Source organism: Barbatula barbatula (assembly GCF_947034865.1).
Source record: "Barbatula barbatula genome assembly, chromosome: 6".
Lineage (NCBI taxonomy): Eukaryota > Metazoa > Chordata > Actinopteri > Cypriniformes > Nemacheilidae > Barbatula > Barbatula barbatula.
The window spans coordinates 7830585-7974763 of NC_136765.1; the positions used below are offsets into that span (position 1 = coordinate 7830585).

Consider the following 144179-nt stretch of genomic DNA (forward strand, 5'->3'; position numbering starts at 1 on the left):
AGATCGGTCAGTTCACTGGACTCTGTTCTATCTCCCCGAGCCGTGTGGATTACTCTGTCATCTAGGGGAATTGTTCCCGGAGACATACGGATTATTTTTGTGTTATTTTTTCCTGTTTTGTTCCTGACCTCCTCGGGAGAGCATTTCTGTTCTATTTTTGCACAACTATTGAGTCTGGCATTTTTGGTTGTACATTAAAGTCTCTGGATTGTACCTACCTCGCTCTTGGGTCTTCTGTTTCGTACCTCATAACAATAAAGCTGGCTTGAACATCGAGGAAACAAACCAGAAAAAGAACAATCCATGCAACAGACCCATAAACCCCCCAAAACTGCTATAGTACTAAACAATATAAACTATCTCTTTTGTTGTTGCTAGAGTAGCTCAAGCTGTGGTTTAAGAGGTCTCCACTGGTTTCCTACTGTAGGCTCTTGCTACTGCATTCTAAGATGGTTGCTTTTCAAGAACTTTAGCATGTTGAACAAAGGCATATGACATACGAATAGACACCTTTACTGTTAGGAAATATTGGAACACGTTTTTTTGTGTAGTTTTTTTATAATACGTTTTCAGAAGTTAAACACAAGCATTTTTTATGATCATTTCTGTTTAGTCCGCCTGCTTATTGTGTTTAACTAGTTTATTGTGTTTTTGCTTTGCAATAGCAGCAGGTATGTGTGAAAATATCAAATTGGAGACTGTATTCTGTCGATTGTGGCACTAAACACAACAAGATGATATTATAAACTTCTTATGTAGTCGAATCTTTGCTTGTACCCTGGGCTGTAATGGGGTCTATAGCAATGTTTTTAACCAAAAAGGCAGGAGTCAATAATAAAAAGGTGCAGAAAGGTTGGCTTCATGCAGCTGTGTAATGTTGCCCTCTGTTGTGAAATGGGAGGGTTTTTTGTTTAATGGAAGCAGAGGAAGCAGCACTGTGGTAATAAGCTGCACAATAGTACACAGCACCGTCTTCAGATTTTCTGAGCTGGACTAGATGAAGTATGGAGTGTGATTCACCATGTCCGCTTACATTAAAATGCTTCTCAAATGTTGTTTCAACAGTTCTTTGGCCATAGTACATATATCCAATGAGTTTCAGTTCCGTGTCCCTCTGTGAACGCTGGTACCAAAGTATGGTATCATAGCTAGATATTTTATGGCGACAGATAACTTCAGCTGAACTTCCAGGACTCCAAAAAATGTCAGAAGGAGACTGATCAACCTTACTAGACAACACAGCATCTGCGGGGAAAAACAGAATATACTGAAAGTTGTGTTAAATATATATTGAGTTCATATTTTTAACATTGTTGAATTATTACCAATTAAAATAAAAACAGCAATGGATAAAACAAGAGGTGCCCTCATGCCTGCCCTGGTGTGAGACTGAATTGCAAAGTTAACATGTGAGCTTTTTTTAAAGGAGGAGGAGGAGACTATGAATATGACACTTTGAAGTTCCTTGTCATTGTGTAATCAATTTGTAGTGTGCAACTTGCATAATGCATTTAATGGCTCATATCTTGGATGTCTTCATAATTAAACAGGGATAAGTAGAGTTGTACAACTCTCCTACACCCCATCAAGAACCCTGCGTTCTGCAAATCAGCGGTGTCTTGTATTGCTTTCTCATAAGGGCAGTAAATCGCTTTCCCACTCATTCTCCTTCACAACTCCTTCCTGGTGGAACATGCATCCTAACTCGGTCCGGCCAACCACATCTCTCACAACATTCAAAAAACTACTTTAAACCCATCTCTTCTGAGAATACTTGACAGACAAATACACATATAAAGAAATAACACTAACCCTCTCTCTTTCTCTCAACAGGTAGTGGTCTGGCTTTGTTGAAACTAGTGACTTTGTATCAGCACCTATTGTATTATTGCTCCTGTATGACGTATTGCTTATTTCTCCCTGAACTCTCTGTAAGTCGCTTTGGATAAAAGCTTCTGCTAATCACTGGATCTTCAGCAGTCCAAAATATGAAAAGACAATGCAGAAAAGCAGAGCGCTTGTGGCGGAAGACAAAACTTGTAGTCCATTATAACACCTACAAACATACGATTCCATGCATTCAATATGAAACTAGGCAAAGCTAGACAGACTTTCTTCTCAAATATTATAAACAGCAACTTAAACAACTCTTTTCGCTACTGTAGACAGACTGACAACCCAAACCAGATTCCCAGTGAAATGCTCTCAGACAGCAAGTGCAGTGAGTTTGCTTCTTTCTTCTCTGAGAAAATCAATAACATTAGAAAGGTGATCAGCACATCATTGAGTTGCGCTGGGGTCAGAGAGATCACACCACAACCTGAGAAAGCAGTTAATATGTCTGATTTAGAAGAAATTGATGGCAAAAATTTGGAAGAAACCATTCAACACCTTAAAACATCAACCTGCGCCCTTGATGCACTTCCCACATATTTTTTCAAAAGTGTGTTAAACTGTTTAGAAGCAGATCTCCTAGAAGTGGTAAATGCCTCACTTCTCTCTGGAAGTTTCCCAAACTCCCTGGAAGCTGCTGTTGTCAAACCCCTCCTGAAAAAGAGCAATCTGGATAAGACCATATTAAACAACTATAGACCGATCCCAAATCTTCCCTTCATAGGTAAGATCATTGAAAAAGTTGTCTTCAACCAGCTGAACAAATTCTTAAGCTCAAACGGATACTTTGACAATTTTAAATCTGGGTTCCACCCGCATAACAGCACAGAGACAGCGCTTATTAAGATAATAAACGATATTTGCTTAAATACTGATTCAGGCAAATTATCGGTGCTGGTTCTTCTAGACCTCAGTGCTGCATTTGACACGGTCGATCACAACATACTTCTAGACAGGCTGGAAAACTGGGTGGGGCTTTCTGGGATAGTCCCAAAATGGTTCAGGTCATACTTAGAAGCGAGACGTTATTATGTGAGTATAGGTGACCATAAGTCTTAGTGGACATCCATGACATGCAGAGTCCCTCAAGGCTCAATTCTTGCGCCTCTCCTAGTCAACCTGTACATGCTCCCAATGAGAAATAACCAAATAGCTTACCACAGCTATGCAGACGACACACAGTTATACTTAGCCCTATCGCCTAACGATTACAACCCCATTGACTCCCTGCTCAAATGCATTGATGAAATAAATAGTTGGATGTGCCTGAACTTTCTTCAGTTAAACAAAGACAAAAATGAAGTCATTGCGTTGAGAAATAAAGATGAAGTTCTCAAGGGGAACGCGTACCTTCACTCTAAAGGTCAAACAACAAAATAATCATTTCAGGAATCTCGCTGTGTCTCTAGAGTCAGACCTTAGCTTCAGTAGTCATGTCAAAGCAATAACAAAATCAGCATACTATCATCAGAAAAATATTGCAAGAATTAGATGCTTTGTTTCCAGTCAAGACTTGTACATGCTTTCATTACCAGCAGAGTGGATTATTGTGATGGACTCCTAACTGGCCTCCCCAGAAAGACCATAAGACAGTTGGAGCTCATACAGAACGCTGCGGCAAGGATTCTGAGGAAAAAAAATGAACATTTTACACCAGTCCTCAGGTCTTTAAACTGGCTACCAGTCACATATAGGATAGTCACAAAAAGTATTATTACCGGTATATATATCGTTCAATGGCCTAGGACCTCAATACAATGCAGATATGCTCATTGAATATAAACCCAAAAGAACAATCAGGTCATTAGGATCGCATCGCAGCAGCTAGTCTGCATTTAGCTATTATGCCATCCGCAGCTGGAAGCAGCTTCCAGAAGAAATCAGATGTGCTCCCACAGTAGTCACATTCAAATCCAGACTCAAAACACATCTGTTTAACATTGCATTTAATGAATGTGCTCTGTGCCTTTGACCATCCGACTGTTTGTACTGTACTTTATTATTTTTTCTATTCTAAACTGTATTTTATTAAAAAAAATGATTCTTAACTGATTAAATTAAATTTTTATTATTTCTTCACTGTTCTATCAAATGGATATAAATTAAAGCACTTTGAATTACCATTGTGTTTGAAATGTGCTATATAAATAAACTTGCCTTGCCTAAATGACCAAGTGTAAATGTACTATTATGCTGCCTTATATCACTTTTGTAGATCATTTTTGCTGGTGTGGTTTTTTTCAGGTGCACCAAAGATCAGAGGCACGTTTTTGTCAGAGAAAGGAGAACATTTGTGGCATTGTGCAATAGATGCTGCACAAAAATATTCAGCACTGTCCAGGTCTTGTCTAGCCTTGAGAATCTTCAAAGTTACTTTACTTTGGCCATCTCCAGTTAAACTGAAATGCCCTTTAAATGATTGCTCAAATTCCTTTACGTTGCTATATCGAGCAAAACCAATAAGTTCCAAGCTTGAATTGTCATATAACCTTTGATACCACAGTATTGTGTCATAATTATTGATTTGATGCCTGCAGGTCAGTTCCGTGGATTTGTTAGGCTCACACAGCACATCTGAGGGGGACTGATGTACATCCTTACAAATCAGGCAACCTGAGGATCCAATGAAGTTCTGTTAGACCCAAATAATTATGCATTTTAATGTATTTAAGGCTGAACATATGCTTTTTATTAACTGTTTATACAAACTCGTTTTAAAAAATCCATATTACCTGTGAAGCAGGTCAAAAGGTAAATGAATGTGAAGAAGATTCTAGTCATGTTAAAGCATGATGGTGCCAGACAACTAGTCTAGATGATGTTAAATGACATTTCACCCCCTCCTGTAAAAGCATGTCCTCGTGTTGACAAAAAGTCCAACTGAGGAGGAGGGGCAAAGTAGAGTAGAAGGTGGGAGGAGCCAGGGGCAGGAGGTGCCAGGCGGAGATCCAGAACGCAGCCAGGATGCCGTCCCACCGTTGAGTTGCCTGAGGGAGAAGCCATGGTGGAGGTACGGTGACACCAAGGGACCGATAGACAGTGATTAGGGAACCAGGAGCCAAGGGGGACACCAGGTGCTGTCCGAGTCTCGGATGCTGGAGGCGGAGACCTTTGATCCTCCAACCCGGAGGTTGATGGAAATTAAATATCCATAAGCTCATCTGACCCACGGGTTATGGCATGCTAAGGGTGAGCTGAGGGATCTTCAGTGGCCACCAGAAACAGGGCTGATGGACTGGCTGGCAGAAATAGAGCGGGAGGCAATGACAGGCTAGGCAGGGTCCTTCTTAATGCTGGAGACTGTGAGAATGAAGGAGAGCTGGATGGGACACGCAGGAAAGGGAGAAGCCAAAATTCTTCCTCTTAAAACAGTCCAAATAGTCAGTGGCCTGCGATAGCTCATCCCCATCAGTGGGGCGGGGTCCCAATCCATACCCTTGATCCATGCTCATGCACCTGGTCAGACTAGTATTGATCGCGGTAGGCTCTGGCTCGCCATCTGTGGCAGACGCTCCATACAGTACGATGATGATAGCCGGACTAAGCAGAGGAAGTGATGTCAAACTGACATGACTAGATTCAGGGGTTTTGGGTTTGGCCTCAGCAGTTGTGGTAGCATACCATTATGCAGGCAATGTTTAGTAGTATTATGACCGATTGACTGATGGCACTGTAGGCAAGCTAACCTGCTTTCTCCAATAAGTGACCAAAAAGTGCTTTCATTTACAACTGCCAGTTAGTCCCATTGTACTGCAGGAGTATTTGCAAATCCATGTTTTAAAAGTCTGGCTACACCACAAAGTTGGCCCAAACTTAAATAGCAGGGTTTGCGTTCTGACTAGCTCAAGCCCCTCCTTCAGGACTAAACCAAAAATAAAAAAGGGTAAGAAAAAAACAAATAAATCAAAATAGTGCATTATAATTGCAAAAGGACAAGTTAATCCTTGAATCACAAAATTATATAAACAGTTGGTACCAAATATACATAGATAACCACAAGAAAAACAATATTGACTAGTTCCCATGTTGAACAGTACACCAACTCCCCTCTACAACTAAACAGTTGGATGGCGCTATCTAGTGGCGGGAACGGAATACATAAAATGGCGACTGACCAGGTAGCAAGGAAGGAAGTATATCTAGATTAAGATTGGGTATACAGGTTTTAATTCAACTGTGCATTTAATAAAAAAAACCCTACAGGTTTGTGTGAAGGGTGTGGAGTCAAAGAAACCGTGGAACAAGTTATTGTACATTGTTATAAATATGCAGAAGAGAGAAGTAATTTAATTGGTGAATTAAATAAAATAGGTGTTTAGCAGTTATCATTGAAGGAAGTGTTGAATATGGGAGGATATAGAGAATTAATACAATTTCGAAGGGATACTAAGTTGTTTTCACTGATAGAATTGCTAGATAAACATGTACGTGAGTTTACCTGTTTGGATATGTAAATAAACTAAAATGTAAACCAATAAATAAACCTTTTACTGCAGTATTCGCATGGATTGATGGCCCGGCGACAGGAGATTACACACTGCGTGACTTTACAAAAGGGCAGAATCGCTGGCATCTGTCTGGTCCGCAAACAACGTTTCACAGTGTTCTCGCGCGACATGATAGGATTTCGTCTAGAAGGGATACAGCAACCTCCACTGGGCATGCGTAATTTTTGTCACGCTGAAAAAGGTTGATTAATATTTTTTTATTATTGTAAGGTTAGGTTAAGGGTTGGTGTAGGCGTTAGCAAATATAATTTATTGTAAATAAATGGCGAGATTTTGCAACACTTCTGGCCGTAACTGTATCCCTTCTAGCAACAACCCAATGGTACTGATGTTGTGGTCTCCTCCACGAACCTCATTGAGCCTTTTATCTTGCCTTCTTGTTGGTTGTAGGTCATCGCCGATGTATTTTTCAGTCAAAACTAATTTCACACAACAGGATTTCGATTCGCCTACAGGTCCACATATTAAGCATGCCAAATATTTTACGGGCGTCTTCAACGCGTCGCCCACTCTCTGAGAACCTGTCTTTGATAATTCACCATGCGTGATTGTCACTCGCGTTGAACGAGCACCGATTTCGGTAATTTGTCTGTGATTTCTCAAAACCTGTCAGTGACTGAAAATCGGCGACCAAAATCAAGCAGTGTGAACTCGGCATTAACAGGTTGTCCCGATTTTCTTAATAAATAATGGGTGTTTTTGGATGTAATTTGCAACCAATCAGAGTCTCATCTCTCATTCCCTTTAAGAGCTAGTTTCGCTCGCACCATGGCGGATTCACTATTTACATGGCGGAATTTGCAAGAGCAAAGACTGGATGGAAAACACATCTGCTCTTGCGTGACGTTAAAGCGCGAGAGCAGACCACACAGGACAAGCCGGATTTTTATCTTTTTGTACACAATAATGATCTTTTACATTGTAATACATGAATTTTTTTATTTGTCATGTTTGTGTGCTCTGTGCTGCTGCGCTTGCCTCTGTGTAAGGTGAAGGCCCGCGCTCTTTCAATAAAATAAATAAATTTGCGCCATTTACTTTACTTTAGACCAGGTTTCAGGTGGTCTGTGGTGCAGTCTACTTTCAGTTCCTCAAAATAGCAACACGCCAACAATTCGCCTGTAAAGACAAATATGTACAAATGCACTGCTATTTATACAGCGCGGTGCAGGACGGGAAAATGAGAACTGCGTCGGGCTGAAATGAGCCAATACACTTGCGCAGATTTCATAATGAGCACTTTGCATGTGTCCGTCTACTCATCTGATATGTACAGTGACCTACGCAAATGTAGATGAATTTGACTTATTCATTGATTTAGTATGCTTAAGACCTTTGCCTTGCTAGGGGGACTAGTCATCACAACATACTTATGTTATGGTAGCATGAGCAATTTTTCACAACTTTATTGTACACTAGATCAGTGATTTGAACACTTTGACATGTTACGTTACGCATAAGCAGACAGACAACGCTTTGTCAGATTCCTAAAATAAGTCATATTTAGCCTTTTAATATCAAATAGAAATAACAAATATTTCGCTTTCTGCAACATTTTTTATTATTTAGGAATGTTTTACGAAAAAAGGTTTGAACAATTAGCCTTATGCTATCTAAAATGCTATTTCCAGTTCATATGTTTTGTTTGACATTATACATGTATTATAAATAGTGACTGCAATAGTCAGTGTCGTTTCCTTATTATCAAAGGCATAGAAAACATTTAAGCCCTGAGTTTCAAAGCAACCATCTGAGCACAAGTGCTTTAACGTTAAAGATGCATTAGAAGATAAAGAGCTTTTTGTGGGGCCTACAAGGAATCTACAGCATTGTGTGCACTTGCTGCACAGAAATATACTGCACTGTCATTCAGTTTAAGTGATGGGATTGTCAGGTTCACAGAGCTCTTGCCATTTCCCTCCAGCTTATATTTTTCACCTGCTATATTTTCAAAGTTGTGCGTATTATGAAAGGAATATCCAATTAAGTGCATTTGTTGATCGTGCTGGTAATACCACAGTATAGTGTTGTAAGCAGAGACGTTGTGAGAACAGATTAGAGTGCAGGTCTGTCCAGGTCTCCCTATGACTATAGCGGGAGACTGATAAACACTACTACCAAACATCTGACCTGATGTAGAGATGAAACAAAAATTTATGTTAAAGCTATACAGAAAGAATATAAATGAATCAAACCAAAGAAAACCAATCGCCATGAGCATTCAGTTGGTCACTTACAAAAATGGTACGCGAACAAGAAGCAAAATATGATTGGATTTCTAGATTCCATTATCACCTTCATCAAGTTAAAGTAAAATGTGTGTTGGTAAATGATCATGTCCAGGAACGTGTCAAACTAAAAGAAACGCATCAGCAATAAATGTAGACAGATCTGTCTAACTCCATTCGTAGCAAGTTCATTTGAATTTGTAACCTCCTCCTCTTTCGAGTGAAGAAGCAGTACAGTACATGCCCATTGGTTGATAATAACTACAAAGTGTTAACAACATGAAGAATAGAGAAATATGAACAGATTTGTTTTATCCAAGTTATTTACTGAAAAGACTCTTTGCTTATTCTGTTCTTATGTGTTTAACTAGCTCTTATAATTTTTGAGTTTAACAGAGGAAACAGATTTAGCTTGCTTACAAAGATTAAACTGACAATCTAACAACTTGTCTATTTCATTTATTAATCTCATATTTATTAATGAATCATTTTTTTACTAATTGAATACTTGGTTGTTTTTTGGCAGTGTCTCATATAAATACCACAGGAGCAGGTGTAAACACAGATATACAATCATAGTTTTTTTTTCTTTTTGTACTTTCTGTTCAACAAAATCAACAAGATGTTTTTGTAATGAACTACATAAATCTAAAACACTGTGTAACTTGCAGCACAAAAATACACCGCACTGTCATCCGGCGTAATATGTTTGATGCTTAAGAATCCCTCGCTATTTCCATTCCCCGTCAATTCTATTTTGCTTGTGAAATCTTTTTCTGTGTTTTCAGTTTGTACGTATATATATCCCATGGATGTGAGCTCTTTGCTCTGGTTTTGTTTGTACCAGATAATTTGATTGTAGTTGGGCACATTATGTTTACACTGAATTTGAACAGACTCTCCTGGTCTTTGAATCGCATCAGCGGGAGATTGGTCAACTTTATTACAAAGAGAATACCCTGTGAAGAGAAAGATCACATATTCACATTAAAACAGAAATGGCAGCTGATGGAGACTGGTCAGCTGTGTTACAATGAGAAAACCCTGTGAAGAGAGTCACATAGTGAGGATTCAGAACATGAAACTTCTACTTGACACGGTGTGTCTCAATGTAAAACCTACCTGAGAGATTAATGAATGTAACAGTAAATATGATGACAGCTCTCATAACGGAATTAAGTGCTGGACGGATCGATCTAAATTGTTATGTGTAATTTACTCACAATATATTTGGACTCTTTAAAGCTATGACTGCAGTAGGCTACATGGCATTATATACTTAACAAACAATAAAATCCTTTTCTTCCTCTGAGCACTGCTTAACATTAAAATGTTGGTAAAATCATAGATACTGTAGTCCAGATTCTAAATTGAATGCACCAACAAGAAAGAGAAAAGGTTCAGACATGGTCCTACGTCAATACATTATATAGTGGGGGTGTGGTTGAGCGTTCAGGAAACCAGGGTAAAACGAATCACAGTAAGTTACCCCTTCTTTAAGTCATTTTGAGCTTATTATAGGCCTATTGACCTTAAATGCATGGATTTGTGTAACACACATATATCCAATGAGTGGTATACTCTTAATATAATATTACGTTGTAGTCTTGAATGGTTTGAGAGCAGTCGAGCGTATTTCTCGGATTGCTCCATCGCATCTTTGGAGTCTGGTCAACTTGGGCACTTTGTTTTCTTCTGTTTAAAACATATATAAAAGTCCAAGAATGTGTCTAATAAACCACAAAATAAAACCCAATAGTGCATCCCTCTGTGATATGAATGTCTCTTCATTTAAATTATGCTGAATGAAGACTCCTACTGGTCTCGATAGTAACTGCACCAACTTTTTGGGGGGCAGAAGTTAAAAGGTTTTCACAGAGCTGCACAAATGATCATACCGTACACAAATACCACAGGAGCAGGTGTGAACGATGATGTAAAATCAGTTTTTCCTGTGTTCTTGCTGGAAAATAAACAAGATGTTTTTGCAATGAGGTACAGTAATCTGAGACACCGTGTCATAGGCAGCACAAAAATACACTGCACTGTCGTGAGACAAAAGTTTTTTGATGGTTAAGAATCCCTCGCTGTTTCCATCCCCTGACAGTTCTATTTTGTCTCTGAATTCTTTTTCAGTATTTTTCCCAGACTGTGAAAGTAAGTAAGCCATTGATGTGAGCTCTTTGCGCCGCAGATTTTGTCTGTACCAGTAAATTGTATCGTAATTGGGCACGCTATGTGCACACTGGATTTGAACAGATTCTCCTGGTCTTTGAATCGCATCAGCGGGAGATTGGTCAACTTTATTACAAAGAGAATACCCTGTGAAGAGAAAGATCACATATTCACATTAAACAGAAATGGCACACTGTAAATACAAATGCAAGACAAAATCTTACCTAAGAGATTGAGCATTGTGACGGTAATTGTGATGACAAATCTCATGTTAATAAGTAGTGGGGCTCAGTCAAAAGTGTGATGTGAGAACATTAGTGCAGAAACAACACTGTAAAGCACGTCACGATATCTTTTGAGATGTTGTCAATATACGCCCCTGTATGAGGAAATGAGGAACCGCAACTATATTTTTGAATATGTATAAGATAAATATGATAATAATTGAATGAAATAACGATATATATATTTAACTTGTCTTGAGAATGTGTTTGAATGAATAGCATTTCAGATGGATTTGTACCTATGTGTTTTTAAAACGTTCACTAATAACCAAGTACAATTGGGTTGTTGTTAAATGCATTTTTTTTTTGTTATGTGGACCTGTGGCACTAACAGATGTTTTTTGTAAAGGAGACACAAGATTGTAACACTGTGCTTTGCTAGCAGCACAGAAATACACCGTAGAGCTTCCAGTTGCATTAGGCTTGAAATTAAGATTAGAGTTATCTTCACCATCTCCACTAATGGTGAACCGGTTTGTGTATTGACTTTCAACAGATGCACTTTTGTACAGCACACGTCCTATGAGTTTTAGACTGGTATCACCCCCCGGCTTCTCATACCACAGGATCATGTAATAGTTTGAAATGTTATGAGAACAGCCGAGTTGAACAGGTTCTCCGGATTTAATAATCACATCTTTTGGAGCCTGGCCAACTTGTCCTGTTAAAAAGAGATGTAAATTATGGAAAAAGTATAAAAACACAAACTACATAAAATTGTAAAGATACTTTATACCTAAGACCAATAAGAGCAGTGCAGGAAAATAAATCAAGCACGCAAATATCATGTTGATGCTTTGTGTAGCTGTCAGATTAATAGACTACTTATCTTCACGTCTTTATATACTTCAGGTTGAAATGAGACCCCTGTTGGTCACAGTATTTATTGCATCAACAAATGCAGGGGATTTTTGTAAGCACTTATAAATTACTTCAATGTACCATTTTAATTTAGAATTTTTCAGTAATAAATTAAAACCATCTGCATACCTAAAGGTCTATTTATAAATATTTCCAGCAGAATTGTTATCATCACAGTATTTTACACACAACATTGTTTAGTGGTTTGTAGCAGGTAAACATTATCACCTGTTTGATCGCACACTAAAGATGTTAGGATGTGATAAAGATGCGTTTTTGTGTTGGGCTGTGTGACTCTTTTACAGTGTGTCTACGTGATGCACAGTAATAGACTCCATTGTCAGCGGATGTCAAATTGTTGATTGTAAGGGTGGCATTGTTTCTTTCATCTCAAGCAAAGCTGATTTTTGGTTTAAGATCATCTTCGGGATTATAAAAATTAAGATTGATGTAACCAAAAAAATGAACCTCCTGCCATCTTGTTTAAACCAGAGGAAGAGTTCGAAGTCTTTAATCGAATGGGAGCAATTTTTTATCAGGTCTGCTGGAGTCTGCTCAACATTTTGGTTTTTCACAATACCTAATCAGACCAAAAAGAAATGCAACGTTTTCAGAACATCTTTCTAGAGAACCTTACCTGGCAACATGGTAAAAAACATGCACAACAGGATTTGCATTGTGACATTTAGCATACAGACGATAGAGGAGAAGCAGCATAACACCTGCTTACACTGACCCAAATGTAGTCAAAATGAAGTTGTGTCTTGCGTAACTCCACCCTATAGTGTAGCTGATCTGAATATAATGGGCACATTGTGTAAACACTAGATTTTTGGAGATTCACCCGTTGTCCCGATTACATAAATTGAAACTACGAGAAGTGTCTGTAAAGAAGAACAATATTGAAATCAAAACAGAAAAGTGTGAATATTAAGTGGTTAAAAAAATTACATATGCAGTAAGGAAAAAAAGGAGTCTTTGATGGGTGGCACAATCCCATGAATGCTTGCTTTCATACTAAAATAATATCAATTGTGTATAATTTAAAGACAAGATATAGATCTCCGTGGTAGAGAGGAAATAACTTAACACAATACAGCAATAAAAATATGATTGGATTTCTAGATTCCATTATCACCTTCATCAAGTTAAAGTAAAATGTGTGTTGGTAAATGATCATGTCCAGGAACATGTCAAACTAAAAGAAACGCATCAGCAATAAATGTAGACAGATCTGTCTAACTCCATTCGTAGCAAGTTCTTTTATTTACAATAAAAGAACAATTCATCACAAAATGGATAACATTTTCTCATACCATCGCATTTTTTTATTATCAGTCTTTTATAACGCCAGTAAAACACGGTCCAATAATTCACCCAACACGGTTCACATTCATCAAACTTAAAAATCATCAGTGAAATGGTAGTCAAGAAAACAATAACATTGCCATATTTGATTTGGTAAAATATTTTCTTTTATTTTGATGTCACTAATAAAGTATATAGTTTATACTACATAAGTATGTTTAAGGGGATATTTCCAGTGTTCTGATGAAGTGAGAAGTGACAATGTGGTTTGGTGCAGGTGTGCCACAATCTGCCACAACTGTACATCCAGTTTTTGTGAATGTAGTGTGAACATTTAGAACATTGTGCATATAAGCTGCACAGAAATATTCTGCGCTGTCCTGGTCTGGTCTAGCATGAATAATCTTTAAAGAAACTTCATTTTGTCCATCTCCAGTTAAACTAAAATGACCTTTAAAGGTGTTCTCCAATTCTTTTATGCTGCTATACTGAGCATAACCAATGAGTTTAAGACTAGAATCTCCATATAACCTCTGATACCACAGTATTGTGTCATAGTTATTGATTTGATGCCTGCAGGTCAGTTCTATAGACGTGTTAGGTTTACACATCACGTCTGTGGGAGATTGATGTACATCCTTACAAATCAGGCAACCTGGGAATAAAAAAACTCTGTTAACAACAAATAATGTTGCATTCAGTATGATTTTATCTGCAAATCAATTTCCTGCTAAGGTCTGAAATCAAGATTACCTATGAAGCAGATGTGAAATAAAATAGATGTGAAGATCAATCTATTCATGCTGGGTAATTCTGATGCCAGAGGACTGTAGAGTTGGTAGAGTCGCAGAAAATGATGTCATCTCGAAAGGGGTAGGACTGCAACATCATCATGTGCCAAAACCAAAAGCGAAGTAACAAAATAATAAACAAATGTCCTTAACATTTTTGATAGTTAGTTTTTTAAATAATTTATTTCTTCACAGCTCCATTTGGTGATTCAAGTAGCACAGAAATCTCGAACTACTATTTTCATGTATACAAAGCAGGTGTATATAAGGAAAACTGATTTTAGTGTCTTGCAATAGTTTAAGGGCAGTAGATTACACGTTTTATGGTATTGTGGTTATATTCAAATATTTTTGTACGGACGACTAATGATGTGTTACACTGTGCTGTACCTGCGGTGCCAGCACAATGAACCATAGATATACTTTCAAGATGCATTTTACCATGTCCTTTAATGTCAAAATCATCTTTATATTGATTTTCAGTTAATGCATTTGTGTAATAAAGATATCCTATGAGTTTCAGGGCAGTGTCACCTTTCAGCTGCTCATATCGTAAAATCATGACATAGCTTTGAATGGTGTGAGAACAGCTGACAGTGACAAGTTTTTCCTGAAGTTTCAAGCAAATCTTTTGGGGTTTGATGGAGATTGTTATCTGTTGTCATTTTGTTTCTTGTTAACAGTCCTGTAGTTAGAAAAGAAAAATAGCGTTAAAAGGGTCAATAACTATAAAGACATAAAAATGTGTGACGTGGCGACCTGATACCAAGAATGGTGCTGCTGTTATATAAATCAAACTCAATTTAATGTCATATTGCTGTTAAACATGCTGGAGGAAGAGCACTGATGGACTGAAGGAAGGTCCTAAGATATACAGAAACAACTTCCAAAAAATAAATAATGCATAGTGCTTTCTAAGTCTGTCCCGTACTGTCGATTATTGTCCGACCCATGAATAAGGATAAAAGGCGCCCCTACTGGTTAACATGCAAAGTATTTCTGTGTATACTGTAGATCTTTCAAAGTTTTGATTATCAGCACGTGCAAATTGCGAAAAGTGTAGTAACATAATGCTGAAGGCAAAGTCTACTTTTGTATATTTGTGTAAAATATATTTAGAATAAATTAAAATCGGAAAATAAATGAATACACTATATACAATAAATTAATGATTTGATAACTGCTTAGTACAAAGACAACATTTCCTGCTTGTGTGATTTAATGTTTAAAGCAAGATATTTATAAATAATGATGTTGACATATTGAAATAATCATAGTTTGCTATGGGTTTATGCAGGTATGCTGCTAATATTCTGTAATTTTGCAGTAAAGGTTTTTGTAGTGGAGATCAAAGGGTCTTCTTCACTGTGCTTTGCTGGCAGCACAGTAGTACATTGTACTTCCAACAGGTTTATTTTCTAACTTCAAATGAAGAGTTGAGGCCTTTGCACCATCTCCTGTAACGTTGGACTGATTTTTAAAGTCGTTCTCAATAGATGGATTTGTGTAATACACATTTCCAATGAGCCTTAGAGCAGTGTCACCCTTTAGCTGCTCATACCATAATATCATATAATAGTCTTTTATGGTGTGAGAGCAGTTGAGCTGAATCGTGCTCTTGGCCTCTGTTAACAGTTGAGCTGGAGTCTGATGAACTTGGTCACTTAATGATTTTCCTGTTTAAAAAGAGTGAATATATAATATATGAAACCAAATATAAAAACGCCCCAATGGAAAAATATTTACCTGTGACCCAGAACGGCATCGTTGTAAAATAAAACAAACACACTATAAATGTCATTTTGATGCTTCAGTGCTGAAGGACTGACAGAATGGACATACAAACATACTCTGTGTACTGTGTAAATCCTTTTCCAATCTAATGCATAATGTTTATTTTATATGGTTCAAAGGAGACCCCTACTGGTTGTAATGGAAATTGTGTACAAAACATATGCATAGTAATACTCAATACTGCAAAATTTGTATGAAGTAGTATTATATATATATATATATATATATATAGTATAGTAGTATAGATTTATTTTCAGATTTGACTGGTGTGGCTATATCAGTGGATACATCATTACCAAAGTCATAGAAATAACTTTTTTCTAAACATCTCACTCACAATTATGTTATTTTCTACAACCGAATGGGTCCTGATATGGTGATATGTGCTATGACTGAACTTAAGTCTCATCTCAGATGTAAGATACATTATTTCAAACTCTTTAAATACTTTTTTCTAAATGTCTTTTTAGCAGCAGAAGTAAGATGTTAACAGTTGCGTGGTAAGCCAACTGTTGGGCTGGAGGTTTTTGTTGAGGTTATAGGTTGGGCTACATTGGTGTGCATCTTGTTTTGCACAGTAGTACACAGCCGTGTCAGTGGTTTGTAGTTTAAAGAGTGTAAGATCCAGAGATGCGCCGTTTCTTACTGTTGATGCTCTATCTTTAAAGTCTTTTTCCCAAGTAGCTGCTTTAACATAGGAATATACTATAGGTTCCAATGACCGGGCAGGTCTTTGCCTGAACCAGTACATGCTATTGTGTGATGTATCAATCTGGGAACAATTTAGAGTCGCATTGAAACCTTCAGTTATAAAAAGATCAGAGGATTGCTTTAATCCCAAATCTGTAAAAGAAAGCAACAACAAGCAATTCATTTAAAAAGGAAGAATAGTTTCAGTGATTCTAAAAATATATAATCCATTGATGCGTTTAAATGTGTTGGAATTCTGAAAACGTATGTGCTTAGCAAATGATAAAATAAGTTTGTTTACCCGATGAAGGAAGTAAGAGGAAAATCAACAAAGCAAACATGATTCTTTCTTGAGTAAACAAAGACTGTCTGTGTGTGAGGGCTTCTTGTGGAACCGACCCAACATGGAGGAATAGCTCCTCCTTCAAACTTCAGAATAGTAAAAGATAATGGTGTTCACGGTGTGCATTAGGCAAGGCGAGTTTATTTATATAGCACACTTCATACACAAGGGCAATTGAAAGTGCTTTACATAAAATGATTGACAAAGAGAAATAAGACGTATCTTTAAAATGCAAATGATTTAAGATCACAAATAGAGTGTCACGGTTTGTGGACAGAACCCAAACGCAGGCAGCAGAGTTAAATAACAAAAACTTTATTTAAACAAAAGACCCTCGATGGGGAGAACATGATCTAAAACAAGACAAAAATGTAAACTAAAACTTTCCACAAGGGGAACAAAACAAACAAAGTCCTTTGAATAATAAATCAACAAAATCCACAAACTTAGAACAGGAACAAACACGATAATCCATAGACAGGAATAATCCAACAAGGTGACGTGAGGAGGTACGATAATGACGAAATGACAATGAACCGACCAGGGACAGAGGGAAAACTGGGGCTTGATAAAGGGAAACACTAACAAGGACTGATGACACAGGGAGAGTGGCCACAGGTGACAAGGATGAAACACTAAGGGAAAGCTAACAGGAGGATTGCACGAGGCAGGTGAGGGGACTGAAACACTAAGGGAAAGATGGATCAGGGCTGGAGACAAGACTAACACTAATGGACTGCAAACAGGGAAACAAGGGGGCGGGGCTAAAGGACGTGACACCGGAGAGAGAGCATGGCTTCTCAAACCAAAACAATGCTCTTTCTCCACACAAAACACATGGGACTGACATGATCCTGCCACAAGACTCGAAAACCACGACAAGGAGAGGCAGGATCATGACATACAGCTTTAGATTTTAAGAAAAAATAGAACAGCAATAAAATATATTGAAAATGTGAATGTATATATAAAAAGAACAAAATAAAAAGAAATGAGTCATTAGTCACAATGTAACTGTGATATTAAAAGCCATGACCATATATCAATACCGTGTTATTACCACACATATGTAAATTATTAATGTCCAGGGTATGAAATTTTGCGGCATTTAGCGGTGAGGTTGCGAACGGCAACCACCCATCCCTTTCGAAGCACTATACGGCAGCTGACACAGCACTAAGATTTTTTTGCTTCTTTGCCGAAGGAGAACTGCTCTGCCGAGCAGTTTGTCCGCTACTGTACAACTAACACGACAAATTCCATGCAAGGGCAAGCACGGTGTATGTACATAGAAACAGCCCATTCTAAGGTTAACAAAGTTCTTAATACACCTGCATTATATTGCATTTCGGTCAATTTATCTCATTTTTCATTTTGGATGCTTGGAGTGCCTGCTATATAAAAAATATACAGTAAGTGATTTTGATTCTGACCGTGTTAGAAGTACAGCAGATGTGTTAGAAAAATCAATCATCAGTTGCCAAAAGCCAACGAGTCCCACTCTTGATTCAAGCAAACATGCATGAATGGACATCAAGGTCAACATAAGGCTACATGGCAACAGTGTTGACAAAAATGTGTACTGTATGCATTAAGACATTGCTAAGGCTCAATCTAAACGTAATATTTCAAGTTACAGTAAAACACAAAAGCTTAATAAACACCAATGGCCCATTTGTGTGTGAGTTGTTAGCTTAGCAGCATGCTAATGTCAAGCCCTCCGATTATACAGGCTTATACAGAATGTCTCAAATTACAATGAAGATGTGTTTGACACAGGAAGCTGTATTAGGAAAGTGAATAAAGATGATATCTGGCAGCTGTGGTTCATCACAGGTGTACCTAACAAGAATTGGTGGCATGTTTTTGTATGGACGAGAGAAGATTGGTGTAACTGTGTAATAGGCTGCACAGAAATAAATTGCACTATGTTCCAAAGTGAGATTATATACAGTTAAGAAGCCCTTATATTTATTAGCATTTCCATGTATTTTAATTTTATTTTGGAACGCTTCTTCTAGGTTTCCATTCTGCCCAAGCAGATATCCCATAAATATGAATTCTTCTGCTTTGGATTGCTTGTACCACAGCAGACGGTCATAGTTTGGGATGTTGTGAGAGCATGATATCTCAAGAGAACCTCCATAAGTTATCAGATCTTGAGGTGTTTGGGTAACAGTCAATTTAGCCTTTTCACCTGTGAAAGCACATAGAACAACAAAGCTTTAAAATGTTAATAATGTGAAATGTGAAGTTTTGGAAAAATGTTGCATTACCTGAGCCTAAGTGCGCCAAGCATGTTATAAGATATACGAGTTTCGGAAGCATTCTGAATCTACAAGACGTTCTTCAGTACAAACGGTCTTGATTTGGATTCATCTATTTCGCAGTCACACGTTCACACTGTATGTTAACTGATACAGTGACAGACGAGACATGTGTAGACACACTGCCCCCAACTGACAGGAAAGAAAACTGTTTCAAAGTATAGATGCGGGACATCAAAGCTATTGGAAACAAATAAAACAGGAGATTATGGTCCTTCGCAGAAGTGCAAAGATGGTATGTCTTACAGGTGAGATATCAGAGGGTTTTTGTGGGGATGAAGCAACATTCAGCAGCAGCAGATCATGCGCATTTGGTCAACTGCTTCTTTACTGCTACAAACAGGTTCTGGAGAAAAAACGCTTATGAATTCATTATGAAAAAATTAATTCATTATGCCGAAATAGTATGCCATGGTTCCAATGAAGAGTATTTGTGCCGCATATAGCCAGAATATACATACAATATGACAAAGAAAGTATTTTGATAATAACTAATTATTTAAATTGAAATTTTAATTTTAAATGCAACAGTAAAATCCTGTCATTATACTTAACCACGGGTTGTCCCAAAGATTATAAGAGTTACTTTGGAACATAAAAGGGTGTCTAGAGCAAAATGATTTGCCATAAAATGTAAAAGTAGCATTAAACCAACAAGTATCATTTACATTTAGGCATTAGGCAGGCGCTTTTTATCCAAAGCGACTTACATTGCATTATCCTATACATTTTACTTAGGTATCTGCAATCAAACCCACAACCTTGTGTTGTTAATGCAATGCTCTTACCACTGAGCTACAGGAAAGCAAGATATATCAGATGATGTTGCTGTTGAACAATACTGCCACCTGTCTGTGTTGTTGCATTTTATTACCTGATATGGCAGATTAAAAAAATGTTTTTGTACATCTGTGCAATGACGCTGCTGCACTGTGTTTGCTCACTGCGCACAGGTACATTGCACCGTCATGGAACTCCAGATTATGCACGGTAAGGAATCCTTTGTCATGAGCCTCGTGCAGGACTGAATATTTTTTCTCTGTGACATTTCCAAATTCTTGTGTGCCAAAACTGGATGTGTACACTATGAGCTCCATGGCTTTTCCATTGTGCTGTCTGAACCAGTACATTCTGTTGTAAGTGGAATCCTTTGTGTGATTGCAGGAAAGTGCTGCATTTTCCGTTAGAGGTAACATAATGTTTGGAGACTGCATGATTTCATTTAAACCTGCAAACCGGGCATAAACGAAAAGATGGTTGCACTGAAAATGTGAAACATTAAGATATATTTGAATGGGAAATACAATTCAGCTCATTGAATTCATTGCTTGTCAGATTTTAAAATACCTGAGGTCCAATGAAATGATACTATAAGGAAAAAAAAACCTGGTTTCATCATGTTGGCTCTTGGTTTCCAAAATAATGTAGCTTATCTTGTAGAAAATTGTTTTCTTCACGTGTTAATACAAATGACATCACGGTGACAATTCAGTCACTGTGATGGGGGTGTGTGCGTTGTCAATTCGTCGACGGGCGGGGAATCTTTTGCATTCGCGTTGCGTGCATTCGCATTTATAATACGTTCGTTTGAACGGCCAAAGCGTCCGTTACAGGCCCCAAACAATAGCGGCCCACCGAGAAAACGCCAGATGGCCAGTCCGCCCCTGGCCACAATACAAATGGAATTTTCTGTGAGGACATTTGTCTTTTTTTTAGGATGCAGAATAATGATAATAGGGCACACATTTCATTTTCACTGTATAATAATTATGGAATGGAGAGGTGATAACTAAACTGGAAAGCATCACTGTTTGTACAAACTGCATGAATTCGATATGATCTGTTTACCCCTTTGCTGGGGGGGGAAATGTTAACAGGAAATTCAACAAATTCACACAGTTAGTACAACAGGACGGTTGTGGTAAATGATGCAACTGTGGTGCATTCAGAGGTTTTTGAATTGTGGTCCTGATGGCACATCATACTGTGTAAACTAGCTGCACAGAAATACACTGCACTGTCATTAGTCAAAAGATTCATGATGATTAAGGAACCATTACTGGCCCCGTCACCCTTTAAATTGATTTTCGCCTTAAAATTGTCCTCTGGGAAACTATTTTTATTCCATATATATCCAAGTAAAGTCAATCCGTGGTCGAGTTTTTGTTTGTACCAGAACATCATGGTGTGTGATGGTTTATCGTGTTGACACGCAAGCTCTGCAGTGTCTGTTTCAATTTTTATTAGATTTGAGGGGTTCTGTTGAACACTGCCACTGGCAGCACAACCTATAAAATAGAAACAACAAAAGGTTATTGGCAAATTTTTAATCTTTATGTTTAAATTAACTTATGCATAAAATATATATACAATAAATATATAAACACATGCATTCAGATAATTTATAAAATAGATATATATAACATTTTTACCTGTAAGCCCCAGTAATGAGATGAGAAGATATCTGAGCATGTTGAAAATGTTTGCTCTTTGACCATAACCCATATAGTAAGGATAGCATCACCTCCGCCCCATGGGATTTTTCTATATTCTTGTACGGAAGCAAAGCGCCCCCTACCCACTCTAACAAGGACTGCAATATCCAAACGTTTACACATAATGTCATTTTTGTATATTTAGAATTTGAGGATTTTAAACATAGAAAATGTACAGTAGCTGTTAAAGGAACAATACAAAATATAAATATAAAAATAAATGTATTCATGATATTAAATCAGCTTAAAACAAATATCTTAACAAGGCAGTTAAAACAAATATGGTCTCTCATTTAGTGTAAGTAATAACGTGTCGTGTTTAAGAAACCAGTTTATTATTTGAGTTCTGTGACATGGTGCATTATGCTGCTTAAAGTAGCGATCAGAAGATGTGTACAATGTGATCATAAAGGGATGGAAATGGTCAGCAACAATAGTCAGGTTGGCTGTTGGCTGAAAAAGTTAAATAAATAGCAATAATTCATTTGTTACATTTTATTTAGCACTTTCCTGCGTACTCGAAACACTTTACATGGAAGAGGGGAATCTCCTCAAGCACTTTCGAGGTGCACCATCCACCTGGATGATGCGACGGCAGCCATATTACGCCAGAACACCCACCGAACACTTTTTGATGGAGAAGGGATAGAGTTACAAAGATGATTACGAGTCCATGATGTATAGAGGCGAATTTGTGAATCTGTCCAGGATGCCGGGTTTTACATCCCTACTCTAATTTGACAAATGTCCTGCTATTTTTATTTACCACTGAGAGACAGGACATTTAAGGAGGAAGCCTGAAAATCTCAGAACCTATTTCTGGTGGTTTTGAAAGTCAGCGGTGTAAATGAGACACGAACATTCTATCTCATGGAACGCAGGGGAGGCTGTATCTGACAGCTAAATTCTCTGCCTACAGATACAGTTCCCCCATATAACTGACAATATTTAGCCCTGATAGGTTTTACTTTAAAGCTGTCCAATGTGCCATCTGGTGAAGCGGCTAGTGCTTCGGTTTGTGGTGGGCAGGTCTTTGTGTGAGGCCAATTGTTTTCTCACACAGGGGAACCTTATCTGACAGCAACATTCTTAGTAGTCAGAATACATTCTTCTGCTTTGATTGAAAATAATTGTGATATTAGCTTGAAACTCTGAAAATATGAATATGGATTTTATTTGGATATTAATTTGTGTAGAGTTAATATACAAAAACACACATTTTTGAAGAATTTCGAATGCAGCTTCTTTATTTTGCAGGATGTGTGACAATTTGCATGTTGAATGTTGCATGTTATTATTATTATTATTTTGCTTGATGCAAACCCTTTTGTGTTCATCATGGTACTGAAACCCCTCAGATCCAGGTGCAGAGTAGGCATATCAGTTACTGATAAACTGTGTGACAAAAGGGGTTTCTTGTACAAGACACAAGTGATTCTGATCACTGTGTAATATGCTGCACAAAAATACACTGCACTGTCACCGAGTGCAGCGCTGTTGATAGTCAGGCTGCCGTTTGTTCTTCCATCTCCATTAAGTTTGATCTTGTCTTTAAAGTCAGGTTCTGTGTAGTTATGCTGAAGATTAAGGTATCCCATAAACGTAAACCCTGTGAGTTCTTGTTTGTACCAAAGAATACGATCATGACTTTTTATATCATGAGTACAGACAATCACAGCTGTTTCAGTTTGTTTCTTTAAGAGGTCACCAGGAGTTTGGACAACACTGTTACCAAGACAGACAGCTGTAATGAGAGAACATACTGTAAGCAATATTCATCTTATGAATGTTACAGTAACTAAAATATTGAATAAGTTGGGTTTACCTGTAAGGTATAAGAGCAAAACAGAAATACTCAGAGAAACACCAGTCATGTCTGCACTATGTGCTCAGTGACAGTGCTATGAACTCAATTCAAGGTAACATTTAAGGAGGAAGTGATGTCATCTTTTGAGATCTGACATTAAGAAAGGGTTCGGCGCAAAAATGAAAATGAAAGCCTGGAAGGAAAATAAAATGATAATAATTTGCAAATAAAAATAAGACATTGTTTTCTCCTTATTTGTTTCTCTTGTTGTAAATAATTAAATATTTGTAATGTTCTTTACATTTTAACATAGTATGGACATTTCGCTGGTCTCCCTCTAAAACCTTGCATCTCTATATTTCGTGTTTAAAATCTTATGCCATCAATCATTATTATTATTATTAATAACCCTTTCCATTTCTCAAAAAACAGCGAATTTGGACATACAAGGTTTCAGAAGGAGAGCAACGATTTTGAGGGAAAAAATAGAGATATAGCTCCCTCTTGTGTTTTGGAATGCTGTTTGTTCAATGCTGGTAACAAATCAAATCCTTGCACACAGGTGAGACATAAATAATGTATTAACCAGTATAAAGAATGCACAAACTAGAGAAGTTTTGACTATCTGTGTCACTCTGCAGACTAGCTGCACAGAAATACACCGCACTGTCATCACCTGACAGATCTTTCAGGACTAGAAGACACTTATTGGTTGCATCTCCTTTCAAATTAATTTTGTTTAAAAAATCACTCCCTGTTTGGATAAAAAATGGTTTTATCCAAAGCGACTTACAAGGACTTCGTGGAAAAAAAAATAAGCGATATGTCATACAAGAGCAATACTACAATAGGTGCTGATACAAAGTAACTAGTTTCAACAAAACTAGACGACTACCTGTTGAGAGAAGAGGGTTAGTGTGGTTTTTTTTCATCATTTGTCTGTCAAGTTTTCACCGAAGAGGTGTGTTTTAAGTAGTTTTTTGAAGGTTGTGAGAGATGTTGTTGACCGGACCGCATTAGGAAGAATGTTCCACCAGGAGGGAGTTGTGAAGGAGAATGAGCGAGAAAGAGATTTAATGTCTTTATGAGAAGGTATTAAAAGGCACCACTGGTTTGCTGAACGCAGGGTTCTTGATGGGGTGTTGGAGTGAAGGAGGGTGTGAAAGTATGCCAGTGAAGATCCAGTGATAGTCTTGCAGGCAAACATCAGTGACTTGAATCTGATCCGGGCTTCAACCAGTAGCCAGTGGAGAGAGATGAAAAGAAAATACCTGTAAGCCAGAGTTTTGTAACAGCAACAATGAGATGATATCTGATCATCTTCGTGCTGGACTGGATTTAAGATTTCACTTAACATCATGTGTTTTGTAAGTGATGTCAACTGCCCCCGACTGGATGTAAAGTTGAAATACCAGCTTCACACTTTCATGTCAGGTCTCTGTGGCTGTATATTGGGTTGAGGTTTGCACAAAAAGGTATTTGCATATATCCAAGGATGCAACTTGAAAGCATCTGGATGTGCCTCGATGCTTACTGGTATATCACATTTTTTCAAAATGTGAATCTTTCAGGTGTAGCTACATTGTTAAATAATGGAAATAAATGTAAATATTAACTTTTTTGAATGTGGCATAAAGGCGAACTTTGTTTGTTGAGGAACGGATTCGCTAAAAATCATTACAGGCAGTAACAACGTTTTTACTATTCTTAAAGTGTAAACTCATTTATAAGGAAATCACTGAAGATTTAAGGAATTCAGTTAATACATTTAACCTTGACTGCACTTAACAAAATCTTATTTTAATTTTGTTGTATTTTATTACTTCACAGAAAATTGTATCTAATACAAAAGCTTCCTTCTTGATATAATAATCATTGCAATGGTCTTAAATATCAAAACAACATAAACGTTTGAGATGTTCAGGATGTGATGACATCATGCAAGTTTCCTGTCAATATAATGTAAACAGCCTCAGTTGCTTTTTTGCTTTTTTGTATTTTGGTAGGACTTGGGTTACTTCCTATGAGGTGAATATTTCATATAATGCACACTCATTCTCAATACTCATAGGATAGCAAAATGTATTTCTGCATCTAATATCCTCAAATGCTGGCAGCAAATCAGACCTGCCATACACAGCTGGTGTCGTGAATTGCGCAACAGTGGCACAGACTGGAGAACACAGACTTTTTGTAGTGAGGTTTTGTTTATCTATACACTGTGTAAACTAGCTGCGCAGAAATACACCGCACTGTCATCACCTGACAGGTCTTTTATGACTAGAAAACCCTTACTGGCTGCATCTCCGTTCAAATGAATTTTGTTTAAAAATTCACTTTCTGTTTGATTATTCTTCAACAGGAGATATCCAAGTAATGTTAATCCACGGTCAAGGGTTTGTTTGTACCAAAGCATCACGTTGTAGTTCGATATGCTGTGTTGACACTCAAGCTCTGCATAATCTCCTTTTGCTTTGACTACATCTGAAGGGCTCTGAGAAACTTTGTTACCAAATACAAAGCCTGAAAAGGAATTAGAAACAAAGGTAAAATGGTATATCGTTACTACTACGGCATTGCTTAAAAGCAGAAGAACAACATCATTTTTTCACAACTTTAAATATTTGTAATACCTGTGAGGCTGAGTACTGTGACGGCAACATTCAAATAAACTCCGATCACAAACATGTTGACTTGTGCTGCATGGCCAAAGAAAGATGTCATGCGACTTAACATCATGAGCTTTGTGAGGTGTCTTGTGACCTGCCCCCAGCTGGATGTGAACTGGAAGTGATACCTGCTTCTCTTCTTTTTTTGTCTTTAGTGTGTATATATAATTTATAGTGTCAGACTCAGCATGAATCACATGCACATTTTCAGCCAATATTTAAATGGCTGGCTTGATTGAATTGCTATGGAGCAGTCATGCTTTGCATAATCCCTTCTTTATACAGTATTAAAATGAGTACCTCCCGAATCGTAGTATAGTTGATGTTGATGTAGTCCATATTTTCCAAAGAAAATTGTAAGTACTGTGCAGATGCATGTACACTTTAACAACTGGTTTTGTCCACAACTCATTGATAGAGAAAAGAGTTGACCATTTACACATGTTCTGACCATCTAACTCTCTCCAATACAGTAATTCACTATTAAACTTCATGAGTAAACATAATTATCAAATTATCATTCTGCAGATATATTGAATCACATGGGCACCTGTTGATCATTGTTTTCTGTCATTGATTTGGGGGATTTTTCCATTATTTGCTAAATGGTGTAATGATATGCTAAGCAGTGATATGGCACTATCTCCATATTGTTGACTGTCAGAGATCCATTCTGTACAGTTTTATTGGTCAATACAAATATTTTTCTTGGGCCCCAAGCGCGCATGGGCCCTTGGGTCGGTACCCATAATGCCCATTGGATGATAATCCGGCACCTGCCTGTAGACAGTAACTATGGCAGCGGACAGTGGCGCAGAGACACAGTACAGGACATTCAAAGGAGATAAACTGGGGAACAGCCACAGGTCTCAGGTTATATACTGTAGAGGTTTGTGACAACAAAAGACCCAGACCTCTACAAGAGGATCGTGGGCGATCGAATAAAGCATAACCGGTGGAAGTCAGTTCATTAAAAAGATCGACTCTTTATGCCAGGTTTCTGTGAAGCAATTTAGTCAGATAAAATAGCAGTTTTGTTGACAGAGCGCACGTTAAACAGCGCCGTTTTCAGCATACGCGTGGAAGCAGACGAGCCCACTGACACCTCCTCGCGCAACACTTGTTGAACAATTGTTAAAATTCACCCGACGGTCTCCACAGCAGTCTCTGTGGTTTGCGCAGAAATGTCAGGTAAGTGCATGTTTCAGTGATGAGCATTAAAAACTGATGATCGATGTAAGTAGGCCTTAGGTCGAGCACGTGTGTCGTTCCCCAAGGCAAAGTTCCTCTTAAGGTTCAGCAGCTGGCAAGCAGTGTAACTGAGAGCCATGTCTGAACAATCCACACCAATAGCAGCCCCGCCGTGTCGCAAATCCTGGACAACGCAGCAGTAAAGCCAAATCCAAAAGACGCCCAGAGATAAAAGCAGTAATCCAACGGGTGAAACGCAATTCCACATCATGGTAGAATAAAATACCATATGCGGGTTAATGTATCAATAGAATCATTAAAATGATATTCGGGAGAGAGGAGCGGAAGCCAAAACGGGCTTTTCAACATATTTATTGGATCACATAATAAAATGTTTTGATGATCGTTGGATTGTGTTTAATTCCCACACAACTGTGATGAAAGCAAACACATGATCATTATTGTTTTGTTATATTTACATGTAAATTATTACATCACTTTATTCATTATAAAGAAAAATTACAAATACAACATTTGATGGCAACACACAAAAATAATACACTAACATCAGATAATGAACAGTGCAGAATAAGGAACTTGTTTCGATCATTTAGTATGCTTAACTGGCTTTCATCTGGTGTTTTTGCATTAGACAAAAGTGAATTTGAGCATTCTGTACCAAGCTGCACAGAAATACACTGCACTGTTGTTCAGTGTGAGGGTTTTGATAGTCAGTGTGCCATTTTTTTCTTGCATCTCCATCCAATTTAGTCTTGGTTAGGCTCTTTATTTTCATTTTTTAAGATAAAGCATTGCCATCAATGTAAACAGATTTTGAGTTTAGTTATACCACAGCAACAGGTCTCATAGCTCGGATTATTGTGTTCACATTCAATAACAGCAGATTCATTTTGTTTTCTTATTAAGTCACCAGGACTCTGGAGAACAGTGTTCCCTAGACAGACAACTGAAAAACATGTATAGTAATGTTTACTATTAAATGATTTGTATAATATAAAGGTATATCCATATTTGTTTACACAACAGATATGCAAATATACTAAGGAAAGAGTTCATTGTGATGGCTCATTGTACTGTGTGTTCTGCTATGAATGTAGCAGGAAATGATTTCAAATGTAATAAAAAACTGATGGGTTGTGTTTCAAGAATTATGCCACGTACATAACCAAGGCAGGCATTTACTTACACAGTCCTGTATAAAATCTAACAAATTAAAATATTATTATTTGGAAGTTAAACACAATAAACATTATCCTCCCATTGTTTAATGGGACAACATGGCAACAGCCATTGCAGAGCTAACTTTAAATTTGGGGATGAATTGTGTGACAAATAAAGAGAAGGAAGAGGTAAATGAGCAAGAGGTCAATTAAAAGAATGAAATGAAAAATCTAAAATAAGATAAAATCTACACTAAAGGAGCTGAATAAACTTTTAAAGGTCAGACCCGTGTATATTTTGCAAACAGTGGAAAGCAATACATCTGTCAAAACACATCGCCCCCTGCCGATCAAATGTATTTTCTCTTTTTTAAGGACATCTGTTATTTGTAGACTCTACTCATAGTTTTGCTACACTGTGTGCTCGCTCACTGAACAGAAATAGATGGCTTCATCCTCTGGTTCTAAATTTTTCACAGTCAGAGATCCATTCTCAGGATTAGATTTATCCGCCAAAAATTTATTTGACAAAGGGTCTTCATATTCTGGACTAGTGTAAGATGTTGTGAATGCTACTAGTCTCATCGTTTTTCCCTGGCGTTGTTTGTACCAATACATCAGTCTGTAGGTTGAACCCTTATACTGTGTACAGTTTATTTGAACAGAACTTCCCTTTGGTTCATAAATAATACTAGGCATTTGCAAAACATCACTTCCGTCAGTGGTACCTGTGTTAAATAGAACACATGTGAGGTTATTGAAATAAATTCTGAAAGTAAACTTTGAAGATACTTTTAAAGATACAATATTTGAATACCTTGCCACCAACCCAGCAATATAAGTAATGGTATCATGGTCCTGGGCATGTTGAATTGTAGACCGAGTCTGATTTGCAGTCTTTTGGGATGTTTGAAACGGCTGCTGTTGAACAGGATGTGACATCAGAAAGTTAGACGTGACAATGCAACATAAAATAATAAATACAGCACATCAATGTTTATAAAGTATTAAATCAGATAAACTACAAACTGTATTTTATTTATCTGGGTTGGATTAAAGGAATATCCATCAAACAATACAGCACTAGTTTATTGGATGATATAATATAATGTGGTTTTGATTGTTGGATTGTGTTACATTCTTGCTCACTAAATATTTGATATATATATTTCACATATTTATATTCATTTGTTTTATTTACTTGTGACCTGCACATGCCATTTTTTAATCACGTCAATGCATATATTTGTAAAGTGTACAAAATATTTTCATTTATCTTCAATATTTAATACACACAGCTGCATTGATCATTGATTATAAATGAAACATATCTTCAGCTTTTGGCAGGAAATACAACCACATCACATCTGAAAGTGAAATGAATCTAACAGTTTTAAACATGACAGCATTTAGAAGTATTTTAAAGTATAATGAACAGTCGCAGTCACATAAATACAAAATAAAAGGCCCTTCTTTCTTCTGAACCCCTTTTACAACTTTTTATAACAATCATAAAGATAAGCTTAGTTAAATACCTAAATAATGTTTTAATGAACTTGGCAGTTTTTTTTGTTTTTAACTATGTTCTGCAGTAAATGAACTTTAAAATAGTATTCAGTAATACCAATTGCAGTGTTTAGACTGTGGTGAAATGTTTTATGATTTAAACATTTTTTTTATGTTTTATGTTCTGACATTGGTTGTAAAAGAGTGCCCCCTACTGGCTGATTTCATCTGCACAATGTTTTTGTACAGTACTCCACAGCCGTTGCCATACTGTGTTCACTCACCGAACAAAAATATATGCCACTATCATTTGAATTTAGATGTTTCACTTTAAGAGATCCAAATTCAGGAACGTTTTTAAGAACATCAAATTTGTTTTTATCAACATCTCCAAAGTCTGCTTTTGCATAAGTCGGTGTGTATACAATGAGTCTCATTGTCTCTCCTGGCCGCTGCTGGTACCAGTACATCTGGTTGTAGCTAAAACCCTTATTGTGTGTGCAGTTCATAGTAACAGAACCGCTAATTTGTCTCCAAATAATTTTAGGCTCTTGTTCAACATCACTTGCACCTGTAGTACCTGTGGAGAAATAATAAAATCATAATTTAAGAAAGTATGGTTTTGTTTGCTATGGAGATAATGTAAAAAATGTTCTATACCTTGGCTCCACTGCAGAAACAGAATCAATGAAATAATGGTTGTAGGCATGTTGAGTTAAGCAAAGAGTGCCTCCCATCCTTAGAAATGGTTCAGAGTCTACTTGTTGTACAGGATATGACGTCATACAGGTCACAGAATTTAAGTATTGTGATGAAATATTGACAATTTTAGCCTGCAAGATTAAAACTACACTTTTATTGTGGGATACTTTTCGACCCAACGATCCAATAAACCCGATCAAACATCCCATTAATAAAAATACAAGTTCTTTTCCCATTTTGCAAAAAAAAAACATTGCTTCACATATTTGGCACTAAACAAAGTTTACCCACGAATACAATTAGAGGTTTTGGCTAGATTTGATCAACCATTAGTGGAACTGTGATGCCTTTTTTGTACAGAGGGAATTCAGAGCAAGGTGTAATAATGCTGCACAGAAATACACTGCACTGTCTGATGCTGTAAGGTTCTGTATCATCAGAGTGCCGTTTCTTTCTTCCCTTTCCCCTTAAAATGGTCTTGGAAATCCTTGGTATGATGTGTCTATACATGAATATGATAGATTCATTTTTATCTTTTATTGAATAAGGAGGATTTTGGTAAACTGTTTCACCAAATTTAGCTGTAGAGAGAGAAACAAATGACTTGGAGTTGAGTCAATGAAACAACTGAGAAGATTTTACACACTGCACAGTATTTATAAAAAAGTTCAAGAAAAGATCTGGGAAGACGTTACCTGATGTGAGCCTCCTCGAAGTGACTAAGTATTGCAGGACAATATAAATCATGCAGAAATGTACTGTGGGATAAATAAAGGTAATAAGGAAGTTTCTGACACCTGAGAGCATGCATTACATTTACATGGTTTTAAATAGTGTATACAACAAAGTAAATGGGTTTTACATAATATTCTGTCTGACTTCAATACATTTTGTTTTAATATGAAATGTTCATCATATTCTGTACTCTGTAATCTATAATTCTAGTAATTAAAATGAGTTTGTGCACTAGCCTTGATAATTTAACATACCACAAACTTTATGAATGTAGTTAATATAAAAGGAAATGAACAAGTTTGACATTTGAATAATTTTTTTTATGTCTTTGTGTTCTATACATATTTTAATATTATGTGACAGTTCAGCAGGGCTGGACTGAGACAAAAAAAGGGCCCTGGCATTTTTACTCAGACCGGCCCACCACAATGGGTCGGACACAACCAACCAGTACACCATCCTTGCGGTCCCTGTAGATATGCATATCTACTGTTCCATTCCCCCAAAAACCTACAAAGCTGAGAACTAAGTGCCATGGACCAGTGTACCAGTGCAAGTGGACCAGTGTACTTACTCTCTCTTGACTGACTCCCTGGTGATAGACCTATCGCCAACCGATGGGCAGCGTGGCACCTACCAATCCGCTGCACTGACCACTGAAAACATATACAATGTTCATTTGGCGCCACTCATTTATATTTTACCCATAAACCTCTGCTATTATTAACATAAATAGTTGAGGTAAAATGGCTAGGCGCAAAACGTACTACAATAATAAAATAAATTACCTGAACATGTAAACTGTCCTATATAATTTCCAGGAGGTTGGTGTGCTCCTCAAGACTACGATATTGGAAGTCATTGAAGTTCTTGCTTTGTACAGGTCTTTCCGTAGCCTCTATAGTATAGAGTCTATACATATGTGCAGTTCTTCAAAGTATCGATGCAAAACACTACCGTTTACTTGTACACTATTAAAGATAATAATGTGTAAATGTAAACAAATGTAAATGTTTTTAAGGAATGATGGGTTTCTTTATTGTACATTTGAGTGTACGGTTTGCGCTGTTTAAATAACGTGTGCGCTGACAAGGAGTCGGCCCACCAGGCATTTGCCCGGTATGCCAGATTACCAGTCCAGCACTGCAGTCCAGATATTGTCCTAGTTTGCCACCTGTTGGCCAAGTAGTTGGGAGAAAATAAAATAACATTATAATATGAATATAAAAAATATGATGTCGTTTGTCATTATTTATTTATCTTGTTGTAATCAGTGTAATAAAATAAATTCTGAAAACATTTTACATTTGTACATACTATTCACAAAGGCTTTTTTCGCTTTTTTCCCTCTGAAACCTCATATCTCCAGATTACATGTGTAAATATGTGTGTGTGTGTGTGTATATATATATATATATCTATATAGATATAGATATATAGATATAGATATGTACTTTTATTTAATATTCATTATTATTAGTCACCCTTATGTTTGTCAGTAGATTTTGAAAATATCTAACCAATAAAATAAAGTATTAAAGCCTGCTTGTCAACATTGACAACACAGTATTTAATCATTTTAAAAAGTAGGCCTACTGTGTCTTTTACATTTTCTGAAAAACAGCGAATTTAGTTTCAGAAGGACAGCAAAGATATTCAATGTGTAACTTTAAGATCGGGTATCATGCTTATGTCATGCATTCTGACTTCTTTACACTGTTAAACGTGCTGGCTTCTCATGCTTAACATGGTCAACTTGTTAAAAAACGAGTTGGACGTAGTATTTCTGTACTTAATACACACCCCCAGCACTCTAACTTGTTTCAGAAAGATTTTTATAATTCTCCTTTTCCTTTTATTGACCCGCTTACCATCAAGATTATCTGTGCTGCGTCAAGATGGGCTGCGCTGCAGCTCTTTACTCTTGTGATAGTGAAGTTTAGGTGTGTCTGTTTATTAATGGCATTTCAGTGATGGATGTTATATAAACGGTGGAAATAACACAGGATTTGGAGATGGTTTGTAACTGATAGATGGCGCGGTCCCAGTGCTAAAAGATGCCGGACATGAAATGCACGCAGTAAGGAAAACTAAGTCATACGTCTGTGTTTTGTTCGCAATCGGCGTGTAAGTGCATAAAGTACAAAACGCGAAGGGATTAATGTGATGATGTGTTGCTTGCTTGTGCTGTAGTTGCATCCCACTCTCCCCACTAGTCCCACCTCTAGCAGCTAGAGTTTTTTCCGGAAATAATCGTATAGCTGTGTAACACTAATGATGATGGGAACCATCTGGCGAACGGCCAGAGCATCACGCATCTCGCGAGTCGCGTTATTAGATCATACGTAAACGCAGGCCCTGTTGTTCCACAGCATACCAACGTAATTTGGGGGGACCCCAGCAAACAAAGAAGTTTTCCCGCCTTAGGCCTCGCATGCCAATTGGACCATCCAGAAAAGAGGTGTCAGCTCATCTTATCTATAAGAATCGACGTGACCGTTACCTTATTGCATTCCGCCAAAGAGACAGCGCCAACTTCCAAGAACATCTTCCAGGAGACCTCTCCGGCCAGAAACTTCTTCAATAAGTTTTTTTCGTTTACTATTCTGAAACTTTCGTTATATTCTATACTTTACGTTATTGTGCATCGAAGTTTGACTAAGTCTGCATCTCCGCGAGCTAAAACGAACTCGAGAACTATCGCTTGGCAACCTCATCGGCCCGGAAAGGACTTTGGACGCCACTCACATCGGACCCTTTGAACTCGGGACACACACACACACACACACACACACACACGAAGCCAGAAACGAAAGCAAGTATTCTTATTTTACAATCAAACTGCTGTTAAAAGGTTGTCTAATTATTCCCTTGTCTAATTATTCCCTTTGCGGGATGATTATTAATTCCATGAGGTCTCTTGTACTGAGTTGAAACGCTGTTATTCTCTTTCTCTCCCTTTATGTTTATTATTTTCGATTATTTTGTTGATACCGTATTTGTTTCGTTTTACTCTATATCTATATATATGCATATTTACTCTGTGTGAAATCGTAGTGTTATATTCTTTAGTCTGTGTTTATTAAAATCCCCAAAGTGCATTTGAATTGAATCTGTTATTTGCTCATATAACTCGAAGTCAATGAAATAAGATCTTAAACGTTACTTAAGCTGTATTTTGTTACTATTTTAGTAATACAAACTGTACGAACATAGGAAATATTATTTTATCCTGATCAGAAATGTAATCTTTCTCAAACGTTTGTAAAGCAGTAATCCTTTATTGAGAAATGATTTGGAAGTCTATAACTTTAGTTTGCAGGACAAACGAAGTCGTCAGATAACTTAAAGCAATTCTATAAAGGATACTTGTACTTAATTAAACATTTTCCTTATCGGAAATTGATATTTGTGTTGACGACAAGCAAATTATATTCATAAACTAATGAATATTCAATCCATTTGAGTTAATTATTCCCCAAAACTCATAGTCGCTACAGCTGTATCTCTCTTGCTCCTAGGATGCAGTTCATCAAATGCTTGTAGCAAATCAATCCTTGCACCTAGGTGAGACATTGATGTGTAGAACAGTGTAAAGAAAGCACAAACTATTGTTTATTGTATTGAGGTTTTTACTATTTCTGTCAATGGAGACTAGATGCCTAGAAATACACTGCACTGTCATCGCCTGACTGATCTTTTATGACTTGAAGAACCCTCTGGCTGCATCTCCTTTCACATCTTTTTTGTTTATATAACCACTCTCTGTTTGGTTAGCCTTAAAAGTCCCAATCATGTTAGTCCATGGTCAAGGGTTTGTTTGTATCACATACTTTGTATTGACACAATATTTTGTGTTGACACTCAAGCTGGGCATCACACACAGAAAAAAAAAGGTTCTTCGCCGGTTCTTCACCGGTTCTTCGGGATGATTGAGGTGCTATATAGCACCGCTACTGTATAAAGAACCAGTTAAGCACCTGTATGGTTCTTCAGCGGTTCTTCATTGGTTCTTTGGGGTTGTTAAGGTGCTATATAGCACCACTGCCGTACAAGTCCGTTAACCCCTCAGTATATAGTTATTTAGGATCTCAACTCTCTCTTAGTCTCTTTAGTTGGGGAAAGGATTGAAAACAACATAAACAACAAGATAATTCTGGGATGTGAGAGCTGTTAGTTGTAGCTTAAATTATGTGGAAGGAGAAAGGAGGATGAGAGAAAGCTAAAACATGGTGAACGGCTGTAGTCTTTGAATGAATGTAAATGGATAAGACACTTCACATGGGTGTGCGAAGTCACAGAAATTATATCACAAACTCAATTTTTGGGCTATTGCCTTTTTCTCATATATTAACTTTGCTTTGTGTTATTTAGTGAAATATTATATATTGATGTTTTGTGATTTAAGCTTATATAATGACATTTTCAATCATTTACTATGATCTCAATGCCCTGACCTTTCTGTTGGAAACTGCATTCAAGTAGACTACTAATTTCCAATGTCTTCAGTGTGTCACATACTGGGTGAAAAGCAAAATATAATAAATTATAAATAGGCAATATTCAGATAGATTATCAAAAGCATTCTCAATATTCTCAATAACTATAGTCTTGATATTAGACATAATACTACAATGGTTATGTGTCCTGCCCACAAAAATGAGTTGGAAGTGTTTTTTATCACACCATTGTTTTAAATTATATCTTACGTATATAGTTACATTTCCTTTATAAAAGGTTTAGACCCTACCATCTTTAATCTTATTTACATAGATTATAAAATCCCACCATGAACAAGAATTTAAATCGCTAAAAACCTGAGCTGGAACTGCTCAGAACTACCTTTGACCAGAGCACGTCACGTAACCTAGCAACCATTCGCCAATCAGGTGGACGCACCATGCAAGCGCGAGTTCAAAGCTTCCTGAGGAGAAAACTTCATCGTTGGACGCGGATTCAGACGGAAAAGAAGCAAATATATATCGAGGTGAGTAACAGTGCCACAGAAATAGGCTCTTTACAAAATGTATTCTACAGGCGACATTTTTCATTTGTATTTGCAAACGTAACTTTAACTTATAGCGTTTTGTGACAGAGCCACCAACCGCGTAAGGTAAAGCTAAATTGCAGATTTAGTTTTCTTTTTGCGAATACCATCCCATTCACGCTCAAAAAACCCCAACAAAGTCGAACCAGCTGCAATTGCTAGTTTTAAACAAAAAAACGAACCAACCGACAAAGCTCGAGACACATAACGTTAACGTTAACCTCGAGACTAAAAAAACAGGGTTCATTTAACGTAACAGAGATAAGTTTACAAACAGTAAAGTGTAACGAAATATCCTTGGTTTCATAATTACGTGAATATTTTTTGTATCTGTATTTACAGTAAGCGATTCATTGCAAGTGTTAATGAATTGGATTTAAGACATTTAATGGCCTTGTGGTCATTTAACTGATTTACAGTAACTGTTCAGTTTAAATTGTGTTAAACTACTGTTCTAGCAGATATGAGTAATTCAGGTTTTCATGTAGGCATAATAGCAGATAATGTTATAGGCTAACATTCAACTTCATTTTATCTTTCTCTTTAGATTATGACAGACCTTATGAGATGGACTTCTGTTCAAGTTTGCCAGCGGCTAAAAGATATCGAATTGGGGGAACTCTGTGAAACTTTTTTGGGTAAGGTTCAAGTATTCTGCAATTGATGTACCAGTGCCCTAACTGCCATGTAAGAACATTCACTTACAACAAATACCTCAGACACCTGCGGTATTTCCATGAAAGTGAGCCACATTTCTTTGTTGTATGTGGACACAGTGGCTGCCTAAAAAGGTACAAAAGAGTAAGTTCTTTACGTATCCATGTTTTTCGGACTCATAAAATCCCAAAGTGTGCCAAGAAAATATCCCCCACATCATTACACCACCACCAGCCTGAACCGTTGATACAAGGCAGGATGGATCCATGCTTTCATGATGTTGACGCCAAATTCTGACCCTAACATCCAAATGTCACAGCAGAAATCGAGACTCATCAGACCAGGCAACGTTTTTCCAATCTTCTACTGTCCAATATTGGTGAGCCTGTGCGAATTGTAGCCTCCGTTTCCTGTTCTTAGCTGTCAGGAGTGGCACCCGGTGTGGTCTTCTGCTGCTGTAGCCCATCCGCCTCAAGGTTCGATGTGTTGTGCATTCAGAGATGCTCTTCTGCATACCTTTGTTGTAACGAGTGGTTATTTCAGTTACTGTTGCCTTTCTATCAGCTCGAACCAGTCTGGCCATTCTCCTCTGACCTCTGGAATCAACAAGGCATTTTCTCCCACAGAACTGACGCTCACTGGATATTTTCTCTTTTTCGGACCCTTCTCTGTAAACCCTAGAGATGGTTGTGTGTGAAAATCCCAGTAGATAAGCAGTTTCTGAAATACTCAGACCAGCCCGTCTGGCACCAACAACCATGCCACGTTCAAAGTCACTTAAATCACCTTTCTGCCTGATTCTGAGGCTCGGTTTGAACTGCAGCAGATCGTCTTAACCATGTCTACATGCCTAAATGCATTAAGTTGCTGCCATGTGATTGGCTGATTAGAAATGTGCGTTTACGAGCAGTTGACAGGTGTACATAATAAAGTGGCCTTTATGCCTTATTTAAACATAACATGGCATAGTTGACTGGAACAGGTTATAATGTCATTGATCACTTTAGTATTGACACTTATTTGTTACATTTTATTGGCAACCCTCATTTATGACAATTTAACTTCCCTTAATAGGTAGATGCCGGAGAAGATGAACGAAGCATCAAGGAACATCTGTGAGCAATGAAGGTGGAAACTGAGAAGCTTCGACCAAATATAGAGCTCAGAAAAGAAAAGTTGGCACTGATTAAATGCTACCAAAGAAATTTTGTGTCCAACCACAGCACAGAGGAGGCTCTCTGTGAGTTCACGTGTTTTAGACTGGCCAAAATAGTAAGTACAGTAGTATATTAATTGGCTCCTTTAATTGAGTTATGGCTATATTTTAATACGTGTCTTTTTTACTTAATCGGAAGCTACTTTGGATTTTGAGAGACCACACATCTGTTGATGTGGACCAACAACTTCTTGCGCAGCTGTCTGTAATGGCACCTCGAGTCCTTGAAGAGTCCCCTGAAAGAGAGATTCAGGCGCAAAATTGAGGACTGTGTAAATGGCAGACTAAAAAAGGTAATTCAATCTGCACTGCTTAGATAGTCTCCCTGCATGTTTCTGTCTGCACAGTAATGAATGTTTAAAAAACTAAACAAGTATTTGGTGAAAGCATCCACCATGTTATGTCAACCTAATGAGGTTATTGTATTTACCTGCACTGTTCAAGGAGGACCCAGGGTTGCTGTTTGAGGTTGAGGTAAGCCATGAACATTTGATTACAGTTTGAAGAACTTATTGCACATTTTTTACATTGAAAACACTGAAATGGAACATTTACACAAGTAGTAAACTTAGTTAGTTATTTACATTCACACTCCACAGAAGTCATCTGCATTGGTTTGGTTCCGATCGGTCGAAAAACCAAGGACTAGTTCGCAAAAGTAGGTTTTTTACATCATCAGCGATAACTCGCAAACCGTTTGCTGGACAGAAGTGGTTCCAGAGGCAAGTTTCCTGTAGCTCAGTGGTAAGAAATAAATTGTATCCTGTATTTATTCTAACTGTATATCCTGCACCTGCTAATTGCACTTCTGGTTAGACCTAAACTACATTTTGTTACACTGTACTTGTATATGTGTAATGACAATAAAGTTGAATCTAATCTAATTTTGTATTGCCTCTGTTTATTCCCTTTATTTAAGCATAGATTTTATTTGCTGCTTAAATGCATAAATTTAAAGGTTTTTAAATCTATGGTGTTTTGATACGATTAAAAAATGTTTTTTAATAAGTGTCATTTATTAAAGCATTTCAACTTGTCTATGGTAGTATCTGGCATTAAAATGAGCCCTATTAGATAAATTAAAACAATATACGACACCTGTTATGGTTCTACCTAGCACCTTTTGATAAATGCTATAACGCTTCTTTATAAGTAGGTGCCATATAGAAGTTCTCCTATGATTATGATCCAGAGAACCATTGTTGGTTCTGTTGAGCACCATTAAGCATAAAGTGCTATATGGCACCTTTAATGGTTCTACATAGCACCATTTGATAAAGGTGCCATATAGCACCATTTAAAATAGGTGCTATATAGCACTAAAAATGGTTCCCCTATGATTACGAGCCAAAGAACCACTTTTAGTGCTATATAGCACCATTTGTTTTTTGTGTGCATCTCACTTTGTTTTAAATACATCTGAAGGGCTCTGAGAAACATTATAGTTACTAAACACAGAACCTGGAAAGAAAATAGAGAGTTTGTGAAAACAGTAAATCATCACTACAACAACATTGTCATTGTTAGGCTGAAAAACAGCAAGTTTTTACTTAAATTAAAATAATATCTGAGTATTCCGCGAAAGTAAGATAAACTCTGATCATCTTCATCTGGACAGAATACAACGGAGATGTCACAGCACTGAGCGTCATGTGTTTGGTGAGTGATCATCTCAACTGACCCCACATGGAAGTAAACTTGAAGTAACACCTGCTAATTTTGATTTCAGGATTTTGTTGCTATATAACGTGGTTGAGGTTTGCATGAAATACACATTTACAAGGATGCAACTTGGATGTGCCTTGATCCTTTTCTATTGCCATATGCCTTTCCAACAATTTTTCAGATGCAGCTAATTTGTCATATAATTAAAAGATATTTAAATGGTTGCATTTCTGAAAGTGGCATAACGGTGAATTTTGTTTGTTGAGGAGAAGATTCACTAAATAAATAATTTCGGCCAGCAAAGACTTTATTACTTTCCTTATACCGTTTTTTTTAGCTCCCTGAAGTGATAAGGATCTCAGGAAATAAAATTAACCATGCCTACATAAAATCAACCATGCCTACAATTTACGACAAATTATTTTATTTTTTAAATATTATTTACATAGAAAATTCATTAATAAATAAGAATCTTTCTTAATATATTAAGCATAGTAATGGTCTTAAAAATCAAAACATGGTAAATGTATTCACAACACATTACATTTTCTTTTGTCATTTCTAACCAACAGGTTGTGCTCTCCCCAAAAAACGGTGTTCAAGATGTGATGACGTTGACACAAGCTAGATTAATTAGACAGAGCCTCAGCCGCTTTTGGCTTTTTTGTATTTTTCGTAGGGCTAGTATTGCATTCCTTCCTATATTTACGCATCACACATCATTAACTGAAAGCAAATAAATGTTTATTTGTATTTGCATAAAATTGTCAATTGCATCTAACATCATCAAATGCTGCCGGGAAATTACACCTGCATGCTTCTGCATGTAATACACAGCTGGTGTGTTGAATTGTAACAGTGGCACAGACTGGTGAACACAGACTTTTTGTAGTGAGGTTTTGTTTATCTATATCACTGTGCAAACTAGCTGCGCAGAAATACACCGCACTGTCATCACCTGACAGGTCTTTTATGACTAGAAAACCCTTACTGGTTGCATCTCCGTTCAAATGAATTTTGTTTATAAAATCACTTTCTGTTTGATTATTCTTCATAAAGAGATATCCAAGTAATGTTAATCCACGGTCAAGGGTTTGTTTGTACCAAAGCATCACGTTGTAGCTCGATATGCTGTGTTGACACTCAAGCTCTGCATAATCTCCTTTTGCTTTGACTACATCTGAAGGGCTCTGAGAAACTTTGTTACCAAATACAAAGCCTGAAAAGGAATTAGAAAACAAATGGTATATCGTTACTGCTACGGCATTGCTTAAAAGCAGAAGAACAACATAAGCAAGATCATTTTTTCACAACTTTAAATATTTGTAATACCTGTGAGGCTGAGTATTGTGACGGCAACATTAAAATAAACTCTGATCATCTTGACTTTTGCTGGTCAGAGAAAGATGTCACGCAACTAAACATCATGAGCTTTTGTGAGGTGTCTCATAACCTGCCCCCGCTGGATGTGAATTTAAAATGAGACCTCCTTCTTGTTCTGATTTCAGGATTCAGTGGATATGTATTTTATTGTGAAACGTGTGCACTTTCTGTGCCAATAATAAGGCCCCTATAACTTTGTATTCACTCCTTCCTAAACAGTATTTAAATAAAAAATTTGCTGGCAAAAAATGTAAACCATGTAACTTAACCATGTCACATTTTGGACTGATATTTTGAGTCACATTGCCACCTGCTGATCAGTTCTGTTATTGTTTAAGTTAATGTTTTAGTGAAACTCTCTCCATCGTTTGCTAAACAGTGAACTGGCACACAAAGCAGAAAGATATTGTTCATCTAGCTACACATTGTTGAGTATCAGAGATTTACCGCAACTGTATTGCCTGAGATTTGTTTTTATTACAATCGCCATTGTCTTGATTGGAGACAACAGCTGTGAATGCAATAAATGACATTGACTAGCAGTTTTTGATACTGTTACATTAAATGTTATTTCTGGTCCATAATGTATCCTGCACTATAATTACATATGATGCAAATTATATTAAATAATGTAAATTATACAATTTACATTTATATACACGTATATATATATATATATATATATATATATATACATATGCTTCACATGTATAAGTGCTTACTAATGATTACAGAAAAGCCTCATAAATTGACATAAAAATGTGGAAAAAATAAAAAAGCATGTGTGAAATGTGTGGTTTTGGAACACTTTCCAATGTAAATTCCCATTTAGATGTGAAAAATATGTTATCCACATGTAATCACATGTAAAAATCCAGGTGTTTCAATAATACATTTGCTGTACAGCAACAAAACGCAACATGTATTGGTACAGTAGCACAACAGTTAAAGCATTATGACAAATACAGAATTTATTTATAGCATTTATTTGGTTTAATAATTTACATATATACATAAACATGTACATATACATATACGGTATATATATATATATATATATATATATATATATATATATATATACAGTATAGTTTCTACATTTATCAAAGTTAGATGTGTAATCTTTAATGGCACTGAATCAAAAGCCACAGTGTGGAGAGAGTGGTAAATATGCTTCAAACAAGTCTTTTGAAAGAGTTTTTGCATGAGACAGAAGTTTATTTGAGCACTGTGTAATATGCTGCACAGAAATACACTGCACTGTCATTCAGTGTGAGGTTTTTGATAGTCAGATTGCCACTCATCCTTGCATCTCCTTCCAATTTGATCTTCTCAAAATCAGGCTCTTTATTCTCATTTATAAAATTAAGGTACCCCATGAATGTAAAGCCTGGTATATTTTTACTTTGTTTATACCACAGCAACTGGTTATAGTTCGGAATATTGTGTTCACATTCAATAACAGCAGATTCATTTTGCTTTCTTATTATGTCACCAGGACTCTGGAGAACAGTATTACCTAGACAGACAACTGTGGGAAAAACATTTATAATGTTTACATTAAGATATAATATAAAGATATATTCATTGCAAGTTCATATTTGTTTACAATTACCTGTTGACCACAACAGAGATGCAGATATGCTCAGGAAAGAGGTCATTGTGATGGCTCATTGTACTGTGGGTTCTGCTATGAATGGAAAGCAAGAGGAAGTGATGTCAACTGTAACAGAAAACTGATGGGTTGCGATGCAAAAAAAGGCCACAAGTCTGTTCTGACACGACCAAGGCTGGCAAAAGATCAAAGTACAAATAGTAAGGTGTAACAACTTATACATTTATGTGTAGTAAATTAAACAAAACAAGTTACAGAGAAGTTAAAATAAGCTTTATAAGAAAAGAAAATGCAGATTAATATATGATGCATGATTAGCTCATTTAGTTAAACAGTCCTGTATAAAATTATGATTTAGTCTTTATTATGGATGTAACGTTTAAGAACAATAAACATCACAACCTTTGGTGACATGAGGACAGCCAAATGCAGAGCTAACCTTAAATTTTGGGATGAATCGTGTGGCAAACAAAGAGAATAAAATAATAGGTAAATGAAAATAATTTAATAAATCTAAAAGATTAAATGTACATTAAATGAGTTGCATAACAATTTTTAAGATCAGACCTGTTTAAACGTTTAACTTTCGCAGACATTTGAAAGCCATTAATATAGTCACTATACAGTTTTCCATCTCTTATTGTCTGCAAGCAGAAGGCGTGCGACTTCACAAATAAGTAGATCGAGACCGGAGCCTGTTGCATAGACTACTTAGACTAGTCTAGACTAATACGTTTTTTTTCTTGGTCATAGTTCTTTCCAAGGGCTAAATGAAAGGTAAGACTTATTAGTCCTAACTAATTGTGAGACTAGTTGTTAAGACGCCTGCCTATTTTTTTCAAGAAAATTTTCAGCGTTTTGTTGTAAATAGTTTTTCAATGTGGGTCATTATCTTTTTAAAGTCCGGGTGCCCTCATACTCCTTAGTTAAATCTGAAAATGCACATCTGGTCTGTAATGACTATCCATCTTAAAGTCCCAGTGTTAATAAATAAAATTCGTATATTTTTCATGAAATATTGCACCGTTTATAGCAAATAGCTTATCAATGTAAGCAGAGGCGTATTAAGACCCCATGGTGCCCTGGGCACTCGCCTTATTGCCCATATGGTTAATCCGCCACTGAATGTGGGTCATTTTCTATTTAGTAATTAATTAATCGGTTAAAATCTGAAAGTGCACTTCCACCCTGAAATGACTAACCATCTCAAATGGCGTAAATTAGACGGCTTGGGCGGAGCATCCGTTAACTCCTCCCCTTCAACCATCAGTCTGCTGCTAGTTTCATTTCAAAATGCAACAGCAGTTTTAATACATCCAATCAATTCGCAGTGAAAAACTTTGAAATTCCTTTTCACTCGGAAATGTGTCAGAATACGGAGGTTAAACGCGAACTCAGTGACTGTCAGTCTGCTGCTAGCAGTGTTGGTTGTAAACTAGTTACTAAGAAATAACTTAATGTAATTGAATTACTTTTCCCTTTAAAGTAAGGGAATACTCTTATTTTTCTGTAAGCTAATTCAGATGTATTTGAACTAAATACTGTGCAATGTGCACAACAGTGGAATTGAAGTTAAAATAAAAAGTCTAACTTTAAAATACATGCATTAATGTATCTTTTTCACATTTGTAATACAAGTCAGTAATTTATATAGTTTTATATTATTTATTTGAATGAATTTAGAGTCATTTTGTGTCTATCCTTGAATCTCTTAACTAATCAAAGTTAATATAGGATATAGAAAGTTATTAATATTAAGTAATTAAATACTTTTTGGAGAGAGTGATTTGTACAGTAATCTAATTACTCTACTGAATATGTAATTAGTAACTAGTAATCCATTACCCAACACTGGCTGCCGGTTCCATTTCGAATTGCAATGACTGTTTTTATACATTCAAACAAATCACAAAAGAAGGACGAAAGCCACAGCCGTTACATTATTCCATTCCACCCAGAAATGCGTTAAAATACGGAAGTAAAATTGATCGCAATGTTCGGTTTATGGGGACTTTAAGTTTATGCAACTGGGCCCAGATCTTTGCCTTGAAATGATAAGGTTCTAGATGACACTTTTGTCAAAACTGAGTAATTCACATATTCTTATTCTCTGACAATTTATTTGCATTACATTGTGTATATTTTGGCACTTTTTTTATCTAAAAGGTTTTGTCTAGAAATTCAAATGAAATGTTAAAACTTTGAAGCTTGTTGTCTTAAAATGCAAATATAACATTATCACTACAAGACGACAAGATAGAACTAGATTTGAGAATTTGTTTTTGTTCATATTTTAATAACTGAATGTGTTTGTTGTCACTGTAAAGAGAGGCGAGGGACCCACCTTCAAACTAAGTCACCATGATGTAATGCAAGAGGAGGTTGAGGAGGAAGAAGAGGATGATGCGTATCAGAGCAAAATGAACAGAGGAGCATCTCCAGAACCCAGCATTGTGTCTATGAAGAGTGACAGATCTATGATAAAAACCCCACAACTCGTTGATGAAGCTGTGACCTCTCACCCCAGGTACAGTATAAAAGTTCGTTTTACAAAACGTTTTTATCCAAAGCAGCTTACAGTACAACACACTAGCCACACAGGGGTAAAGGGGACAACAGCAGACAAAAACATTCTTTGGTTATTTTTTATCAATGTCAGCAGGTTGAAGAGACCTAGAGCATCCTCTCCAGAACCCAGCGGTGTGTCAATGAGGAGTCATCAGTCCATGTTGGACCCTATAGAACTCACTAATGAAGCAATGACCTCTGACCGGTACAGTAAGAAAGCCATGTAAATTTAGCCAGATAATGATAACTGATGGTTCTTTGTACAATGAGTGTGTTACATGTACGGTCTTACTCCAATTATGCTTAATAAGCTGATAACAAGTAAGGTCATGTAAACGCGTAAAACGGCTTTTATTGGGGAAAGGTCTGTTTGGCAGATGCAGTTTTTTGCCCATTACTCCAACTATTGTTGCATTTGCAGGAAAGGTGGACACGAGAAGAGAGATGGTGTTGCACTGCACCACCGTTTTCGTTTTTCCGTTTTTCCTTTTTGCAACATGTTGTCAACCCCTTGAAGTCTTAAATGTCTATGTAAACGCGTTTTTCCGCGTAGCCGGTTTATTGATATGCATGTAAACAGGTTTCTGTTATAAGCAGATTTTTGATAGATATCCCTTTATTATGTGATCTAGATCATCATCTCCAGAAACCAGCGGTGTGTCAATGAGGAGTCATCAGTCCATGTTGGAGCCCATATAAGGACCTCTGACCCCAGGTACAGTAAAGGGCAGTTTTAATTTAACGTCAGACCTATGCTGTAGCCTCTATGCTGTTGGCAACGCGCCGGTATTCCTTTTTATGCCTCGTTGTCCATCATTTTATTGTTTAATAAAATTAAATTGTACAAAATATTTTCATTTTTTTTTATATTTAATACACACAGCTGCATTGATCATTGATTATAAATTAAACATACCTTCAGCTGTTGGCAGGAAATACAACCACATCACATCTGAAAGTGAAATTAATCTAACAGTTTTAAACATGACAGCATTTAGAAGTATTTTAAAGTATAATGAAAATTCATAGTCACATAAATACAAAATAAACAGGCCCTTCTTGCTTCCGAACCCCTTTTACAACTTTTAATTACAACCATAAAGATAAGCTTAGTTAAATACATAAATAAACTTTTAAAGAACTTGGCAGTTTTTGTTTTGTTTTTAACGTTTTATGTTCTGCTGTAAATTAACGTTAAAATTGTATTCAGTAATATAAATTGCAGTGTTAAGACTGTGATGACATGTTTATATTGACTTCATTTTTTATTTGTGTTGTTTTTGTAGCCTTCAAATACTATAAAGAGGATTGTAAGACAAATAACAAACTTGTATTAATGTTCTCTTCGAAATAACATGTTAAATTGCACAAATGCTGTCTTTGACCGTTTTACGGTTTCATTTGTTCTGCCGTTAGCCTAAAGCATATTGGATGTCAAAGAGTGCCCCCTATTGGCAGATTTCTTGTGCATAATGTTTTTGTACAGTACTCCAAGGCCTTTGCCATACTGTGTTGACTCACCATACAAAAATATATGCCACTATCATTTGAATTTAGATGTTTCACTGTAAGAGATCCAAATTCAGCTGCACTTTTATGAACATCAAATTTGTTTTCCTCAACATCTCCAAAGTCTGCTTTTGTAGAAGGTGATGTGAATACAATGAGTCTCATTGTCTCTCCTGGCCGCTGCTGGTACCAGTACATCTGGTAGTAGCTTTTACCCTTATTGTGTGTGCAGTTCATAGTAGCAGAGTCGCTAATCTGTCTCCAAAGAATTTTAGGCTCTTGTTCAACATCACTTGCACCTGCAGGACCTGTGGAAAAAAAATCATAATTTAAGAAAGTAGTTTTATTTGCTATGGCGATAATGTTAAAAATGTCCAATACCTTGGCTCCACTGAAGTAACAGAATCAATGAAATAATGGTTGTAGGCATGTTGAGTTTGGTAAAGCAAAGAGTGCCACCCAACCTTACAAATGATTCAGAGTCTACTGTAGTTGTTGTGCAGGATATGACATCATACACATTGGCTATAGTTTATTGGATGATATAATAAAAGGTGTTTTTTTATTGTTGGATTATAACAATATAATCTTAAGTGCATAGGCTATTTGTAAAGTGCCAAAAATATTTAAATGTGTTTTAATATCAATATATACAGCTGCATTGATAGGTGGAACCTATCTTCAGTCAACTTCGGCAGGATATTTAACCACCTCACATCTGGAATTTAACCACCATGGTGGTTAAATGAATCTAACAGTTTTAAACATGACAACATTTAAAATTGTAAAGTATAATGAACAGTCGCTGTCAAAAAAATCCAAATAAACAGGCAACAGGAACATGCTGTATTTAGGCCTTAGCTCCATCACTTTAAATTAAATGTGTGGTTTTGTGTTTTAATTTGTTCTGACATGCAGCACATTGGTTGTAAAAGAGTGCCCCCTATTGGCAGATTTCTTGTGCATAATGTTTTTGTACAGTACTCCACAGCCGTTGCCATACTGTGTTCACTCACCGAACAAAAATATATGCCACTATCATTTGAATTTAGATGTTTCACTGTAAGAGATCCAAATTCAGGAACTTTTTTATGAACATCGAATTTGTTTTTATCAACATCTCCAAAGTCTGCCTCTGCATAAGGTGATGTGAATACAACGAGTCTCATTGTCTCTCCTGGCCGCTGCTGGTACCAGTACATCTGGTAGTAGCTAGTACCCTTGTTGTGTGTGCAGTTCATAGTTGCAGAACCGCTAATTTGTCTCCAAAGAATTTTAGGCTCTTGCTGAACATCACTTGCATCAGTACCTGTAATAAACAAACTGAAATGAGAATGAAAAAAAGTATTGTTTCATTTGCAATGCCGGTATGTTAAACATGTTTAATACCTCGACTCCACTGCAGTAACAGAATCAATGAAATAATGGTTATAGGCATGTTGAGTTTTGGTCAAACATAGACTGCCACCCAACTTTAGAATGGTTCAGAGTCTGGTTGTTGTACAGGATATGACATCATACAGTAGGTCACAGAAGTTAAGTAATACGATCAAATATTCAATTCAATTCAATTGTATTTATATAGCGATTTTCACAATGTGCATTGTTTCAATGCAGCTTTACAGAATCGATGAAGGTAATAAAGGAAGTGATTTCATCAAGAGAATTTCCAACAAGATCATGCATAAAATCTATATAGTTTTAAATACTATGTACTATAAAATAAATTGGTTTCACGTGTCTATTCTGTCTGACTTCTAGATTGTGTATTAATATGTTCATCATATTCCGCACTTTGCCTTTATAATTTAACATACCACAACATGTATGAAAGGGTTTTATACAAAATAAATGAACAGGTTTGCATTTGATTACCATTTTTATGTCTTCATGTTCTATACTTGTGAGAGTCGGACGGTTGTGTAATTGCGCTAGTTTGCCACCTGTTGGCCATTATTGGTAATGCCGTTTGTTCATGCACACCTTTTTGTACAGCATTACAGCCTTGTATATACTGGGTTGACAAAACATGCGATATGTGGCGCTGTACATGTATTTCTCTTCGAGATATTCCATTTTGAGTAAAATAACATGACATTATACTTGAGTTTATTGTGTGTCATTCCGATACTAGACCAGTGTTTTATACCGTGCGTCAATCGTGCGCACTTTTAAACTGTCGCAAAAGAGCCCGGTCGTGTTGCTGTGGTGGTGCTTTACGGCAGGTCGATCATGGCGGAATCGCAGAGCCGCGGACCGTCGAGCACGGTAAAATATTTGGACTTTAAACACAAACGAGGTCGCATGTCATGCATTTTGTAGTAGATCGTGATTTCAGCAGTGTATGATACGTGCTATTTCTGCATGAATGCGTTTTATTGTAACGTTACAATTGAGTATAAACGTATTGCTCAGACAGTCGATTTGTTGACATGTTTAGTGTTTACAGTAACGCGTGTAAACGCGAGTAGACCTGACGACAAGATATTCATATATATTAATAACTAATTGTAATATAGTTCATTTATATTTATAGTGTTTCGTGATTGTACCTCGCGGTTTATTTCGTAACACACTTTTTTGAGTAAATTCGATTTTCGTGATGATGTTTTCTTTTGATTCTTTTGATTTCTTTTGATTCATATTGTGGTATTATAAGCTCCTCTCACCCCAATTATAATATATTGCAAGACATTAATTACTAGGCTATATTTGATTTATAATTAAACTATTAGTAATGTTTTACTAGTTCTGGGTGGTTAACGTTATATATGTATGTATGTTGTTTAAATGCTCCTTTTAATAAATCATATTTCTGAACTTTTTCTAAGGTATTTGCCAGAGTTTCTGTTTGTTATGTGATCTTGGCTGATATTTTTCGACATATGCTTTGTTTTTTTAAATAATAAATGATTTATGTTGGAACACAGTGCAATAATGCATGAACCATCCAAGGTAAGAGCATTGATCTCACAGTATTTACATGCACTGATCATTTGCATAAGGCCATGTCTCACTTGACCAGTTTCCGAAAACTCAGTCCAAGATGCACAGGACAGGGAAGAATAAGTCAGTCGTGACAGTCAAGTAGCAAATGAATGGCAAACAGCAAATGACTGTCGATAACGTTGAGCGGTACACAATTAAACTTGCAAGAAATCAAGGAGAGAAAAAGCTAAATGCGTTTACGGAATAACTGGATGCGGATTCATAACATTTCTTTACGAATGCACATTTTGATGAAAATGAATATAGTTGTTATACTGTAACGCTTTGTGTAAAATGTACAAAAATGGTTAAAGAATTCAAGATCAGTGTCTGATGTACCAAGCATGTAGCTTCTAAAGTCTTTTAAGATTCTTAAGTCATAGAAACAATGATGATGATCTGTTAGGTGTCCAAATGGACCCTACTTTAAAGATCTGAAAGATTAACAATAACAAATAAATAACTTCATTATCAATATTTTCTAAATGTACTCTTTTGCCACCAGAAATGGCAGGAGGCTTCGAACAGAGGAGCTGCTATACTCAGCCATTTGGGTGAGCATGTGCCCCTTATTTACTGCCTGGAGGCTGAGCCACAGCAACAAGAGGATGAGCAAAAGGTCGAGGAACAACTCCTTTTTCCCATGGAGTGCTTTCTTTTTGGCGAGGACCCACATGTTGGCCTAGAGAAGCTACAGCAATGTGACAGTGGCTCATCGTCTCAGCAATGTGGGCGTGTCTTTAAAGAGGGCGAGACGGTGTACTCCTGCAGGTTAGCATTAACTATAAAATAGGAAACGTTATGACAGAGAGGACCCGTAAATAAGTGCATTTTTAGAAATAATAATTTATGTTGTCGAATAAATAACCACAAGACAATTCATAACTAATAATGAATAATAATTCACTATTAATTGTAGATGAACACGCAGTCACTTAAAGTATGAAACAAGATTGGTGATATCCAGCTTGCACTTTGTTTGTTTGTTTGTTTTTAAATCCTATGCAGATGGTCTGAAGTTTCTTGACTTGTATAGTCTACCAGGATGTTGATTTTTTTGTATCTCTTGTATGCTGTTTTTGCAGGGACTGCGCAATAGATCCCACTTGTGTACTCTGCATGGAATGCTTCCAGAAAAGTGTTCACAAAAGCCATCGCTACAAGGTATGTTTAGAATAAAAAAAAATATACAAAAATATAATATATTTTGTCTGAATTAATTTGTCCTCATAAGCCATGTTATCTTTAAAAGTGTTCTATGAGGGTATTTTAGTCATTTTTTAAATGGCCAAAGAAGCAGAATAGTGTAACAAGCTTAAACATTGTCATTATGCAACCACAGATGCATGCTTCAGCAGGAGGAGGTTTCTGTGACTGTGGAGACTTGGAGGCTTGGAAGACCGGACCATGCTGCTCCCAACACGACCCTGGCACCTCAGTCGCTATGGAAACGGTAGGGTTCATTTTCCAGCAGGTCTTCAATGTTAAGACTAGTAGATTTTCCATTAACTCTACTGTTGAACTAACTTCCTGCTCTGAGGTCCCAGGACAGGCCATGTGGGATAGGCCTTGGAAACATGAGTGTGTGGGAAAGTGACACATCTCATCACAAACCCGACGGATAGAAAAAGCAGTGGTTTGAAAGATAAAAGCCTTAGTAGTTTAGTCCTTTAAATCCCAGAATTCAAAAGAGTCAAGGGTGTTCAGACACAGTCTTAATATGGATATACAGTACAGAAGTGAGTACACCACTCACATTTTAGAAAATATTTTATTATATCTTTTCATGTGTCAACACAGAAGAAATGTCACTTTGCTACAATGTAAAGTAGTGAGTGTACAGCTTGTATAACAGTTTGAATTTGCAGTCCCCTCAAAGTAAACTCAACACACAGCGATTAATGTCTAAACATGTGGCAACAAAAGTGAGTACACCCCTATGTGAAAATGTCCAAATTGGGCACAATGTGTCAATATTTTGTGTGGCCACAGTTGATAGAGTTCTACAGCTCTGTGCCGTTTATGACTCCCTGAACGTATTCTCGAGAAAAGATTTGGCTTTAGAAGGCAGCTGGCCTGGTTCTGTATGCAGTTAACTCAATAGACTCACTATGATAAGATCAGGATCCTGATCCACACGTGCTCATGGCCAATCACCATGTCCTTACCTTTGTTGAAAACCAGCAGGTGGCTTTTTGTGTTTGACACTCAGAGGCTTTATTTCTGTGCGATCTAAACCTGCACGTAATGAGAATGACAGCTCACTTTTAAAGGGGTCATATGGTGCGAATTCGTGTCTTTGGTGTATAATAAGCAGATGCGGACAGAGTACACAGGTTTGTTACTTGAGTAAAAGTACAGATACCCCTTGCTAAATTTTACTCGAGTACAAGTAAAAGTACTTCAGTCAGATGTGTACTTAAGTAAAAGTACTGAAGTACATGTTTTTAAAAGTACTTGAGTATCAGAGTACATTTTCTAAATATTGCATTTAAACTGCCACGGTGCTTACATTTATGTACAAAAAAAGTCCTACATGGAGTTATGAAAAATGTTAATGTTAATACCTTGGAGAATGTTAAAGGAATTTAAAGTAAAATAAAGTAATTTTCATCTTTTTACCATGTTGCTTTACTTAACATTTCTCACTTGCCAACAAGGCAATAGCACAATGTCAACGTTCTGACAAACCTCTGCTAGAGTTTTAATGGATTTTAGCATCCACATTTGAACCGAACCGTTTTAAACACACCGCATACTCAAGAACATCAAAGCAAATACTCTGCTTACATTAATGTGTAATATTAGAAAATAAAATTCAGCTAACAATTGTGTGTACATGTGAGCTTCTCTGTTTCTCTGTGGCCCACAGAAAATAACCCACAGCCAGATGTTGTCATAACCACCACCAACGACTACGTTAATCGACTATGAGACTAAAATATAAACCAACCATTGATCAGATTCAGCAAACAAGATTAAATATATAACATGTCTTACCTTGTAAGCGTAGATAGCGTTTTACTTTATAAATGAAATACAATAACAATAGTGTAAATTATTCAATTTATTAAAATTATTAAATGGATGCCAACTAATTGGGAAAATAAAGACCTCCCCACTACCCCTGACCTCACACTTGATTCCAAAACCACTGTTAGCCATTTTGTAAGCAGTTGTTTATTTTATCGAAAATGAATGCCTGTATATGATCTAAAATGTGGAAAATGCAGACAAACGAGTTCAGCCAAAAAGAGTTTCGAACCAACATTACGATGATGTCACGTCAAAACTACATATCATCGGTCTTACAGACTACGTCAATGACGCTACTGGTGACTTAACGGTGTTTATACATTCTCAAATACACATGCTTTCGACGCCCATGCTACATGTACACATCAGTGTAAAGTAGTTGAATTATCTTTAATGAGTCTCATTATGCACACGTACTTTGTTTCAACTATTTTTTCTGAACGCTAGGGCCATACGCAAACGCCGCCCCTGAAATCAATAAACCTAAACCAGCAAAGAAGGCAATATAGCAATGTTCTGACACACCTCTGAACCTGACCGTGTTATACACGTAGCATAGAGCAAATAATAATGATTAAAGAAAATCAGCTGACCGGTCGCGATGTTTTAAGTCAAAAAAATATTTTGAAATATGTTATATTTAGCATTTTATATGATGCTATTGGCTATCCTTACCCTTACCTTTATTCTTTATTCATATCAAAATACCCCAAATCGCATGAAAATAACACACAAAACGCATATTCTTCAATCGTGCATTTATTAGCTTCTTGCTTTATCACGGATGTCTGGAAGTGTACACAGGACGTTTCATGCAGACGAGGTCACGTAGGACTACGTGAGATGATTGACAGCTGTACAGCAAATGATAGAGCTCTGAGGTCTGGGTGATTGTTGCTGATAGGCTGTCCCAATAAGTGGCGCCTGCATAATCCAATCACGTTTGAGGAAGAAAAAACGAATTGATGGTTTCCGAGAATTAGATTTTTTCCTTTTTAGAAGTAACGGGTACTTACGGTTATGGATAGAAATGTAGCGGAGTAAAGAGTACAATATTTCTCAAATGTACTTGAGTAAAGTCATGAGTACTCCCCAAAAATGATACTCCAGTAACGTACAGATCCCTCAAAATTGTACTTAAGTACTGTACTCCGTTACTGTCCGGCTCTGATAATAAGTTGCCCATGCATGTATTAGAAATGTAAAATTGCTCAAATTAGAGTGTGGGAACAAAAGATGCATTCTATCTAAAAGCGAATGCTCACCGAGACCTGCCTGAAACGCCTCGTGTAACCACACCCCCACAAATCTACGTCAGTTCGTGGTACGGTTTGACGGCCCAAATGTTTATGCAAGTAAGGTGAGCGTACATGTAAATACAATTGCTTTGGAACCAGATGTTCCAAATATGGTAAGAGGTGTTACATTTCCGTCACACGCTTTTAGTATTCGACACATCACTACGCACTGGTTAAGTGGCCAATCTTAGCACACCTCGCTTTTCAGAGAGGCGGGGCTAAGAGGAGATACAAACATGTAATACAGCGATTTGAACCTTAAATTGTGTTTACACATTGTATTACATCTAAAACAAATGATAATATTTGTTTTAACAGTGTCATATGACCCTTTTAAACTAAAAAATCGAAAACTATTATGTTTCTCGAAGGACTCTTGACATGTTTTGTAATAAACCTCAATGAAGATGGTTTATCTGTATTCCTATTATGGTTGAGCACTGGTATTGGTGCTTTTACTGCTAGAAACCTTTTAGGTTTGTTAATGCAGTCAATGACAAAAAACGGTCTCCTTACCTTACCCCAGTTAGACAGTCAGCATTCAATAATGTGTTGTTAATCTCAGTTATACATATGTATGACTATATATGTAGGTATATATATATATATATATATATATATACATACATAAGTATGAAATATATAGGTCCCTCATTCATTATGAGTCTTTTGCTTGTTCAATCATCCAATAGTTTTCGGGATAGTAATAGTCAGTCAGCATTCAAATACATAGATATATATATAACTAGATGCCGCATTCAAGCTCTCCAGGCACGTGTCCGCTGACGTCATTCACAGTTTGCTAGAATGGCCAAACACTGCACGCAGCCATGGCTGTGAAAACCATGGGATTTAAATGACCGAATAATGGGATAACCTTTCATTGTTGTCACTTGTTAGTGTAGCAAATATAATGTTTGAGTTTACACGACAATAAATATGTTTTCATAATCATATACAGTCAACTTGCTCTTGTGTGTTAACCGACCGGCTCAGAACGTTCCAAAATGGCGGACGACCTACGTATAGCGGCCTGTAGAAACGGATGCTAATGCGGCATCTAGTTTTTATATCGATGTTCAAATATGACTCCATAACAAGATGGTGTTTAGAAATCTGCTTTGTGTGTTACAGGATGAGTGTATGTTAGATTCAGGCCTTGAGGAACGTGCTCAGACCCTGTTCCAGGTGCTGCTACGTTACACTGTAGACATGCTGGTTTGGAAGGAGACTGATGAACTACGAGAGGAGCTGAAGCCAAAGTAAATGCACAAACTGGCATTATTAAAGCAACAAGCTATCATTTAGACACTAGGGCATTGCTAGTTGCAAACACTGCTCTCGTTTTTTCAGTTAAAGAAAATCAAGTTTGAAAGACTTTTGAAAGAACGGATCCTAGAGTCCGATGTAGTGTTACTTTGTAGTCATCTACATCTTTAATGTATGGCAGTTAGCTGCTTTTATTGCACATGTATTTTGTATTAAAGGTATATTGTGTGGTTTATTGTCTTTTTAGAGTCAAGGAAGACCAGTACTTTTGCGTGCTCTACAATGATGAACATCACTCCTATGACCATGTGATCTACACACTTCAGCGAGCTATCAGCTGCGACCAGAATGAGGCTCAAACATACACAGCTCTTATTGACAGAGAGGTGTAGTATTTTAAGCATCTTGTTTAACTTTCTTGGGCCCTTGGATATTAAAGTACAAATGAAAAAAATTGCATATTATTTTGTTTTACAAATGGACATAAATAAATGTTGTTCATTTCAGGGACGGAGAGCAGTGAAGAGAGGCACTCTAAGGTCTTGTCAACAAGCTAAAGACAGTATCAGGGTAAACATATCTGTTTTCCATTGTTGGGGATCATGTAGATGAATATCGTCTAAGTCTGAGCATCCATTTAACCATCATTTCCTTTGCAGTCTAATTCAGAGCAACTTACCCAGCAACCTCTGCGGGTGGAGATCCTCAACACCGCTGTTATGGCTCATCAGACCTTTGCCCTCAGACTCGGCACATGGTTCCAGAAGATCATCGGTTACTCAGGTTGAGCATTTACGGCTGATGACATGACATAAATACTTCTTAATAATAAAACTTTAAAATGTATTATACTGTTTCTCTTGTACCTGTTCTTGCAACGGATCTCCCTGACTCCATTTGCTTGAATGCGATTTTACTACTATTATTTTGTTACTTTGTTGTCAAATGGTTTCTTCAGGCCTAAGTGAATTCATCTTGAACACAATACACTGTTATTATGATCAGCTGTTATGTTGTTCATTTCTGTAAGTGATGTTTGGATGGCTTTTGTCCTTGTTGCTGTTCTGCAGTTGGCCTCAGGCAGGTGTTTTGTCAGGTGGCTTTAGACCCATGCGTTGATGGCGATAAACACAGCCTGATCAGTCGAGTCATGCTACATGACGCCGGACTTTATAAAGGTCAGTAGTGAGGTTTCTTACACATTTAAAATAGCTTAAGATCAATTAAAGTCTATTCCGATCGGAATACTACCTCCTTGTAACCTTGTTTTGTGTAACTCTCCTCAGGAGCCCGCAAGGTCATCCATGAGTTAATTTTTAGTAGTTTACTAATGGACACAGAATACAAGAGGCAGTTTGCCATGAAATTCACAGAGGTATCATTTTGCACAATAATTCTTGTTGACGTTATTTCCGTGTTTTAACTATTCAATGCAATACAAAAGTGGTGAGGTCTAATGTAAAGGTCTTGTGTAAATCAACTTTCAGCACTATAAACAACTTCAGGAGGACTTCATCAGTGATGACCACCAAAGACATATCTCAATTACAGCCTTGTCTGTGCAGATCTTTACTGTTCCCACTCTGGTACGAAATTACAACGATTACATGTCTTATAGAGAATGTGAAGCTGACCTAACGCCCTATGTTGCATGTTGTAGTGGCCCCGCCATCTTGGGAGGATCATACTCCGCTGCTATTATTGTTTTGATATGTATCGTTGATATATGGAGAAATCGAACGTGAAAGAACCAGGGGCTTTTCCTGAATGACACTTTGTAATGCTATTTCAGTTTTTAACACAGCAAGACCGACCTGCTATAGTTATATTTCCTAATCAAACAAGAGAAACAAAACACTGGATTGAACGCACTAGCAGCGATCCTCCCAATATGGCGCAACATTCAACACTGCGTGACGTAGCGTCACATTCTCTGTTCTGGCTAACAACTTATAAAAGTTTTCAATGTGGTATATTAGTCAGATATGTTATACTGTACACATGTAATGTTTTTTTAGGCCAGGCAGTTGATAGAGGAGGGAAACGTTATAAAGGTGATAATAGACACAGTAATGGAGATGATGAGGGAACACATGGACAGCAACCGTCGCTTCCACTTTCAGGGCTACAACTCTAACAAGTTCTACCGGATTCAAGTTATTTTCCATGACTTGAGGTATTAAGCATGCCACCGTTTCTGCAGAAATGCATTTGTCGTCTTATACTCACCATCAGTTATTAATAGACCCATATGAACTTTTTGTTTGTTTGTGTCGAAGTGAAATGTTGAAGAATTTACTGGCCACTCTGCTTTAAATGTTTGAAAGTGAAAGAGTTTGTGCTTTAAATATTTTAAAGTGAAAGAGTTTGTGCTTTAAATGTCTGAGAAAAGTAGTCATGTGACTTCTGCACTTAATTCTTAGCAATGTCATATCATAGCTTTGTGTGTACAAAAGTAAATAGTTGTACATAAGTCATGACAGAACCTTACATTTTTTGTTGAATGATTTTGTTGAAAACAAAACGATAATTTTTTCTGAAAGTTAACTTTATTAATACTGATTCATTTTGATGATCTTAGGTACATACTTATCAGCAAACCCTCAGTGTGGACTGAGGAACTGAGGGTGAAGTTTATTGAAGGCTTCCGTGTCTTTCTTTGTTTTCTTCGTTGTATGCAGGTAACATTTTGCTTTGAGAACTATTGAGATGTAGTTAAACGTGTCCGTTTTTATTAGATCTTCTGTCACACTTAAAAACCACAGTTGGGTTTAAGACTTTCTTCTGTGATGTCAGGGGATGGAAGAGGTGAAAAGGCAGGTTGGTCAGCATGTGGAGGTGGAGCCCGAGTGGGAAGCAGGGTTTTCTCTTCAGATGCAGCTACGCCATATTCTGGGCATGTTTCAGGACTGGTGCTCTTCTGACGTGAGTCACAGCGGCTCGGAGGCCTTACTTTTCCCTTTTTGATTGGATTTCACAAGGATAGCAATAAATGTGTAATGTACATGTGCTTCCTTATTGCAAAATATTCTGTATTTAGTGTTTAGCCCTTAAGTTATTTATCGCAATGAAATAAATACAACGTTTTTTGTTTGTTTTACAGCAATAATCGCACAAAAATCTCTTTACATCTCTAGTCAATATTTCATCATTTTATTGGGGTAGCAGCTCAATAAGCGGAAGCTATTGAAGTATCACTGCATATCACATATACATGAATAATATATAGAATAGTTCATTTACTTATGGTCCACTTTTAATGCCATTACTGTTTCTTTGTCGATTAGCTTGTGAATTTTGTTTAACCAACGGTTAATGATTGACCTTAATATGTGACAGTGAACACTTGTTATTTACCCACAGGAAAGGGTTCTGTTGTTGGCCTTTCAAGAGTGTTATCAGGTTTTAATGTCCTGCACCAACCAGCCCTTCCGCAGCGAGCCAACCGACAGCTACATGTGCAAGCAAATCCTCCATTCACGGCCATACAAAGTCTCCCAGGAGCCCGTCTCCATCCACCTTCCCATCTCCAGACTCCTGGCCGGTTAGCAAAAAAATAGTTCCTTTGCTGCAGCAAAATTCAAACACTTTTCTTTGGAAGTTGTGAAATTGTGTTTCTGGGTAAACTGTTAACATTTAAATGTCCAGAGGACTGGTGTAAAACATTTTATTACAAACGTTTTTAACTGAATCAACTGATTCTCCATTAAGGTGCAAAGGAGATCTGGTATAAAGTGGTTTGTTTATTGTAGAATATACATTTTGAAAGCATGTGACAAATTCGGATATTTTAAACGGTGAAATGTGTCTTTGTGATAAATTGAACCAACTAGCTGCAGTTCTCTGGGTTTTCTCTTTTTTATAGTCTTTCATAATGTTTTAAAACTATGGGTGCGTTTATATTTTGCATTAACATGTGATCTCGGTGATCCGAACAAGCAGATCGGATCTTCAGACAATTCGGACACGGAGCGCGTTTACACTTGTCAACATCAAGTGGCTTCTATATCTGGATATTTGATCGGATCTCTATAGTTTCACGCACATTAATTTAAAAAGCCTGCAATTTAAAAAGTGACAGCGCGTCGTGTCTTTGGTCTGCGCCCTAAATAGTGTGTTTACTCACACAAGCAGCTAATAGCTACACTGTACAATCTTGTTTCTTTGTGTAAATGATATATACTGTGTGTTCAGAGCTTCGTTTCGAGGTGCCAGTTCCGTCTTCCCAGGACGGTACGAGACACAGCGAGACAGCGGGAAAACTTGAGTATATTACGCCGTAGGCTATACAGTAAATAAACACACACAGGTAGACTATGTTAGAAACAAGTTGGTATAGTGTTGCTATTCATGTTTGTGACATGAACATAAACAGATGAAGCGTTAAAAAACACCGCTGGGGCTGTCTGTGCGAGTAAAACCTGTATGTGGCAGGCACAAGTAGCTATGTGAAGATAAAGCTGAAGTGGTAACTTGAAGTAAAACACCTTTTGATGGGAAAATGAACGACTGTGCAAAGTTCGGGAGCAAGAGTAAACTTTCCGCTGTATTTTTCATCTGCTCCGCAGTCTGACAGGCTTCGGATAGACGAGAGATTAATGATAGCGGGCAGGGTTTTCTGATAAATTGTACCGGTAAATGTAGACAAACGGGCTGGATTATGTTTACATTACACTGAGGTCCGATCACAATGCCTCAACTACCTCTGAATCAGGACACGCTGGTCGGATAACATTCCGATCAGAAGCGCGTTTCCACTTGTCTTTTCAATGTGTCCAGATACAGGTCGCATTTTAAAGCCATATATAAAACGCAACCTAATATGGCATGTTGAAGCATCTTCTATTTACTTTTCTTCAATTTGTAATGTATTGATATTTAATTTATAGATTCTATCTATTTTTGAACTTCTCTGAGGTTCTTAAGGCTGTTTGTTGCTTTCAGGTTTATATGTGCTCTTGTGTCAGAACGGAGCAGTCCGGTACCTCCCTGACTTTGTGGATCCTGTGAGTGCTGTTGTAATAAATACAATAACTCTTATAGATTAAGTTCTAGTGTTAGGATTAAAAGATCTATGTGTTACAGGCTCAGCTGAACTTCATCGAGCTGGCAGAGCAGCCACTGCGCTGTATAGTGCTGGCAGCTCAGGTGTGTGCAGACATGTGGCGCAGAAACGGCCTGTCGCTGGTCAGCCAGGTGAGAGAAATTCTCAATATAGTTTTTATGTAAGGATATGTTCTCCGATTCAATGTTAATGCCGGGATAACTAAAAGTAAGCCATTTAAAAAAGCATCACTCACTTTGGGGGGGGGTTACTTGTTTGTCAAACTGTTATTACAGTGATGGTGCTGAAAGTACACACTGTACTGTATGTGTGGTCTACATTCAATGAATTGTTTAAAATGTGTTTTGTATTTGAGAGAGGTGTAAAGAAAACAAGAGCACATATTGTTACTTTGTATTGTTTTACTGATGTTTTTTGACTTTTACCGTTTTTGTTTGCCTCTGTTAGGTGTATTACTATCAGGATGTGAAGTGCCGGGATGAAATGTTTGATAAGGATGCCATCATGCTGCAGGTATGGGCAAGAAATCAAAGTTATGATGATATTTGTTGATATTGGTAGATATATGATGAGATTCTTTTGATCATTCACAGATTGCTGCATCCAAAATGGACCCAAACCATTTTCTCATGCTTATTCTTTTGAGATTCGAACTCTTTGAAATGTTCAATGGTAACTGCTCAAGTAAAGATCAGGTGAGTTGTTTTAAAACCGTGTTGATAAAATGGCTCAATTCACCAATTGATTTCAGTCATCTCTCAAAATTGTTTTCACAAGTCTCCAAATGCCTCAATAATTGATCGGATAATGGTTTTGTTGCTATTTATCTCGGTTCTTAATTCATTTACACTTAACACCGTAACATTTGGATCTTGCCATCACAGATTCAGATTTCAGCAGTCACAACATAAACAAACGTAATTTGGCCCAAACTGTGGTTACTGATTATTGTTGAGTAGTTTTAATTTAATTTAACTCAATGAATATAGAATAATATATATTTTTATATATATATGAATGCAAATATACATTAAATATAAAATAAACGATTATATTACTAGCAACCAGCCAGACCGATAAACAAGCACAAGACCGTAAGTTAACTTAGGGCCAGTCGCGTGTGTCCGTCCATATTTATAATGGTTGTAGTTAGCTGCTATTTGTTGGTTTTATTGTAGATAACTACATTGTTCAAAATATTTGTTTGCTTCTTCACCACACAGGAGGTTCTGAAACAGTGGAATAGGTTAACAGAGGAGATGCTATACCTGATAATCATCATTGTAGGCGAGTTCTCTGTTTGCCCACAGGAAAACAATATATCTATGCTGAACATAGTACTGTACACCATATCATTTCTGTTCCCCTTTGATAGGCAAAAGACATTGTTCGGTTAATACTTTTCAGTATTAAATCCTTTCATCATTTACTCAACCGATAGTCTTTCCGTACCCGTATGACTTTCTTTGCTCTGCAGAACACAAAAGAAGACATTTTGAAGAAGGTTGTTAACCAAACAACACTGGTCCTAATTGACTTTCATTAAATGGAGAAAAAGCCACCGCTATTTTTCTCACAGATTAAAGAGCCATACACAGGATTTGAACAACACAAGAGTGAATAAATGATGACGGAATTGATATTTTTGGGTGAACTAGGCCTTTAAACTATTTACTGAACAATGATCTTTAAGACTTAATATGCAAACTGCAACTGTTACGATTTATATAATGAATAAATCTATGCAGGTGAGCGGTATGTTCCCGGAATCAGTGACGTGTCTAAGGAGGATGTGACTATGAGGGAGGTCATTCATCTGCTGTGTATTGAACCCATGGCTCATAGCAGCTTAGTCAAAAGTCTGCCAGAAAATGTAAGATATTTGATGTCTCTACTACACTAACCAATGTTCCATTGTCCAAAGCGGGGGAAATGTGCAAACTTGACATCTTTAAATATGTAACTGAACTATAAAAAGATGTACTTCCTGAACTACAATGTTTGTTTTTGTTGCGTCACAGGAAAGCAACGATACAGGACTTGAATCTGTCATATCTAAGGTCGCCACCTTCAAGTGAGTACATTAAAATACATATTTGGCAAAGGATTGATTTATCCCAAAAACTTACTGGTGACTTTGTTTGCCAATGGAAATCACATTCTAAACAGACTTTTGGTTTGTTTGTTTGTTTAGGAAACCTGGAGTATCAGGCCATGGCTTGTACGAGCTAAAGAATGAATGGTTGAAAGAGTTTAACCCCTTTTTCTATCATTATTCAAGACCTCAGCACAGTAAGGTACATGGTTTGTCTCATTACTAAATCTCACTAGTTAAACATTGAGTTGTGTAGCATCATGAACAGCAGGAAATGTTTGCTTGTATTAGGCAGAAGAGGCTCAGAAGAAGAGGAGAACCCATGAGGGCAGTGATAAAGGTATGATAGTGTCTTACTTCTAAAACATTGAGTGTCGATGCACGTTTGAGTCCATCCATCATTTCCTGAGCACATTGGCCCATCTTTAAGGTTTTTTGGCTAGTAATGACAGTACATGGAGTTCATGTCTGTAACATATTAACACAACACACATCAATAGAAATGCTAGTAAATGTAGTCAAGTAAATGCTGCTGTTCTGTTTTAGCCCTGCGTCCCCCCGTGCCCCCTCCATTCTGCCCAGCCTTCTCCGGTGTAGCGCGTCTGCTTTGCTGTGACGTCTTCATTCACGTTCTGAGGAGAGTTCTCCAGAAAGCAGTAGAGGACCGATCCAACCGCTGGACCGAGCCCATGATCCAGAGGGTATGTGACTTGGCACCATGTTGCCTTTCTGTTTGTCTTTTAATTCTTGCCTGTTTGAGTTACATGAACTTTGTTTCTTTATTGGAACCTTAAAACGTTTTGTTGTTGTATTTAATGTATATGTATTTTTTTTATCAAAAGATGTGTGTTTGTTTTTTTGTGCTTCTGCAGGCCCTGCACCTTGTAGCACAGGCACTTCTAGAAGAAAAGACGCAGCTGCAAGGCAGCGATCCTGAAGATGTGACTTTTGATTTCAGTCTGAAAGCACAAAGTAAGATTTCACTTAGTGAGCCGTCTTGTTGTCTGTAGCCTAGATAGACAGCTGTCTTCTAAGGCAACTGAGCTTATAGTCATTTCTAATACATTGTGGTCTTTGTAACACTCTACACACTTCGAATTGGTAATACTGATACCCAAAAAATCGGTTCCTATATACATTTTTGAATATCTGTGTTGACTTGGTGCTCAACTTTCACTGTGAAATGTTTGTGAAAGACTGTTGGAAGTGCATGAAGATGGTTGACTGATAAAAAGGTTCCCTTTCATCAAGAAAGGTCTTTTTGCATTAACCTCGAGTAGAGATGCACTGAATGTTCGGCGACCGAAAACATTCTGCTGAAAATAGCATACAAAATGACGTGTGATATGATCAAGAAGCAACTAGCGCAGAGAGAGTGAGATGCGCTTTATTAATGCAGCAAACATGTCGACATTGTGTAGAGCATTTTAAAGAAAGACACAGCACAGAACTTGTTTTATTTTAAGTTATATTGTATTGGATTGAAAAGCAAAACAAAATATAAAAAGTATTTTGACCGTTTGGTTTATACAATAGAAAAAAAAATTGGCTACATAAATAGAAGAAATACAAAAAGCCATGTTTGGAATTCGGCCACGGGCCAAGTGTTTCATTTTTGTTCGGCTTCGGCCAAGAATTTTCATTTCGGTGCATCCCTAGCCCTGACTATTTTTTTTTGAGAGAGTTTTTGACTTACTGTTATCACAATTGCTGACAGATGAGTTACAGCTGCAAATGTGTTGCATTTTCAGAAATCGGTTCAGAACATGGAAAATCTTTGTTCCACTTCTTAAACAAAATGAAGTCTTTACCGTCTCTTGAAGCTCTGAAAGACATGATCACATGGAATTTACAGGTATGAACGTTGGCAGATCATTAGTTTTGTAAATGATTTGTATTTAATGTCTAAGCCTTTGATGTTTCTATACAAAGATGTTTGAGGTGCTGAAGTGCCTTCGGGAGAAATCTGGTCCCGTAGCTTCATTTCCCATCGATCAGAGCAAGTCAGAGGAGGTTCTTGAACTTATTGTTTGAAATCTAAGTCAAATGCAGCTCATTCAATTATATTCATCATTTTAAAGTGTTAAAGGTTGTTTATCTCTGCGCAGAGTGTTCAGGATAAAGAGAAAGCCGAGCGGAAGAGGAAAACAGAGGCTGCTAAAGCGCACAGGCAGAAGATCATGGCGCAGATGTCTGCAATGCAGAAGAACTTTATAGAGTCAAACAAGATGCTGTATGACAATGTACCTGAGATATCAAGTCAGAGCGAGACAACTTCCACCGTGGAGAGGTGAGTGGGTTTCTTCTACTTTCTCTTTAATTTTTCTATCGGTCTTTCACTCTTTTCTGCAGTTACTTTCTCTTTCTCTATTTCCACTCTTTCATACATTCCCTTTCACCATTTTACTTTCTCTTTTGCGCTTTCATTCTTCTGGGCTGCACTTTTCATTGTTTGGATTTTTATGTTGTCTTTCACTCTTTTTTTCTTTAATCCCTTTAAACAATTGAATTCTTTTTCGCATCTATTTGCCATTTGCTTTGATGCGCATCAAAACTGCGCAACTGTCTTAACTGTCTAAGACTGTTCTAAAAGTCAATTGTTATCTCAAAAATATGTTAATGCCGAACTCTAATGAAAGGAATTTTAATGCTTTGCAGAGTCGCTGCCAGCAGTATGTAAAATGTATCACATCAGACACTTTTAAGGATCCGCAACTGAAATGCACTCATGTCCACATATATTGTTCCATTTAACATCATTATCACAGTTATAGGATTGTTGTTTTCCTGTCATCTCTGTACAGCAGTGGAATGGATGTGGATGACAGCAGAGTGGCTGTAGGACCTCAGCAGGGTGTTTGTTGCACAGCCTGGGAGGCTTTGACATGCATTCTTTGTCAGGAGGAGCAGGAAGTTCAAGCTCGGGCACCTGCCATGGTCCTTACGGCCTGTGTGCAGAGATCTACCGTACTAACCCAGTGCCGGGGCAAGACACTCTCCGTCAAAGGTGACAATTCATTTAACATAATATATAAATAGTGCCGCAAGCAATGCAGATGTACTGTGAATGAGTACTTTTTCTGCACAACAGACCAGTACTACCCCGTATTCATGCCACCTGATCTGGCTGTGGGCACGCATACTGGCAGCTGTGGACATGTGATGCATGCCACCTGCTGGCAAAAGTAAGTGCACGTTTAAATTGCAACACCTGATTTACTATTTATAATGCCCAAAGATATTTTTCATTTGTTTTCCCTCTATAATTTGATAAATAATTTTTTTTGGTTTTGTTCCGGTGCTTTGCCTCGGTACGTCAATATGTGTCAATCACTTTTGACAGGCCTGTTTCTTCTACTCAAAGACAATTATTCTCCATTTGTTCTCAGGTACTTTGAGGCCGTCCAGAACACTACTCGAAACCGCTTGCACGCAGAGCTGCTCATAGACCTTGAGAATGGAGAATACATGTGTCCACTCTGCAAGTCCCTCTGTAACACTGTCATTCCTCTGATCCCTGTGGAGGCCAGCCAACTCGACTAGTACGACTTCACCACATCATTATATTGACTCTGCTAGCCTTTTTCTAACACGATGAGTCTTGTTTAAAATACGCGGCTCTTTTTTACTATTGTCTTTCAGTGATAGTGCTGAATTAGTCGGTCAGCATTTGACTATTTCGCGCTGGATTCAGATTTTGGTTTCCCGCATCAGAGGCCTGAAAGCTGCACGAGAAGCAGGTGAGAACAAAAAATTGCTTCTTGGTTAACACATAACTTCTGTTAATCTGTCTTCATTCAGGTTGCTTTGTTTGTGTTTTACAGATAATAATAGTGAGCAAGGAGGAGATCAGACCACGGCGCTTTCTGTAGAGGAACAAGCCGATTTTAGGTCAATTCTCAGTTTTGGAGTTCAAGAATCGTAAGTCTAACCCTAATGGAAGTGTCAATGTAATGTTATGCTCTTAAAGGGATAGTTCACCCAAAAATGCAAATGTTGGTAGAATGTCGGTTACCGAACAACATCGAGGTCCATTGACTGTCATCGTTTTTGCGTATGTACGTACAACAGAAGTGAATGGGTACTGCCATTGGTTGGTTATCTACATTCTTCAAAATGTCTTCTTTTGTGTTCTGCAGAAGAAAGAAAGTCATACAGGTTTAAAATGATGAGATGGTTTTATGATACTTCTTTATTTATGAGATCTGTAATGTGCCACATTTTAAAGTAAGCTAAGATTGTCCAATCTGAATTTTGTTTGGGAATTACAGTGATCTTTGACAGGCTGTTTGGTAACACTTTACAATACGGCTGTGTCACATAAAATGCAATATACCTTTTCTACATTTGTTAATCTTTGTAAATGTTAGTTAATGTTAATACAATTGTTCATGTTAGTATATAGCACATGAACTAATGTTAGCAACTTTTGATTGTAAAATGTATGCGTAAAGGCTGAAATGCATGAAACATAAACTAGAATGAATGTAGACATATTATTTATTGTTACTTCATCCAATGCATTAACTAATTCTAACAAATACACACTAGCCATTTTCTTGTCCATCCTAAACAACCCTTGTCAACACCGTGGCAACTGCTTACCAATGTCTTGGCAACCAATCCAAACAAACTAGCATTGTGTCTCGTGTAACATAGGCATGCAACACTCATATTCTTTAGGAAATGTCATATAAAAAGTCGGATTGGTTATCACCTTCTAACCCTCTTCTCTCCTGTAACTAGGCCGAAGTTCTCTTGCAGTATCACAGAGATGCTGATGGTCTGCGCGACCACAGTGCACAGGGTGGGTCTGCAATCGCCCCCCAACGACCTGTGTCCATACGTGCCTGTTATGTCCTGGAACACGTGCGCGTACACCATCCAGTCCATTGGTAATGCTCTTACTCTTTGTTTATCGGCACTGATGGTTACGATACAGTTCCTTTCAGTTTGTCTCTGTCTCTCTGTTTAGAGAGCATGCTGCAGGAAGAGGGGAAAGCTTTGTTCGGCTCCCTTCAGAACAGACAGGTGTGTTTTTTTTTCTCTGCTGATACAGATCAGTGTCCAGTTGCTGCTGTTTTACGCAGCCTTGATTTAAAACATTTTATTCTTCTTTTAGCTTGCAGGACTCAAAGCTGTGGTGCAGTTCTCAGCGGCTCAAAGGTTGAAGAGCAGTCATGCTGTTGTACAGGAACATTTCGCCAATATGCTCGCAGGTGAGTTGGTGTCAGGCCTGTCAAACGATCCATCGCGATTAATCGCATACAGAATAAAGGGTTGTGTTTACATAATAAATGTCTGTGTACTGTGCATATTCATTTTGTACTTGTATACACATAAACATAAACATGTATTTATATTTATAAATCTTTTTTATATAGTTTTTTTATTTTTCTTAAATATATATGCGTGTGTGTGTGTGTGTGTTTGTTTGTTGTAAATTCTAATTGAATATTTTCAGTACACAGACATACATTATTTAAGCACAAAATTGTATTCTGGCTGCGACTAAGAACGATTCATAGACAGCCCTAGTTAGTCTGTTGCTTTTTGAGAACGAGATTGTGAGATGTTTATCTTTTTGTTTTGATGCTACAGTAAGTATCTCTTTCCATATTTTGCTCTCTCTAGTCTTGTTTCCTGTCCCTAATGCTGAAGAAACACCATCAGTATTGGAAGTGGATTTCTTTCATTTGCTTGTGAGTTTTTTTTTATTGCTGGACATCAGAATTTAAGTCAACATGAGTACAGAAGTGCATGGTTTACTACGTGAAATAATATAGACCTTAGATTTTTGTTATTTGAGATTGGATCATGAAAACAAAGCAATATTATTGGTTAAAACCAAGCTGTTATTTCTTTTGTCAGCGACCAGAGTTCTTATAAGTGGTAAAAACATCCATAGTCTTGTTAAAGGACATAATATTAACTTTTAACGTGAACTGAACGGTGATGGTTCTGCTCAGGTGGGGCTGGTTCTGTCAATCCCAGTGTTGTACCAGGAAGAGGCGGTTGACCTTCAGCCCTCAGCAATCAGCACGGCATACAATCACCTCCACATGTTACACCTGGTCACTATGGGACACATGCTGCAGGTTCTGCTGACCTCACACGGTATGCGACCACAACTCACGCTTGTTTATTCCCCTCAGGGAAAATGGGCTTTCATGCTGACAGTAATGATTGTGTATTGATAGACTGTGCTTTGATCGGAGGGTCCGAGGAGGGAGATGAGGCTCAGGCCGCAACAGCACTTTACTCTCTTGTGTCTCAACACACGGATGGGTGAGAAAATATCTGATTGGGTCATAGAGCAAGAAAAAGATCAGAAAAGGTGATGTATCGTCCATATCTTCTTCTCTCTGTCTTTCTCTCAGGTTGAGGTCCGGGGTTTCTGGCTTTACCGTTGCGGAGACAGTAAAGAGAGGCGTCCTTCCTTTCCTGCGCTGTGCCGCACTGTTCTTCAGTTGCCTTACAGGAGTGCCCCCTCCAGAGGAACTGTCCATTGTTGCAGGTCGCTATGTATATAACTCATTCATTGTGAATCTAGAACAGCTCACAAATATTACATCATGCACGACTCTGCTTTTTATACCTAATTGTATTTACATTACAAGTCAAAAGTTTGGAAACAAACATAAATCTTTATTTATATTTTTCCCACTTGTTTAGGATATAAAGGAAGTAAATTCATAAAGCGCAACTGTGGGAATTATGTTGCAAACAAAACTATGTTATATTGTAGTATCTTTATAGTAGCCACCCATTCACTAGATTTGTAAAATCGTTCTCTTGGCATTTCATCATTTAGCTTCTTGAGGCCTCAACCTGGGAATCTTTTATTATTGAGAGTATTGAGAGAATTTCCATCTATTCAGGGCTCTTATAGTCTGCTTTTCTTTATTATTTGGTCCAATTCATCAATTGAATATTTTTCTTGAAAGGAATGTACATGTTGTCACAATTTTATTATATAAACATTTAAGCATACATCTTGAGATTAAAATAGTTTAAGTATTATTAGAAACATTTCTGTAAAGGATTTCCAAACTTTTGACTAGTAGTGTTGACACAGGATGGACACAGTTTCATCCTAGCATTTATGTATATCGCATAGTATTTAGCATTTTAGTACACCAGGAAATAGCACAGATCAGTAGGAAGGTGACAAATATTTAAACAGATTATTAACCAGATTTTGTCTGTTTTCTAGAATCACCTGAAAGTCAATTGCCATTCATCTGTAGTTATCTTGCTTTGCCCTGCAACCTGTTTCAACTGTTCCAGGACCACAGGGATGTCATAACCCCTTTAATGAAAAGGTACAAAACTGACGAGATCGTCCTGCATGAAGAACCTTATTTTTCTAATTATGAATGAATGAAGTATGCAAATGTAATATAATATGTAATCAAAATAAATATATATAATATATACATTAAAAAAGAATAAATGCAAGACATTCATTACTAAGAACATCCAAGACATGACATAATTTCCTGATTTTAAACTTGCAGGCCAATAAGTCCAGCGCTATTAAGGATGGACAAATGGAATGGGAGGTTTAGAAATAATATATCTCAAATATGTATGAATCCGAAGCACTGTTTTGTGTCTTTGACCCAGGTGGTGTGAAAATACAGCCATTTCCAAAGCTCTTAAAGGTGAAATGCACATCATCAGGTCAGACGACATTCAATCTACTCTGTTTGTTAACAAACTCCATCCCTCATAAATTGTTTATCATTATGAATTGCCGACTTGTGTGTAGGTATCCTCACATGAGAAACCGATTAATAGATCTTCCAGAAGACTACAGCGTGCTGCTAAACCAAGCCAGTAACTTTAAGTAAGTATATTTGCTAGAAAATATTTTGCCTTGATATCTGTATCCAAAATGACTCCCTACACCCTCATTCACTATTTTCTACATGACTTCACTAATGTTGTCCACTTGAAAAAGTGAAGAAAACAAGCAAATGCATACACTGCCAATGTCTAACCATTGAGTGTGCATTGGTAGTGGACTTGTTATTGCAGTACACAATGGGACTAAATGAGTGCACTTGAATATCCAGTTTAGTTTTCGGACTATATAAGGGTATGTGGGGCATATTGTGAATTCAAAGATTAAAATGTACTAAAATAAAGGCTGTTCCCCTGTAGATGCCCGAACTCATCAGATGATGAGCGCAAGCACCCGACTCTATGTCTGCTCTGCGGTGTCATGCTGTGCGCACAGAGTCCGTGCTGTCAGGTGCAGCTGAACGGGGAGGATGTGGGAGCGTGCACAGCCCACGCTGCCACCTGCGGGGCAGGAGTGGGAATATTTCTCAGGTGACATTTACTTTCTACATTGTTTGATAGAAAATCGACTCGGGTAAAGCATGAGATGGCCTACTCCCATGAATGGCATACGTTTTTTTATTTATCATTGATCGTTCTTACATCAACATGGACAGATTGCCACAAGTGTGCTTGGTTACATAATGGTGTACATAATGTTTTACATTGTAGATCAAAATAACTGTAAGGATCGAAACGTTGGATACATTTGTCTTCTAAATTAATGCTTATTGCCAATGAAGCTTGTGGTTCTGTTTGTTTGCGCAGGGTTAGAGAGTGTGAGATTGTCTTGATGGCCAGTAGGACCCGAGGTTGCCCGTACCCAGCACCTTACCTAGATGACTATGGAGAAACAGACCCTCAGCTTGTGTAAAGTGTATTTTACTGTTGCACAATTATAAGGAATGCATACAAAATATAGCCAACATTGAAAGACAAATAGCATTTTTAACCTGAAATCATACAAATATTGTAGATAATATGAAGTAAAGCTGTATTCCATTGTAATTCTTGCAGCCGTGGAAACCCTCTGCACCTGAGTCCAGAGCGATACCGCAAGTTGCTCAATATGTGGCAGCAGCACTGCATCTTAGAAGAAATCGCCCGCAGCCTGGAGGTTCTGAACGTCATGTTCGCCTTTGAGTGGCAGATGCTCTAATCCCCGTAGCGGGCAGAAGAACCGGATGGCGCGAACCGCAGGGCAGCGCATGCTTACTGCCTCACTGCAAAGACTAATAAAACTGTTCTACATCTTTACCAGCAGAGATTGTTTTATGGGTAGCCACACTGAACAGGCCCATAAAAAAGAATTACACACTCAGCGTGTTTTCTGTGCTCTTTGGTTGCAGAGTGCATCACATCAACATTGCTTCTTTGCCCATTGTTGTGTTTTTGCATCGGTTATGTTCCGAATGTAAAGATATCGTAGGGGTGAGAGGCTCGTGTCTCTATTAAAAGCGAGCATTTTCTTTTTTATATCTCTGTAACATGTTCGCTGTAGCTTTTTTGCTGATTTGTGAGTTGTATTCATGTTAATATTATATCAACATATGAGGTTAGTATGCAAAGATGCGGTAAAATGTTTTGTTTCAGGGTAAAAAAGCGGTTTTTCAAACTCTGTACTTAAATGTGTATAAAAATTTTCCTCCCCCCATTTTTTTATTTTTAGGACCACTATAATTATATCACTGTCTCCCATTAAAATACACATTTTTATTTAATTTTGGTGTTCAATATAAACAAGAAATGTACTAACCATCGGATTTACCTAAACTATGGACGTCACATAAACATGTATATAAAACAATAATGTATAATTAGAATAAGCTTATTTTGCTACATAAATACAACAACGATTAAATCCAAGTATATTCCACCCATTATGTATTAAAAACAAGCCTTTTTCTTGAGTGACGGTTTCATCAGTGTTTAATTCAGATTAAAAGACACCACAACTTTTATCAGTTTTAATTGCTTTAAGATGCTTATTTACAATAAACTACTGAGTGACGATGAGAATAAAGATGTTTTTTATCGCAAGCATTTGTTTGTAAAGCCAGAAAATATTTGACCCTGCCTGTGAAAAGCGGGCTACGGTCATTTTTCGTGATTTAACTAAAATCATCCTAATGCGAAGAACATTCGGTGGAAATCTAACCTTGATATGATGTTGATCAAGTCCATGAAATCATAATTGAACTAATGGCTAAACTCAAACTTTGATGCACAATATCAAAGATTACGAGACATTTGTGCTGTTTTTATTTCACAGGGTCATATATCTACTTATTCAGGTTTTCGAAAGTGTGAATTATTTCCAAATGAAACGTTGTGGGCCTTATTGCTAGACATTGAAAAGATAAATATTATAGAAGGTCTCCTCCATTAAATGCAGGTCTGGGATTGGTAAAATTGGCATGAGCAATATTTGTTTTAAACACCAGTAATGAGATTTCTATTTTTTAATCCGGTCAATGAAACTGCTCCATACTCCTAGAATGACAGATGTTTTATTTAATTATCAGTTTTTCATGTTGAATTTACCATTGTTACATATACAATTGGCATAGATGGAGAACATGGAGTAAAAAGATAGTATAATGCAATGTAAGTCGCTTTGGATAAAAGCATCTTCCAAATGCATACATGTACATGTAAAAAGATCATAGACAGGCTATTGGTATTGTCACCAGTTATACTGGTTTTTGTAATACATAATTGTAGCACAATTATGTTCAGGCACAAGGCCGAGGCATCCTGTTCATTGTATAAGTAGGCCTATTGGATAAACAACGTTTTTGATTTCATGCTTGCTTCACAGTTCACAATGGACTGGAAGTAAAAAGGCAAAATGCAGCTAAAAGTAACTGTTTGTCATTGTGTACCTGAACATCTGAAATGTTTGATATGTGTGGACATTTGTATAATAAACCCCCCCTATTATGCTATTGCCTTTAGGTTAAAGGTTATCTTTTAACACTGCAATTGAACCTACGTGAAATCTGAGGAAGAACAACAAAAGAAAAAACAGTACAGAGAACAAATCGGGTCTTTGCCTTGGAATTATGAGTTTCTATCAGACATTTTTGTCAAAATGTATTGGCCGGTTTACATATTCTATAAAAAAAATCTATATAGTATGTGATGTGATTTTTTCTTTACATTGGGATTTTTTTAGAATACAAAAAGTTGTATCTACATAGTAAAATATGCAAAAACATTGAAGCTTGTCATCTCAAAACTTAGAATGCAGATACTGTAGATCCTTTCAATTCCGAGGCGACGAAATTCGTAATAATCACACTATTGAAAGTACACGAGACAAACATATTTTGACTGATGCATGTAAATAATACACAGTTTAAGACGTCAGTTTTGTGTCTGTAAGACACTGAAGGCTCCATGCTTCTTTGCACTTTGCATGTTTAGACAATGTGATTCATGTCAACAAAATCTAAAGTACTGAAATGAAGCTTAGTGTCCCATTCTCTGTGTCTTAAATGTACTGTAATACGTCTAATGAAACTATTGACAAAAGGAACCGTGTGGTCAAAGGTTAACTGGCTATGCTAGACTTTGAAAGGCACATTATCTGGACCATAGTGTGCTGTAGATGGTCTGTCAATGTTTGGGTCTCCATTGGTTGTGTTGATTTGGTTGAACTTGCCCAGGTTTTTGATTATGTTGAAATTATTACGGGCTGTCGCCACAAAGCTGGTCTCCAGGAGCCACCCTTCGGACTCGCACTCGGGGTCCCCTCGGCGCCACACTTTCTCCAGGGCTGTCTGGAGGTACCGAACTCCGGTAAGGACAGAGAGCTGTCAGATATAAGGAATTGATAAGTGTTTAGAAGACTCATTCGCGAGGCTGTTTTGATTGAAATTAAGAGCTTCCAGCTAAAGGAGTTAAAACAAAATAGAGAGGGTAATGGCCTAAAAAGAACCTATTTTGAACAGATTCACGTTTTAGTAACCATTAAAAATACATAAATAACAGAACTTTACAAGATCATTATTGATTAATGTATTACCAATAGTGTTGTAGTAGTCTAGACTGTTTTTATGGTCTTGGTCTTGTTTCTATCTCGACTGTCTTTGGTCTCAGTCATTTTTTTTGTTTAGTAAAGTTTTTAGATGTAAATGCAAAGCATTTACTTTGTGAACCTGGTAAGATGGAATTTCAAAGCAATAAAAGCAGCTAACCTCAAACAGCCAGATAATCAGAACTGTGAGGCCAATTGAATGCAAGATGTTTGTGTAGTAGTCTAGCAGAGCCTGGCGACAGCCTCTCATCCACAGGTTGAGCTCCTCTGTCTTATAGTCGTAATTAAAGTGGGCAGAGTTATTGGTGATTTGATACTGAATGCACGGTCGAGGAGAGTTAACATTACAGCAGCTGAAAGGAACTCCATCCATTAGATATTTCCCCTCCACATTGCTACGTAAACGACTAATAAGAGAAGGAAAGAACATTTTAGAACAGTTCGATTTTGGAAAAAAAACTTTCCAAATATAATTGCATAAAAGACATTTGCTTCCAGACAAGTTTTAAACATTCCTTATAGACCTAAAACAACGCTGGTTCAATGCTGGTCTTTAACACTACACCAACGATTGAACAAAATACAACCAACAGAAAATGTATTACGGATTTAAAATGTTGTAAGATTTAATTATATTTAAGACTTATATAAACTGAAACTGCAAGTGCTTCTGGAATAGTGTTTACACCTTGCAAAGTGGTCTATAAAGTGGTTAGTTCTGGTCCTTGATTCTGTTTGGTTATGCAGTGTTCCAAGACGTTGTAAAATTTGAAAAACAAACAGCTGACCCCATTATATAAGTATCAGTTTACTACGTTATGTTGCTGCTTATGTGTTGCTTTAATTCAAAATTCAAAATTCAAAATTCAAAATTCAAAATTCAAAATTCAAAATTCAAAATTCTAAATTCTAAATTCTAAATTCTAAATTCTAAATTCTAAATTCTAAATTCAGTTGTGACATGGCTGGATCACTTACTCCACCACTTCCCGTCGAGACGTGTCCAAGTAGCGGTGGCTGATCCACTGAATTTGAAACCAGTCTCTATGACCTTCATTCCCACAACACTGGAACTGGATCTGCAGGAGATCCACTGTGCGTTTCAAGAAGCAGCGAGCCGGTGTGTCTGTGTCCTTGTAGTAGCGCATAGCATCACGTAGCCCCAATGTGAGCGATTCCTCCAGCTGTCTGTGCAAGCTGTAGCACATCAGGCCGCCCACAAGGATGCTCAAGGTGAAGAAAAACGTACAAATGATGTACGGAAGCATCACCAATTTCCAGCGCAAGAACTTGCTTGTGTCCACACAGTCATAGCAGATCTTTCCTCCTAAGAAGTTGATTCCACAGGCTATTAGTCCCACGGCAATGAGAATGTTTGGCACAGACTGGAGCTGGCGTACGGCCATTAGGTCCTGCCGTTTGTTGATCTCTACTTTCAGAAAGACTCCCAAACTAAAGAGGACGATTCCTGTTACCACCGAGACCCAGTTCAGCACCCATAGAAGCTGGGCCAGTTTATCCCTCTTGGTTTTAGTGAACTTCACAGGTAACACGGCCATATCAGATCTATGGTAATTGCTTTAGTGTTGTTGAGTTTAGTGTCTTTAAATCAATGGCGTGCTGAATGGTCTAACAGAAAAACACACGAATAGACGAATTCTTCTTAACCATTTGCTTCTTATGCTTAGAATCTGTTAACCAATGTAGCAACTGAAGCCAATCACTAAGACTGTAGCCAATTCATTCAAAGAACATTTCATTGTGAGATGACTGGATATTAGTGGAAAGACCTACATCATTTCTTGCAGTTTTTTACTTTTGTTAAAGAAACGTTATAACTTGGTCAAATGGGCTAAACAAAGACATTTTATTCTGGGTTTTGTCATGTCTGTCAAATTTGTTGACAATACCATTTGAGGAGATTTCAAAAAACGGTTAAATCTGAAATGTGCTCCATTTTTTTGCAATGAACACCTGTGAAAAAGAAATAAAAGAATAAAAAATATATCTATAGGTTTAAAGCCATGTAGAAAGCAAGATTTGGCAGATGCATTAAAAAGCAAAACTACTCACGTCCTACATGCTGAAAGCTCAGAATAGCAGGCAAAACAAAGTTCACCTGGAGGAACACGCACAGGGTTGGTAGCCAGACTTGGTGAGTAAAGATGATCGTTGTATAGAAGTAGTTTTAAAGAGGACCAATCCTCATCTCATGCAGCTTTGCCCTCATTAGATCTCTCTCCATTTAAGGTTACTGTTCTATTTTTCCATCTGATGTCCTCGTTTTTTTGTCCAACGGTGTGTATGCATTGATTGTTGATTAAAACAGACGGGTGTGTGTGTGTGTGCGCGTGTGTGTGTGTGTGTGTGTGTGTGTGTGTGTGTGTGTGTGTGTGTCTGGCAGGCTCAGCTGTGACCTCTCTCATAATTCCTTTTAATCAGTTATCAGCCCAGTTGGATTTGGAAGACTACCTTCTGCCACCAGCACAAATCTCACTGGGTGTGTTTGTGAGAGAATAGTGAAGGAGAAAAAGTAACAGAAGATGCTCCACGCTACCTACTAAAATGAAATTATCTTCTTTTGTAATGTTGAAGTTTTACATTTTAAATCATATTTTGATAAAAGCGCATTTTCCCTAACCATCATGTGACCTCTATAATAGGCTTTATATGATATTAATAAGGTATACGTATGTTTATTTATAAGAAATAAATTGCACAGGTCAAGATCGCATCAAAACCAATTGTATCACTTGCCTTATGCTGTATATGTTTACAAATCATCATTGATTCATTTTCATCAACAAAATAAATGATTTAGGTTTATGGGGAAAATATTTAAGGTCTTTTCAGACTTAAAAATGCATTCTATTGGTTTAAAGCTGCGTATGCATTTTAAGGTTAAATATTACATGCCTAATATCTAGGGTCCCTAAAAAGTAGCTGGTAGTATGACCAAAACCACTGAATCCGAGTTAGGATACAAGGATATTTTATAGCGAGATGATATGAAGTGTTTTGAGAAAACTCTTGACCGTTCCCTCAGTGTCCAAACTAGCACATCATCAGCTTTTTAACATCAATGCCTGCTACGTATTATGTAAGTAGATGTTTACTTTATCCCGATTACACACAACAAGTACAGCCTACATCCGTCAAATTATATTTATGAAATACAATTTTGCCTGACAATGCTAAACAAGAATTGCTTCTTGGTATTAATAGTCAGACACAAGGGAGATTACAGTTGGGGTTAGTTTGTCAGTAGTCTTGGTCCTCTTCAATTTAGGAGAATTTGTCCAGCCATTGTATTCGGTCCTCTGTAAGTATGCGCAGTACAATGTAGAAAAGAACGGAAAAAAGTTTCACAATTATGTCATTTGAAGTATTGTTGTGGAATTTTCTTATTCCTTAATCTAGGTTGAGTCAACTTTTGACAAACGCAATACACAGAGAAAAGTGGAAGTACTTTGCAAAGTATTTTATTGTCGTTTAATCTGCATCATAAGCAATGAAATGTTGCAGAGAAAAGGCGCTCTTTCCTCCTGCACATAGAGTATATATATGATTAAAACGTGACACCCCTCCCTTTGCCCCCCAGCAAGAATCCCGAGCTGGTTTACGAGAAGTGATGCCCGTTATTCCAAACAGAACATATTGTCCTCTGCTCGAGGGCAAAGGCAGATTGGTATGATGCGTATTGAGAAAAACATGATAACATTCCGAAAACATAGATCATAGACATATCATGAAGCAAGATTAGAAGATTTCCATTACAGTATTAAACCGGTCTGACCAGTATAGCCAGCTAACATTCTAATACTGTTTACATGCATGTTTTTATGTTATTTATAATGTTTTCCCGATCAGTCTTACTATAGATGTCAACCAATAATATTGATTGGTAGTAATGCATTATGTACGTCCAGTTGCTTAAACCTACTGTATGTACAGTACCTTTATGCACCCTGGACTTTGAGATTTCTACATAGTTTGTTCCAGCTGGAGCTTTTTTTAATCAATAAACAGTAATTATTAATTGAACTAATTCATTGACCAATGAAGTCATGTCCACTATTTTACACCTCACCCCACTGCAAAAGCACCAGAGAAACTGAAGCCACAGGTTAAGGCTTTAGGATATTGGTTCCATCACTCCATCCAAACACACTTTGATAAAGTGCAGAGGAACCTTTTTATTTCAAACTATTCGTACATCTACAGAAAGTTTAAGGTTTTTAGTTCCAAACAATATCATCCACCACCCCCTTTCCCTCAACAATCCTTTCCCCAAATGTTTAAAAGTACGAACAGGTGTTTAGTGCGCATTTGTAGGCTTACTGTATATTCAGTGACTCCCATGATGAGTGGAGTTTACAAATGAAATAGTTCACCAGATGTTCCATGATGTCTAAGATCTATACAATAACAAGAACATCCTAAAGATCTCATAAAGATCGTCTGTAGATCATCTCAAAGGCTGTCAATACCGAGGAAGGCAGGTCATCACAGAGGTATGGTTTAATTTGCAGGCCTAATTATTTTGCTTTATATTTTACAATAAGTCAACGAAGGTGGGCTAAAGTGTTTTATTCACACAGGTTTTACACTTTGATCTAAAATGCATTATTATTGAATTGCATTTTTATAAAATACATTAAAACGTGGTGTTTGAAGCATCCGTCTGGAATAACTTAATAATCCACATAAAGTGTAGATAGTTCGTGTTTTGAGTCAATACGAAGGTTTTATAAATGCCATCAGGTCTTCGCTATGTTGTGCTATGCGCCTCTGCTGCAGAGTGGAACTGCGCAGCTGCAGCGCCGCAGCGCGATGCGGACTGGCACCGCGACCGAAAAAGTGGCAATGGATAATTGTATATTTGCGCAATGCATCCTTTATTTTTTAGCATTCGTGTTTGGCTTCATAGCCGTAGTACCTCTCTCGGAAAACACCGAGGATTTTCGGGGGAAATGCTTGCTTTTTACGCGAGGTATTTGGCAGAACGAGAACATCACGGTGTCAAAGCAGCGCTTCGTCATTGAGGAATGGGGACCACAGTCCTCCTGCAGCTTCATCACCGCGGTCGGCATCGCGTCTCTCATCCTGTCCGCTGTCCAAGCTTGGCGGTTGATGTTCTTCATCTGTAAAGGCCTGGATGAGTGAGTGGTCATTTATATCATGTGGATGCTGTGTCTCACGTGTACAGTATTAGAGTCAGTGATGCGCTTTGAATGTGAATGGTTGCAGTTATGTCATATTACCACATGACAAATATGTAACTTGTTCAGTAACATAATAAACGGTAATATAATATCATTTGTAATCTTATAATGTGTAATGTGATTTACACGTGGTTTTATGAACTAAAATATGGAATTGGGCTGGTACGTTTTAACGGATTCAAGTCATGTAACTCCTAGATTTTGCAAACCAACTGGTGAGAATAGACTAAACTCCAATCATTTTTCTTCAGTTCATTCGGTTCCTCTTTATGATAAGCATAAATGCATGTAACTAAACCTTGCAAATTAAAGTTTCTATAATTTCTTAAATGTTAAAAGGTTTTAAATGTAACTGTAAACAGCTGTTTACAATGTGTGTGCTCAGAGAGTCGAGGGAACATCGGTTTTAAGTGAATTCTTCACAATTTCAGCAACACAATAACACAATTATTTGTTGTTTTAACTTAAAAATTAAGTTCCCAGCTGCCTTAACATTTTTAGTTCATTTAACTTAAAAATATTGGTGAAAGTAACAATTTTGCATCTAAGTCATGTAACTAGTGTTTTTACGTTGAATTAACAACATTTTAAGGCAGCCGGGTAACTTAAGTTATTCAATTGAAACAACAAATACATTTTTATTGTGTAGTTGCTATTTTAAAGTTCAGTTTAAAGCAAATTAAACTGACTTGTTCAGCCAATTTGTTCAAATGTATATACAGTGTATGAGATATGATTGTTTTGTACATATACTGTATAACCAAGTAACAGTCAGTAAGCAGAACTTTTATTGGGTAGATTAGTGTCACATAACCATCCATACCCACTGTTAAATCCATTATCAGCAGTGTGCAACCATCCATGTTAATTATGTTAAAGCGCATCTAAAACTTCCAATGTGCCATTTTTTTGGCGGAGCTATAGATAGAATTGCAATAAACTATGTCTTCAGTGGTGTATTAAGACCTTACATGATGAAGTGTTGTATTTTTATTACTATAGAATGAGCCATGTTGCTTCTACGGTAGCCCTAAACAGACAAACTACTCTTCAGAACACGTTTTGTAAATACGTTATCTCTTTCGGAAAAGAAGCGAACATTTGACAGCATCTTAGTCCTGTGTCAGCCACCACAGCGCTTCAAAAGGGAGGGATGGAGTGAGCCGTTGGTTGTAATTGGCAACCTCACCGCTAGATGCAGCTAAATGTTATACACTAGACCTTTAAAATTCAATATTATAATTTTTTGTTCAATGGGTGAGAGGTGGGTTTAGAACAACATGTGGATGGGTAATTCATCAGTAAATCATGACATACTGTCTCCTGTTGTCTTTTAAATGTATAGAAGCTGATTTTTATATCTTTTTAATGTGTTTATTTAATCCTCTTTATGTAGCTCAATCTTCAATGCCTTCCTGAACCTGCTCATCAGCATATTCATAGTGTTTGCGGTGTTCCTGTCCAGTACAATAGTCAGTGTGGGCTTCAATCTATGGTGTGATGCCATCACAGAAGGAGGCAGTATGCCCAGCAGGTGAGCATTATAATGAAATATTAAAGAGTTCAATATTTTCCCACATTTATTTAAAAATACGGTCAAAACCCACTGAAAACAGAAAATGACTGAAATAGATTTGAAAAATATTCAAATATTCATGCAGCCTATTTCTGAAATATGGTAAAACCCCATCAAACACTGCCATCTTACAAGAAAAGAACACTGTAAAACTTTCCAGTTTTACAGTAACTTACTGTAGATTTAATTACTACTAAATACAACTTTCAATACTGCATTCAATTTGAGTTAAACTTTACTTAAAATTAAAACACTTCAAAATGAGCAAGAAGAGACTGGTCTCATTGCTGGCATTAGCACAACAACACTGCAAAAAATGACATTCTTTCAAAGCATTTTCGTCTTGTTTTCTAGTAAAACCTTTTGAACTTCTTAAATTATGATACATTTACACGACAATAAAAGTGACCTAAGATATTTAGTCTTGTTTTATGAAAGAAACTAGGTAAGTTTATGTTTAAAACAAAATTGTAAATGAAATTTACAGTAAATTACTGTCACACCTCCTGCAAAACGACAGCAAAGTTTAACAATGCATGTACAGTAAACTGTTATTTAACGGTATATTTCTGGCGCCCCAGTTGCCGGAAAAAAATCTTCATGGTTCAGTTCACTACAATGAATTCACTGCTGCATTGAAATGTAGATGTCAGGAAAAAGTATTTGAATATGTCTAATATGGATGACTGTTCATTTCTAGCTGTGAGGATCTCCAGGACACTGATCTTGAACTAGGATTGGACAACTCAGCTTTTTATGACCAGTTTGCCATAGCACAGGTTGGTCAGTTACAATATGTGTAATTCATTTTCATCAGCAAGCGCATTTTATGTTCGCTTGAAAATCCAAGAGAAAATGTCTAAAAACTTGCCACAGAACTTTATACTGCTTTGGGTTGCAGAGCATTTTCTAACTGGGACTCACAGTCTTCTCCAAACTGCAAAATTAAACAAGCCATAAAACCTTGAATCATCACATTTCTATTCAAACCTTCTTAAGCAAACATCCAAACGCTGATGAACTTGAATAAACTTTTTCCTCTTTTGGTTACTTTTGTCACGCTTCTCTTTAGTTTGGGTTGTGGGCAGCCTGGCTAACCTGGCTCAGCATCACCGTGATGGCTTTTCTGAAGGTCTACCATAACTACCGTCAAGAAGATCTGGTTGACAGCTTGATCCATGAGAAAGAGTTTCTACTTGGACGTTCCTCACGGGGCTGCTCTGATGCAGTAGACAGGAAAAGTGGAATGATATGATTGAAACAACATATATTTTACTATTGATAACAAGTGGAGGTTTACAGAGTGCTGATTCTAGACAAACAAAGATGTTTCGTTGACACATTAACCACACGCACACATCAGTTGAGCTCAACTCAAACCAAATGCTCCTAGAAATGTTACTTCTACACCTACAATTGAGAATCTTTCTAGAAATGCATATGCACCTGTTTTGAGATACAAACAGAGGTTACCACAACATTACTGGTTTTACTATGGTGTGTCTACAGTACAGTTAGAATGAACCCTTTGTGACAAACAATCAAAGTCCATTACACTGTCATTTATTGAAAATTGTGTATGTAACGGAATGACTCTCGTAAAGCTTTCTAAAAGTTTTTGAACATTTCTCTAGAGAAAGATAACAAACTTCCAGTTTTCCTTACACGTTAGTTGAGGAGTTAGACTCTGTATATTATAGAGCTCAGGTAACACCACACACACAGAAACTATTTCAGTAAGTGTTGATGTGTGTGATCCATGTATGAAATTATTTACTGTTTCATTTCTGTCATTTAGTTGAATGGCTGTTCCTTTCCAGTTTTGCTTTTTCGAGTTTGAAAATATAAAACAATATTTATGACTGTGATCCTTCCTAGGTTTAAAGGCACTTTAATACTCTCGCATGCACATTTATGTTAAAACAGAAAAAAACTCAAAAGCTATTCAAGTAAGAGAAATCTTCAAACATCAAACTTAAATAACAATTTCCTTTCAAAAAAGTACTGTTATATGGCACTGAAAGTTTGTACCATGTTATTAATCCGGTATGATACTTCAATAGTACTTTTTTATACATGGTGTAAGATTTCCAAGGTAATAATATGATTTGCTGAGTTTTCTTGCTGCTATAGATAGAATCATCTATGATATGAGGTCTATGATTTTTTTTTTAATGCTGTGCATGCTGCAATAAAATATGATGTGTTTCTTTTTGGTTAAAGCATCGTCTGCTAACTAAAGTTCCAATGCTAATGAATATTTGCGTGCGAGTCATATACAGTATAGCCTATTTCTGTAACACACACTGTTCCATAACTGTTCATAATTGTGTACTGTTCATAATTTTGGCGCATAATGTTACTTTTGTATTGTGGTGTGAAGACATCACTACACGTTTTGGTATTATGAGTTATTCATTTATTTGTGTTAAGCACTTTTATTACAGTTGCATAAACGGTAATGATGATAATAATAAAACAAAACAAGTAATACAAATTATATTTATTGATCATAAAATGAAATGCAAAAAGTTAGTCATCATTTATGTAATAAAAATGTTTTACTTGGAGTGCCTGTGGGTTTGTATTGATTGCATTCAAGAGATTTGCATTTATTTTAAATGAAAAAGTATGAAATATAGAGATCATAGTTTCTTAATGCACCTCTATTAAATGTTAACAAATAGATCAAAAACTGTGGCGATATTACCTGGTGTTATTTTATTGCTTTATAGAGCTATTCCTGACCATCAGAATTGCATCATATTGCAATAGTAGAATTGATTCACTAATTTCAGTGTGCTATACAGACAAAGACTGTGAATTACGAGATGTACAATAAACTATTACACACTCTGCCCTCCATATAACAAGATATCTGTTATGTGTCTGACATATTCAAACATATTTTAGCTACCAAATAGTTCACAGTGTTTTAATGCAGGTCACAGCAAGTGTGCATCCATAATATAGAAACACTTCAGATGTGAAGTTCAATTTAAAAGTGGTGGAAAATAAAATCTTATGGGTGGTCTTTATAATATATTTGAAAAATACTTTGAAATAATGTATTTTTTTAATATTACAAGTGATGGTTTATGCCATGATTAGATCACATGTACAGCTGAATATTGTCTTTGGAGAGAGTATAAAGATCAAGATGACCGTTGCTATATGTCGCAGAAACAAACAGTCTCAAAGTGTAACCTTAACTTTATTTACAGTTCCTCTTTAACCCTTTTAAATGGGAGTTAATATGTTTTCTAATTCTTACATTAATTTTTTTTTCCAGAGCTCGGGGTTATGAGACAACCATAAAGGAAATCACTTAAAACTTTAATGTGATTATTATACAAGATTAAGCACGTGTCATCTATAGAAATGATAAACGTATGAACACAATAATACAAAAATCAAAGATCAGATGTGGTTTCATAGAAAATGCTTGCCTGAAGACTACAAAATAGCAATAAGTGTTTATGTCAAGAACAAAAGATGAAAGAACATTTGTATAAAACATAGTTAAACAAAAGAACATACCATTGATGGACTTAAGCCATGATGCTGGTATGGTTCATGTAAAATAGAAACGTATATATTGCGAGCACAAAAACCAGTCAACTCTTTTAAATGGCATTCATTCTTTTGCCAGTTAATCTGGCAGTGCATGACACAAAATATGGCCAACTCATCCTTGAAACAGTTTTTATCTCTGTTGAGAGATGATTGAAAAGATTAAAACATTTGTGCTTAAAGTAATAGCTTTGCCCTTCATTGTAGATACATGTTAAAGGTGTAGTCATTGTGCCACTTCTCTTTTTTACATAAACACTGAAATATACTCATTAACAATGTTTGCTGTCATTATACATACAGTACATATTTTATAAGTGCATAAAATGCATATTTGTATGCAAACATGGATTACTTATAAAATAAATAGCATTCTCTTGCATTCCACAGGGACATTCAACATCATTACGTATATACAGAAAAATGCATTAAAAGCAAAGCGGGAGTGAATGAATGTTATATAATGTATGTATTTTAAAATAAAATCCTACAATACATTTGTTCCTACAGAGAATCCACATTCTGTAGAGCCCGACGGATTTTGGGGTTCAATAAAGTGCATATTGTTTTGTGTACATAGAGAAGACTAATGCGGATGTGATTCATTCTGAACTCCTCTGTGAGTTTTCCTTACGATATACATTATTATTAAATCTAGTGTGGAAATAGCTTTTTAATCCTGTAATTAAATTGTAAAAAGTTCATGTTTCATTAGTGCATCAGTAAAGAACCGAAAACAGCCCTTCCTGCCTAGCTATTTATATAAATAACAAAGAAACTCACAATGGTACATGGAAAGTGTGCCTTTGAAATCAACCACTTTTTAATACAAAACATTCTTTGCAGTGAGGTAAAAAGGCCCCTATTTGGTGGCATTCATTTTAGGGATTGTGCAAAAATGGCAAAGATTTGGGCAAAGAGAATAATAGCATTTGCGACTGTAGGTGTTGCAACCATCCACCTATACATTCTATCAGCACATGCGATGTCTATGTGTCCAAATGGCTTTGTTGCCCTAATACTGAACTATTAATGACTACACATGGAAAGCATAAAAAATGCATGAAAGCACTCTTACATGTATAATACATGCATATGCTGTCTACAGCAGGGCTGTCAAGCAAGGTTTGGATTTAAACACTGCAGGACAGGGGCCCTAAAATAGCAGGGTCTGACATCTCTGTTCTACATTTGTTTTATTATACATTTCTTTTCACAGTACGTTATTAAAGGGAGTTTTTTCTACCAATATATTAGTCGGGCTCTAATTCCGGTGAACCTAAATCAGAAGTATGTTATGTTGTGTATCCACAGTAAGGCCTATAATATAATTCTGAGAGTGATGAAGGTTGCCATTAATATTCCTGCACATTCTATGGACGATAACTAAGAAATGCGTTCTGAATGCCCAGAACTGCTACTAAGACAGAGATCTGGAAATATACTTATACGATTTAGTATAATGAGGATGTGACATTAGCTGTGCCACCATAAAGGGTTAAAAAGCGCACCAGTTTAATGGTGCTGAAAAGCAACTAGGAACAAAAGAGGTGGATGTTAAACATCCTCACGGAAGTGGACTGATGGCCGGTCTTCTAATAACATTGAAAATGATAATCAGGAGCAATACAAACACAAACACTTATCCTCACCATGTTTACAAAGGGACAATTCCGACACTAAGCCTGTGTTTAGAGTGGCTGCTGCGCCATGTGGTTAGAGGTCTTCACGGGTCCACTTAGATCCGAAAACCCGAGGTCCGGCCCGAGACCCGAGCGGGTTCGGGTCTAAAAGATTCACGGGAGCTTCGGACACGGGTCGGGTATATTATTAGTGTCTTCGGGTCTCGGGTAATATAAAGCAAAACATTGTTTTGCTTAATTGACCCGAGGAAGACCCGAACTATCCTGTAAAATTGACCATGTCAATTTCATTAATACACGTCGGTTTACATTCAGGTCTAGTTGGGTTTAAAAAATATATACGATGGGTCGGACTCGGGTCTAACGTTATGGGGTCTGTCTCGGGTCGGGGCTTTAAAATAAAAACGTTATCGGGTCTGTCTCGGGTTCGGGTAAAAAGTGATTCTGGTCATTTCAGGTCGGGTAAAGATCTTTGGACCCGAGAAGACCTCTACATGTGGTCAGTTACGGTCATTGCATGGTCAACCAGATCCAGCAGCCCCAGACAATCTGCTTGAATTGCACCAGGTACACAGCCAGTGCTGTCTGCAGCTCCTCGCAGGCACGCTGTGGTCTCCGCCGATCCGTGCAGTACAGTGCAAGACCCAGTGCAGAGAGCATAAGGAAAAGGCAGGTGAGCAGGGCCAGGTGCAGGTGGTTCTGGGGGGTGTCATACACTGTGAAACACAAAGTCCAAGAACACTAAAAATCTAAAGCTGACAGATATTTCTTGTTGTGAATAAGAGAAAGTTAAAAGCATTATACAAATGTAAACTGCAGCAAAATAGCATACAGTTTCTCAAGCTTCATGCAAAACAAATAGCATGGCTTCATGATTACAAAAAAGGGAAGTTCACCGAGCAATGAAAATCCTGTCATGAATTATTTACCCTCATGTTGTACAACTGCCATAAGATATTTGTCCAAGATAACGTAGACAACAACACAACTACCAGTGTCAAATTCTTTGGATCTATCAACAGATATGCGATATAATATACATGACTTCAGATGTGTATAATGACCTTACACAATGAAGCGTTTTGTTTTTATTGCCTTAGAATTAATCTATTACTATCTACATACACCACGGGTCCCCTTACATAATGGAGAATAGTTGGCATGTTGCCATGCTGTTTCTACAGTAGCCCTAAAAATGGACAAACTGCTCAACAGTGTAAGTTTCGTTTCGTAAATACATTATCTCCTTTGGCAACGAAGTGAAAACGTGATGACATCTTACTCCTGGGCAGCCACCGTAGTGTTGGTGGAGTGAGTCATTTGTTGTAATTCGGTGTATTTTTATAGTGTATATAAATAAAACTGACTTGACTTGACTTGAAACTACATGATGGTGAGTATTTACTGACAGAATTGTCATTCCATGGTGAGAGAATTTCATTCAACTTTTTAACTGATAAAACAATAATTCAGAAATATGGGTTTTACACGACCAAGTTCAAAGGCAAAATATATTGAAATCTTCGTAAACTCTTGGCACCGCCTCTGTGTCCCATATTGCATGCAAAATAATAAAAAAAATCTTTCATGCATTTTAGTGACACACCACACTGTTCAATACATTTCTCATTAAATTGACTTACCTCCTAAACAATCATAGTACGGAATGTCTAGAACCCCACATAAAAAAGTAAATAATAAGGTTGTAGGTTAACATTTCACTTTTCTTTTAATTACAGCGGAAAGAAGTTTCAATGATTGAACTTGATACATTTGTGTAAAATTCGAAACCACATTGTACGTTGGAGAAAAGTTTATTTAAAAAAATATTTTCGTTTTTACTCCAAAAACTGGAGAACACTCACTTTAATTGTTTAAAAACACCAGTTTTGGAACACCAGGGTCACCGCGACACTATAAGTGTATTCATTTTTATTGATATTGGGTTTGGTTAAGGCCTTTCGGCTGAAAGATAACAGCTCCGGGGGGAAAGACGAAGTGCACCGATGCATATAAACAGCAGCGAACAGACATCCTAAATTACCTTCCTTTAATTCCTTAAATTAAATTCCTTGTTTCATTAACATAACAGTCTTGTTGGCACAGACCGCACGTTGCCTTATTTGCATGTATAATTCATCTGGCGAGTAAATCACTTCATGTTTGTGCATCTCAGTTTTTTGTGCATGTTTCAACAGACCTCACTGGGAAACTCTTTTACAAGCCACTCCAGATTAATTCACTTTTTTTTGTAAGCACATGCTCTTAATAATGCAAAAATCCGCTAAGGAGTGTTAAAGACACCCGGCAGGTTAAAGGGACTGCTAAAGCATACTGTTTAATCTCACCGTGAACAGTGATCTCTGGCTCTCTGAAGCGAACTCGCCTCTCAGATTTTCGTCTACGCAGGGAGTCTGACTCTACATTGCTCCCGCTGGACCTTTTCAGGATAGAGGTGGGCAGCTTTTCAGGTATGATCTAAAAGAAGGGGCAGACAAGAAAACATATTTTGATTTTTGGAACGCTTAACAGAGAACATATTAAGTAAAACTGTAGATACTAACGGTCCCTAAATAAAAAATAATTCTAATTGTCCTCATCAGCAGATTATTACCTTGGTTTTAGCAGTGTCGTGTTGTATGTACGCTTCTTTTCTGTGTCGCAGCTCAGAGTGTCTGTCCTTATGGCTATGAGAGATGCCACTCAGAGCATCGCTGAACGTTTCAGTGGCAGAGAATCTCTTTGAAAGAGTCGACACACACTCACCCAACGAATCTGGAAAATAAACATTGCTTTACGTCTGCCCAACAACACACCTGACATTATATCATGTCAGCAACACAAACATAATGAAACTACCGGAAGAATAGTTTAACCCTGAAGCCATGGCGTCCTTTCAGAACGCCTACTCAGCAGATGAGTTCAACATTCATGACACAGCCCCACACACAACATACTGTATTTAATAATCCAGTAATATAAAGATGATGTGGAGCAGTGCCTCTTTACAGAACACCAGCGAAGCATTTCTGCTCACAAAAATGCCCTGGCCTCAAACTGTCAAAGTAAGGATATTGCTTCTCTGCCAAAAATCTAAATATGCAATAATCTGTGGACAGAAAGATTGCACTTGGAATATATGCTTACTCATTCAAGTGGGTTTTTTACTTAGTGGGCAAAATCTTCATGCTTAATGTACAGAAATATGTACAGCTGTGCTTAGATGTGAAGCAATTGAGGTCGGGAAGCTTTACTTCCTCCGTGAGTGTAGGCTGTTAAAAAAACATTCACTGAAAAGCTACAAGTGAGTAGCCGATATTGATATGATCATTGGAAGATTGGATGTAAACTGCACTGCAGTATATAGACAAATCAACAAAAGTTAAATGAAATCTGAATGACTTTTTAGACATGCCCCAATTGGCCCATTATATAATAAATGTTATCACTATTTAAAATTACATTGAGGACTATACACAAGGAGAATGTTGTTGTGCTGAATAACAGCACAGTTATAATCACTTACACCCGAATCCCAGCCAGTATTCACTTTTTCATGTTATTCTTTAATGTTATGAATGGAAAATTTATTTTTTCAAGGAAGCAAGACTGTGAGTGAAAAGAACATATGTACATTGTGTCTTTTGTCCCGTAGTTTAAATGGTAAAGTACTAATACCACCAAGGGTTGCGAGAACTGCAGGTGCTGATAAAAATAGTACAAGAACGCAGTGTTTCTAGAAATAAAAGCTTCTAAAAATTGTTTCTCTTACTTGTATATTCTGTTTTGCCAATCTCTGCATAGACGGTGGCTAGCAGCTCCAGACTCCGGACTGTGATGGGATGATCATTACCAAAAGCCAGCTGGTGGATTTTAGTGGCCTAAATAAAAACAGTTGGAAAAGATTACACATGTTCAATTCATGTTCTTACACTGCTTTGTTAAAACACAACATGTGGCATAAATACTTAAAAAAACATGAACGTACCTTACCACTGTATTCTAATGCAAGGTGGGGTCTGAAAACAATGTAGAGAGAGGTTAGAAATGACACTCTTCAGCTGATCTAAGGATTTAATTGTTTTAAATCATTGGTTAGTTTTGTAATGTTATAAAATGTTTAACATATTATCATTAGCTTAATTATATATATTTTATATTTTAATGATTTTGTACATGTATTTGTTTTATAAGCATACCACTTCACAGTCTGGTCAAAAGTCATGGAAAACATTATTGATTATAGATATTACTTCTGGTTGGTGTGTAACACTGGAAATGTAAGATCAATTTTAGAACATTGCGTTTTCTGTCCATTTTACACATTTTGGGTAAGGTATGGGTCAATAGTGTTTTACATTTACATTTAGTCATTTAGCAGAAGCTTTTATCCAAAGCGACTTACAGATGAGGAAACATTGGAAGCAATTATAACAACATAGGCCACAAAATACATAAGTGCATCAAACTAGTCCATTAAAGCCTAGCACAGTATAAAAAGCTAAGAATAGTGAAATAGTTTTTCACATTAGAAATAGTTTGACCACTATAATATAATGTATAAAACCAATGTGCCTGCTGCACAATATTTACTGTACATGAGAAACGCATGCAAGTGTTGTACATTATTATCAGCAAATCTATATCATTGATTGTGGCCGGGTGACACAGTTGACCATTTCCATAACCACAAAGAATGAAAGTGTATTTATTTTCAGAACAAATCCCAGGATCACATTTGTGCACACAACATAATATATTAATAATGAATATTGATATTGTTTGATCAATAGTAATCGATCTTTCAAAATTGATACATAACAGGTGTTTTTGCCGTTCTAACTTTAATTTCAAAGTTATAATATAGGCTCAGAATAATGCATTACAGTAAACTATGATGGTTCTCTCAAACACTTTGCTGAATGAACTCTAATTGGATAGTGCCATGGCTGGCAACTACCACACATCCAGGGATCACATGACATCAAACTGCTCACACGGGCTACTTTACCGGTGCTATTTAAAGGTTCCACATAATAAAACAATAACAAAAAGTATGAATATTTTGTGTCCATTGATTTACTTGGCAAGTAGCCATCAACAAGATATTGTACAGTCAGGTGTCCGATATTGCAAAGCACACTTTTAGTGCGATACAAGCCCTGTTCAGCGTATGAGGGTTTATTTTGTGATAGCTGTCCATACATTGTCCCTTACGTAACCATTGAGCTGGTATCAGTTATATTGTTTGTTATTTAATGTCAAATTTTCGAATCATGCAGGAGAAATAGTCATGCCCGGATCTTTAAACCTCTGTTGAAAACCTGCTGAAACAACTGTTTGACTTTGAAGAAATACTTGGCAGTGTAAGGAATAGAAAACAAGCATACTGTGCAGCATTGATGGTTTCAGCGGCAACAACATAAACAAAGGAAATTAATTTCCAGTAGACCTCCGAAAAGAATCAATAACTGTTGGTTAGTTTTAATGTAATTTAATACAATTAATATACAATAAAATATTCATATAAAGTAATAATAATATAAAATCAAACACAGACCAGTAGTTAACTTCGGGCCACGCACGTAATATACTGTACTAGTCCGATTACATAATGAAAAAGAAAGGAACTAAAAGTCGAGGGTGATATTGCTCCTGCAGTGCATGCGGTATGTGGTCTCTAAATTATAATGCAGCATAAAGGCAGCATGGTGTTCCGTGCATGCATAAAATAAAATCTCCACAATGTACTGCACACTGCAAAATTAGCAGGTCCTATGTGTAGTATGGTAGTGAGTTGATGTGAACAAACCCTTTCATAAGTCAGCCGCATCTTGCCAACTGTCACAGAAGCTATAAAGCAAATCCAAAATTGTAATAGATAAAAGCATGACGAATCACGTCGACTCCAGAAATAACACATGCTTTATCTAAATCTTGTGTGACTCAGAGTGTATATCAAAGCTTGTTGTAAAAATACTATTTTCAACAAGTGGTTGAAAAAAGTAGAGCACATACTGTAGCATAAAGCCACATTTGATCCCACTAGGCTGGCACATTTGCTTTATTTAAACACACAGAAATTGTTTGTGAAATGGTCCTATCAGAACTCACCAGCAATAGACCACTTCAGCCAGGCTCAGCGAGGCATACCGATACATTACAGTGCCCACCACATCACGACAAATCCAGGCACAAGTGCTGTGATTTCAACTGAAGTGTGGAGGTAATGGAAATGTGTCGCCCATGCCAAAGATGTGGCTTTGCGATCAGCTCACCTCTGTTTGGCTGGAGTTGTTGGTCGTGGTGGTGGGGGGGGTGTTTAATGAGAATTTGCATAGCCATTTCAGAATGAATTTAAGTCACCATGTGACCAATTACAACAGCGATAATTTGGATTAAATTACTATTGGACAGAAGCGGACACAAAATTTACATGAAAATTGTTGCGATAAAACACACAATATGAAAAACAATTACAGACAGCACAATGTTCAAGTTAAACATTTACCAAAATTAAATCTGCATTACATGCATTATGGATGTGACAAAATCTGACATATTTTTGGAGAGATACTTTGTAGGATTTCTGTGAATTAAAATTCCCAAACGTGAAACAATATACCCAACAGATGGAGCGTGGACAGCTCTTCATACATAAAATAGTTAGAAACATTGACCATTCACAAAAATGCCCTTCGCTGCCATTTGCATGTACATAAAAATGATATCGATTACAGTGATGACACCTTTATTACAATTATATATATAATTTTGTTGCTTGAATGTAGATCATGTTGTATTAGTCAAAACATATGTCAGTGTTGTTATAATGGTTCTGTTTTAATTAATAATGACGAGGTGTTGGTTTTCACTGTTACTGTCCTCAGCGGACATCTGATCGGACACGACATGACAAAGCTCTCAGCTACAAGAGTGCTTCCTGTTCCAACACTGAAAGATTGAAGAGGCAAAACCACTTCCTACAGCGTGGAATACATTTTATGTAAAAGAAAAATCACACTTCTCAAATTAAATATACATTCAAAAGATGCTTTCATTTACAAAAATTTGAAAGAAATTTATACCGGCAGCCTATGCTATGTTATTCGATGGCAACAGCTCTTTTAAAGCTGCAATATTATAGTTAACAAGGGCTTGAATCATGTGCAATAAATTCAACCGTGACTGACCGCTGTCCTAGTAGGATGACAGATGTTGAAGAACTACCCTCTTCAGGTTTCTAGAGTTACTTGACCCGAAGACTTTACAAGAAGGATAACATGCAACTAAGCGTGGCTACTACCACAATGCATTGTTCTCCGAAACACTATCATATTGGGGCAGCAATAAAACAATCTCGTTCTCATTCAAGTTTAATATCCCCCTCTTTCCCGTGGCACCAACAAGCTGTCTCCTTCCCTGAGACAATCAGGTTACATGCTTTAAGTTCCCAACCAGTGCCAACAGATGAACATAAATGTTCTCAAATGTATGCGGTAGTGGTCTTACAAAACACTACCTCATCATGTTAAGCCCCTGGAGGAAAGAGGATACCTGAGTCAACGGCGTCCCAATTACACATGACACCTTGAAACCTTTCCCTAACTCTCTTTTTATCTGAGTGTCGACTGGTTCATAATGGTAATTCCTATAATGCAGCAATATACAAAACCTTAAAATATCATAATACAAAGACAATGCAATGTTTGTAATTAATAAAACGTACAATTTCAATTGAAATCTTGCAGTTGCTACTTTAGGAACTGATCTGACTATGTTGGTGCACACCTATTCATATCAGGTTCATTACTAAAATAATATACTGATACTTTTTGTACTTTAAATACAAAAATGCAATTTATAGATTTCTATAAAAAACATATTAATGTCAGCACAAATGTACTGTATAGACCCCCTGCATATTATTTGTTAGTTGTCCTAACAATTATTTTCCATTATTTCTAACATATTTTGTGTAGTTCATAAAATGAGTTGTGTTTAAAACCAACATTAAAAGTGCAATTTTGTGTACATTTTGACTTAACTGAGATATTTTATACAGTAGTCTTTCTAACAAATTCCCCGTGTCACAACTAGCCCCGGTCTCCCTTGTCATTCCATTACCTTATACTCTGATGCTAACACTAGAATAAATAACAACATCAATGCAGCATGCAGTGCCGCATGTTGGCAACATATAGTCGTTTGTACAGTAAATATTCACTCCTACACTGTAAAAAATTGCTGTTAAAAAACAGCGTAGTTCTGACAGTAACAAACTGTTTTTTATTAAAACAGTAATATACTGTAGAAAACAATGCATCCTGGGAAATATTTTTCAGTTTAAGAAACTACTGTTAATTTACAGCCATCTGTCAACAGTAATCTACTGTTTTCATGAAATACAGTTTTGTACTGTAGTACTGTATGCAATCTATTGTGGGCTGTGTTAACCCCTTCATACCCTGCTTCAATAACAATGGACAAAACTGCATGTTTCTATCAGTTTAATAATACGTCACTGATTGTTTACCAAGTTAATGGTAACCTCATTGTCTTGCCCCTGTTATATTTTATTTGATTATGTTATGTTTTTCAAAAGAATCTGAAGATATTTTAGGGTTGTACAAAACAGGATTTTATTTATTTAATGTCCATCCCAGTGGTCTTAAAAATGATAAAATGGCAGACTTTTTTGCACTCCAGCTCATTACACACAATTAACATTTCACAAACCTTGATCCCTTACAAAGCACAAGCATCTGATCAACATATAGGGCCTATATAAAATGTGGTACACAGACTGAAATACTCCACAAAATATGTTTTTTTCTATTTACTTATTGTATTACTCAGTCCTTAATAAATTATAATCTATCAAAACAATTTGATGTTGCTTCAGTTTAGGTTTCCAGTGTTGTGGACTGAAAAAAATAATCACGTGAAATTTACCACAAATCATATTTTTAACATTTGTTTCTAAATGGTTATGTCATCTGAATATTTTTGCTTATAATTTTAACAAAGGGAAATATCAAAGGTTAAACAACAGTACAATACAGTATTTTTCTGGAGCATGAGATTTGTGAATGTTTGTGATTTTTCATCAGTTCTGTAAATTCACAATTCGTTAGCGTCCCGAAACATTTTCACTTTCACTCAGGTACTTTTGGCCAGGTGCAGTTTTCAGTCCGAAGAGGACCCACGCGAGGACACTGGACCATCTGTGGCGTTTCATGTGCACCAGCCTGCATTTGCACGTCAACATTACACGGTAAATACAACATATTTTTACTGGAAAGTATGTGTTTCAGAACGGAAGTATCATCAAGTAATGTTTGAAATTGCTGCTTAACAAGATGTTGTTAGTAAGTAACTTACGCGATTTAAAAAAAGGCTCGTCATCTCCGAGATATAACCCAAATGTTCATATTTACTTGCATTTTACAAGTTTTATCTGCTTGTTTTGTCATCTCCGAACTTTCAAAACTGTGGTTGTTGCAAAATTACCAACGCTATTAATCTTAAACAGTCTTTTGCTAGTGCTAATAACAGTAGCAAAATCGCCACTAAACGTTACGTTTGAAATTGCGATGATTTTACGTTTAAATGTGGCCTATGTTTTTCGAAAGGAAAGCAAACTGGTAGTTTGAGTGTTTAGCCAATACAGATTGATTAAGCATCAGTTGCGTAATGATTAGGGTGCTAATGGGTGTTTATACTGATATTGGTCACCTGGAAAATTAACAATTTATTCTCGTCTCATTTCCGACATTTGAGCCTTCTATCGGTGCATATTTAGTCTTTAGTGTGAACGCTTATCTAAATGTCGTTTAAATTGAATTTGTGAACTTTTATGGCAATTGTGTAGGTTGCTTCGTTTTGTCTTTAAATTGGCAGCAAAAATGTTCCCCTGTCAGGCATGTGGGCATAACTGTGCCACAATATTGGCTTATGTAAGGCACATGAAAATCCATAAAAATACACCTAATTTAACTTTTAGGTGTGTTGTGCCAGATTGCAGTCGGACTTTTCAAAAGTTTACAGCTTTTAAGTGTCACATTTACAGACATGACAAAGCTGTAGTGAGGCCTAAGTTGTGTCATGATGTGGAATTAACATGTCATGTTGATTTCTGCAGTGAAAAGTGTCAGAACTTGAAATCATTCAATTCTCATTTGAAAATGCATTTCAGAGAGGGTAAAACAGTTACTTGTCCATATAGAAACTGTGATAAGAGCTTTAAAGTTTTATCCACATTCACATCACACATTAGTCGGAAACACAAAAATGATGCTGAGGAACATTTGGTTGAATCAGTAGTGAATCCTGGCATGTTCCATGACAGTGAACGAGAAAAATCTGACATGCAGATTGATCCTTACAGTGATGCAGATGTTGATGAGCCATTAAATGTATTTGCAGAAACTGCAGACAAATCCCTATTCCTGAAAAATTTTGCTCTTTTTTATTTGAAGTTGCAAGCAAAGTTGTTGCTACCATCCTCTGTCATTCAAACAATTATTGGAGATATTCAGGAAATACATGACATAAGCCAGTCACATTTACTTTACAAACTGAAAGAAAAGCTGATTACACTTGGGGTTTCAGAAGCTGATACAAGCAATGTGATCGATGTCCTGAAAACTGATGATCTTTTTAGGGCCTGCCACACTCAGTCTTTAAAAACAGATCAGAAAAGGAAAACCGTTTTCAAGAACAACTTTAATTACGTTGAGCCAGTGCAGATCTGTCTTGGTCATAATGAGGCAGGCAAAGAGTGTTTTGCTCAGTATATTCCCGTCAAAGAAACAATCAAATCTCTTTTTCAATGTGAGTCAGTGTGGGAACAGTATAAACAAGTACACTCCAGTATTGGTTCTAAGGATATTCTTCGGGATGTGTGGGATGGAAGAACTATTGCTGAGAATGTGTTCTTTCAGACAGAGAGCTCATCATTAGGCTTGATTGTATATCAAGATGGGTTTGAAGTGGTCAACCCACTGGGGTCTGGAAGGAAAAAACACAAGATACTTGCAGTCTATCTTACTCTTGCTGATTTAATGCCACACAATAGATCAAGCACTGATCACATACAGCTTGTTCTGCTATGCAGAGAACAGGACCTGAAGTATTTTGGTCAAGATGTGATTATGGGCTCTTTGGTTAAAGATCTTAAAGATCTCGAGCTCAATGGGGTTACCCTGTCGGATGGAAATGTCTATAAGGGAACCTTGTGTGGCATTGCAGGGGACAACCTAGGCTCACATAACATAGGAGGTTTTGATGAAAATTTCAGCAGGAGTAGACACTTCTGCAGATACTGTGAAATCACTAGAGATGAATTCACTGCAGATCCTCTTATCCAGGGCAAGAAGCGTTCAGTGCAGTCATACAGTGATCATGTTCATTCATCCAGTGGAGGTGTTAAATTTAACTCTTTATTTAATCAACTCAAATACTTCCATGTATGTCAGCCAGGTTTACCTCCTTGTCTTGGCCATGATCTTTTTGAGGGCATTGTATCCTCTGATCTAGCACTGTACATCAGCCATTTTGTTAAGGCGGAAAACCAGTTCAGTTATCAATTGTTGAATCGGAGAATAAATCAGTTCAAGTATCTTGGTAAGGATGCCAATGACAAACCCTGTGAGGTCAATCCAGAGGGTAGAAAACTGGGAGGGCATGCTGTGCAAAATTGGTGTTTTCTCAGAATGTTACCAGTCTTGATTGGAGACAAAATTGAAGATCCAGCAGACAATGAAATATGGCAGTTAGTTCTACAGCTTAGGGAAATTGTGGAGCTCATTTGTTCACCAGCCATTTCAACTGGGCAGATAGCCTATCTGAGAGTTATTACCGATGAATATTTGCATTGTCGCAAGGAAGCCTTTCCTAATCGCCCACTGATGCCCAAACATCATTATGTCAGTCATTACCCAGAGCTCATACTACAGTTTGGGCCACTGATACGTCTATGGACTTTAAGATTTGAGAGCAAACACACATATTTTAAACAATGTTTGAGGAAATTGCGTAACTTTAAGAATCCATGCTCTACTCTTGCAGAAAGACACCAGCTTCTACAGGCCTTTATGAGTGCTGGGAAGTTCTTCCCCCCAACTGTTTCAGTGGAGAAGAGTACACTGTTTTTCTTAGGAGATTACAACAGTGACATCAGAGACGCAGTTTCACAACATAAGTTTGAAGCAGAAAACACTGTAATAGCCCATGAGGTTGCTGTGAGGTACTAAATACAAGAAAAACATGTTCATTGTGATCAGTGATGATGATGAGGGATTTGTAGTGGGAAAAATCAAAGTGGTCCTCATTCACAAAGAGTTAGCAGTATATTTTATTGCTGAAAAATATCATTGTTTGCGTCTTCCTGACATGGGTGTCTATAGTCTCACACTGATGCAAAAAAGCTACTGCTGTGTTAATCAAGAGAATCTGCTAGATTACTACCCTCTACCCGAGTACACTGTCCATGGCACACAAATGATTATTCTGCACCATTCTTTCCCTACATTCCAGAATAATGACTAACTTGTCTGAAGAAATCAGGGGGATCATTCACAAGACCTTGCCGAATCTGTCTGAAGAGACACAGGCACAGATTATTTCTAAACTTCAGAATTCTGGTTTGGAATCAAAAGAAGATCTAAAATATGTACAAAAAGAAGACATTGCTGATCTGTTACCTGTTATTCAACTCAGAAAACTACTGGATACATTTAAACAAGGTAATAAATGGTTACGTACTAAAACAGGGATAGCAATAAAACCATACAGTGTTAATTTTCTGGATTTATTACAAACATTGCCTAAGTTGCATGTAAATAATTGACCTCCTTTGTTTTATTGTATTATGAATGAAATCAGATATTGATTTTAGACAATACTTTTGTCTTAATGATAAAGATCAAGCTATTTTTCTAAATATTATTATAATGGAATATTATTGCATTGATACTTACATATACCAATGTCTGTTTCTGTTGTTTTTGTCTTATTTTTTTTTAAGAGTCTGAGGCAGTTACACTGGATCTGCAAGTTATTCCACCCTCTTCACCTCAGAGTAGTGCTTGGGAACTTTCAGAGTCTTCACAGTCATCAGGCACTTCAACTCATTGCACTTCACCCCTGTTGGCAACTGAAATATTGTCAAGCCAGGCAGGATACGATGATCAAAGCAACAGACCCTCCACATCTCAAATTTTAAAAACATGGCAAGAAACATTCCAGGTTCAATGGGAAAAAATGCCACAGGAAATAAGATCTGCAGTTGTTGATGGCAAAAGACCTAAACCAATGGAGCGACGCCAAATGGTTAGAGTAGTTGTAGATGAAATGAGGAGGTATGATCCCAACCCTACTCGCTCACAGTGTCTCACTGTGGTTCGAAATATCATCAGGCAGTACCCAAAAAGTTTTGCTGATATGGCACCAAACGGGACACTTTTGGGTGGAGGTTATTCGTCACTGCTAAGTGAAAAACCGCATTGACAACTTGAACCGTCCGGCAAGCTGTATGCGTCACAGATCCTCTAGAAGCAGTTCAACAAATAAGAGGAGGCCAAGTGACAATTATGGTTGTACAAGATTTCAACCAGACCGTCCTACAGAAGAAACTGACGAGACTGTGGAGCAGAAACGCATAACTCTGGTGGAGATATACAGCCAAGAAGGTGCAGCCGGAGCTGAAAGAGCAGATGTAAAAAATCTAATGGAACTCACATTCTGTCTACAGCGGCATCAAATTAATGCCCTTCCACCACCTGACGTTGAAGACATGAGAATCAAATGGCCCTTTCTTTTCATTCCAAAGTTCATATATGCTCATTTTGAGCTGCTTACAGACATCAGTGTGCTTCGTACCTTGGAGCTCAGTATGGAGGAATGTGGAAGAACCATCACACAATACTTCACAAGAAAGCCTACCAATAATGATGTAAAGAATGTCCTCTCTAAAGGTGAAGATGATGAGATGGCACTTTGTGTTGTTCAGCTGCTCATGGCACACTTCGGAGAGAACCTAACAGGGCTGTTTCTTTTTACAGATGTAAGATTATATTTACTTTCTTTCAAAATCGGAATGCCTCTTTATTCAAAGATGACTTTCTGATTATTGCCCATGTTGTCTATTTTGCTCTTTAAAATGTATGTCTATTCTCAACAGATGTGTGCCACTGCAGCTGATGTTGAGTCAACCCTTGATGTACCTGCAAGTCCTCATCTGATACTACTTGGTTTACATTTCATTAGAAATATAAAGACATATTACATTGATATTTTTATTTGAGTCTACAGATCTTTATGCAAGGTGAGAAGATATTACTTGACATTTCAGGTGGAACAGGGCCAGCCTCTACTGGGCGATGGATGATCACTCTTGAGGGTCATGTCATATCAGAAAGCAGCACACCAACGTTTTTGACGGGACTTGCTGCTTTATTTGCAGTTTACTATGTGTTCAACCTCCAGTATCAAGATGAAGCAGCCTGTACTCTGGAATTCATTCAGAGGTAAGACGCATTTAATTTCCTTTACAGCTTGAGCTACAGTTCTTGAAACCTGAATCACCAAAAAGAGATGTATTTGTTGCATTTATCAGATGCATTCTCTGCCTTCTGTGTAAAAACTTGTAAGAGTAATACATTTTTTGGGTAAACAACATCTTATGTTTCTTGCATAATTATATATATGCTTACATACAGGCAAAATATGTAAACTGTCTAAAAATTCCACAAAATATCTCGATGTCACTTCTACTTAATGTTAAACACCCAAACAGCTTTTTAAGATTACAAGGTTGTACTTATTGTTTTCCATACTTTCTCTGACTATTCCAATTGTAGGCGCTTCATTGGACTCAATCCAGAGAGGGGTTCAAAGGCCACAAGGGGAAAGGGTCTCTCAAAGAAGACTGGGTCAATTGTCCAGAAAAAACACTGCACAGTAAATGGAAATGTCTCCACCCTTCTAAAGAACCTCATTGACTTTCAATGGGACTTCATATAGGTCATCTTATTGTTGTCTCTGTCCATTTTGTTTTGTTGCCACAAGAGGTTTTCCAGGAGTTTATTCATTATATTTAGCTTTTGACCTGGTAGATCATTATTTGCTATTAAGACAAACTGTATGCGATTTGTTTATCTAAAAATGTAGTTTTGTTGTTTAATTCCTATTTGCATAACAGCAATGTGTTGTTATAAATTGGAACACGTCTGTATTTTATCCAACAAAGAGGTGTACCACAAGGTTCTATATTGGGTCAACTCCTTTTTTGTATTTATGTTAATGATTTGCCATTAGTTCTTAGAAATGGTCAAGTACAACTTTATGCTGATGATACTGTCATGGATGTATCTAATTCTGACTCATTAAAAATTCAGTCATTCGTTCAGTCTGATTTTGGATATTTTACAAGATTGGTTTAAGGATAATAAATTGGTGCTTAATAAAAATAAATCTTACATTATGATGTTTATGACAAGTCTATGAATAATTCCAGTGTCATTCCATGTAAAGATGGTACTCTACATAAAGTGGATACTATCAAATATTTTGGTTTATGGCTAGATTCTGAACTTTACTCATATTAAGTGTTTTTTACGAAGGTTAATTTTGGCATTAGTACTTTATAATGATCCCAAAATTGTGTTTCATACAGTGTTCGCAGATTTATTGTGGGTTGTCCATATTCTACTCATCACTGTATAATGTATGATACACTTAAGTAGCAATTTTTCTGACTGACTGATATTAATAATCTGATTAATATTAATGATCGTGTTCCATCCATTTGTTTGTTTTGTAATAATTATGCACGCACGGAATACGGAATAAGTATCACCTTGCTCTATAGATTGTTATAGTACGATGATTCTGTAAATCTAAATTCAAAAACAGCCATGTACTGTCTTTAATTCTTACATCAAAATACCGTAAAATAATTTCACAGCATGAATACTGTAAAATTACAGTAAATTACTGGCGTCTCTGCTGCCAGTATTTTACCGTTAAATATGGGAAAAACAGCAATGCACTGTATTTCGTTTTTACAGCAAAATACCGTAAAATAATTTCACAGCATGAATACTGTAAAATTACAGTAAATTACTGGCGTCTCTGCTGCCAGTATTTTACCGTTAAATATGGGAAAAACAGCAATGAACTGTATTTCGTTTTTACATCAAAATACCGTCAAATAATTTCACAGCATGAATACTGTAAAATTACAGTAAATTACTGGCGTCTCTGCTGCCAGTATTTTACCGTTAAATATGGGAAAAACAGCAATGAACTGTATTTCGTTTTTACATCAAAATACCGTCAAATAATTTCACAGCATGACTAATGTAAAATTACAGTAAATTACTGGCGTCTCTACTGCCAGTATTTTACCGTTATTTTACAGAACAATTTTTTACAGTGTACCTCTTGCTCATGATGCAGAGCTGAGCCAGTCTCTCAAGGTCCTGGGCCTGTGAAGTCTGTTCTGATAACTCCTCTTGAGACAAACATCCTGATGTGCCCAGAGCTCCGTCTTCCTGAGACCCTGATTCAAGTAAAGTCTGTCAGAAACTTCAGAGGTGATGCAAACACGGCCAGAGACTAACATACAGACAGTCAACAAGACTATGATGAGAGAGAGAGAGAGAGAGAGAGAGAGAGAGAGAGATAAAGGGAGATAAGCTGAGATAAATTAACCCCAATAACTACAGAGGAATTTGTGTAAACAGTAACCTGGGCAAGACCTTCTGTAGTATCGTGAATACTCCCCAAACATCCCTTACAAACACAATGTCTTCAGTTAAAGTCAGGATTTCTACCAAATCATATATATCAAATAAATAAGCAGGTCCATCATAAAAACAAAGGAAAAATGTATGCATGCTTTGTTAATTTCATAATTGATGGCCTATATTATACAATATAGGAATAGGAGGAAAAGCTTATGACATCATTAAATCCATGTAAACTGAAAACAAATGCTTAGTTTAAATAGGCGATAAAAGAACAGAATCTTTCAACTTTGTTTTACTTATGTATATATGAGTTAGCCATGCTGCTGGAACAATGTGCAACAGCCAGTCTCACGTTAAACAACTCTGAGTATAACAGTATAACACAAATGTTATGGTTCACAGTGTCTAACAGATTACTCCAAATGGGATAAACATCCCACATAATCCCTCCCTGCATGCTGAATTCTGCCGAAACATTTTAAGAGTTCAGACAAGAACACCAAATAATGCATGCAGGGCGGAATGAGGTAGATACTCCCTGATAATACGTATCCAAAAACATTTCCTCAAATGTTGGACACACCTTCACTCAAGTCCTCCTAACACACTTTAATATAAAGCTCTCAAAACGCAAGAGCTGAGACCCAAGGCCAGTCCCATCTGCCAGCTGGCTCTGAAACTTCAGAAACAAAACCAAATCAGAATAAACCAAATTATCAAAGAAAGTATGATTTCATACTTAGACCATTGAGAAAAGCAAAGTAAACTAGAATGTTATTGGACCCTAAACAGAAAATACAATCTGGCAGATGATCTCTACACTGTTCGAGATGCAAAACAGAGACGAATCCTGAGCAAATACAGACTCGGTGATCGCAGTCTGTCCATAGAGAAAGGCAGACACAGACAAACATGGCTCCCAAAGAATGAGTCTGTGCCCAATGTGACACTGGTGAAGTGGAGACAGAGACACACTTTCTCCTTCATTGTGATCAATGTAAAGAAGTGAGAGAGAGAGAGAGAGAGAGAGAGAGAGAGAGAGAGAGAGAGAGAGAGAGAAGGGAGGTTCGGAGAGAACAAAAGAGAGATGACCATTGCTGCCACACCTTTAAATTCAAATACTGTCACAAGAGAATGGCAACATATGAAAAGTAGAAGCTACTGTAAACTACACCAAAATCCTTAAACTAACAACTTAAGATACAAACAAAGCACTCAACAACAACCTAGAACATATTTAAATGAGATACAGCAGTTTTCAAAGATATTCAAACATATTTTTCAACAAGCATCACACAGAAACGCTTCCATTTAAATATAGTTTATAAATAGTGTCATTCTGAATTAAATAAATATTCAATTTGTAAAACATGGTAATAAAAGCACACTTTCAAGCACAGTTATTGTGTTTTAAAGAGCTAATCATATTTATTGACTACTGTATGCAATCTACATACAGTATATATACCGTACTGTGTGTACAATGGTTAATGGCAGGAATTGGTTCAAAGTCACTTCATATTGGCACAGCAAAGCTTTATCCTCATTTGTTTGCTGAACATAATAAATTCTTCTGTTGCAATGCTACAGTATTACTCAACTTGGCGTATCCCAAGTGCATTATGGGAGGAGTAAGATTACAGGGCACGAGGGAGAAAATCATGCCAGTATTCTAGCAAAGCGCTGAATCAGGCAGCGTTTCCATGGTACTCAACAGCTCTTTAATGGGCTAATGTACAGCGTAGTCATTTATCTCCCTGAGCCCCTGTTCTCTCTGCCCATGCTAGAGCACTGTACCTCAGCAACATGCAGACAGCCAGAGGTACTGGGCATTAAATAGGAGAGGAACATGAACTGACGTGAACTGATAATGGGATAATAAATATGGGGGCGGGCTAAGACGCAGGACAGGAAGCACAAGGCACAATCAATAGAGCTTGTCGATTGACGTCACGGCGCATCGCATGCTGGGGAGGCGCTGCCATCTTCGAAGGTCGTTTACTAGCGGCTGATATATGATCACATTGTTTCCAATTGTCTAGTTTCTGTCCTAAACAATCGTGCGACTTGCTGTTGCAGTTTATAACACAGCAAAACTGACCGACCATGTTTATGTCTTCTTAGTCAAACGGAACAACATTGAACAGAACTCACTAGCAGAAAAGAGCAGCTACATCCTACAAATATGGCCGCAACACCCTGCATGGAACACGGCGTGACGTCAGCGCCACATTCTTTATGGCCAAGTGCTTCCAAAACAAAGTCATGATATGTACCTAAAATATGTACCTCTGAAGTACACCCTTTGGGTGCAAAGGTGTACATTTTTAAAGGGTACCGCCCCAGCTTGGGTACGTTTTTGACCATTTTCTACGCTGATTCACATAATGATAAGCTTACATATTCATATATTTCTATCATTTCAAGCCTTTTTAACATATTGTATTTAGCCCAGTTCTGATTTAAAAGCCATTTTGACAAATTGTTTGAGTGTATTTGTCCTTATGAAAGCCAAGGAACTTCGCAACCTAGGGTTCAACCTTATTCATCCATGAAACAGCAAATGTCCCAGGGATCCACGGACAACTCTTAAACTTCAAGTTCAGTTTGTAACTTAATACACTTTGATCAAAGTGACACGTGTCCACCGAACCGCACCATAAAACGAAGCGTTTATGTAAAGCCATAAAAAGTGGACCTGCCTGTGCTGCCCTGCGGCGAGGTGAGCTCGATCAATGCCACTTCGTAAAACATCTTCTCCGCCTGAATGAACTGCAGCGCTTTCCCATCTGATTGTATATGGGTGAAGGATTAGACCAGAAATAGCCTCTTGTTATGATCACAACATAGTTCAACCTCAGTGAAATTCTGATTTGCTCAGCTGCTAAGCATCACCCGATTTAACAGAAATATATTCAGTGAACAAACAAGGTACAGATCCATATAACAGCTTATGGCATGCAAGCTATTTCGATTGCTTTGTATCTGTGTCACCCTCTCTTTTTATCTCTAAAAAAGAAAGACACAACGTGTGTTGTGGTGCTATAAATAGACGTCACCGAGGTTTTTCACACGTGTCATTACAGAACCTTGGTCAGAAAGGAAACATGCTTAAAATAGACATGAATTGCCAACATCATTTTTTATATGCAGTGGCTCTATTTTTGAAACATAGAGCTCACCTAGAACCCATTTGCTTTACATGAACTCATAACAGAAATGTAATGTTTATCTATTGATTGTGATATCGTGTACAGCTTTGTTTTATGTGTGTGCTTTTTTGTACGTTGGAATGTAGCTTTTAAACTTGCACACTTTCAAGTTTCAAGGAGTACTGGGCTTATTTATAGATCTCAGCTGGTTGAGGAACGTGTGAATCTGCTGACTAACAGGATCAGTTGGAAAGTTATAAATCTATTTGTGGTGCATGCGCTGAGAACCCTTGAATAAATAGAGTAGGACAAATGCATTCTGCATTGATTTTGTTATAAATTTCGTCTTTAAATGCAGGATTTCCTTCCTCTCTCTACTCAGCTTTATCAAAGGTCAGTGTCCTTGTGCTTGGTATTCTAGAAGTATTGTTTATTTTATTGTTCAAATGTATTCATGATAACAGTGACTCTCTTACTGCTGAGTGAGGTCAGCATTACTTAGAGCTCAAAACTGTCCACTCCGCATGTGCGAATGAGGCGTTTTCATAAAATAGCGTCCAACAATGTAATTTATGTCAGTTTCAATATAAAGTATGACTTTTGAGGACCATGACTTGCTATACAATGGAATACTGCTCACTGAATAATCTGCTGTCATGATGTAGTTCTGTTAAAATACAGTTTCGTTACATATCCCTGATTGTTTTCTTATGTTAGCTAACAGTAATCCAATCATGGCAAAATAATCATGAAAGTATGTACATTACATGTAGGGGAACGTGGTTTTGCAATGCATTGTGGAATATGTTTATGATTCCTAATAATTATTCCTCAGATGTATTTTAGGACAACAAAACATGTTTAATGTAAAGGACTATGTCGTGTGTGTAAAAATGTGTTTTGTGCAGGAACAGGGCCTTTGTAAATTGATCTTACTTAACTATTCTTTTGATATAGTGACTGGCGCTTTTACTTCCTTTGCCACTTCCTGCCGTCAGATCCTTGAGGCAACCATGATCTTTACTAAATTTATGTTCTGATAATGCCACAAAAAATCTATTTAATATACGCAATGTTAGAAATACAAAATATCATTGTGGTTTCAGTAATACAGACAGCGTACGTGTAATCAAATTTTTTTTCACATTCATATTACAAGATTATAAGTGCACCGGGTACGGGATAGATGGTAGTTTTAGAACATTTCTGAAAGTGAGTTACTTTATTGTGTGGATGACCCAAATCTGAAAATTCTGTCATCATTTACTCAACCTCATGTCATATCGTACCTGCACGACTTACTTTCTTCCGCAGAACACAGCAGAAGAATGTTGAAGAACGACCATGCCCCAACAACACTGACTTTCCCACTGACTTCCAATGTATGGACACAAAACCACGGAGACAAATATTTTCCACAGAGAAAACAGTCATTTGCATGCTTTGAATGACATGAGGGTGAATAAAAGATATAGAATCATATTTTCTACACCTTTTAGATATTAAGAACCTAATTCAACATGCAGAAATAGTTTATTTGCAAACATTTTCAGATGACCTCATGCCTGAAGGAGAGCTAAAACATTCCACTTTCGATTTCAAACATTCAGTTTGACCTTCTAACACCAAATAAGCTTTAGTTTGTAGTACCCCATTCAAATAAGCTGTTCTGATGTCTTCTCTTATGTGTAGATAAAACAGACTAATGTTTATATGTAATTAAATGGATTTTTAATTAAATGATAAAATACACACCATTATTTCTCTTTCATGTAATTACAAAAAAAGCTATTTACCAGCACACTGTCAGTGCAGATATCATCGGAAAACATGCTGAAACCAATTCACATGTAATTGGCTTTTAATTGAAAAAGAGGTCACCAACGATCTTGGTTAATGACTTAGGTTGGGCAAATGACCCATTTTAACGTGGAGCCATTTTAAATGCACACCCTTGAACCCATTTACATTCTACACCATTGTAATTGAGAGGCCCGCTCTTTAAGGTGGAATGTATGTCATGTAACACTAGCCTTGTTGTTAACTGTAGTCTATGGTAGGCCTATAGATGAGCAATGACAGTGGGACACTTGCTGGATCTATGCAGGTTGATTAATTGTGACGCTCTTCAGTCGACTCATGATAAATGCCTACAAATCCTCTTAGCAGAAACACCACACACAGTACATAATGTACATAACAGTACATACCTTGATATATAAACAGATAAAACAACCCATGATGCTCATTTTTCCTACTTGTAAACATTGCTTTGTAGACCACTTGTTGTTAGCACAGTAGACAAAATGCTAATGCTAAATACTCCCTCATTGTACGTGTCTGCTAAATGAATAAATGTAATGTAAATATTCATTTTATATAGGGAGCAAAAGTTGAAAGGATACAATTCTTCTCATCAATGTAGAGTTCAGCAATCTGTACAGAGAAAATAAAAATATATATAAAATTAGACAAAAGTGGCTACACACAAAATATAATTAAGCTAAAATATTAGCAATATGCACATTTCAGTTCATCTTATACATATTGTACAGAAACACTGTTTTCATATTTTGCCTTTGGAAATGTCAACCGAATCTTATTGTTGGGGTGCAATATACTGTATAGGGTTCTGTAAAGTAGACTTTGTGGGTTGTTCATGATACTTGAGTCAAAGGTCTGGCTGTGTAAAACTGCTTTTATCATTCATTATAATGCTAATTTATTTTTCTACTGACTTATTTTCATAGTTTTCATCTTAAATATGGGTGGTGGACAAATAAACCGAACACGTGTCCTGATTAAGAAACAAAATTATTATTTGTATTATTTTTTTTGCCACTCCATTGGACACATCATAAAGTTTTTTTTAATTACCCATATTGTATAATATAGCTGAATGCTTGTGATACATATGAGTTAATTCTAAATATTTATGTTGCGTGGCTCGTTTCGAAACAGCTCTGTCTGGCCAATTTCATACCACACATTCCACTACTCTCGTGTAACAGCCACTGTTTATGTTCTTGACAATTCCTGGGACACTTAGGGTTTCAGAGAGGGTATACCAGAGAAACCCATAGTGTGTAATCTGAGCCAAGAGCTTTTATCTGACTGACTTTCAACAAGTTACATTCATGATGAGACATGAAAAGGAACTATTTATGGAAACAATAAGAGAAAGCGACATGTATTGAGGTTCAGAGTTTTATGATAAACTGACCTGATGTTTTAGGGAAACAGACATTGACACCAGTCAACACAACAGTAAACAAAAGTGTAAATCCACATTAACTTAAGCACATCTCGTGCTCTCGACTGGCAAACAAATGTGCTAATCTGTCTAAACCCACAATATTTGCATACAGGTGGACGTGTGTTTGACCTGTCTGCTCAGGAACAGATACGCTATAAATATACATTTATCAGCATAAAATATGCATGAACTGAATCAGGCTGTTTTTAGGTTAGTATGTCACTGCATCATTAAAATCGCACACGCATGACAGAGAAATGCATGCAGATCTTTCTTCAACAGTATCTCTAGCAGAATGTATGCAACACATTCATTGCACATGCAGATACAAAAAAAGACATTTTTATCCCATAATGCAGCTTTATGGAGCTCCGTCCTGCAGATTCAGGGCTCACCTGATGCAGGCAGTTGGGTAGTGAGTGGAAGCTCTCCACATGTGTGAGCCCCAGCAGAGAGCTCAGAAAGCAGTGCAGAGCAGCTTGGGAGTCTCCTTCCTGCTGGAGCTGCCTGCCCAGTTCAAACAAACCCTCGCGGCTCCCGTTCAGCATCCCGCGCCTGGGATGGCCCGCCAGAGAGACTCGCTCTGCGTGTTCACGTGCCAGACAGCCACAACACTTACGTCTCCCATCTGAGCTGCAGCACAGGTATTGAGAAGTAGTCAGTCCGGAGTGATGGAGCACCACAGAATGTTAAAAACGACAGCGGGAGTGTGGAGGGAGGGCGGAAATAGAGATCCGTCGCTGAAACATCAAAACAGAAAAAGCTCACCGCTTCTCCTCTCCCTCCTCTCACGTTCTGTAAGAGTCAAGGGCAGGAGGCGTGGGTGCGTGGGAGGGTGGAAGAGAGGGATTGTGGGGGCAGAAGAGGAGACGGCATCGCTCAGTCCCCGCCCACACAGCATAGCAAAGAGCAGAAGAGGAAGTCGGGATTTACTCTTTGAGTGCCACTGTTTACAGCCAATTGTTTTGATGCAAATTTCATCTTATTAGTTTGGTTTAATAAGAAACAGAACTGGTAGAAGATAATACTATGGATATTATTTTATTGATGCTTGATGGTGATACTGTAGGGTTTTTGCATATACTGTATGCATTCAAAACATTCATTATGCATTATTTAGTATAACAGTCTTCTGTTAAATATAACCTGTAATAAATAATATGTGATACACACAATGGCAACAGAAAGTGTCATTTTGCCACAATAGGTTTTAATTGAAGTGGCAATAGATTTTTTGAGGAAAAGACATGTTTTTGGACACCTCAGTTTTGTTGTATTTGGAAGCAAAAGTAGAAGTTTCGTGATGTGATGAACTACACGTGGTTACTTTGATAGCACTGGTAAGAACTTTGGGGTAAATAACTTGTGACGTTTACTAAAATACTGTAAAGGCACGGTCATTTCCAAAATAGAAAATGGATTCAGGTCTAAATAGACCATTTATCATATATCATAAACCTTTAACCGATCGCCACAATTTACTTGAATGATGTAATTATTGTTTTAAAAGCTTCAAAAGAATGTTATTGAAGAGTTGAAAGTTAAACATTACATTACAACTATTAAAACTTACCAGAAGACATTACTGTGTAGCCTACGAGGGCAACGTGTCTAAAAAGACTTCCTGTCTAAACAAGCACATCTAATATTTATTTGAAGGGTGCGGTGACTTCACATGTTTGCTGTTCTTTCACTCTAGTTATAAATGCTGTGCCTGAGTCATTATGACCCTGAAACTGAAGCTGTTTATTACACTTGTGCCCACAAACTTGATTTGCTTTCCTTGTTTCTAATAGACACAAACCAGTTCATGACGTCACCAAAACAATGTAGTTGCCATGATTTCACTTCAATAAAAATAGTTTGGTCAACTACGTAAACGAACTCATTTGTAATGTCAATTGTGTAAATTCTGTTGAAGAGTACATTACATTTGTTGGCGCATAACACACTTACTCTGTGTGAGCCATTATTTACATTTTAATGGTCCCCTTCATTTTAAATAGTCTCTAATATTTACATGCTTTAGAAAGGCATTCCAACCGTTTGGTTTAGCCTATTTATACTGTAGTTTCTGTTATGTTTGCCTTGTGTGAACTTTTAGATTTCTAGGCAGAACGTTTGAGCTTGCTGTTGTCAAGCTATTAAGGCTATCATTTCTAAACACTTAATATTGTTTGGCACTGGGGATGTACTGTACTCAGGGTCGCCACTAGAATGGCCATGGGCAAATGTTACTCAGCCCCACACTGAGCACAGGACTGTCCACACGAACAATGGTCCTGACACAGAAGCACTTTAACTGAGGGCTAGATAATTGTGTGTGCTTGGTTACAGACAGTCTATGTAGTGTGAGTAATGTATATTCAGAGTAGATGTTTTAGCTCTAGTAAAATACAATAAAATATATCTCATTTTGGAACTCATCTATTTGACTTATCTTATTGTTTTTGATTTGTTTCATTAAATGTACCCTTATAATGATGGTTCATCCTTAGATTGGTTTTGCCTTTGTCTTTGCAGTCAAACCTTCAAATGATAGTCATTTAAATCTGTACAAATCTGTGTTTAGCAAACAATTTCCAAATTAAGTTCTTAAATTTAAATTTCTTAAGAAATATTGTGACTTACCTGGATGTTTCACGTCTGTTTTCACATTTGAAATGCTTTGGCTTCAGTCAATACTTGCAGTAACCGATTTCCTGAACTCTGGCGCCCTCTGGTGGATATCATAAAAGTCACACGTAAATTAACAAATACAAAATAAACAATAAAAGGAAACATATTATTTAAGATCACGACACACGATATGCACAAGATATAGTACCTTCAATGCCCTGTAAATGGTTATATTGCTTCATCTGTCCAGAACTTAACTGCTGCAGATAAAGTTAGGTGCCAAGCAAAATGTAACTGCATTAAGTCATTACAAATGCAGTGGAGTAAATACATACTTATTCAAAAATGTAGTTAAGTAAAGAGTAAAAGTTGCAAACAACCTTAATATTCAGTGTAGCCAAAAAGATACATAAGCACAGTATTTTACACCACTGGTTCAGCACGTTTAGAGCGCAACCTGAAGATACATTGGGCGATCTCTTCTAAAACTCTATAAAGGAATCACATGTGAGAATTAAAAATCATTTGTAATTGTTATTTTCTTATGAATTTTTCTTTTCTACCACTGTGTGGTGTCTCCATCAGGTCTGTCTCCGGGACTTCCAAATCAACAAAGTGGAACACGAGGGTCCTCCAGCATCAGTCATCTCATGTCACGCATATCATCAATCACCGGAAGTAAATGGTAGCAAAAACGAATCCGTTTCCCCATATGACTATATCAGATGCAAAATCATTATTGTCTGACACCTGGTGCTTTTCTTGTCTTTTCATTCTTTCACAGGCAGCCCAAACTGCATGAAATCATTAGGCCGCTTATGTGAACTACACGCTTGGATTACTTGGAAAAGTAATCCGATTAACGCAATGTTGAGCTGCTTGACAGAAAAATACTTTTTGGCATAGCTGCTTGAGATGCGCAAAACTTAGTCACAGAGCACTTACACTTATACAGAGCCTGCAGTGTAAGAAGATTATGTGCTAATGTAGAGGCAGTAACACAGTTTCATGTTAGAACAGTAAGGATCAATTTATAGTTGTCACACATTTACAAAAGATTTTGCGGTATCACTTCACAATAAGGTGCTATTAGTTAACATTAGAAAATGCATTAGCTAACATTAAACAATTTAGTTTTTCAGCATTTATGAATGCTTCTTAATGTTAGTTCCTGTCCATACAGTTGTTCGTGTTAGTTCATGGTGCATTAACTAATGTTAAAAGTGACAACATTTGATTTTATTAGTAAATGCTGAAATAAACATGAATTCATATAAATAAATGCAGTAAAAGGATTGTTCATTGTCATATTAGCTGATGCATTAACTTATAGTGCCTTAAAAGTTTGCACAATATTGAGAAACATTAAGATGTGAAGAAGTGAAAACTTAGAATTATTATTTATTTATTTCGTTTTTACTTGCTTTGCAACTTTGATATTTGACAAACACTATACAAACACTATACTTAAATAAGCAAATAAAAATAAACCAAAGCTAATATGTTTTGCTATAAGAACAAGTAAATAAGAATCAATTGGCCCATTAATGGACGGCCAATGCATGTTATTTAACTATTAGAACTCATTTGTTTTGATGTGACCTTAATTCTTAAGTCTTTGATCTCTTATGAACTTTAACAAAAAAAACACCTGCAGCTTTGTTCACATTCTCCTGTTTTAATAATTCCCGCATCCTTCATTCATTTGCGTCATTTTGCAGGTGGACTGACCCAGCATTTCAGATTCTGTGCTGTAAAACTGACCAAGTGGAAAAATAATGATGTCGATATAAAAGGCTGGATTTGTAGCAATTTGTGGATTTACAGAAAGGACCTCTGTAATGATTCCGAAGAGGAGTCTGCCAGGATATACAGGTGCATTTATAGTATAAAGACCAAATTCAACAAATTCAACCCAGCCGAGTTCCTTTCATCACATATTGTCATTTACTGGCAAACGGTGAATGCATCTTTGAAAGCGTTACTTACTAATGAGGGTATTTGTGTCGAATTATCATGGTCATTGAGCATCTCATAACATACACTGTAAAACGTTGCTGCAGATTTGCCAGTAACTTACTGTATATTTAATTTACAAATTAGTTTTAAACATAAACTTAGTTCTTATATTTTCTGTCATTAAACAAGACCAAATATCTTAGGTCACTTTTCCTGTTATGTAAAAGTACGTAATTTAAATAGTTTTAATAGTAAATAAGTCATTTTTTTGAAGTGTTGCTGTGATAACGCCAACAATGAGACCAGTCTCGTCTTGCACATTTTGAATCTAAAAGTCAAAGTGTTTTAATTTTGGCTAAAGTCAAGTTTAACTCAAATTGAAAACAGCACTAATAGCAAAGTAATGTAATCGACAGTAAGTTACTGGAAAACCTACAACAAAGTTTTACAGTGTATCCACATACAGTATTAAGGTCTAATATCAGATCATATAACTTATCATATTAACAAACTAGCTCCACTAACTATCCCTCTCAATGGGATAGTTTACCCAAAAATGAAGATTCTGTAATAATTTACTCACAATCAGGTTGTTCCAAGGAAGATATTTGGAAGAATGTCAGTAAACAAACAGATCTCATCACCCATCGACTCCAACATGCAAAAAAGCCAAAACTTCAATGCATTGACCTTGACAATATAAGGAAGAAATCTAGAGATTTTGTTTTAAAAATATTGGAGATTTTAAACAATTTTATTGTCTACTGACCTAACATCTCTTATTGTTGGTAAAAGATGACACTTATGCCTGCCTATTATTGTGGAGATTAAAAATCAAATGTGCATGGGCATAGCATGTTTCTGTTTTTTTATTCAGCTTCCTTATCGATTCAATTCCTTTCTGCTTAATATTATAACTAATACAAATTGGTATTACTGGGAAAGATTATCATTTATTTCAGAAAATCAAGGCCTCAGTGGCTTATTATGCAGTCTATGACATTAGTCAAGACTGAAAGACACATACAATGCTCATTGACATGATCATGACTGCATAATCTTTAGTTCCCTTATATAATATTGTTTTAGTACAAACTGGGGTCTTAAGAGACTGAAATACCACAAATTTGCAAATGGCAGGACAGACTGCATTTTTATATACTGCATGCTGCATATATACAGTACATATGCACTGTCTGTGCTTTTATATATATTTAATCTGAAGGTCCATCAATTTAATATGGCGACTATCTCCTTCACAAGAAAAAAACAAATTTTATTTATTCATTTATTTCGATCCTCGCTGAAGACTTTTCACAGTAAATACAAGTAAGCGATAATGTAAGGTAATCCCTACAGCCAATCAGAATCGAGTATTTAAACATACCATGGTATAAATTGTTTTATTGTATTACAATAAATAATGTTCTAAAAGCCAAACATTGCGTTAATTACATGTTAACTTCGCAAAGCTCTTTCTATTAATCCTGTACCTTGCGCAACAAGATGCATTGGATTGAAGCCGATTTATGCATTTAATACATATGACTGTATGAAAATGTTGGAGGCTTGAAGCCTTTGATGAAGGAGACTTGGTTTGGGTCCTTACTCACCCTCTGTCACGAGCTGCAGATTATTTCATGGCCAAGTTAGCCCCATGATGGGGAGGCCCTGCTAAAATTATGAAAAGGGTTCATTTAAGTGGAAATGCTTGACAACCCAAGCCAATGTGATACTTATCATGTTGAAAACCTCAAGAAATTTCATGGTACAGTCTTTTTATTAAGGGTAGGGGTGTGGAGCAGTTTACAGTCACATTTTCACCTGTAGGCTTTGGTGTTATAATTAACTCTGTTATTAGGGGGTGCTCTGTAGTCTGGCAGACAAGAAGCATTAGGCAGGAAGTAAGGTACTTACTAAGCATATGGATTTTGTGGTTTGTGGATGCCTTCATTTGAGAAATAATTTGTTCTTCCTATCAAATATGTAAGTACGCATTTATCATCGTACATATGTAGGGTTTGTAAATGTGCATTTGTTGACGTTTAGCATTTGATGGACTTTGTCCCAACCACATTTTGTTTATTTTTAGCACATGTTTACTGTTTATTTTTGTATGCAGAGTGTTCCTTGAACAGCACGATTGTAAGCATGGCTTAAGCCTTAAAGACTAAGAGACTAAGTTTATCCAACCACCATCTTTTATTCATCTCTAAACCATGGACGCTGGTGAAATGTTTGCTAATATGGACACTTTGCCACTTCACGGCTTTTGACATAAAATTATATTACATTTTATGGGTCATCACTATTATTGCTATTCAAATTTTTAGTTAAACCCAACCCCTACATCCCTAATTTCTAGTTTAATGTACTGAGTATAAAAAGTAGTCATCCCCTCTGACTTTTTATTATGTTCAAACCTAAAAGCGTGACTCACATTGAAGATTACATTGAAGATTTTATCCCCTTATCAGACATTTCACTGAATGCATTAAAAATAAAATGACAGAAAATAAGTTCAATCCCTGAAGGTAGCCTAACACCATATTTGTAAGCAGCTTATGTATGTTTGCTGTCATTTTCCCTGTTTTTCTTAGCAAAATTGCATTTTATAAATGGGTTTCAAATGTGCTTGTGATAAAGATCCATAAGAGGGTAGGAAGGAGGCGGGACCGCTGAACGTATAACAAACTTTAATCATAATAAACAAACAATAACACAGAAGTAAATGACCACACGAACATCTATACAAACTTAACACATGTCCGGGCCCGGTCCTCTCTCGTCAATAATCCTCTTAAGCTCTCGATCTCCTCCGTGAGATATGCAGGACCGGTGTGCGCACAGCTGATTCCAACAAACACTCACGCCACCGGCCCCGCCTCCCGGCTCTCGTCCCGCCTTCCTCACCACAGTGCTCAAGACTGGACAACTAAGACATTAACCTTTCAGATTTTAAGCCACATCATACTGACTTCTGAATGTCACTGCTCTGCTGGAACATAAAGCACTACTTGGTCCCTGTAGACTTTTCGTCCAGGAGTTTCTGCATCCATCAATGTTCCCTTCTATCTCAATGATTTCTTCAGTCCTTGTTGTAAACATGTAACCCCAAAGCACAACACTGCACTACCATGTTTCAAATGTAAAATCTATGTGATGAGTTCATTTCAAAGGGTTCCTTCCTACCCCACGAGATTTTGGAGGACTCTGAGAACTATGTGTGTATCATGTTGTATGTTCCATCTTTTGCCATATCAAAGAACGTTTTCACAGTAGCCACAGGCTTACACAGATGGACTGTTCTGGATCAATTTATGATTGTTTCACATTTTTGCTTGTGCATTCCAGTCAAGTACCAAGATCTGTATCTGAAATCAAAGAGAGACTTTGGTGCTCGCTGCTCAGTCAGCCAGTCAAGTCAATGACTTGGTATTAATAATAAGTTGGTATAAAATAGATCTCTGGTATAATTGCCTTTGTGTATGGTTTTATTTTTTATGAGTGTGTATTTTTTGTAGTTCATGTTAAGCACCTGATATTTTTAGATTCCAAACCTTACCAGTCCTCAGAGGAGAAGAATAAACGTCTAAGCTGAGTGACACAAACAGTATTGCTTTCAGCTGGGTAATGTTTTACTAGAGAAAACCTTGTTAAAAGTGATGAATCAAATAAATGTAATTACTCCAGCCATCATATGCTGGTTTTGCTTTGATCAATGAATCCTAAATGGACGACAAATAAGATATACGACAAAAACACTCAAACCTCGTTTTCTTTCAAGTGGCTCATACATTGGAAAGCCTTTCAATTGCTGCGGGAATTAACTCTCACTGCAATTGGGTTGTAATAATGTTTCTTTAGCTTGAGGGAAATTTCGTAATCTTATTGGATGACATTTCAACGAAATCTGAGTTTAATCAAAATCACCCACCTGCCTACTCAATTGCCATTAAACCGAATCAATATTTTTTTTCATGTTGTCTGAACACAGGTGTTGAAAACAGTAGATCTCTATAATTCAACAAGGAGGGTGTAATAGGTATAGACTGTAGCGTTTGCCTCTATGGGCAGGGATATCACCCAGTAAACTTTCACGAGCGTTTTTGCTTCTTTTTTCAATCATGTGAGGATTGGTGGATGTTAAATTTAATTAAGCAGAAAATTTGGTCAGAGCTTTCTCTATCTAAAATGGTGCTTCTGGATTTAACAACCTAGAAAAAGTCTTGCTCATTATACATGTGAGCGGTTCAGCTCTGCGCCCAGCACAGCAGGACAGATCCAAGCCGATGAGTGAACAGTGGAAAACTGTGTGTTTATTGATCCTGCAGGGCTTGTCATTTAATTTCCTCCAACATTTTTAAAGGTTTAAAACACAAGAGATGGAAACTTTATTGATCTGCATTGTAGAAAAGTAATCGGGTCAATAAATTGAGCTGATCCAGCAAGTATGTTTTAAATTACTAATAAAAATAAATTGTGTTTATCACGTTGTTGGTGTGGATTAGTTCTGTAAAATACAGTGTGTTTGTTTTGCATTATTCTTTTATTTTACTTGTAAAACTGTAACTGACCTTTTCAAGGCAGCATGAAATTATCAATAAAATAACGGGTAGCATGACCTCATTTTAACACGTTTCATCTTCATGTTCTTTTAGTTATTTAGTTTTACAGTCATATATGTAAACTGGTGACTTTTGACCCAAGACAAAGTCTGAAATTCTCCTCCTGCTCTCTTCATTTTTTTTCCAAAAATCAGGGGAAATGCATACTGATAACTGTCATGTTACTAAAATGTTACTGTCAGATAATGTTCCTTTATGTTCTGTAAAGGAAAAAACAGACTAGCAGGCTGGCGAAGCTTGAACAAAAACCTGATCAGACCAATAGGGAACATCATCATAGCCGTTAAATTTTTACCCTTCAATTTGTCATCATAACAGGGGAAACATATTCTGATGGCTGTGAATGTAACTGTCAGATACGGTTTTCCGTGTGTTCCATTAGGGGGAAAGTTCATACAAAAAGCTATCATTACAGAGTCCTTCTGTTTCCTTGTTGAGACATAATCCAGCATCTAATGGTCGGTTCATGTGGCAGGTCTGTTAATTATGGCCAAATTAAATTAAAGGTTTATTGTGAGGTCCACTGTGCAGCCCTGATTTAATTAGAAAACAATGTTTAGGGAACACCCTTGGGAAAAACAGTAATGTGGCACATAGGTGCAGTACAGGATACATATTTGTAAAACTGTGCTGTATTTATTTACTTTTGTATATTTATTTATTTGTCTAGGGGATATGCTAAGCTTTATTGTAAAAGTAATGTGATCTAATTAGAAGGTACTAAAGAAAAACTTTAAAAACAAAACAACAAATGCAAGAAACCTATTTAATCACGTTAGCACATTACCTATAAACTATATTGTTCCTTATTTGGAGAAATCCCAATTCTATAATGCTCTTCATGAAGGATGATGAACCAGTGACCTTTCATTGTTCAGATGTCTTGCAAACTCATTATCCCCATTTTGTCTCTATCCAGTATTTTCCCTGAACTCTAGTTGCCAGAATCTGTTTCTGCCTATTATGGTAGATGTTGCACAGGTCCCCCTAGGGAAATATGGAGCTCTGGGTGGTGAGGGGCCAAGATGTAAACTCATGGAAGGTGTGGCCACACCATTGCCTGGAAGTGTTTGTTTCATTTAATCGTGTGTCATTTAAAGAAAGCTAGTATTAAAAGTTGTGACCGATATCAAAGATCTGTGATGCACTGCAATATCATAAAGAGATAAAGGAGCGCATGAGAACCTCTGAAATTAGTGTCAATCTCTCTCGAGCCGGAAGCCCAGAACAGATGTGAGTAGCCACTGCCGGTGAGAGTCCTTTAAACTAGCTTTGACTAAAATTGAGAAGTTTGATCAATATTACCCGACAGCTTCAGCGGGACTCTTTCAGTCACTGACAGGACTAACTCCTCGCTGGTGCGTTGCCAACACTAAAGATGATGCGATTGATGTGGTTGTGAAGGAGGGGCCGCAAGAAATGTTGTGTATTATCCTAAGAAATGCACCAATTGTGATGAATTGTGAACGCGATACAGTTAAAGGGAGAGCCACCACAACTGCTAGTAACCATTCAACCCTTTGGAAAACCACTCACAGTACACTTAAGCATACATAGTAACACTAATTATCTCTGTGTATAACTTACTAATGCACACATCATATAAGCCTCCAGAGGTGATCTACTTAATAGTAGCCAAGTCTCCCCTACAACCATTCAGAGCACCTTAGCAACAGTTAGGACATATACTGTATAGAGTAAAACTAAATTCTTTCTTCAAACTGCATATGAACTCAAACTAAAAGGCCTTCAAAGATCAACGCTGGGCCAGCCAACTTCAAAATATTGTCTTGTCAACCTCTTTTATTTGTCTTTCTTTATATGCACTTGATTGTGTTTGTGCGTGTTTGTTCTTTTAATCAGGGTTGTGTTATTGTGACCCGTGGCCAAATGTTTTTAAAAGAAACCTGATAAGACTAATATTATGGACAATACTGTTAAAAATAACCATAATTTGAGATCACGCCATTGTGCAAATAACTGGGGAAAGAATTATGATCAGCAAATGCATCTATCGTCCACACACATCTGTTGCCATAAATCTGTTATTCAAATTGAATTTGCAGTGCATGTGATGTGAGAAATGAATTGGACCATCTTTTGCCATTTACCAAATGCCATCTGTACGGTTCAAAATTGGCAACCTTTAGAGTTGTAAATTTTCTTTCAGAGACGAAGTGAATCATTTTTCTATCATTCTGCAACAAAGGATTTTTTGACTGAAATTACACCCAATTCTTTATGTAAATATCAGCTCGTTTCTAAACCTGTCATGGGAGTTCTGTCCCTCTGTCCCCGTCTATTTCTGCATCTCTGCTCATGCATTCGTTTTATTATGATCTATTTCTCCATCTATAAAATTGGATGATTGTTTTAATCCTCCTGTTGTAGAGGGCAATTTTACTGAGAGCTAATAAAATACAAATTCCATCTGCAGAAATGCTGACAGATTCCCCTTTAGGACAAATGTGCTCAGCATGCTGTAAAAATCCATGATAATTACCCTGCAATGTTAGTTTTAGCACTGGAGGACACTCCGGGAAGCTCATACTGTTTGCTGTTCCAATTTCAGGGCCACGCATCTCTGTGGTCTTCGGGGAGCAAATACATATGGCGATTGGAATGATTGTGCTTGAAATGGCAAACAAAGTAGAGTGAGCTTGCTGTTGATGGGCTCAAATAAACAATTTTAACCAAAACCAATTTAAAATAAACAGAACCAATTCCTCCAAGCATGCCTCTACTGAATCCTATCAATTAAATCCTCACTTAAGTATGGACATGGGATCGCTCTGCTGACACAGCAAAGGAGATTTTGAGGAAGTTAAGGGGACATAATGAAGCCAAGGAAGCTAAGCAGACACAATCCAGTTAAAGATATATAAGTGATAATTCACCCAAAAATGAAAAATTCTGTAATGATTTACTTACACTGAGATTGTTCTGAACTTGTATACCATTGTTCTGTTAAACACAAAGGAAGATATTTGGAAGAATGTCAGTAACCGAGCCTATCTTGTCCCCCATTTACTGCCACAGTTGGTAAAATAAATACAATGGGAGGCAATGGGGAATGTGACCTGTTTGGTTACTGATGCTCTTCCAATGATCTTCCTTTTTGTTTTGGAGAACCAAAAAATGTATACAAGCTGAGGGTGAGTAAATGAGGACAGAATTTTCATTTTTGGGTGAACTATTTTCCTTAAAGAAACATAATAGTTCAACTAAAGTGAAAATTCTTTCACCATTTACTTACCCTCATATCTTTCCAAACTTGCATGACCTTTTCTTTTACCAGACAACGTTGCATCCAATTGCCTTCCATTGCATGGATACAGTAGAGTTAACCAGGACCTCCCCCCCCCCACACACATGCACGCACACACACACATGTCTATCTATTCACAACTGAATATTACCTCCTCCCTATAGTATAGCATTCCTTTTATAAGGTCACCGAAAGCCATAATGTATTTGCTGAAATGTGCATTACAGGCAAACCTGTATAGTACATGAATGTGTCTCTCTAAAATATAGATAGAGAGTATAAACTTGAATCAACTGTGAGAAATCATGCTAGAAACCACGCCATTTACCGGCACCTTCCGTACTCTAGAGGTGAATGGTTGGTGGTGAAAAGCTTTTTCAGCCTAGTGTGACTGTAATGGCACAGTGGAAGCATGTAATTTGACTCAGGTCCCTTGTGAACCCAACACCTCTGGTGTGGGATTAACAGGAGAGGTACCAATCTTGAAAAGGTAAATGCCAAGAACTCAAAGTGTCGACTCCCCCTTTTTAAACAGAGGTGTAATGACCTCTTGTCTGAGTGACAGAAGGCCTTTGGGGGAAAACGTAATAAATAAAAACCATCTAATTGCTAATACTTGGCAAGAGAGGTTAAAATTGAGACTCTGAAAGGCGTCAGACCTTTAGCAGACGGGGTGAAAATCTAGCTGTGAAGTTTCAGAGAATTTGCTCTCTGAAATCTTACTAGAAATGTACTTTTCACTCTCCAGTGTAGTGGAAGGTGACAGCTTGCCACCTTTACCTGACACTGATTTTCTTTAGGCTGCTTTAATATAGCCATCAGTCCTGAAGAGGGCAGAAGAGTATTCAATTGAAGGTGTGAATTTAACAGTGCTTTGATTCAGGCTGAGCTATATGGGGAATGTGAACAGGGAAGTAAACTTCATGACATTTATACTCGCATGGGTTGCATTCTGAAAATGACAACCATTCCAAAGCTCCCAAAACGAACATTACGAAGAAAAACATTGGTCCCTTACGGACTCATAATAAGATTGAATTTCTTCTGGTCCAGTCAACCTAATCTCTCACAACCTTCAAAAATCTACTTTAAACCCATCTCTTCTGTGAATACTTGACAGACAAATGAAAAATATATATATTAATAATTTACACTAACCCTCTTTCTTTCTCTCAACAGGTAGTCGTCAAGCTTTTGTTGAAACTAGTAACTTTGTATGACCAACGATTGTATTATTGCTCCTGTATGGCATATCACTTATTGCTTCCGGAATTCTTTGTAGGTCGCTTTGGATGAAAGCGTCTGCTTAATGACTAAATGTAACTGAATGAGGGACAGTAGGATTCCCTGTTCCAACTTTAAGCTGTGATACTTAACTTACATTATCATTACAATAAATAGGAACTCATAAAGATCTACTTAAAGGAGTAGTTCACTTTAAAATAAGCCCCCTCTGACTTTCCCTAGTAGGAACAAAAATGACTATGGAAAGTCAATGGGGGCTTATTTTGAAGTGAACTACTCCTTTAAAATAAATAATCACATTGGATAAAGGTTAATGTTTAGAAAACAAATGTAATGCAAATGAATACTCGCTTAATATTTGGAGGATTAGAGTTCAAAGTACTGCCATGGATTTAGTGTTTGAATCTGGCCTGTTCTATTTCCTTTTTTCAACCTGAAACCCTGACAATTTTACGAGGTGGATATTTTGTAAATCTAACATACCCCCAAATAAAAAAAGCAAATATAAAACGGCACCCATAACCCTCAACCAAATCTAACTGTGGCTTGGGAGATTTGACCAAAATGTTAGATGGGAAACGATGGGATCTCTCAAAAATAGTACTCCAAAGTACTTTTACTCTGGCACCATCTACTAACCATTATAATAGGTCGTTTTTTTTTTCATTTTAATATCTAACATTTAAATAAACAGCAAAAACATCAAAATGCAATACATTGTTGGCCATTTTGAAAGAGTCTATCACATTTATAGGACAAGACATGAATATCATCTTAATATCAGTGCATGACAGGAATGTGAAAAAAATAAGAACAAATCCATTCCTGTATAAACCTTTTTTACATCATCATTTGTGCTTGTTGGTTTCTGCAGGGTTGCTTTCATACCCTTATACGGCTTTAACAAGCGAAACATTTTATGTCCATACTACATATTTATTGCATATGCCAAACATGCCACATGCATGCCTAAGAACCATTGTTCCGTCTGGACAATCCACCATGCCAGTAAAGCATTGACAACAGTCTAAAAAGCATTCCCAGCAGGCAGTAATAATGAGCCGGAATAGGACTGTATGTCAAAATGACATTGGCATAAAAGTGCTGCAACCATTCATGTTTAGTTTTGAAAGGAGAGTAATCAAGCACAAGCTCATTTTGAATAGAGAGCTGTGCAGTAAAATGCGAGCCAGGCTTATCTTTATGATGGCGGGTCGATTATGCAGCTACCTACAGCCCGTGTTTCTTCCTGATGTCAAAAAAACAGAAAAAAATGCTTTTCATAAGGTTGAAAAGTTGACAACTAACTCAGCTTTGCTTGCAATATTCCGGAGTCTTTTGAATTCAGTCTTTCTTTGAACGGATCTCGTTGGGTGAGTAGGTTCATACAAGTCCAAATGTATTTTTAACAAATCAATCCAGTTCTCTCAACTCAAAGACTCAAGGAAACTCAAGGAAAACCCATAGTGGTAACTTGTACAAAGAAATTCCTACAGTATTCAACAACACTAGACTTTTGAATGCACCTTGATCGTCATCATCGGGATGCTGTGTTTATTCTCACAACCTTGTATCTGTCCCAGAAGGACGTTTCTTGGAATCCAAAGATGTAGAAACATATACACAGCAATAAACGGCTCTCGACACAAATGTTAAAAATACATACCATGCCGGTGACATACTATCCTTGAACTAAGGGTAAGGAAAGATCATTTTTGAAACCTTTATGTGCACGCACTCCTATGCCTTATTTGAAGCACAATAATATCCTCGCATTTTAATTGGCAAATAAATATGATGACACGTTACAATGGCTTCCATCTTTTGATGAATGTCCTTCTTCCTGGTGAGCCTGAATATAACAGTAAAACCCCAACACAGATATCAGTACTATCACAGTCACACTCATGTGGGCTGAAAAGCCATTACATAAATAACCTCTTCTCCCCTCCTTAAGCCATCTTTTTAAGTTTAACAGCTCAAATCCTGACCACAAACAAATGGGATTGAATAAAAGGAGAAGCGCTGCATTATGGGACGGTTGGTTTATATTAGATTATAGGCCATTCTACACTAATGTGAGTGTAGGGGTGTGAGACTTCACCTTCTCTAAATGTGCTAAATAACCGTTTATCAGCGCAATACAACACTGTTCTTTTATTTGCAAGCAAGGTCATTTCACTGTTTTGCTGTCTTGCTGTGTGTAATGGCATCCTTTGCAGCAGGGGATTTTTATGTTTGAGATTACATCGCCCTACTCAGAATGCATCCATGGCCCAAGGACAGAACAAATAACACAGAAATTTGTTATAATATTAGTCTATATAAAATCTGCTATTTAATACTTCAATTATTTATTTATTTTTACGGACATCAATGCAGTGCCCCATGCCTTCCATCTATTTGAGTATGTCATTAGCTGTGTCCATCCTCCTTATGCACATTTTGAAGTATTGCATCAGAAACGAGTGATGGGAAAACCACATTCTAAAAATCCTTTAATTTTCAAGTTTCACTTGAAAAAGAGTCAATGCCAATAATGGGAGTATATTTAGCGAATAAATTCTGACGGAGTGAACGTTAAAAGCCATGTGACTAATCAGTTGGTGGTTTCTTTTTGGTCCATTTTCTATGCTTACCTATTTTATTTTCTGTTGAATACCAACACACAATTCACTTTTTTCGTTGAAAACGTTGAAAATATTTGCTTCACATTTTACATTTATGGATTTGGCAGACACTTTTTTCCAAAGCGACTAACATTGCTTCTACACATTTTTGGTTTCTAAGTATCTGCAATCCCTGGTATCGAAACCATGACTTTGACTGACCTTGCTAGCGCCATGCTCTACCCACTGAGCTAGAGAATAACATCACATTTGGCTGGATAATGTTCTAAATCGAATAGGTTGGACATTACCCAATTTTGGAACACTGCATTCCCAGCTTGGTCCGACGTGGGCAACTTTCATGTTTGTAAGCCCTCGTGCATGTTCGTGAGACAGGGCATGTGCGTCTATGTATACAGTGGGTTGACAGAGATCAGTGTGATGGAAACTGACTAGAATTAAATTACAGCGGTCTGTGGCACCATGACCTGGAGTCATTCTGATCAGATTAGGAAAAGGACACCAAAAAACTTTTGAATTACTTCATCTCTCTGTGGGCAGGATGTCTTCTTTATTTACTGTGGTTGGGTAAAGTATGACAGCACACCTGATATGTTTCCCTCTCATTTCCTTTACTATTTATTTATACTGTATGTATGATCCGATCAATTTGTTACTAAATTCACAAACAAAATGAAAACGTAAAAGATTATCCAGAAGTAATCCTCCAACAAGCTAGTTAGTCATTTGTGGGGCTGACTATTCGTTTCCTTCAGCTTTTATATTTAGGACAACATGTTAACAGTGTGGAGATTTATTATTAGTTCCAGTTATTACGGTATGAATAAAAAATAAACACTGCAGGATCTGCAGGATCTTGATCTGTAAGGATTCACTAGTAGAATCCTTACAGATCAAGATATGCCTGCAAAATAAGAAATGGAAAAATTCTTAGCAATTTCAATCATTATTTTAATTTAATTGATTAAACCCCACCACTATAACAGCTTTGTTAAACTAATAAGAAGAAAACTGCCTAAAATTACCAGCCTATTAATAAAACCAGGAGTTAAGTCCATCTAAAGTATATTTAAGCATTTAGATTTAGCCGTTTTTTTAAGACAATATACAAAAGTAAGGAAACAATGATGCAATTCATCCGTTTAAATGTTTTATAACAAAATAAAAAGTAACCACATGCATTCCTTCTATATTTTATAAGTGTGAACAGCGAATGCTAGCTACTCCTATGAGTAGAAGTACATTTGTCACTCTTTGTGGGGACATTTTATCATGGCTTGTATTTCCTGCAGGTTCCCTAGGAGACATTCTGTGAAATACTGATACCAATATTCACTGCAGGCATGCAAGACTCTTCCTTCTCAAAACCGTCCTATGAATAATACCAGATTTAGAAGATTCGGGACTAGTCTTATTTGGAAAAAAACACTCATTCACATTTGTATCGTTGATACCTCCAAGGACACTTGTGGAGTTTTATCAAAAGGATTTCAAATGAAATGGATTTGCTTGTATCCGAACACGTTGTCTGCTAAATTGGAGAAGTTTTACACGAGGGGATTAATTGCTTTCATATTTTTTAAAGCGTTTTGGTATACAGCATCACAAGAAGTTTTCCTGTAGCTCAGAGGATAGAGCATGGCACTGGCTTCAAGGTCGTGGGTTCAATCCCAGGGGATTGCACATACTTAGAAACAAATGTATAGGACAATGCAATGAAATTCATTTTGGATAAAAGCCAAATGCCTAAATGCATAAATGTAAGGAGACACGTTTTATTTGTGTCTTTAAGATTCCTGTGCAATTTGTAATATTGAATAATACCAGATATGGGGCTAAGTTTTTTGAGACAGCGCCAAGCCAGGAGTAAGAGAATCTTTCCTCTTGTGACTGTAGTCTCTACATCTCGGTCTCTGTCTTGCCATCAATTCATCTCTCTCACTCCATGTCGTAGTCCATTAATGCCAAGTCACTCTCCCATAATCCAGGGCTTGCCTGGCCAGCAGAAAGCTGATTACAGAACAGAGGAAAGGTTAATTGAAAGACATTGTTGTAATGGTATTGCGTCCAAGCAAAGCAGCAAGATTGTTGATATCGCTCTCCCCCACAGGGACCCTGTAATGAGTGACATTAAAAATAATTATATAGGACACATGCAATCCCGTCTGTAAATTAGTAGTTAGCTTGTCCTTTTCTACGTGGGCTCCTGGGTCTCTTTTGTTTGTGACCATTAAAAATATAGTAAGTGGGCCATTTAAGGGACCAAATTACAGAAGATGACCAGATAAACTAAAGACTGATTAGTTGAATAGTTGATGATTTACAGTATTACACTACAATTTGCTTAGAGGTTTCTGCGAATTATATCAAGCAAAAACATGAAAATATGAAACTAAGTGTGGTCACTAAAGTATGCTTTTTAAATTTAAATGGTTTTAATAATATCGCTGGTTATTTTGAGTATATTCCTGTCTTACACTACCGTAGATGGGCAGTTTCTGAGGATTCTAGATCTCACTTTGTGTATTTGAAAATGGTTTAATGTTCCCATTTTTGCATTTGTACAAGGTTGATAACATTGAGTGGACAAATAATGGAAAAGGGCACATGGTCAGTTTTAATTCCCATTTTTCCTCAACACATGCTCTACTAAACCAAACATGCTCCTGCAATCGTACAAAGCTAATGAATATTTAATGAGACATACACTAAGCTGTTTATGATTGGCTCTCTATTGCTTAACAACTCACTACTGCAATTCAGAGTTAAAGCTGTGCCACTGTTTCGCTTCTCTTTTCCATTCAAATTAAGATGAAAAAAGCTCCATACAGATATAGCTCAAATGACTAATGTGCTATATTTGTGCTATATAGGGACCGTTTTTATTTCTGGTTGATCTAAGCCTATTGTGCTCTGGATAGGCCTATATGCAACAGCCGTGCACTCTAATGGGCTACACAGACCATTTGGGTCTTATTGCTCACATTATCCACAATAACAATGACATAAATAGGTTTTCATGCATTTGCTTACATTGGTCTTTTTATTCTATCCATGCCCCATTTTATTCTACCCAATGAGACTCCAATAATGAAGAAAAAAGTATGGCGGCAGCGGGAATTAAGGTCTAATATTGATTTAAAAAGCAAGGCAGGAGACAGAACATGAAAACCATCTGCCTTAAATTGCCTCTGACTGTGAGATCACCCCCAGAATTCATTACTGAAATTATATTAACCAAACACGCCGATCATTCTGGCCAGAAATGACAGGGCTCAGGCCATGGAACATCAGCCTGTCGTGCAGTATTCTTACTAAAGCAGAGCACAAATGATATAAAGGAAAACCAAAATGGACATCATAATAGAAAGATATTTAAACAGATTTCTAAGCCGGAAGCAGGAAAGTGTTGCTGTGCAATACACATCGTGTTTTTATCTTCCTAATTCCCCATACAGATACAGTACATAGAGTAATTGTAACACTGATGTAATGGCTCCTTAATCTTAACTCTGTGAATTTTTGACTTTGAAGATGGTCTCATAATTACTGAGATATTTGATTGGGGGTGATTGAAGGGAGAAGGAGACTTTTTCACATCTATCTCTAGAACAGCCGTCATGATTTCGATCCTCCTCATTTTATAATGCAAATCTCATTATTGAGATTTAATGGCCTTGACGGGCCTCGGTGGCCATAAACTAGCCCCTAAATGCAAATTGCATTTCAATTGCTCGATAAATCACTACTTTAATTTAAAAGTTCATAAACCTTGCCACTTGTTGAGATGGGATTACCTACTCAGTAGATCTTCAATCTCTTTCAATCTCAACGAAATTTGAGATTTCAAATTGATAAACATCTTTTAATTTGACAATCTGGCAGTTGTTAAATCAAATATTCCTCTTAATAATAGGACAATTTAATCAAAGCAAATTTAAATGTTCGCATTCCAAACATATTTTTTGAAACATTTGAATCTTCTATGTGACGTAATTTTGGATATACTGTAAACTACAATGAAGTTTTTACATTTCATAGAAACCGTAAGTAGCTTTTAAATGAATGCTGAGCAAAATAATTGTTTATGATGATCATTATTGTTTTCAGGGTTTAATATGTACCCACCAGTCAATTTTGACATCAGTTTATATTTTATATATAAAATCTGCATATCGTATTAACAAATGACACTCATCCTCACTGTAAATATACAACTTGCATTTTGTACGACAAACTCTGTTTTTCAAGTTTATTCAACAAATAAAATAAAGTAACTAATTTTTATGTTAAAGCAGCTCAAGATTTGTTGAAATAACACAGCAGCGCAGCTACGATTTGTATCTCATCCGCATTCATCCTTATTCTTCATTATTTTGCATTTTAGGTGGACATATCAAATCAACACCAGCTCGCTTGACAAAAAACCCGCGGTTAGTTTCCTCAGGCTAGTATTGCCATGTTTATTTATTTTTATTGTTGTTTAATCTTTGCTATTAATTCAATGCAAATGAACCAGCTTTACATTATTTGTGGCGTAGTGACGGGTATGTTGAAGCAAGTAATGCACAGATGTTGCAAAAAAAGCAATGTAAGTATAATTTATGAAACAAAAGCTGCCAAATTGGATAGTGTTTTGACAGTGTTACCAATTGCATGGGTTAGCGGGTGCTCATTTTAAATATCAAAAGTATTATTAAATATCACACTGTACCTATCTTTGTTAGTAAAGTGGTTATATCTCTCTGTAGTAAAATTACTTTTATAGCACGGCTTATTGATGCATTGTTATCTTATAAAAACGGCTCTAAAATAGATCTTAAATGTAAAAGGACTTATTAAATAAAGGAATTATCCATTCATGTTAGGGTAGCCAAACATCCAATGTAATATATGGTTCCCATGACAGAAGTTAAAGTTTCATATTCACTTGAAACCAACCTCATTTATTTTTGCTGTGCCATCTCAGGTCTACACAGACATATGAATTACAAATGCATCAGTCAAGCTTGGTTTTATGGACACCAGAAAGGCTTCTGCCCGGTTGTAATCACCCCACGGGGAAGCTCAAGGAGGGCTGTGTTACCAGATATCCCTTCCACCCTTCTTAAAACTCCCAACAGCTGGCCAACACCCTGGTGCCCTGTAACATAATTAAATTGTAGATGGTAACTCAGAATGTAACCAATGATCACACAGGATCCGTTTCTTGCCTTGCTCGCCTTTTGAATCCTCATAAATCAACTGGTAATGTAGAGTGTTAGGATAACACAAGCAGAGACAATAGAAATGAAACCAGTCAGTAATTTGAGTGGCAATGTCTCAAAACTCATGAACTGTAAATACGCAGTTCTAAACTGATTTTGCTTTATGATGCAGACATAGACCAGGTCATCCAATACAAATACAAAGAAGTACATTGTGTAAAATTGTATAATAAAATGTCCATGGTTTACGTAACCATTAAGTATACTGATAAATGACAGTTGGAGAAAATAATGCCATCTAAATAATTCGATGTGCTGTATGATTATTTTTCTAAATATATTTTAAACTTTAAAAAGGTTTAAAAAAATACTGTGTAAAACTATAGGCACAATGTTTTGTAAGCCTGACTACAATGGATTCTCTGTAAAGGTACTGCATCTTAATACAGAAACATCCTCTTGGAAGTCCGCCAGGGAAAATATTTATATGGCCTGCCATAGAATCGCAATAAGGAGAGAGAACTGAAAATGCAGCTCCGATAAACAATTTGCAGACAGTGAACTTATGGGTTAATAAGACTAATACTGAAATCGATAGTATACACAGAACTCATACTATGTTTTTTAAAATACTGGGATGCCGGAATGAGGCGGCCGGGATAGACTTAGAGGTGATAATGCAGTCTGCTGGGAATATATCGATTTGGGGGGAAAATCCCATTCATGAAAGGTGGCAGACTCATGAATAGTCCTTATTGATCCACTTAGAAAACAATGTGCGCAGTGCAATACACAAAAAGAGGAGAAAAAATCTCAATCTAAATCTAAAGAGGGTAGTATTTTGTTCATGTCTGCATATACAGTACGCACACAGTCCTTCCTTATAAACAGCATACACACTTTTTTTCATTCCCCTTTAAACAATGCAGGATAGCATGACTTAATGGACATTCCTTAATGCATGATTACATCCTGTGTGTCAATACCACAGGAACAGACAGTACATCTAATTTTATTTACTCCGGGGTTTGTAGTGTACAGTACACCGGTCTGGGCTTCTCCAGACCCATCAGGTCGAGAATGAAGCCACAGAGTCAAGGACAATAACCTAAGGTCAAGCTCCATGACCACCCCAAGCAGCATCACGCTAAGCTATAAAACACAATAAACTGATACCCATAAGCCCTTGGGACTCGGAGAGCGTTTGAAATTCTTAACTGAATCGCTATTGAGAAGGTGAATGACAGTTACGGGAGCTGCCTTGAAAGAATGAGATTTATCCCAGCATATTGTGCAGCATCTGGAGGTATGAAGTGGTAGGGATTACCCATGTGTCAAAATGAAGGGTGTTTCCATTTTAGAAACATAAACACACTGAATCAAAGCAAAACCTGTTTTTGACAGAGCTTTGATGAAAAGCTTCTGAACGCTTGTGTCAGTATGGAATGTTTTCTTTGTGATTCTGTTTGGACAGATTAATCTGCTTTGTCATCCCAAAATTACACTATATGACTGAAAGTACAGACCACTTCATCGGACGTGCATGCGCTTGACCCCAGTTAACTTCCGGTTTGTGTTTGGCTAGTGTCTAATACTATAACTATTCATATTTTATTTTGTTTACGTTAATATTAATTAATTATTACCTTAATGTGTAATAATTGTATTAAAATAAACGATTTGTTGAATGGGTCCTGTAGTTTGGACACATTTCATAAGCTTTATGGTACATTGGCATCCAGCGGTTGAGCTCGGTATCGGACTCTAAATTCAATATTGGAGAGATAAGCTTGGCCAAGTAACGGTTTCTTTTGATTGTTATCAGAAATAATCAACAGGCACTTTATTGTTTTTAAGTATGTACCAGAAGTTAAGTTGGAGTCACAAAAGAGCGAATGCGCATAAACAAGTTTGTTTATGTTGTTAAGATGAAACCGTCTATTGGGACATCCCCTTGTAATGAACAGGTGTGACTACTTGCATGTGTCATAGGGTGTGACATAGAAAGATTTAGAAAACAAACTGTTAATCTTACATTGTTTTTTAAGCATATAAAAGGGATTTATCTTCATTCTAATTTGAATATATTTTTTGGCAGTCACACCATTGGACAAAATTGCATATTGGTCTGTCAACTACCCATGATAATGATATTCTAGAGATTATTGGGGCGGGACCCTTTTTAGTTCCAACATGACAATGCACCCTGCACAAAGCAAGGTTCAAAAAGAAATGATTGATTCAGTCTGTGGAAGAACTTGACTCGTCTTTTTAAAAGGAGCTGTCATAACCTCAAGCAAGGAATACAGTGTCCATACTTGCAATAAAGGACTTTATTTTTCGTCGACTCGACAAGAATTCATACAAACAAGTCTGAGTCTGTGAAGGCACAAACGCCTCCTTAGATCAATGGAGTTCTGAGCTTGCCATTTCAATCACCGGAGCTTGTGCTCTTGAGTAAACATGTGTGCTGAGAGACAAAGGCTAAGAGATTTTATAGCCAGTGTTTTTCTGGATGAGGCACCCATTCTAAACAATAATGACTTTTTAATGCGGAGCTGTGATTACGTTGTCATGGTGAAATATGGTGCCCCTGGGTCGCTTGGCGACGAGGGGGCCACACATGAAATACTACAACCGCATAGATTACACCACCGACCTAGGTGAAGCAATCTTCATAAATTCAAATCTAATCTTTGTGGACCCTGGCCATGTCAAACTATAGAGGACTCTGTTGTTCCTGAGGGGGAGGGGTGGTCAACAGAAGATACGCGGCTGGTAGCCAGTTAGACTTTCAGAACGCCACTGCTCAGTTAAAAATATGGCACAATGTGCAGACAGAGAAAGAGATTGAACTGTTGCTGGAGTGGAAGATCATATTTGAGAAAGGGTCTGAAGAGGGCATGACTAGACTGAAAAGGATGTGAAGAAAAACTCTATTTGCTATTGTGTTCTGAGTGGTTGAAATAACAAGCATTTTTATATGTTGTACGTTTTATGTTGAGATATTTTAAGGAATGTTTCTTCTTCGTCTCATTATTAGTATTTTGCTAAAACTTTATGCTTCACGTCCCTACCCCCTGACCAAGTGACCACATTGAACAAACAGCGCACGGCAGGTTGGGGGCTGAAGATGTAAATTGCTCAGTGAGGTACTGACACCTGCTCACGCTCAATCCTCTGTCCATAAACAGGAGTGATCACCGTTTGATGGGTGAAAACTCCACTTCATGCCATCCACGTCTTATTTACGTCACCTGTCACATGGGGTTCTCCATCTCCGCCAACTATCCACGAGGAACACATCGCTGGCGGGCAGAAGAAAAAATGCATTGTACCCTGTGAAATATTATTCTGCTCAACTGTTCACAACTGTAAGTGGTATTGGATAAAAGCACTTTGTAATGTATAATGAGATAATATATACATACATTTCATACACCACTGCATGAAAGGAAAACTAAATATCAGGGTTGGTACACAAGAAAATTGTACAAATAACTTTATGGTAAATTGTGACATGTAATGTATTGCAGTACCCCCAATAAATATTCAGATCATTAACCTTTTCACCAACGAATGCATCACATTAACCTTTGTGAAGTCAACATGTCAATACACCCATTTATTCAGAAACACAAATCAACAGCTTCATGACACATGTTTAACAATTCTATATTTAATGCTAGAAACAGAATATATAATATTTCATGATCTCTTAGTTTTTGATAATTGGTCAGAAATTATAAACTGCATCTTTACCATCACATAAACAAAACAAGCACACACAAGCAGATATAACTTTGCAGATCTCTGTCCAGCACATGCAACATCATGAATTAAACTTGATGCTTCACAGCATTACTACCTCCAGCATGTCAGCATAGTCCAAATGAAAACATAACTAAAATTGATTTTACAAACAGCCAGATCAGCTAGATGGTGACGGGCCGCATACAGTAAGTACATGTTCTCTGAAATGGAATGACCCACGAGGAAATGTTCTGCTAAAATAAAAATGAATTCCTGTTTATCACATTCATAAAAATGATGGCTACTGTTTTCATTTCTAAGCAAGCATCTTCAATAAACAAAGTGCAATAAAATGATTGGTTCTCTATCATTTAACCTTTAGACATAACCATTAGATCTCCCCAGAGTGATACACAGATGCTGCATGGGTCCCAAAGCCTGAATAAAGTAGTCCCCTCATTAAAAAATCATAGGAACTACAATATTAGTAAATAGCAAATCACCTCAGAGACACTATGACAGTATAATAATCTTCAAGCAGATTATGAAAAGGTATTTTACAGTACAGTGACTGTTGTAGCTACTTGTCACAAAAGGACAAACATCCACATGAGAATATGAAATATAAGTTTTATTGGTAAATAAAACAGCTTGATTTGATTAAAAATGCCTGATTGTATGGCTGGGGAAACTGGAGAATTACATGAGAAATCAAGAAGCTGTGTTTGAATCATACAGACTAGACGGACAGGTAGTTACTTAATGGTAGTTAACAATGTATGGAATATAAATGTATATGAATTACAAGAGGTGAACTGTCTATTGTTGCATTATGCCAAAGTGGGGTTTACTAACGTCATGGGTTCACAAGCTTGGAGAGGAGGGTTTGTACTCTTTTGCAGAATCTATTGTCAGAAATGCAATATAATATAGGGGTCCACTTCATGGAATTCGCTCTGTTGTTTTTACAGTAGCTCTTAACGGACAAACTGCTATAACGTGTTTCGTAAATACACTATATTCTTTGGCAAAGAAGCGAAAACGTGACGACACAGTTCTGTGTCAACCACTGTAATGCTTCGGGGGCAAGTAAGCCATTTGGTTGCAATTCGCAAACCAAACAATCAAACTCCATTCAAATTCAAAGGGGCTCACATATTTAAAATGTATAACTGCAACACGATGAATTGTTTTTATAAAAATTTATAAATGAAAAATTATTTATTTAAAAGCAATATGTTCAAAATAATATATTGGAGACTTTTCACAATGATTCCCATTCACATAAGAATCTTGGAGAAAAAAGCCAGAAACATCTTAACATTTAATGCTCAGCTGAACAAAGATGTTGAGGGTCCTGTTAGAGCTGGTCATGTGAGACAGACAGAAAGATAGAAATCCCAAAATGGGGCAATCAAAAAAGGTGGGGGAATCCTGAGCTATTACCAGTCAAGTGAAGATAATCAGGACAGACATGGCAACCTCACGAACCGACAGGGGTATTACATGTTAAAGTGTCTTTCCTTTGAACTCCTGTTCCAAATGGCCATGGCCTTATCCAATGTCAGTGACCAAGAGATTATATCAAGTAAAGCACTTCTGCAGAAAGTCATTTTGGGTGTAACGCTAATGGCCGGTCAAAGAAAACCATTTCCCACTAATGCAGTTTCAATCAATCAGATAAAGAAGCAACTGAGATCTTCACTGCTTTATGGTATCTGCTCTCATCACGAATTGAAGCGTGCTTAAAAATATCAAACTGTGAGTTGCACCGAATGGATCTAGAGAGACAAAGACAAGAGCAAGCTTCTGTGCTTTCGTTTATGTGGTCTCTGGGCATTTATTCTATCCAGGCTAAGGTGAACTGCGATGATGTCACCTCAATCCACTGTAGAACAGTGTCCTAGAACATGTGCCAGACTGGATGTGAGAGATGCTTTTTTATCTCTCAAGAGAACTAATAACCGACTGGCCTGAATACTTAAGTTACTGTTAGTGTTGCTCTGTCAGCTTGCATCAGCTCAAGAATGATGATGAATGCTTACTGTCTGTTCCTCTGTGATATAGAGGTGCTCACATTAAGTGCATTAGTGTGTGTTTTTGAAAGGATCGAACAGTAGTGTATGGGGACAACTATGGGCCTAAGAAGCACAAAGAAGCACTAAGGTAAATGTAGGGCAGGGTTGTGTCTAAATGACTGAATATTTTTAGTTTATAGGATTTATAGTTTTCTTTTATCTCTATTCTGTCACATTCAGATCTTTTTACATGCCACGTGTAGTATGCACTGTTGAGATTCAACGTATCATTAGTATTTTTAATTATCATTGTTAAATGGCAACCCTTGAACCCATTCATGTGTTAGGCTGGTTTTTCAAATAAATGCTTTGAGCCCCTAATTAAAATCTAATGAATGTGCCAAAACCTCTTCGCCGGACTAAAGAGAAGGTTTACAATCTATTGTCCTCTTCATGCTAAGCTATTACTATTCTTTCCCAGTGGTCGATGCCCTATGAGCATCCAGTACAATGAGTGAAATGGCACAGTGCCACCTGTCTGCCTGCCTTGATAAAGAAAAGGCATTATTAGAACCAGTCATTTATCTAATGTGGCAAACTCCATCTCGGGCTCTCTCAGTGGTATTACCCCTCACCCTGAGCATATTCAGTCGTCTCTGGAATACGGCACATTTTCAGACTTAATTTCAGATAACATTGTGCAGCGTATTTTTAATTCCGTATTTATTTTCCTTAGGAAGTATAGAGGGTGAGGACGTGTGGTCACGTTACTAAGTGAACACCACGTGAGCCCGTCACAGCGTGCAGTAGGACTACATTCAGCAAAATAACTTCTTACAATACCAGGAAAAGCAATTCTGTGCAACATTTCAGTGTCCAGGAAAACCTGATTCCTTTGTAAGTCATAAGGATCACCGTCGAGTCAAGCTGCTTGTAATGTCAGCAAACAATTGCGTGTTTTAGTCCCAGTTTCTGTGTTTCTCCTTGTCTCTTCAGCCATTTTGTTTGCGTGTTTTACCACTAAGGTAAACGTGTCCGGGCGTGTCCTGGAATGTTCACGTGGGAAAGTGATGTCAATGCATACCCTCTATTTCTATTCTTAAGTTAGTATAATGCTTACGATAGGTATAATGAGGCTGTGCTCATGATGGTATGGTATGCGGCAACATTGTATAGTGACTGAAAGGAGGATGACATCATCCATTTCGTCCTCTGCTCGGCATCCCCTGTGTATTTTTGTATGAAAACTGTCCTGTTTAATTATTCAGCGTGGCTTTGCCCAGTGGTACTGAGTTTGTAATGATTTTATTTAAATGGTTAAAACGCTGGGGTAAGGATGGGGGGGGGGGGATTGGGGCTTAGAGGTTATGAAGCAAAACAGCAGAATCTCAGATCTGAAATGGAAGTCCTACCATGCTGTGCTATGCAATATAAAATCACTTGCGGTTTCTCAGTGGTTTTACAAATTGTCATTTTTTAAGTTAGTATTCCATAAAACATGTCACGTTTTTTACTCTGGGACAGTAGTGGAGTGTATATAGATAGATACATCAATCATCTCCACATTCCATCATTTGCTTAAGTGACTTTTGGCATTTAAGACTGATTTTTATATATTGTTAAAGTGTTTTCAACAATTGAATGATCAAAATTTCTAAGGCTCTCTGGATCTCACTGTGATACGTAACTTATGATATCACACTTGTCCCAGTGATGTGGGTTGTTGATAAGCATTAACCATTGTTTAACTACCTAGGAGTTTATGGTAGACTTACACAATTTGACTTGTAAGGTTTATAGATATTCACTATGTTTATACATATTCAGAGCACTGTCCTGTCAGAAACAAGGTCTCTTCCTTCAATTGACATTTGTGGCAGACCCTTGTGGGATTGTATTTTAGGCATGTATAGATGAACTGATGCATGATGTTCCCTTCCGTTTGACTGAACTAAATTATATTAGAGGGCAGAGCTAGGAATGGGTTTCATTTATTGTAGTTAACTTGTTGTACTTGAAATATTAAGAAAGGGGAAAAATGTAACAGAAAACAAATTTCAATGCGCTGCTGATGTCATACCAAGCACAAAACATAACATCCTAGACTTGTGACATGAATGTGCTTTACTGGATGAACCATATGGTAAATAATACATTTTACAGAACACATACAGCTGGAAATCAACACTTTTCATCAATATTTATGAACCTAACACATCCAGATCTGATGCTGAATCTTGCTCACAGACAAGCCTCATTTAGCAAAGTGTAGTCCTTTCTGTTCACATTCGTATTCGTGTCACATATCTATTCCCATCAAGTCTATTCACATGTTCTCAGAGACAATTATTCTAAAGCCATTGAATGATCTCAGATTCCATCAAAAACAAGAGCTCACATAGAGTACAGCAATGTCTTTGAACACACTTGATGGAATTCTGACTCTCAACGGCAAGTGCCCTTATTTAGAAAAAGCAATGTGAGAACACTGGGAAACATTAAAGGTCAAATGTGAGAAGATACATCTGTGGAAATCTGACGGATCTGTTTTGATTCCTGCTTCATAAAGGGTCTGACGAAGAGTACATTTCTGTGCATGTTAAAAGCACTTGCTATATGACAGTATTAGTGAAGTATACAAACTAGAGAACAACCAAACAGATGTTATTTGCTCCTATTATCCAGCCATCAATAAATCATTCACAGAATGTACATAGGGAATAATGTAACCAGAGAGATTTAAATCCCCACTATATAGAACTATAACAAAAGCAAACCTTCAGCACCATTTGTTATAATGCAATTCTAAATCCAATCCACCTAACTCCACTTAAAACACTTTGAGAATAAAGGACTATATATATAATGGGGTTGACTTCCATGGTACAGGTGAAAACAACAAAGTTAATTTAGGTGGGTTAAACAAGCAGTGTGCAGAAATTTAAGAGCCTGAGGTATGAGAAGGCTTGACTTGGTACAGCATGTAGATATGTTGAACATGTCCAGCCATTAATCAAGATCCAGGAAACCTTGTTGTTATGAATAAATTAAGAATCAAGGATGATCTCAATAATTTGACTAAAACCCAGAGAAATGGGTTATTGCTTAGTACTGTAGTTGCTTTTCACAGCTCAGGATATGTCATATAGATCTGTTAAAGTAATTTAAGATTCCTTTTAGCAGTTTTTTCTCCAATTGTTGCCATTTTAGCTCTTAGCTCAACATAGACTACATTATAACCTGAGCCCAATCTAAGACATTTTGTTATGTTTTTGGTGTACTATGTTCTCTTTTTTTCTATGGTTTTGTTACTTCTAGATTGTTGGGTGTTGTTTCCTTTCTGATTTCCAACATTCCTCCCGCCTGGTCACTGGTTTACCCAATTATCAATTTGTTCATTGCACACACCTGTTCCCCATTAACGATCTCTATTTATACCACGGTGGTTCTCTCACTGGTTGTGGCGTTGTCGTCTTTGCTCACTGACCCATGTGGAGTACGGTGAATGTTTTGTGCTCGTGTGGGATTACGGTCTGTGGTTTTTTTTCTAAGCAGTTTCGTTGAGGCCGGTTTGGACGTTTATCTCTCCCAATCGGTTTCCCTGCTTTACCAGACGGACCTGGCGCTAGCTCGCCATCTCTGGATTATTGTTTTTGTTATCATTTGCGGTTTTCGAGCCGGGAGTGCCCCGTCTTATTGAGTACTGGTCTCTAACCAGTTGGAGCAATAAACTCTTTTTGTGATTTCATCTCCTGCAGCTGAGTCCTTATTCACACCTTTAACACATTTTCAGTCAACTTGATTTATATAGCGGTTTTTAAATTTTTCATTTTTACAAAGAAGCTGTACAAGAAAACATATTGACTACAAGCAAAACATATAAGGTTATGCAAGTCAAAACACAGGTCAAATATCAGACCGATTAAAAATTCCTTTATGCAGTGTTAATTAAATAAAACGTCTCGGTTACGTCTGTAACCTCGGTTCCCTGATGGAGGGAACGAGACGTTGTGAGAGACTGACTGGGGTTTGATCTTGAGAACCTACCTTCTCCGAGATAATTAATTAATAAAACGCCAATGGGCTTGGCGAATGGCACGCGCACGCCAGTCTCCGCCCCGTGCATACGGGTATAAAGGAAGATGGCGGCGGTCATTCACTCACCCTTTGTACTGAGGAACCTGAGAGGGCACTCCCGTTCACTGCAGTGATTCGGTGCAGCGTTGTGGCATGAAGTCACAACGTCTCGTTCCCTCCATCAGGGAACCGAGGTTACAGACGTAACCGAGACGTTCCCCTTCAGTCGGTCTCTCGACGTTGTGAGAGACTGACTGGGGATCAATCTTAAACGCCACAGCGCTTGCACCGATATCACGACCTCTAGCGGAGCGACCCTGACTGGGCTAGCGAGTCCCAGAGTGCTACCGCGAGACGTAATCTTCCAGTCATATAGTATTGGTCATACCGAGAAGCCTCTACTGACGGCCTCACGGACAGTGGCGTACGCCTCTAGTAGCGAGGAGCTGTCCGGAGCCGAACACTGGGGAAACACTGCTCTCCTCTTAGAAGAGTGTGCTACGGAGGCCACATCCTACCCGGAGGGGAGGTACATGTGGAGACATGACATGGTCTCCCCGGCGGGGAGAACAACATGCGGAACGGTGTTAGCCCGAATAGGGGGACAATCCAGGTGGGATTACCACCGGCGGGGAGGTCACAGATTCACCAATCGGGAAATCCTGAGTGAGGAATTCAACACACGGGACGACCCAAAGGGGAGTCACTACGTATGGGGCACTAGTCCTAATACAGGGGTCTGCCTGAGCAGGGATGACTCTACCTGTAACGGACCTGGTTCTAACAGACGGCTCCGCCCAGTCTGTTACCAAGTGCAATGCTTAGTGATGGATGGAATGCCTATACTTCGCCCGAGAGGGGAAAGTAGGTAGGCTACAATAGCGCACTAGTCTCACCTGGTGAGGGGAGAAGGCGCTTTCGCAGGCGTACGCCCAAACCAGGAGCCCACCCTAAACGTTGGCGGCGTTTAAGGGATGTGCTGCAACTGGTTCCACGTGGAGATTGTAAAATCTCGTGAAGGTACTGGGCGTAGCCCAACCCGCAGTTCTACAATGTCTGCCAGAGAGGCGCCCTGTGCCAGTGCCCACGAGTGGAGTGGGCTCTCATTGCCAGCGGGCACGGCGATCCTGGGATTGGTACCCAGTGCGCCACTTCTGTTTGGAGACAGCCCCCCCCGGGTGCCGTCTCCCAGAACAGACAAAGAGCTGCTCAGAGCTTCTGAGGCTCTGTGTGCGGTCCAGACCGAGGCGCAGCGCGCGTACTGGACACAACACATAGAAAGGTTGGGTCTTCCTCTCCGGAGGGGAGCGCCTGCAGGTTCACCACCTGGTCCCGGAAGGGAGTAGTGGGAAGCTTGGGCTCGTTGTCGGGATAGGATCTCAGGACCACGTGAGAATTACCGATCCCGAGTTCCAGGCACCTTTGGGACACAGAGAATGCCTGTAGGTCCCCCACCCTCTTGATGGAGGTGAGCGCCACAAAGAGTGCATCTTTCATCCGACTGAGGAAGATTGGCAATACTTAGGGGCTCACCAGGGCCGTACCAAGGCCCTGTAGGACCCCATTAGGGTCCCAAGAGGGTACGGAGCGCGGCCAGGGTGGACACACCCTTCTCGCGCTCCTGAGGAACCTGGTGACCAGGTTGTGCTGACGGGGATACTTACCTGCGGGTCAGCACTGATCCGATCAGGCAACTCCGCGGGTTCTCCTCCCGGGGAGAACACCAGGACAATTGGCGCCACTTATAAGCGTATGACCGCCTAGAGGCGGGGCTCTAGCCTGTAAGACAGTCTCCCGGACCACTAACGGGCAAGCCCTCGTCCCGTCCAGGGGCCAGGCATGGAGGTTCCAGAGGCCTGCGTTGGGGTGCCACAACGTGCCCTTCCCCTGCAACGGAAGGTCCTTCGTCAGGGGAATGGGCCAGGGGGGCTGTCGTCAGATCTACCAGATCCGAGAGCCAGGTCTGGTTGGGCCAGTATGGCACCACTCACCAGAACCTGATGCCCCTTTCTCTGACCTTGCACAGGACCTGTGCAAGGAGGCTCACTGGGGGGGGAAGGCGTACTTCCGCTTGTCCCGCGGCCAGCTGTGTGCTAGGGCATCCGTGCCGAGGGGACCCTCGGTCTGGGAATACCATAGCAGGTAATGGGTGGAGTCCGGGGAGGCAACAGGTCCACCTGTGCCTGCCGAACCGCTTCCCACATGAGCCGGGCTGCACGGGGATGGAGTCGCCACTCTCCGTGGGGAGTACACTGTCGAGAGAGCGCATCGGCTGTCTGGTTCAGGTTGCCCAGAAGAAACGTGGCCCGCAGGGATTCACCTGCTGACTCCCAAGGAGGAGGCGTCGGGCGAGTTGTGATAACTGCGGTGAGCGTATGCCGCCTTGCGATTGATGTACGCTACGGCAGTCGTGCTGTCCAACCGGACTAGCACGTGTTTGTCCTGCACGAGGGGCTGGAGCCTCCTCAGTGCCAGAAGGACTGCCAACAACTCTAGGCAGTTGATATGCCCACGCAGTCGGGGACCTGTCCACCGACCCGATACTGCGTACCCACTTGCACACCGCACCCCACCCTTGCAGGGAGGCATCTGTCGTTCCCACGACACGCCTCGAAACCTGTCCGAGCGGGACCCCCGCTCGGAGAAAAGGTCAAGTCTGACCAGGGTAAGAGAGTGCGAAGGCACTGAGGCGTTACCGTAATCCGCCTGGTGCCGGCGTGCCACGCCGTCCAGGGAACCCGACTCTGTAGCCAGTGCTGAAGCGGCCGCATGTGCATCAACCCGAGAGGGATTACCCCCGTCGA

The 144179-nt window shown here is 37.5% G+C and overlaps 5 protein-coding genes across 7 annotated transcripts; 3 read left to right on the forward strand and 2 right to left on the reverse strand.

The window, feature by feature from the left end:
* Positions 1 to 34281: 34281 nt before the first annotated feature.
* LOC306895640 (uncharacterized protein) lies at positions 34282 to 48464 on the forward strand. The gene is made up of 4 exons (XM_079459025.1): positions 34282 to 34303; positions 45399 to 45598; positions 45731 to 45844; positions 46272 to 48464. Exons 2-4 carry the CDS (start codon positions 45441 to 45443, stop codon positions 46336 to 46338), a joined length of 339 nt encoding a protein of 112 aa, XP_079315151.1. The 5' UTR covers positions 34282 to 34303; positions 45399 to 45440; the 3' UTR covers positions 46339 to 48464.
* Positions 48465 to 49351: 887 nt separating this feature from the next.
* ubr1 (ubiquitin protein ligase E3 component n-recognin 1) lies at positions 49352 to 72789 on the forward strand. The gene is made up of 47 exons (XM_079459026.1): positions 49352 to 49416; positions 50642 to 50907; positions 51222 to 51300; positions 51479 to 51589; positions 55605 to 55732; positions 55987 to 56125; positions 56247 to 56309; positions 56399 to 56522; positions 56810 to 56917; positions 57026 to 57114; positions 57227 to 57325; positions 57758 to 57915; positions 58321 to 58420; positions 58536 to 58664; positions 59103 to 59283; positions 60684 to 60745; positions 60825 to 60935; positions 61252 to 61317; positions 61398 to 61499; positions 62028 to 62091; positions 62553 to 62677; positions 62826 to 62878; positions 62999 to 63101; positions 63191 to 63239; positions 63446 to 63600; positions 63772 to 63871; positions 64651 to 64754; positions 64832 to 64912; positions 65008 to 65189; positions 65704 to 65906; positions 65991 to 66084; positions 66289 to 66441; positions 66542 to 66639; positions 66724 to 66820; positions 67646 to 67794; positions 67875 to 67930; positions 68022 to 68118; positions 68534 to 68601; positions 68869 to 69016; positions 69100 to 69187; positions 69280 to 69416; positions 70116 to 70224; positions 70529 to 70585; positions 70674 to 70751; positions 71069 to 71239; positions 71516 to 71617; positions 71765 to 72789. Exons 1-47 carry the CDS (start codon positions 49381 to 49383, stop codon positions 71904 to 71906), a joined length of 5214 nt encoding a protein of 1737 aa, XP_079315152.1. The 5' UTR covers positions 49352 to 49380; the 3' UTR covers positions 71907 to 72789.
* A 448-nt stretch (positions 72790 to 73237) lies between these two features.
* Positions 73238 to 77197, reverse strand: prph2la (peripherin 2-like a). 3 transcript variants are annotated; one of them, XM_079459172.1, is made up of 4 exons: positions 76925 to 77150; positions 75768 to 76763; positions 74950 to 75196; positions 73238 to 74565 (listed from the first exon to the last, which is right to left on the reverse strand). In XM_079459172.1, the coding sequence occupies exons 2-4, from the start codon at positions 76346 to 76348 to the stop codon at positions 74317 to 74319; spliced, it is 1077 nt and encodes a 358-aa protein (XP_079315298.1). In that variant the 5' UTR covers positions 76349 to 76763; positions 76925 to 77150; the 3' UTR covers positions 73238 to 74316. The 3 variants fall into 3 exon arrangements, with proteins under 3 accessions (XP_079315298.1, XP_079315296.1, XP_079315297.1); XM_079459170.1 differs by having other exon boundaries at positions 73244 to 74565; positions 76863 to 77197; XM_079459171.1 differs by having other exon boundaries at positions 73244 to 74565; positions 76909 to 77154.
* Positions 77198 to 79588: 2391 nt separating this feature from the next.
* tmem179ab (transmembrane protein 179a-B) lies at positions 79589 to 84446 on the forward strand. Its single transcript, XM_079459173.1, has 4 exons — positions 79589 to 79951; positions 81411 to 81548; positions 82291 to 82369; positions 82663 to 84446. The coding sequence occupies exons 1-4, from the start codon at positions 79623 to 79625 to the stop codon at positions 82843 to 82845; spliced, it is 729 nt and encodes a 242-aa protein (XP_079315299.1). The 5' UTR covers positions 79589 to 79622; the 3' UTR covers positions 82846 to 84446.
* A 467-nt stretch (positions 84447 to 84913) lies between these two features.
* cUnh14orf180 (chromosome Un C14orf180 homolog) lies at positions 84914 to 110793 on the reverse strand. The gene is made up of 11 exons (XM_079459174.1): positions 110740 to 110793; positions 110367 to 110599; positions 109121 to 109151; positions 106266 to 106352; positions 103253 to 103373; positions 90795 to 90825; positions 90579 to 90687; positions 89421 to 89581; positions 89155 to 89284; positions 88450 to 88476; positions 84914 to 87522 (listed from the first exon to the last, which is right to left on the reverse strand). The coding sequence occupies exons 2-11, from the start codon at positions 110517 to 110519 to the stop codon at positions 87317 to 87319; spliced, it is 1056 nt and encodes a 351-aa protein (XP_079315300.1). The 5' UTR covers positions 110520 to 110599; positions 110740 to 110793; the 3' UTR covers positions 84914 to 87316.
* Positions 110794 to 144179: the final 33386 nt, after the last annotated feature.

Coding starts and splice junctions, on each gene's coding strand:
- LOC306895640 (XM_079459025.1), top strand. CDS start 45,441: ATGCAAGAGGAGGTTGAGGAGGAAGAAGAGGATGATGCGTATCAGAGC. Junction 45,599..45,730: donor GCTGTGACCTCTCACCCCAG/GTACAGTATAAA, acceptor TATCAATGTCAG/CAGGTTGAAGAGACCTAGAG. Junction 45,845..46,271: donor GAAGCAATGACCTCTGACCG/GTACAGTAAGAA, acceptor TATGTGATCTAG/ATCATCATCTCCAGAAACCA.
- ubr1 (XM_079459026.1), top strand. CDS start 49,381: ATGGCGGAATCGCAGAGCCGCGGACCGTCGAGCACG. Junction 49,417..50,641: donor GCCGCGGACCGTCGAGCACG/GTAAAATATTTG, acceptor TTTTGCCACCAG/AAATGGCAGGAGGCTTCGAA. Junction 57,115..57,226: donor TTGCCATGAAATTCACAGAG/GTATCATTTTGC, acceptor ATCAACTTTCAG/CACTATAAACAACTTCAGGA.
- prph2la (XM_079459172.1), bottom strand. CDS start 76,348: ATGGCCGTGTTACCTGTGAAGTTCACTAAAACCAAGAGGGATAAACTG. Junction 75,197..75,767: donor TCTCGACGGGAAGTGGTGGA/GTAAGTGATCCA, acceptor TTCTCTTATTAG/TCGTTTACGTAGCAATGTGG. Junction 74,566..74,949: donor TGATTATCTGGCTGTTTGAG/GTTAGCTGCTTT, acceptor TATATCTGACAG/CTCTCTGTCCTTACCGGAGT.
- tmem179ab (XM_079459173.1), top strand. CDS start 79,623: ATGCGGACTGGCACCGCGACCGAAAAAGTGGCAATGGATAATTGTATA. Junction 81,549..82,290: donor GGAGGCAGTATGCCCAGCAG/GTGAGCATTATA, acceptor GTTCATTTCTAG/CTGTGAGGATCTCCAGGACA. Junction 82,370..82,662: donor ACCAGTTTGCCATAGCACAG/GTTGGTCAGTTA, acceptor GCTTCTCTTTAG/TTTGGGTTGTGGGCAGCCTG.
- cUnh14orf180 (XM_079459174.1), bottom strand. CDS start 110,519: ATGCTGAACGGGAGCCGCGAGGGTTTGTTTGAACTGGGCAGGCAGCTC. Junction 90,688..90,794: donor CATTAGAATACAGTGGTAAG/GTACGTTCATGT, acceptor GTTTTTATTTAG/GCCACTAAAATCCACCAGCT. Junction 88,477..89,154: donor GCCAGAGATCACTGTTCACG/GTGAGATTAAAC, acceptor GTGGGGTTCTAG/ACATTCCGTACTATGATTGT.